Source organism: Aphis gossypii, chromosome 2 (assembly GCF_020184175.1).
Source record: "Aphis gossypii isolate Hap1 chromosome 2, ASM2018417v2, whole genome shotgun sequence".
Taxonomy (NCBI): domain Eukaryota; kingdom Metazoa; phylum Arthropoda; class Insecta; order Hemiptera; family Aphididae; genus Aphis; species Aphis gossypii.
Window position 1 is genome coordinate 63299919 of NC_065531.1, and position 135812 is coordinate 63435730.

General features: G+C 27.5%; 8 protein-coding genes, 1 long non-coding RNA gene and 1 pseudogene across 9 annotated transcripts; 4 read left to right on the forward strand and 6 right to left on the reverse strand.

The window, feature by feature from the left end:
- The first annotated feature begins 11726 nt into the window (after positions 1-11726).
- LOC114120300 (uncharacterized) lies at positions 11727-53552 on the forward strand. Its single transcript, XM_050199254.1, has 7 exons — positions 11727-11997; positions 34064-34180; positions 37919-38188; positions 40891-42434; positions 50022-50141; positions 50246-50504; positions 51634-53552. Exons 1-7 carry the CDS (start codon positions 11979-11981, stop codon positions 52155-52157), a joined length of 2853 nt encoding a protein of 950 aa, XP_050055211.1. The 5' UTR covers positions 11727-11978; the 3' UTR covers positions 52158-53552.
- On the reverse strand, positions 42454-47413 carry LOC126549617 (uncharacterized). Its single transcript, XR_007603715.1, has 3 exons — positions 47164-47413; positions 46948-47100; positions 42454-42543 (listed from the first exon to the last, which is right to left on the reverse strand). It is a non-coding gene; the product is annotated as an uncharacterized LOC126549617 (long non-coding RNA).
- LOC114120308 (paramyosin-like) lies at positions 52295-63995 on the reverse strand. Its single transcript, XM_027982180.2, has 10 exons — positions 63466-63995; positions 63269-63386; positions 63016-63202; positions 62863-62948; positions 60734-60933; positions 60525-60663; positions 56456-56636; positions 56065-56232; positions 54997-55228; positions 52295-54085 (listed from the first exon to the last, which is right to left on the reverse strand). The coding sequence occupies exons 1-10, from the start codon at positions 63538-63540 to the stop codon at positions 53909-53911; spliced, it is 1563 nt and encodes a 520-aa protein (XP_027837981.2). The 5' UTR covers positions 63541-63995; the 3' UTR covers positions 52295-53908.
- Positions 57743-60498, forward strand: LOC114120307 (protein asteroid). Its single transcript, XM_027982179.2, has one exon. The coding sequence runs from the start codon at positions 58129-58131 to the stop codon at positions 60046-60048; it is 1920 nt and encodes a 639-aa protein (XP_027837980.2). The 5' UTR covers positions 57743-58128; the 3' UTR covers positions 60049-60498.
- Positions 63996-66225: 2230 nt separating the features above from the next.
- LOC114120291 (small nuclear ribonucleoprotein Sm D2-like) lies at positions 66226-67209 on the reverse strand. Its single transcript, XM_027982156.2, has 3 exons — positions 67035-67209; positions 66607-66865; positions 66226-66451 (listed from the first exon to the last, which is right to left on the reverse strand). Coding segments are annotated over exons 1-3 (378 nt in total). The 5' UTR covers positions 67037-67209; the 3' UTR covers positions 66226-66334.
- A 3684-nt stretch (positions 67210-70893) lies between these two features.
- Positions 70894-84574, forward strand: LOC114120292 (sodium- and chloride-dependent transporter XTRP3-like). Its single transcript, XM_027982157.2, has 11 exons — positions 70894-71668; positions 76555-76787; positions 77016-77228; positions 77306-77458; positions 77570-77811; positions 77987-78137; positions 79059-79281; positions 79392-79551; positions 79639-79801; positions 82373-82597; positions 82998-84574. Exons 1-11 carry the CDS (start codon positions 71410-71412, stop codon positions 83124-83126), a joined length of 2151 nt encoding a protein of 716 aa, XP_027837958.1. The 5' UTR covers positions 70894-71409; the 3' UTR covers positions 83127-84574.
- On the reverse strand, positions 72782-76444 carry LOC114120293 (E3 ubiquitin-protein ligase ZNRF2-like). The gene is made up of 2 exons (XM_027982159.2): positions 76229-76444; positions 72782-73001 (listed from the first exon to the last, which is right to left on the reverse strand). Exons 1-2 carry the CDS (start codon positions 76369-76371, stop codon positions 72782-72784), a joined length of 363 nt encoding a protein of 120 aa, XP_027837960.1. The 5' UTR covers positions 76372-76444.
- A 3182-nt stretch (positions 84575-87756) lies between the features above and the next one.
- Positions 87757-90177, reverse strand: LOC114120281 (ATP synthase subunit gamma, mitochondrial-like; annotated as a pseudogene).
- A 2187-nt stretch (positions 90178-92364) lies between these two features.
- Positions 92365-133838, forward strand: LOC114120287 (fatty acid 2-hydroxylase). Its single transcript, XM_027982151.2, has 6 exons — positions 92365-93450; positions 105929-106169; positions 117970-118136; positions 131312-131444; positions 132530-132649; positions 133236-133838. The coding sequence occupies exons 1-6, from the start codon at positions 93220-93222 to the stop codon at positions 133322-133324; spliced, it is 981 nt and encodes a 326-aa protein (XP_027837952.2). The 5' UTR covers positions 92365-93219; the 3' UTR covers positions 133325-133838.
- LOC126549613 (52 kDa repressor of the inhibitor of the protein kinase-like) lies at positions 107322-107984 on the reverse strand. The gene is made up of 2 exons (XM_050199265.1): positions 107505-107984; positions 107322-107435 (listed from the first exon to the last, which is right to left on the reverse strand). The coding sequence occupies exons 1-2, from the start codon at positions 107982-107984 to the stop codon at positions 107322-107324; spliced, it is 594 nt and encodes a 197-aa protein (XP_050055222.1).
- Positions 133839-135812: the final 1974 nt, after the last annotated feature.

A 135812-nucleotide genomic window follows, 5' to 3' on the forward strand; every position in this document is an offset into this window, starting at 1 on the left:
AAAAAAAAACAGCTAAAATTAGGCTCATATAAATTTGAATATAAATATCTATAATTAAATCTCTAATTAAAATATCTAAATTTTTGTATAAGATTTTTTATTCAACATGGTTTTGTCTTATCAATTTATATTTATATTTGTCTTGATGTAAGCATGATTATTTTATTCATGTTTATTGCTAATTATTGATAACTAAAGTATAGCTGTTATTTCAAATTATAACCTAGAAAATAATATGTGAATTGTTAACAGAAGTTTTTATACGATAGTTCAAAACTTAAAACAAGTCAAATAAGTAAATTATAATAATTTTACAAATACAAAATAACTCTGACTTTATTTTTACTCTTCTCGAGAATTAATTAAGAAACTAAAAATAAGAAAATACTTTTACTACAGTATTTTCAGAACAAATGGTTAGATTATTAATTAAAACTTATTACAAATACATATTGGTTCTTATTCGAAATATTATACAGTATAAAATAAAAGTTCGACATCAGTTTTGTATGATGAGGCTTGATGAATAACTTTGGATCTTATATCATCATAGATCTCCCATTTTTGATTACCTCTGAATGTACCCGCTGTATAGTGTCCAGTGGCACTCCTCAGTCCACATCTGCCTCCTCCATGAAATATTATGACTCCTCTTAAATAATAATTTTTATTATTGGTGGTTATAATTTTTGGGATATCATCTAATTTCCAATTAATTGGTTTAACAAAGTTTTGTTTCACTAAATCTAATGGTACCTCATCTATATTTGTGAAACTTGTTGATGCTTCTAAATCTGTAAAAATAATTTAGCAGTTAATTATTACTCCTCAAAATCTCTAAAAATATATTTTCAATTATTTGTATTATAGTTACCAATAGGAATTGAATTCAGTTCAATAATCAGGTGTGTAGTGGCTTCCATCGATGTCTTCCTTTTTCCACCACAATACGAGCAAGTTTTCTGTGAACTTTCAAATAGTTTTTCGATCTCATTTTCAATAACTATTTGACCATTGAATATGTTTAATGATATGTGTGTTTTTTTTACTTCTAGTATAGGAGTAGTACATAAATTGTTGTCACAGAAACTACTTTCAATGAAAGATGGCATTTTTTGCATTATCTTGTCCACCATTGATGCTGCAGTAATTGTAGTGTCTACTGATTTAAGTCCACCAACTAACAGTTTTATTTTACTACCAAAATGTTCCAATATTAATAACAATCTATTATGATAAATTTTTGTTTTGTTTTTGTCTTCTATCATTTGCATGGATATTCTTGCTGTCATGTTTGATGTTGCCATTTCAGATAAATACATTTTAAAAATACTACTATCAGCAGCTGATGTTGCTAAAATAGATAGAACTGAGTCTACAGAACAAGTATTATTAAGAACTACTTTTCCTACACTTGGTACCATTATTGGTTTGTTGATTAGACTATTTCCATTTTTCAATAATACTACCGGCGTTATATTTCCTCGTTTATTTAGATCTAAAAACTCAAATCCTGGTTGGAGATTAAGGTATGAACGTGAACTTCGTTTTTTCTTTTCAACCATACTTTTTCGATTCCAGTTTTCAGTTGCGTTGGTCTCAGCTATTATTGATTTTATTTTATCGCAGCCAATACAAATTCTATGCTCACCGTGTCCTTCCTCCGTTTCCGGAATAGATATAGAACATCCAAATAAATGAATAGGCTTGTCACATTCTATACATTTGTGTGCTCCCGTCGGTAAATCTCCATTGTTACATGCATGGCATGTTGATTTCAAAGTTGATTGTCCTTTATCTGATGTTGAAGTCACAATTATATTTTCTGAAATAGGAATAAAGTGTAAGGAAGCCGATTCAGTTTCTACTAATGATTCATTTACGTCAAAATCATTTTGAATTTTGTATAATGAATCATTGTAATTGCCATGTTCTAAGGGTCGAATAATATTTTGAGTATTAGAAACGCAACTGTTGTTATTGTATATGTTTTCATCGTCATTTATTTCCAATTCACCATATGATTCCCCTTGTATTAAAAGTTCATTCCCTCTATAATATGATAAGAGTTTTTCCACAAATGAATCAACTCGTATGGGTAGTTTATCATTTTTAAATATACGGTTTTTAATGTGATTGAAATTACTTTCAATACGACTACTGGATGCAATTTCTTCACCATATCCAAATGTATCTATCATAATTGCTGACCAACAAGGAAATAGTTTGAGTGTTCGGATAATGATTGGTTCAAGTGCAAGCAAATATTGTGCATTATCAGTAGTTCCTTTTATTGATTCTACTTTAGCTCTAGATCTATCTGCAATTGACTGTGTCCACCCTTTAAAAGTCATGATGTGTATGTTATCATCATCAATTATATCATTATCACTTATTGTATCAGTTTCATTTTCTTCTTCTTCTACTTGACATTCGATGTTGTTAGTTTTTTCTAAAATGTTTGTGATATTCGTCGACGTGATTAATGATTGTAAATATCGTTTGGCCTTATAACAAGGTGTAAATGTCTCAGAGTTTTCAACAAATCCGTCATATTTACTCAAAATAATATCAAATAATGCTTCCAATATTTTTTCAGCATTTTCAATTGATGGGCAGACAACGAGAAGTCCCATTGCCCGTGTAATTATTTCTTTTGTACTTGGATAAATTGAATTTTTAACAGGGCCCCACTGTGACACAAGATGAATGAAATGATTTACGTCATTCCTCAAATAACAATAAGGTATTTCAACAAATTCTTTTTTTACTACCAACGAAAAACATGCTTCTAAGTATCTATCTAGTGAAGAGTACTGTGTAAAGGCCTGTACTAGTCCAGACATAAGTGCAAGAGACTGGTCACATATAACAATTTTAGGAGGCTTAACATTACATCTCAGCCATCTTTTCAGCCACATTGTTATTGATATGTTGTCGTGCTGTTCTGACAGCATTGATAGAACAGTAAAACTTTTAGTATTCAAATTCATAATACCTTCGTACAAGAATATTGAACCACTCATTTCATTGTTTTGTCTTTTTATTTTGCGGCAACATCCACCTGTTGCATCAAACATCAGTGTTGGAACTTTGTCCTTTATACAATGTTCTCGGTATATTTTTAACTGTAGAGGACTCCATAAATGAACAAAAAAATGATCAAATCCTATATCATGAATCGATGATAAATTCTCGCTGTTGTATTTCATTAAAGTTAATGCAATAATAGGGTCCGAATGTAACCTAGTTGCAGAAACTTCTCTGTACTTAAGTGCCCTCAGAGCTTCCATGTTGGGTATTGATGCAGGTATTGGATCACCTTTTAAATCAAAAACAGAATTTTAGATGGTTTGCATTTTTTAATTTTTAGTAATCCAAAATTGTGTTAAAATATATTATACAAAACATTTATTTTCATTTTACCATAAATTAAAATAAACTCCAATAAGAAATATTTGGTAGCCGATTTAAGGAGGGTAAGGGCAAAGTTCAGGTTACCCTCCATTTTTAAGTTTTAAAAATCGTTAAATAAATAAAATAGTTAGGTAAATAACCACTCAGGTTTGATTATATCTTATTTGATCAATTTTAATTATAATTTTTGTGTTCTAAGTTTTGAGGAATTTGAATTCTATAGAAGTCACGAGGAATGTAGAATTTTTAAATCATGAATACTATTGCTTGTACTGTCCATGAACGTGTCAAACCAAATCTATAGTCTGATGGAATGCAATTATTTTATATTATAGTTAAATTGTATTATTATGTTTCGTTTTTTTTTTAAATTTTCAACAATAAAAAATAATATTTAGGTACAATATACAATGAATTCTGAATATTTTCAATTATATAATAATTTATTATCTTATAATTTCTTATCAATTCTATAACAATTATTAATTTATTCATGCAAAATTGTAGGTACGTTTATATTTGAACAAATGTTTTTAAATTTAAATTTTAAACTAAAAAAAAAATATATTTTCTAACTTCTACCCAAATTTCAAAGTATTTATTTTTATCGAGTACTGAATAGGTCACTGTAATTTATTTATTGTTATTCATTAAGTTAGTTTTGTGTTAGTCATATAATATTCATTTAAAAATTATACCTTCTCTCATGAGGATTTGAGCTTTATTCCTTATATAGACGGATGGATCAGTAGACTCGAGCATCATTGATCTTAAGGCATGTTCTTTTTCTAGGCCCATCAATCTCCTTTTTCCAAAATGTCTAACACGAAAATTTCCTATGTATACGCAATCCATAACAACACTACGTGTATACAATTAAAACAAACACATATGTGTATAAGATTATACTATAATAAATGTATTATAATTAAATTACAAATCTTATTTATACCAACCGGGTATCTATTGCGGGTACTGTATCAATCGTCCCTTGAAAAAAAGACCCACACTCGGAACATCGACCATTTAATGACACAAATTTCATACCAGACAAGGAGATATTAGCTTTTTTAAATGATAGACTGCAAGGTAATCGTGTATGTAAGAAAAAATGGTCTTGCACAACATTACTCCATTCAAATGCTGTCATAATGTTGTAGGTTCTGGGTCCTCTTTTTTCTTGATAAATTTTTTCTCGTGGTTTAATTAATCTCCATTCTTCGACTGAAAATGTCACATTGAATGTGAGTTTTTCTTTTTCACCTTCTTCTTCGTCTGTAGAATAGTCAACATCGTATTCATTCGTTTTTGAGTAAACTGAATATCAACAACATTGTTACAGTTATTAAATTATTAATGAAATTCGAAAAGCATTATTGGGATTACTCCAAATAAAATAAAAATAATACACTTACTGTTAATTTTATTTGCACACAAAACATTTGTTTCTGTATTTTTATCAGGTAATATTAAACCAAGTTTATTTTGGATACCTCTGTCATTCCGAGCCACACGTATCCTAATTGATGCTGGTGTTACAGGATTTTGTAAACCACCACTTACTTCAGCAGAAATTTTTTTCCAGACATCTGCGTTTACACCAGCTATACCTTAATAAAAAAAAATAATTCTACATTTTACGCGTGAATTTCAATTACGTAAATATTTTTATTAATACATATTTATAAAAAAAAAAACCCAGGAAAACTCGTTCTAATGTATAGTATGAAGGAGTGTATTTCAGTCATATACAGTAGGTCACTATAATGAATGTAATAAATTTGAATATGTATCATCGGTATTAGGTTTTATTGTATACAAAAACCGATCCTAAGCGGAGATGGTTTGTCAGCCTAGGATATTTTATTTTATAACTTATACCTACAATATTAGTTATTATTAGAGCTCGGAAGTTGATGCATTTTTATTTTGCATTTTTTGGTTTTATTACTTTTTAAGTCATTTTTTTCAAAGGTGAGCAAGTTAATTTAAGAGGATACAAGATCGATAAGTTATGTGAACATGAGTACATGACCTTAAGGTATATAACATTAAAACATAACAATTGTCAGTTTGTAATTTATAATTATTAATTTTATTAAAAACATTTCTAATTGCAACTCGCATAATATATAATTTATAATTAATTAAGTCCTTTATAATTAAATACAAAAAATAAAAACTTTAAAACCTTTAATAATACATTTTATTTGTATGGTTTATTGCATAATATTGAAATATTTATTATATTTTATACTAATATAGTAATATTTACGTATAAACGAAACATTTTACTTAATGGATTTTTTTAAATCAACTGAGAAAAGCTAAGTTAGATATTTCAATTGTAAATTAAACTAGTTAAATTCAAATTCATAAGTTGATTAGAAAATAAAACTAAACTGAAACCACCCCCAAAGTTTGAAATTGAAGCATTATTTTGACTATTTATGCTGTACACAGAAACAAAAAAAAAACACATCATTGTAAAATCAATATATTCATCACTTCGTTCAGAATCTAAAAAAAAGTATAATACATTAAAAAATAATAATCTTTATACCTATGAATTTTCGTCAAAATTTGAACTTCAAATGCTAATAAAAAAATTGTGCCTATGTATTCTTATAATTTTTTAATCACTATAAGAATAACATATGAGGAACTTTGTATAAAATTTTCAAGTATTTTGATAGGGCCAAAAAAATTTTATCGACACTTCAAAAATATTTTTTTAGAAAAATTGAAAATTTCAGTTGTCTATAAATAGCTCAAAAAAATTCAAAATATTTTAAAAATTAAATCACGTAAAGAAAACGCGAATCTTAATAACTGGTAAAATTTTCAAGTATCTACGACTTATACTTTTTGAATAATAACAAATATTTAAAATCGTTGTCGTTACGATATTTCGTAAAAATTTAAAATTCAAACGCACATAAAATTTTTCCTATAATGATGTTATGAGTTTTCTCTATAGCTACTTGAAGGAAAACTTATGGAAAACTTAGTGTTATAATTTTAATCCTTAGTTATGAACACAAAAAATTTTATGATTTTTCAACTTCAAAATTACTTGCAAATTTTCGCGTTTTCGACAGATTTCGTAAAAATTTGAACTATAAACGCTTATAAAAAAAAATTTCAAGTATTTTCAGTGATTAGTTTTTGAATTACAACCATAAAAAAAAATCGATTTGTTCGAAAACTGGTTTTGCGTAAAAATTGCTGTTTTTCCGTCACTTTTTTGTTGTTTTTCTCGATTTTTTTGAAAACTGTTGGAAAATGTTAACTTTTTACCTTTATAATGCACCAAGGATATTCACTTTTACATCGGAAACCACCCCCATAGTTTGAAATTGGAGCATTATTTCGACTAGTTATGCTGTACACAGACACAAAAAAAAAAAATAAATAAATAAAAAAAACACACATCATTGTAAAATCAATACATTCATCACTTCGTTCAGAATCTAAAAAAGAGTACATATAACATACTTTTTTTTTTTATTTTTTTTTATTATCTTCTAGTAATTATTAATCCCACCAAAACATACATGTAGAATGACACATATTCGACTGGACGTATTTTTGGAGCCACGATACTGGAAAGGTTAGTGGAGCTATTTAAGTCAATATTACATTAAATTAGAGGCAATTAATTAATTAATTAATTGAAAAATTAAATATAATAGAACTGAAAAATTATAATAAAATCAATTGATTAAAAAATTTAAAAATTAAAAATTTTCAAGTTCCTGATTTTTTCCTCTGTATTAACCTAACCACCTATTTGTATGCTAAATTTGAAGTTTCTAGGTCATCTGGAACTGAGTTAGAATTTTGATCTATAGGTAAGTCAGTCAATGATAAAAATGATGGTTTTGGGACGTTAATATCTAAATAACGGTTTGAGGTATGTTTATGAAATTTGTAAAACATATGTATCTCGTATGTCTCAATATATGAGCCAAATTTGACATGTTTATGTGGAATAGTTTTTGAGTTATGAAAAAGTGGCTCCGAATAGTTCGTGTTATATTACACACGGTGCTGCTCACCAGTTCTATTAGCTAGAACTTGGCTTGACATTCCCTAATTTGGTTATTTATAAACTAGGTACGCATGGCGAGCACAGGCCTGCGATGAGAAAAACCCATCAAGACGAGCGTATTTTATTTTACCGAAAAACATGGTTACGTAATTCAAGTAATTCTGCTTAGACGCTTAGTGAAGCGTTTAAACATTACAAATACCTATTACAAAAATTTTAGAGGAAAATTTGTCTGGAATCGTAAGAAACCCGATTTTTGTTATCATGTACTAAACGTCCTTTGTCGCATAGAAAATGAACACGTTTTTTTTTTTTTACTTTTTATCGATTAATAAGATTAATTATTTAACTAACTAATAAAAATATCGTAAATCGGGCTTCTTACAACTGTTAAAAAAATTCTCCTCTACACTTTTTATAATAGGTATTTCTACTGTGAACCGCTTAAATAAGCAGTATTACTTTAATATTACAAAACCATGATTTTATGACATATTTTGGTCAGTGCGCCCTCTTAATAAAAATTGATATACAAATCACAATAAATATACTGATAAAAATAACAATGATAATTATATTAAAAATTACTTAAAATAATAATAAAAAAAAATGATAAAAATATAGTATGAACAATATTATTATTTTTATTAAACAACACTACACAATATGCCAATATTTTAAACCATAATTTTTCAATGGGTAGGTACGTGCTTGTATTACAAACTATTATTTAAAAAGTGTAGCATGAATAGTAGTACACGTATGTCTTTTATGTTTATAGACAATAAATAATTAGCTACCCATTTAATATAAGTCCATTAAATTATTAAACCAATAGGTACAAATGTACAATCATACAACAAATTACGTGTAGGTAGGTAATTATCATAATCTAAGTATAATCTAAATATTGTAATTGCACCTTTAATTCAGTTAAAATTCTGGGTACTGGGTTTACACATGATACTTTATGATTATGTTCTTTTTACGAGTAAAATGTATTACTATACTTTACTATACTTACTTTTACCGTCTTCTTTAACAATTTCCGTACGATACTTAATTATATGTGTTTCAAGCACGGAAGCGTCAACCTTTGGTACTCGGCCCATATTGACAGGTAATAAAAACAATATGTAGGGAATAACTAAAATTTATAAATTAAAATATTCAAAATATTTAAACAAAAAAACATTACATCTGCAAACCACGATGGATCAATAGGTTATGGCACTATGGAAGAAGGAAATGAGATATTAATAACAATAATAAACAACGACATGATAATAATTTCATTGTAGTATAAAAATAGATGTTTCAATAGACTGCTTGTATATTCTTATACACGATTCTTATCAAAAAGATATCGAGTTTTGACTTTTTACCAAAGAGACGTGTGTTTCTTTTTTTGTTAAATTATTTTATTAATAAGATATTCCACACTATCTTGTCTTCGCATGCCTGAATTAATTACTATATGTAAATTATGTCATCACACTAACTTATATTATAATGTAATAACAGTACGGATAGTACGTGGTCCGTAACAATATTTTCTTATTTTTAATTTCTTAATTAAATCTTAGGAAGAGTAAAAACTAAAAATAAAGTCAGAGTAATTTTATATTTGTAATATTATTTATATATATTTATTTGATTAGTCTGTATTTATATATTTATATTACTTCTTATGTATTTTTATTATTTGATATTATATTTTAACGAGTCTAGTTTATTTTGCCGCTAGACTATTCGCCACGACCGTTTCGCTGCTATCCTTTAGCCACCACACTATTTTCCACCGTTCATTCCGCCGATGGGGAATTCACCGCCGGACTATTTCCATGATTGTTTCACCGCACAAGGCCACCCACCACACATTTTTAAAAGTGGACAAATTAGATATAAAGTTTTTCATATTTTATATTATAATATATAATGTTACAAACCTGTACATACAGAGGTAATTAAAAATGGGAGATGTGATCGATGTGGTTCCAAATCTATGTGTTTATAAAAATGTATCTATAATTGATAAAAATATAAATTAAAAAATATATAAATTTATACTTTTTATCAAAAATAGATTTTTTTAAAAATATTTTTAGATTTCTATTTCTTTTTTTATGTTGGGGTGCTGGCGTGGGTGATTGTAAACTCCGCCAGAATATCGATCAAAATAAAAAGGTATTAAAAGGTCTAATATAAACTCCGTCAGTTTTTTTTTCTTTTCTGTAATGGGTATATGTAAACTCCGCCAGTTTCGAAATTCGAAATCAAAAAACTGACAGTGTTACAGGATGCTATAAATAGGTACACCAATGGAATAATACAAGGCTTAAAATATTTACAAGTTATATCACATCATTTTAGTTTACATATATGACATACCTAACCATATATTTTTGGATTTTTTGGTATAACGATTATTTATATTTATTATGATTTTTTTACTATAATTTAAATATTTAATGTGGACGATTATTAATTATTATTATGAAAAATATGATTCTATATTGTTAGGTACAATGATTATTTAGGTATTATGATTTTTTTACTATGATTTAAATATTTAATGTGAATGATATGATATTATATTATATTGTAATTTTTTTTAAATAATGTATCATATTAATTTTATAATACTACTTGATTTTCTTCACTGGCGGAGTTTACATGAACTCAATTTTACCTGATTTTTTTCACTGGCGGAGTTTACATGAACCTAATTTTATCTGTTTTTTTTTTCTGGCGGAGTTTACAGTAAAAAAAGGTACTTGTGGCGGAGTTTACATGCGCCCGCTGGCGTGACGTGACGCTGGCACCCACATTTTGAAATTTGATGTTCTTGGATTTAGGGGGGTGTACAAATAAAATTGTTGTGGTTACAAACCTGTACAAATGGTATAACAATCTTTGACGCAGATTCGGGGTCGGTAAGTCAAATATTTAAAAAGGGGGGTGCTGGCGTGACGTGACGCTGGCACCCGCATTTTGAAATTTGATGTTCTTGGGTTTAGGGGGGTGTACAAATAAAATTGTTGTGGTTACAAACCTGTACAAATGGTATAACAATCTTTGACGCAGATTCGGGGTCGGTAAGTCAAATATTTAAAAAGGGGGGTGCTGGCGTGACGTGATGCTGGCACCCGCATTTTGAAATTTGATGTTCTTGGGTTTAGGGGGGTGTACAAATAAAATTGTTGTGGTTACAAACCTGTACAAATGATATAACAATCTTTGACGTAGATTCGGGTAAATTTGCGAATGGGCGGGTGCTAGCGTCACGTACCTCAAAAACTACTTGTTAAAATTTTGATTTTTATACTTCAAATTATTTGTTTATACGTTTACATGCTTAATATTGCCTTAAATTATGAATATATTAATATTATTATTAAGCAAGACAAGTAGATAATGGTAATATATATATATAGTATATACTACCTTTATTTATCTATAATATTAAATTATGATTATTAAGGGGCATTGTCGAACTGCACTCCAAAACTGACTTAACATATCACTACAATGTTCAAATTACATTCGATCCAGTCATTACATAAAACATATAAATAATCGTTTTAATTGAAAATTACATGTTATAATAATGGAATTATTATACAACAAAGTTAATTAAACGCAAATATATATTATTATTTCGAAATTGTAATTATAATTGTATTAGAACTGTAGCTATTAATAATTGATTTTGGAGAAATAATTCGTTTTAAAATTATTATTTATACATTTCAAACAAATGAATATATTTTTATACTATTACATATAAATTGCTTTTATGTTTAATTACTGTAGTAGAAACAATTCACTTATAAGTTATTAAAAATATAAATAATTATTATTCTTCCGACCATATATTGTTTGTTATTATTCATCGATTGGCTTTTTATTATGTAATTAATGCAATACGAACATAAAGTTTTTTTTGAACCCGAGTAGAATACGTTTATCGAAAACTTTTTCCTGTTCCGGGTTAAATTCATCAAAAATTAGTAGGATTTGACCTTACTACCCCTCTTAGGGTAGGTATACTCGTTCTAACTGTTACATGTATTCAAACGTAATTGCATAAATAACGATATCGTCGTCAGACGACGTATTACGTGCATCACTATTACATAGGTATACTAATATAAAACAGTGAGCGCGGATAATATTGGTGATAAAATAATTATATGATCGTGATATTATAATAATATAGGTAGTGGTCGCCGTGGCGCCGGAGTAGGGCCACACGCGGTCGGTCTAAACGCGCCCAGACAACGGCGAACCAGTTTCAATACGGCCGGTCCACGGTCCGGTGCAGTTAGCGTGCGCGCAGTTTCGGTGCGAGTGCAATATCATACGAGTGCGTACAGTTTTCGCGGTGCTTGGTCGTCTTTGCGAATTTTATCGGTTTTTTTCTTTTTCATTTCTTCAATTGTTCGCGTGCCAATTCTAAGAACATGAAAACACGGCTCGGCGTGACTTCACGTTTGATTTTTAAATGTTTCTAAGAGAACATGGTGAGTGTTACGTTTTTGGACAGTAATTTTATTCTATAATATAATATAATATTATGATGCGTTGTCAGCGTTTTTTTCGACCACTTCACACTGTAACCTAAGTACCTTTGTTCGTATACTTATGCATATATAAATGTATCGTATCACCTACCCACCTGCTTACTTACACACGTCCTACGACAGAGTTTAATAGTATAGTACCTATATAGCATTTGGAAATTTGCCAATCGTTAGCATGGTTCGTAGGTACCTAATTTAATATAGTTACCTACGAACCGCGGTAATTATTAAGGTGGATACGAATATTTTCCCCTTCGCGCGTCTATAAAACTTATAACGAACACTTGCTTATGAATATCTGAAGCTGCTATATTTTATAGGTACTCATTATAATATGATAGGTAATACATACGACAGATTATTCGTATATCTAATCATACAGCTCTCGAGAGCTGAGATTAGAAATGTATGGTTTGGATAACGTAACGTTTATTCTTAATATATTCAATTATGTATGTTATACAAGCTGGCTGTTTTTTTATAGTTAAGCGCATTTTACTAAAATCCTATTCATTTTTAAATAATTAGTTTGAAATACTATCATTTTACACAAAATTGTACACGATGTACATCGTAGAACTTAAAACATTGCATTTGTGGACTCTTAAACGATTACAACAATAATATTTCTTTAATATTTATATTTTATACCCAACGAATACCATAAAAATTATTATTAACTTTCAAATATCTATTAACGTACCTGAAAGTTATCTTTCTATTCGAATTATTGAATGATTTGTCTATTGTATTTTTAAGAGTCATACATTTTTAATAGTGTTTACCGATTAACTGCATCTCATATTTAAAAAAAAAAAATTTTTTTAGCATAATGTTTATATATTCCTGATATTTTTGTAACTAACTTCCATTGCAAAGATTCATAATATTTAAGCTTGATAAAAGTTTTATCTAAAAACTCATTAAAAAATAATTTGAATTAAAAGCAACCCTGTGATTATAAATAAATTAGTACCGACGATACAGATGCAGAGGTTTTGCAAGTTTTACGAGGCATTTATAAAGAAAGATTACATAAAATCACTTTTAATATATATGCAGAGGAGTAAATATACCTACAAAATATATTTTAATTTTCAACTTTTAATTAAATATATACAGTATATTTTCTATTATTCGTACATTTATATTTTAAACAAAGTTTTGTAAACAAACAAACAAAAAAAAAAAATAATTCATTCAATTTATAACAGATATTTATTGGTTTATTTGTTTTTGTAAAATCCTGTTCTCAGAGTAATATCTCTGCTGTCTGTGGTTAAGCTGAATTTTAATTAAATTTTAAGCATGTTGATTTTGATAATCTAAATTAAACTACAAAATTGTTACCTACCTATACTGTGAAAAAAAATGTATTTGGATTATTAATCATTTTTTAAAAAATTGGTTGATAGTTTGTAGAATTATAGATACATAAAAAAAATAATTAAATATGTTTACATTATTATTGTGTAGTTTAAAAAAAAAATGAATCATATTACATCACATCATTATATTTTTGTCCCTTTTTAATAAATGATAAACATCCTTATAATGTAATATAATGTATCCTATTTATTCCGGGCTAGATAGTTTATACAGTTATTACAAAGATACAATGGACGGTTGACGGTATGTGTCTTATGTACCCACGTTTAAATTTTGAGATAATGTGTATACTCGATGAATGACAAGTTGAATGACCTATTCGAGTATACCCACATCAAGATTATCAATAAAAGTTCGCCAGCAGGTTTTCATTGGCCAAAAAAATGTTTAAACAAACACTGCATATGCAATGTATGTAAAAAGAATAAATGTCTTGTTATTCAATAAAAATTAATACTCATCTCTTTCACTATTATTTGCTTTTTATTAGAATAATAGACCCTGCGATTTTGTTTTACTTTACATGTTTCTATGAATATATAACGAGAGCTTTGTTCTTAAGTGATTACTGGGACTGTGCATTTATATTACCTACATTATTCGTACCTATTGTATTTTGTTTGTTACTTTATAACAGACAATTTTGATCAACATTTGTAAAAGATAAAATGTTAGTAATATTAAATTTATTAGTCCATAGGCATTATAAAACTTTACCATCACATCGTTCTTTCGTTTTTTAACAATTTATTTACGGTTCTCATAATTCGAATACTTGTGATTTTTTAGAAAACTGTTATTGTGATTTATTTATTTTATCTTTAAGAATAATATAATGAGCTCTCCTCCACCGAAAAAAATGGTTTATATTTACATTTTAGTATTTTAAATACTCTTATACATTGGAATATTTTTAATGTTTTTTGTTGTTTTTATTTTATCAATCTATAGGTTACTGACTACTGAGTTATTATTAATTTTTTTTTTTTTTTTTTATAAGTTGTATATTAGCTATAATATATTACCTTTATTATATTGATAGAAATACAGTAGCAGCCTGCAGTTAATTTCATCTTTATTTGTTTAAGCACAATAATTAAGGTAAATATTCTTTTCATTGGGTTTTTCATAATTTTACTAAGATATTAAGTCATCAGTGAAAACCCAAAATGAGTTATTGCCCACGTTGACTTAAACAAAAAATACGTAAGGTGTTAAAATGATACATAAATTACCTATGAGTGTACATTTTTCTGCGAGGAAATTGCATTTGTATGTTAATTGCATTCAATGTTGAATGTCCAGTGAAAAAAAAAGAACGATAACGATGATCATATTTGTAAAAACAGATTAATATCTTTAATATATGAACGATAAAATCGTAACCGTGTACCAAACTCACATTGTATTACATAGTATTATATGTTTGCGTAGGCTTAGAGTGTTAAGTCTTGTCAGTGTATATATGTATACACACATAGGTACACGACGATTTAGTAATTTACGTCATATAATTTAATTTATACATTGTGTATTTATGTATATGTGTGTGCGCGTACATGAAATGTTAATTGTTATTGACGTAAAAGATCGTATCGAGCGGGCAACGTCAATCGCCAAATAAAGTATAAACCCCGTTCGTCGGATCACGCACTATATAACGCTTTGACGGACGGGAAATTAACTTCCTATGTGATGTTTTTAAGCGTCTGTCATAGAACGATGATTGATGGTATATCGTGGGCCCTTTGCGGCGGACCTTTTTAAAATGTCGTCTGACAATAGGTTATTCACGCGCTGCATTGACGTAAAATGCATTAATGCAATATACGAGATGTAATATACCATCAGTATTCAGTTTATAGATATAATAATGGATCGTGTTAGTCTTAAATTATTATTTTTTCGATACGTGACACACGAGTACACCACATACCACGTGGGCCATGAAGATTTTCAAAACGGATATATTCATATAGGTATATGCATACGCATTATATAATTAATTGGCTGTCGAGATAAGTGACATTTTCTATACGATACCAAAGAACAATAAAATAAAAGCACCGAATTGGTGAACGAATCGAATTTTAAACCGACGGACGTCCGAATATTGTTGTGCACTATAATATTTATGATGTATATATATGCGCGTTATATACGCTGGTGAAGCGTAGGTGCAACCGCCTCCCGTGCGGACGAGCGGTTATTTTCCGTGCACAACGCCTCTGCGCCACTTTTGACCGTCAAACAAATATACATAGGTACAGCCATGAGCTATAGTTGTGGGTACCTATACAAATATAATATACATCATCTAGAATAATGGCAAATCAATTATTTCGGACGGGAAGGGCGATGTACGAGTTGATCCGAATCCCCAGAGTATAATATTATAATAATCATATATTATATTACCTATATATATGTGTGCACGTGGTATACACGAAAAGCCACGTTATTCCATGCCAGCATGATATAATAATTTATATAACGTTATAATATTATAAGTTTATTGTGCTGTATTGTTTCGTTAAAAGTATAGATTTTCATACGTAGGTTTATCAATGTATTCATGGTCGAAGCGGGTGGATGTATACGGCGAGAGATCGTTTCTCAACAAAAAATATTAGTACCTAGTTGGCAGTTCTTGACTGAATTTAATTTTAATTTTAATTTTTCAATTTATTGAGGGACAAGTTCTTTGATGTTTTTACTTATTTCATAATAATTTAGTATAAAATAGAGGCGTTCGAAAATATTTCGAAAGAATATCCTATTATCGGCATAAGTAGGTAAAAAATACATAATCTATTATAGAACAATATAGGTAAAAAATTTTCATTAAAAATAATATGTTGAAAATTGAAAATCAATCGAGTCTTAAGTTAACTGAAATACTTTTAGTGGACTAATTTGTTTTTATCTATATTTTATTAATTATATATTTAAATTAAAAATTATATCATAACTGAATTCCATAAATATATTAAATAATTCTTGTAAATTTAGAATTATATTATTTTTTTATCTTATATGTTACATTATTATGCGCCAACTATCTATTATTTATTATCTATATAGAATATAGATTAATGATTATATATTTAAAGTTCTTTAAACCATATTCCATCATCATAGGTACGTAAAAAGCAACGAACAATTAAAACAATAATAATACAAGTTCACTCGATTGTACTTCTGAGTATCAGAACTTCTTAACTTCTCTTAATTAAACTTTGGGATAAAACAATAGAAATAACTAAAATCATTAATTTTAATTGGTAACTTCTGTACTTATATAGTCAGAAAAGTTTTGATTTCCAGCCACCATTAACGTGTATTGCACCGGCCCTTAAAGTGCAGTTATGGCCCGAAAACGCATAATCACCCAACGAAAGATCTTCGTGATTATTATCATTCTAATTTTTACAAAATGCACTTTAAACTCATGTAATCACATCATAGGACATTGACTTTAAAGTTAAACACAAATATTTAAATATTTTGTACAATGTACCTACATTATTATAATGTAGTACCCACGAGTGTGCAATTTTGTCACTGTTGCGCATCTGCATATTATTATCACATTGACACATTCACATTATACATAATAGTATATTATATTATTATTAGAGTTCGGATCTAAAAGCATAATAGCAATTAAAAAGCACACGATTGTTTTAAAAAAGCATAAAGAAGTATAATTATTTTTAAAAAAAGCAAAAAAAAAATATGACTAAAAATTAACACGAACTAGTTAAAAAAAATTAATGAAAAATTTAAAAAATTAATTACCATGTATTTCTCTAGGTTTTCAGTAGTGAAACTGACTCTATATTGTCTGACGAAATATTTTTATACATAAAAAATGACACTCTACATCCACTGAATTGATCGATGCCTACTCATAGGTACAAGAGATTTCAAAGTACAACACTAAATCTTAAATTTTAAAATGGTCGGTATCGATGTCATACTGACTGTATAGATACTGCCGGCTATAATATGTAGATCGATAATCTATACGTTTAATACATTTTAATAAAAAAATCGATAACGAAAACAATAATAATTGAATATAGATACACATATTTAGTCCGCATTCTGGGTTTTTACGTTTCTTATTAATTTAATTTTTTTATTATTACTATAATAGTTGTATAATAAACATATAACAATTAAAAATTCTACAGCTGAAATAACTAAAAAAAAGCCTAAAAAATAAAAATAAATTTGTTTTTTTGCAATCAGAATGAGGTGAAACGAATTTATATATAAAAATTAGATTTCTATCTCATATATAAAAAAGAAGCATATGCTTTAAAGTCCGAGCGCTAATTATTACTATACATGGATAGTCAGACGAAACGTTTTTCCTATTTCTAGCTCGTGTGCTTGACGTGATATATACTATTGTTTGTAAGTAATATACTTAAAATTATTATATTATGTACTTAAATCAAAATGAATGACACGCAAATTTCGCACCAGTTATTTATATATAATACGTATAAAATGAAAATAGTTAATTACATTATATTATCTATTTCCATTATTATAAATATTTATTCAATTTTTACTAACTATTATTCATATGAAATTTAATATTAGTATTCTCAGTAAATAAATATAATTTACGTAAATTATATAATTTTCTATTTTTATTATTACAATATTGTATTACTTACTATCATAATAATATTTAATAATGGTAATCTCAATGGTTGAATGGCAATAACTTATATGAAATTGTGTACATAATATTAACGTTATCTCATTATCTCAAGATACTCTATTTTAAATATTACAATAAATCACACTCAATTTAAGGTATATTTTTATTAATATTTGATTATAATAATATAATATACTTTTATATGTAAGTGCGGCGCCATGCCTATATTTTGTATAGTTACAAAATATAGGGAAAAAATATATAATATATTTTAACAAAAACAAATTACATATAATAAATAATTTATATGGTATCTAAAAATTAAATAAATATAGTTAACTAACCATCAAATAAAAATAAATTGATATTGATAATATTATTTACCTGATTTTTTTTTATAAAAGATATCAATTGTTGAATTATATAAATATTTTTTTTAGTATAAAATAATACGTACTACGCTATTATTATGAAACCTCAAGCCATAATTACTAGAAGGCGTTTATTTATAATAATATATATAGGTAGGTATTAAGTACATAACTATTAACTATAACATTAAGATCGTGTCATTGCAATAAGCTGCATTGATTCTCTTTGAATGAAGGTACGACAAAAAAAGAAAAGGTTAGGTGTAATAACGCGTAATTATCACAATATTATTATGTAAACCGTTTGTGAAATGCAATTAATCTATTAAATTTGATGGCTATAATATGTTTTATATTACATACTTGTCACTTGGGATTTCTTAATGTATTTTTTTTTTTTTTATATATAATTTTCACATCCATACCACACTTATGAATCTAACACGATTTTAAATAAACAAACGTATTTGGTTAAATTCCATTCTATTTTATTTTATTTAATATAAATTTGAAACATTTTAATTCAATTTTTTAAATAATTTTTGAGTTTTATTATGAAATTTAATAAGCAAATGGTAGATATTGGATATTTACTTTCTAAACTCTAATAATTAAATAGGTAGTTTAAAAATAAAAATGGGGCGAGAAGATTTTAGAGAATGCCTAAATTTAAAATTGTCAGATTATATTAATAAATTAATTGAAATAATAAATTTTTAGTTACCTACATTATATTATATACTAAAATTTATGAGAATTATTTAATAATAAGTAATAGTTGTGGTAGCAACTATGAATATAAATACATTAAAAAAAAATTATTACCAATGTATAATTTTATAGGAAATTAAACTTTTCCATTATTAACTATTAACCATTATTGAAAAGATATTTTTAAGGCATAATTACACAAATTATTTTCAAATTTTTTTATTAGTTTATGGTATTTTTTTTAAATATTTTAACACTTAAGTATTCACCCAACGACCTTAAAATCGTGTTTAATAGCTCATAACTGGCTTGAATCGGTGTAGCCGTTTCAGTGTTTCGACAGAGCGCAAGTAAAAAATACCATGTAGTTAACACGTTAGTCTCATAACAAGTAATAACGATCAAAAATCTGATCATATGAGTGAGTAGTATTTGTTAGGTTAACATCCACAAGTCCCTATACACAAGCCTCTGGGGAATATGATAATGTTGACTTGCCAATTAGCGTCTAACGTAAAATTATACCGGTCTTGTTAATATAAAATAGAAAAAATACAATGTATAATTTTCCAAGGTCTACGGAATTCTTGGACGTTTTGTAGTATAATAATACATTAAATTCGCATGAAATTGATATATAATTGGAGGATCGACCAATCATTGATTCAAATCAAGCACGATTAGTTTATGCTAATAGTATTTCAGCTATAATAATAAAAAAAAAAACAATCTGGAAGTTTGCTTTAAATGGTCGATTGTCTCATTTTTTTTTTTTTACAATACATACTGAATACATAATATAATAGATAAACATTTAACTAAAATACAATAGATCGTATTTTATTGTCCTCTAATGCCCTTCAAATAGTGACATTAGGAAAGACACTATAAGCTCGATTAATTAGATATTATATATAGAAAATCGTTAAGAATATTCATGACAATGACTGACTCAAAGAATTCGAAATGAAAAAAAAAATGATGACTTACGGAAAATTGTTTAGATATAAATAATCATAATAATTTGTCAAACAATAAACTAAAAATATAAAACTATTTCGATTCAATTTATAGTATAATATTAGGCATGTACTTATGGAAAATACTGATGATACTTATATATTAGATTATTACAAAATATTTTATTTAAAACAATGAACAATGATTTTGAAACATAAAACTGATAAAACAAATTTTTAAGAAATGAAAGTAAAAATAATTAAGCAACTATAAAGAAGAAAAATAAACTATATAGTGTTTCCTTATTCGCTGTAAAATAAATTAGAATTTATTAAACAATTATACATTTATATTTAAAATCTAGATAAATTAATGAGGTTCCTTATTTTCATTGTTTTAATATTGAACTGAGTCAGTTTATAGCTTTTTATTAATCAAGTTATAAAGATATAAAATTATAGTTATTTTATGTTGTAAAAAAATGATACATTTTAGTTGATAGACCTTTCTTTATATTTTTTTTTTATACATTTTATTCAAAAATAATTAAAATACTATCACTATTCTTAGTAGTAATATTTAAATTTTATGATATCATATAAATTTTGATATTTTAATATAGTAACCCATAATAACTTTATATCATTAAATTCACTATTAAATACTGTTCTACTCGTGAATTATAAATTTAAATTTAGAACTTTTAGTTAAAAAATATTTTATGAAAAGTATGAAAGTATTCTTTTAACCATATACTACCTCTGTAGACATTTTTTTAAAAAGTATATAGCAATGTTATGTATAATATAGGAGGAAGTATGCTTTTTTTAATATTAGAATGTATATAATATTATGAAAATTTAAATAGGAACTCCGTTAAACTTAAAATCAATGTATACCTACAATTGACCTATTTACTTATATTTAATAATATGGTAACGTAAAAATGGTTATAAATCATAATTTTTACATATTAAAAAAAAAAAAAAAATGTACATACAAAACACATTTTTATGTTTGTATAGATAAATTAGTATTTTTTTCCTTGTTTACTATACTTACTCAATTCTCATTCTATTCGATAATCTACTCAGCTTTAGTTAGTTTTATTATACTTATATTATATGACATCACTATAAAGCGCCTGCGTACTACTGCGAAACACATTAATTAGCAGGGTGGGCGTACATTTCGTAGGATCGGGTTTATCTTTTAGCGTTTATGTAAATCAATATGGGTCTCCGACAAACCTACACAATGCTAACGGTACTACAAATATAATGTGTTTATAATGTATTTATGTATACGCTCTTTTTTATATAAAAGAATCTTGCACGTGTTTATAATGTAATTATGATATCCTGAAGTCGCACGGGTCTGACGTCAGTCCGAAACGTTTTGTTATACATAATAAATAATAAAGTACCTATATAAACACAGGATGCATTGTCCACTGCAGTATAGGTACCAACTATAATACTATTTATTATTAAACGATTATGATTTTGCATCTTCACAATTTCTAAAGAAAAAATAAGTACATAATAATGATGACAATGCCTTAACAGAAAACATATTTGCCAAAACGGTGTTTGTATAAATAAATGAGTTATGACGCGAGTTTGCTAATAGTTAACGTTTCAACGATAGACACTTTATGAATTTAAACTAACTGTGGTCAGCATCGTTGTATTTGAACTTATCACACACACTCGAAATTGTTAGGAAAAATTACTAGGAAAAGAATTCATCAGACCTCCGGCACAGTCCATCATATATTATTATAATAATGTCACCAAATTCTGGGGATACTCGTATGTGGAATATTATTGTACCTTTATGTAAGTAAAAAATATAAGATATTGATATTTTTGTACATTATGAATACCTATATTCCGTTATTAGGATGACTATTATAGGTGATTTAATAGCACAACATTTAATTGTTGTGGTAAAAACTTATTTTTTTAAATTGTAAGCTGCAGCAGAATTCCCAAAAAAAAAAAATAGTATACACAACATTGAAAAATAATACTATGACAAAAAATATGTCACATTAATTAATTTCTGTAAATATTAAGCAATATTTAATTTTAAATAGGTAATATTTGTTAAAAAACGAGCAATTTTTATTGAATTGAGACAGTTACAATACACATTTGTATTTAGAAGTATTTGAGAAAGTTACAAAGTTTGTGATGACCTATAATAATATTATTGTTTTAATAGCAATATTACCTACATCAAATAAATTATGTAATGTATTATTGATAGAATATAAAGCATTTTATTGCTAAATAATTCTAATAAACTTCAATAAGAATGTATATTTTTAAAATTATTGTAGTAGTAAAACTTATTGTATCAATACTAACTTAATATTTAATGATGCGGAAAAATGCATTATTATTTATTTTATTAGTTAGTTTAGTCACGTATAAATAGTCTTAGAATTACAATTCTAAATCCTATATTCCTATTTCACAAGCTTATAAGATATTAGGTAAGTACTGTTAATTTTTATATAAAATATTGGGAGATATTTCAGTATTTGAAAGCTTTAAATAACTAAAATAAGTTGTTTATTTCGTAATATTGATTTTTAATAAATAAACTGAATAATATACTTTAATCAATAGACTAGATTACTAAACATTTTCAGTATAAAATTAACAATATTCAATTTATGTGCTTATATAGTTATACCTATTAATTTAAGCTTTATAATATAGATAATAAATCTATTCAGGAGTTAGTAATCATGGTAACTTCTGAGTAGACTTATATGTTATTATGATATTTATAGTTAAGTTTGTTATAAAATGTTGAATAGTATGAAGCAGTTTGAGTATCGACGTCATTTGGGGAAAGAGCAATTCTATTTTAATCAGTATAATCACATATTAAACTTAACTACTAAAAATGTAGTATAACGCAATATTTTATGAGCTAAATTTCATGTTATATATTTATAGTTTGTATCTATATACAACTCAATGATGTAAAGTGGATAAGATATCCACAGTGAAAACTTTTGATACGTCAACATTTTTAAAAAAGAGTCATTTGCTGAGGTAATAATTTACAGCATAAAAAATGATACTCATTTTAAAAATAAGTTAATAAGTAGGTACTATGTACAACATTTTTTTTTCTAAATCGTGCAAAATATTGTAAGTAATTGTTTGAATAAAAACTCTTACAAATCTAAAATACATTTTTGATAATATTTTACTAATTAATAATAAAATACCTAAGAAGGCATTATCTAGATTCATTTCTTACTTTCTTAGTGAGAGGAGATCCTTCCTCAAGTGTATGTATATGACTTTAAAGTTAGACTTAAAGTTCTCATAAAGGTTATTTGTATTTGTTGTGTACTTGTGTACCGAAGGGATGCTGATGTTTGGTGTAAATAAATAGATTGAAACGTTTGAATGGTTATAGTGTTTGATAGTTTAGCTATATATACCTACATATTCTGATAACATTATTTAATGATATAAACATACAATTTTGGTAAGTTTGAGTAGGGTTTATTGATTGTACATTTGTTACTAAGAGAATTGTTGAATGACTGATGTATATACTATACGTATTTCTATTTATTTGTTGTTTCACTTTTGATTCGTTTTATTAATCAATTTATGTTTAAATCTGATGAGGATTTTTTCTCAGAAAGTTATAATATAATATTTTAACAGTAAATATATTTATATAATATATTTTAATGAAAAGATATTTAGCAAAATCCAGGTAATATAATAATTGTGATCGAGTATAATTAAATTAAAATATTTTTCTTTTCTTATAACGTTGTGACACGTTGATTGTGAGCCTTGGAAATTACTTAGTATTGTTTTCAAACGTATAATATTATGTAGGAAGGTTAGTATAACGCTCCAACGACGACGACAATCAATCGAATTGAGTTTACTCATATTGCGTATACTTTAAGGAAATATAAATTCATATTGTGCATCATAAAAAGAACATTGAACAGATTGTAAACAGTAGCAGTACGATAATATAATATACCATTACCGTCGTCAGCAGGTATTATTAAATACATCGAATAGGCATATAAATTAAACGTTTTACACACATGTAGGTACATACAAACGTATTTACACATATAATATATATATATATTATATATTATATTTGAATTTCTATATATTTTATATATGCCCTTGTCACGGTCGTCATTATAATATGTATAAATGTATAATACATAAAAGTGCGGAGGTGTTTGTTCTACAGTGTGCCTCGCTGTGCCTATACCGCACAGGCGTCAGACCTGTATTTTAAAGTCATATTATAGAACTATACGCATACAGCTGATGTTGATCGTCTCCCTCGTGGACCACTCTAAGCGCACATTCGTATAATATTGTATTTTATTGTAATATAATTATTGTAACATGCCGGATCGTCTACCTACACCTGTCACGCCCACCAGCGTCAATTTGCGTGCACATATTATACCTATTACAAGCCGTGTGTTTTCCAGTCGAGTAATGGAGTGTAGTAATGTTTTCATTATTTAGATTTTGAGTAGGTACCTATACCGACCTTGAACGGCCTAAAGCTACCGAACTTGGACTAGAAAATAAATATTGTCGACCCGGCGTACGGCCTACCATTATTTTCTTACCATACGCAATTTCCATTACGATGTACAATAATGTATGCATAAGCTAAAATGTATAGCAATTAGTAGGTACTTATACGTTACTATTTCTATTTTCGATAAATTTTATCAATAAACGTTTTAACTAGACTTGACGTTATAACTTGTAAGTGACAAGTGTCGATATGTATTATTATATACAGCACTGGTTTCAGAACGTTGTACCGAATACTCAATGGCTTCATCGATTCTTGATTTCAATTAACCAGAAATATATAATATATATGGTAATTTGTAAATAATACATGCATTATTCATTGTAAAAAAAATCCAATATAGAAAATATCGAGAAATATCGATTCAGAATTTCTGTGTTAGAATTCTAAGAATCAAATTACTGTTGTCAGTCAATGTTTCGTGAGCATTTTTCAGTAAAAAATATTTATACACTGCAGTTAATAAATGCCCTACATATCTATAAATTGCATAATTAAAAATATACATTACAGTTAATAATGAAATTCAATTTCAATACTGGGTCGCTGGGTTGATACAATTTAATAATAAGTGCTCTCATATTTTAGAATGATTTTATTCGTAATAGAAATTTTATAGGTATCTAGTACCTACCTATATATGAACCTTTGCAATAAAAAAATTTGCTTTTATGAGAAAAAAGTTGTATCATAATATAATAATAATATATAATATATATTATATATTATCATAATATATGTACTTACAGACTAATGTACTGTTAAATGAATAAAATAATTTTATTTGAAAAAAGTATTTTTATAATATCTATATAACAATAACTCATAAGTCATAATTTACTAGAAAAAAGTGTATTGAAGAAACACTACCATAATTCAAGACATTTAAAATGAAAGGACGATTGTATTCTTGAACAAAAACAATTTTATACAAACTTGATTTTCTATAATATAATATATGACTGGTGACTGCTGTGAATCGTAATTGCTAATGTACATAATTGATTGCACAGTATTATAACCATGTTACGTGGATCACAAACAGGTGAAATTACAAATGTATCAGATTGAATCTGGTTAGGTATTTCATGTTGACCTAACCAAACATAGAATGATTGAAGAAACAAGAAATATTATAAAATAGGAAATCATTTAAAAGTAAATGGCTATAATATACAGCGAATACAGTTGACAAATTAATCCATCTAATATTTCTATTAGGCATTTAACCGTTATTTACAGGTATCGCAGGAGGATTTTTTTTTAAGCGTACCTACGTAATTTATTTAAAACAATATATAAAATATTATTATTATGATTGAGTTGAGTACGAGTACACACTAATATAATAATTTCACGAACTCAACTTATAGTTTGACAAAATAGTTTTCGCAGTAAAATACTATATATTAGGTACCTATAAATTATAATATTTACGTAGATACCTATACTATACAGGTTCTTATAGTTCGCAATATACCTATATATTTTTTAATACGTGTGACGACAGTATTATATGTTATAATACTGTAGGTCTGTATATGCGATATCTTACTTCATGATGAAGACACAAAATATAATACCGCGCAAATTATGGATAGTTTCGCAAGAATATCACTACAGACGCGATGTTGATAGTTCCGCGTATAGTATGTATATGGGTAGGTAGTACAATGTACTAAATATTATTTACAGTGCACATAACACATATATTATACATCAGCTGTTGCGGTCGTCGGTTAGAGCTAAAATCTCAGCCCACGTGCAGAATCAATGGCGTACAAAATGTGGAACAACTGTGCTGCTGCAGTTTTCAGGGACGAATCCCGTGTTATTACAGTATAATATAATATTATTATAATACGAGTGTGTGCATCTTTGTCTTAAACGCGCAATAGGCCTGTCATATTATACGTACACTCAAAAAAACGCTTATAGAATACACGTACGCGTGACATTCATATAAACGCCCATCCGTGTGCAATCAACGGTTTCCGTTGGGTAGGCCGCGAGAGGTGGACAAATTTAATAGTTTCATTATTATAATCATTATTATAATATAATATAATAATATTATTATTATTTCGTCTTACAAAGCAAATTGTATCTGCAGACTCGGAAAATGACACGGTTTTTCTTAACCCCTCCTCTCACTCCCCACACTTATATGTAAACGCATATTGTATTATAATATGCATTATGCAGTTACACCAAGGCCGATGATATCTACCGGATCATCAACGGGTTAGGCGTGTGTATAATGTAATTTAAATGCATCATAAAGATAACGCAAAACCATTTTATTATTATATAGCTGCCGTATAAGCATACGTTCAATACAAACCTATATAATTATATAATTATATAATAATATTCGAGCAGCGTGTAATGGTTAAAGAAGTTTTTTCGCCGATTTAGTAATCTGGTAAAAATCACAAGTATACCGGCCTACTATAATGGCCCATGATGATAGTGTGAACTTTATACATTAATTTATATAACCGAGATATTTTATTGAGGAACCTGTGCAAACTGAATATATTTTAAGTTAGGTTCGGTCTATTCCACATGCGAAACATAAATCCGACATTTTAACTTATATTATCATAATTGCATGCCATTTTATTTTTATCTATGTAGAACATCTACAGCTTTTAATATTGTTTAAATAGTTAATTTTGAAAAAAAAAAATATACTTATACATGTTTCTATGTATGTCTCAACACAAGATTTTAAATGAAGCGTTCGAATGATATCATGATAAATTACGATAACTTGTCATTTGTATGTACAGGATTGTTCAAAATCTGACGGTAAATACATTATATATAATAAAATATATATACCTATAATATAACAACTAATCCACGTATGCGTGTACACAATGTACACCATTGCAGGTTGACGTATGTAGTACGTCAAAAACAAACCAACTTAATATGCAACAAAGAATACCATACAGGATTATGTCATGACACGTATATGACAAATGTCGAAGGAAAAAAATGTGTCCCCAAATTTGGTACGAAACCTTGAACGGTTATATAGTCGTTCTTTTGTGACCGATTTAGTCAACAGGTAGCAAATAATATGTTTTATTTTTTCTATCTAGTGCACTGCTGCTACTAAAACCATAAAAACACAAACAAAAATACAATAATTTATAACTCGCACTTACTTGAGCATCGTTTTTTTAGTTTCAATGATAAAATGTACTTCCAAGAGTTTTTCTTGCGCATTACTACGTATTTCTCTGCTATTCGATTAATGTTCACTAAACAACAGAGCGAAAATGATATATTAGTTAGTTATATGGATTATATTTATTTAGCCAGTCTGTTGGTATTTTGTAAACTATAATATTGCCGTCTGTGTTTAAACAACGTACTTTTGCGCACAAGTGTTTTGTCCTCAAAATCTATTCGCATATAGGTACTATAAAAATGGATTTCAAATGAAATAATAATATTATACATTCATCGTTCGTAGTGTACACCATAAATGTATAAAATTACAGATGTATATTGCATATATTTATTTATAAACTAACGCAAGTTAATATACTTTTTGTTTAATTTAAAAGTGATTATTTTTTATTTACTCTCTAGTCGCTATAATAGCGATGTATAATAAAAACAACTTACATTTTACAGTTAAATTGAATATTGAATAATTTGCAATTTCATTTTATTATTATTTCATAAATAGGTACTCACTTCCTAATTGATTTTATATTAAACCATCATGGCGTCATATAGGTTTTTGAATTTAAATTCAGTTAGTAGACAACGATGCAATATTAATATTCATGGCCCCATGAGTAAATTAAATAGTTATTTAATCAATAGTTTAGAATATTATATAATTAATACCTAGTTTTGATTACAAATGTTAAGCTCTAATCACATATCTATAATTATCGACAAAATCTATCAGAAACATAATGCTTTACAATAAATTATTATGTATAATATTTTAAAACTTAATTGATAACTGAAACAATAAAATATGAGTAGGAATAAACTGCCTCACTAAATTTGTAAAAAATATGACTATTAACTCATGTTTACTTATAAATAACAATTTATGGCAACTGTTTTATCATTGACGTTGAATTATACTAGATTTTAATGATTTCACTACATATTAATTGATGTTTTTATAAAATGTTAAGCGTTTTGATTTTATTAACCCATGGTTTAGCATAATTAATTATTATTATAGTATAATTATAGTATAGTATTATAATGTCACTTATTGTAACAGGGGAACAATATTAATATATAGTCAAATTGTTGACTATATATAGTTATAATTCAGAACTTATAATTATAAGGTATGAAAATAATTACACTCAACATAGGAGGTTTTAAAAATGACTAATCTTAGATACGTTATAATAAAAATAATTTACGTGGGTTCCATTTCATTATTGTTAAAGCATATCGCATATTTTTCAACTTAACATAACAAAATGTGTTTTTGTTTTTAATTTCAGTAAAATTATTATTTAATAAATATTATAAATATTATTATTGTTAACACTATTTTGACAATATTTAGCAATGTAAGTATTAAATAAAAAGCGTTTTTCCACGAAATTAGCATACATACAGGTACCTAATTTCTTCTTATTATGCATAGTATTATATGATGTGTGCACTACTGCAGGAACCTATATGAATTCAATTCGAATAATGTTTTATGCATGTATTATTATACTGATGCCGGATTGCATGAACAATTACTAAGGATTTAATGAACAGATAGTGAGTTAACGGTCCCTTAAAAATGATTGACCCATTAAATTTTATCGAACCATTAAATTAATTAATTTTCCATGCAACCCATGCCGAGCGTGTATTAAATGTTTGAAATACCTGCGGCGTACTTAAACAATATAATATTTTAATAACGTGTGACATGACATTTTTGCTCGTTACTTACTGAAGACTCGGGGGCTGTGTGGTGTCACTGATCGCCTTATAGTTAATGTCACAATATTATGTGTTTTCTCTGGTACAGTCGACTAAAAACTCGTGAGCACAGATCCAACGACGAAATGTCGGCAAGCACGCACCTGCATTTATACGCGTGTCCGGAGTCGTTACATTACTCAGCACCTATCGCGCCTAAGTAGAAGAGTATTATGATTGGCGAATAATAAGCGATTAGCCGTGACCGGTCGTTTAAAATGCATCGTGTGCCGAAAATCATTTTCACGATCCGCCCCCGCAAATGTCGTACACACATGTCGCCCCGCGTTGCACTCGCAGTCGTCTATTATTATACGTACTCATATCTTTTGGCAATCAATCACGGCGTTCGCGGTGCACCAGTCACCGGGATGCACCCATTCAGCCATTGTATTTGACGACGATGATAATAGGTACTAGTAACAACAACAGTACGAATAAAATAATCGACGTCTGTAGGCCGGAGAATAGATGATTTTGTGCCCCCAAAATTCGAACTAGCAACTGTTTTCTAGAGAATGAAAAACTGAATGTGTAAATCCTTTTGCAGGTCAACGTCCTACTTGTATCTATATATGAATATGATCAACTATACATCCGTACGAAATATCCAGTGCTGAATATCCATTTCTAGGACATTATTTGACTTGCGTAATTGTTAATGTTTCGACCCCCCCCCCCCTATAAACACACACAAATATATCTTTTTTAAAAACCTTCTAAGTGTTTCTCGTGAATAATAGTAAAATATTAGAATAGATAATGCCTTAAAAATATAATATAAATCTGTAAATATATGTATAATAAGAAGTTCTATAGTTACGTACAATAAAAACTATGAAACTTAAAAACTTAATATTTTCATAGTACCTTCATGACCACCATGGAACAGAGCACTAAGAAAGAATTTTCAAAAATTCGTTTTTCAAAAAAAAAAAAAAAATTGCAGAACTACGATTATTTCTTTGTTTTTATTGTAGGGTTGCCATTGGTTATAAAAAATAAAATAGTTATTATGATTAAACGTAATATTTTACCCTTACCACTAACATTACTATGTTAAAAATCCATATAGCTTATATTTAACAACATTTAAGACGGGTAAATCTGCGGGAATTATTTCATTTGGCGTGGGTAGTTTGTACAGGATCAGCAATTACAAATAAAATTTAAAACGTCCTACTTTTAAATACTTATTTAATACTTTGCAGATTAAAAAAAGTTTTATAACTCGTCTTATTTGTCTCCTTCACAGTGAAATTGTTAATTACATTATCATCATAAATCATAATAGATTTATTGTTCAATTGTATAGCCTAAGAATTCAATTTTTAAAAAATACAATTTTCCGAACAAATTACAAGTAAAACAATGAAAATAATATTATTTCATTTTATAACATAAATCCATTAGATTACTCCGTCGCATACGTAGGTACATCCACCGAATTTTATTCTGATCGTGTTATTTCATCAAAATGATATATAGTTACAACGCGTCCGATGTGACAAAGTACAATTTGTTTTGTTTTTCGACGAATTTGCGGAATTAACGTAATAAGGTACGACGTGTTCCAATAGATGTATCGTAGATTATAACAATGTTATTTTTATTATTTCGCTCGTCGTATAAAGTGTTTTTAAATTGTAATCCATGGCTTTTGCCAAGTTATTAAGTATGAACGCCGAGGCTCTCTCCTTGTAATATATAACGGTTACCGGGGCAAGGAATCCCACTTGCCTCTTCCTAGATCCGGAACTACTTCCAGTAATACATGTGCATAAATAACACTATACGAATTACGAATGATGCCAGCCGTATATACTTATTATGCACTCATATACCTACCAATAGTAATACAATTATATAGGTAAATATAGTATACATCCGTACGTATAATATTATTTTGGTAGGTACTATAGGTAACCACGCATCACTCGTAAACCGTACAGTGCAATAACACTCGCGAGCTTTGGCCCGAGTGGGCGAATTGAATAGATTCTTGTTTTTCGCGTGTTATCACTTGCGACCTTGACGGCCAAAATTCGTTTTGCAGCAGCTGTTATATTCGCCGGAAACGCTGCCGTATACACACATACGAATGATTTTCTTATAAACAATATACACATATACTTGACACACACACACCTGTAAAGGATATCAACGAGTACAATGCTATATATATATATTATTATATTATTTGTACGACCTACGCGCGCGCTCTACGTATCATACATATCCAATATTATGTGTATACCTTTAACGATCGAATTATGCTCCGTGCTGCGAATACCCGCGCGGTGTACATAACACTGTCAAAATATTAATAATGAATTATATTTTGTTTATACAAGTACGAGGTGGGTTAGGTTAGGAGGGTGGTGTCCCTTCGGATTTTTTTCTGTTTATCGTTACTAATTAGGTACTAATTTATTTATTCGTTTATTTTTAACGAGACAGAAATTAGGTGTACATGGATGTTTGAATGCTGTGAAAACAGTAATGATTAATAATATTATTTATATTAAAAAAAAATACACAATATAAAAATACAGAGATTATTCATGCAAATTATAAAAAGAAAAAAAATAATTAACACGAGTACAATATGATATGCAACAACTAAAAGACGAGGGGTTTCTCATTAATGAGATGAAACTCATTATTCGTTAGCACGATGAGTGGACTAAATCCTGCACAGCCGGTACTGTACACGGAGTTGTAAAAAAAAACAGTAGTACGCGTTGAACACGGAAAATATAAATTATTCATCCATTATTGTTAAAACAAAACTTCATATTTTCAATATTTTTATATATTTAGTTAAGTTTCTATCGATAAAAAAAAAATATATGATAAAGTTATGAATGCGTATACTTAGTATTTTAGTATTTACTATTTACCACCATTACGGGGTTATTTATTGCAAGTCCAGCAAGATGTTACTATAAAAAATAATAATTAATAACAAACGCAAATCGTTTACGCTACACAATACAATATATAATAATTCTATGTGAGATAAATGCGTAGAATGGTGTTTATAGCACCTACAAACGACTTTAGTCGATAATGTAATTATTGTTTACTTAAACTATTCGTTCAAAAATCGATTTTTATGTATAGTTTAACTACAGTTCTCAAAAAAATATTCTGCTTAAGAATAAGAAATCAAAAATTGACATTGTCATTAGAATAAAGTAAAAACAACGTGAAAAATTGAGTAAAATATAATGTTTTCAAAAATACTGTTTTTAACGACTTAAAACATTGCGAAAAAATGTTTTCAAAAACCTGCTATAGCTAGGTAGGTATAAAAATTACATTTTTAGTAGTACGAAAAGTCGTCTTGTCCATCAACTTCGCAAAGACGCGTTGTATTCATAATATAATATATAGACACGCATACGCGCGGCATATTGGGCAGTGTGGGCGCCGTAGTTTCGTGTGGGCCACATGGTCCTCGGGCTCCGATACCCAGGTTACCCTACATGGCCAGTGACGCAACGATCGCGCGCGCACTCCTACCTCAACGCCACGCGCCGCAGCCGCAATTAGGCGGGCGGATAGACAAAAAAAAAAATAAAAAATCGAGAGAATAACTGACATAGGTAATAATATTATTAATATGCAAAAACGATGGGCAAAATTTGATTGAGTTCGAAAAGAGTTGAGCTTAAAGAGATAGTTATAACAGTTAATTAGTAGTAATTTAAACTCTCTAAAAGTTTAAAGTTTACGTATGGTGTAAAATAACCAAGTATCGTTACGGCGGATTCCCACATTATATAGTTAAGTGATTAAGTTAATTGGAGAATTAATAACCAATGTACGTTAAACTTATTAATTAACTAATACGACCGCCTTTGTAATATTATGTAAGTACTCAGATATTATGATGTATATAGAAACCCAAACTGCGTTAATTCCACTCGGTTAATACAGAAAACATTATATTAAGTTATTATTAATATTTCGTTTTATTTTAAAAGTTTTTCTACACGCACAAGTTTGCTTTCGCAGGTTACATATTGCATGTTTTTTTCTTTTTTACAATTTTCATTGTTGTTGTTGTTGTTGTTGTTATCGTTATTACAAAAATAATAATAATATGTTTCATATTTATATTATGTTTATTCGTCGCGTGTGCGAGTAAGTTCGACGACCACACACGCGTGACACACATATACAAACGCGCGTGACATTGGTTAAACGAATTTAATATTTTAATTATCTAAACATGTATAATATAACTACACGTTTATGCACTCGCTTTTTTTTTTTACAGATCCCGAGCTAAACTCCACAAACATGCTGGACGTGTACAGATCGGACTCGCAAAAGTCCGACTCGTCGCAGAGGCCAAGAGTATCGTTCAACCGGGACGTTCGAATCAAGAAAATCGGTAAGCCCTCAAAAAAATTCGTCTAACCGTGTTTTATAATTATACAATTTAGTAATTATAGTAATTATTTATAGTCTATTTCGTGTTCGGCCAATTAGGCCGCTCTCGTGCATGTAACGCGGTTACAAGTACGTATAGGTACCACAGACATTATTGATTGGGTTAGGCTATATATTATTGTAACACTATATGGTCAGTGTCGGGATTGCCGAGGTCCGTGTGGTTTATTGTTTTATCTAACCTGACATATTATTATAATATGAGCGTGTACGCCTCCACCCCACACATTTTAACCTGCCACAAGCCGGTGGAAAATAATGTCGAAATAATGAAGCTCACAAATTTCCGTTTAGGAAGGCACCTGTAAGCCTCCGCCCACTTTAAAAATAATACCTATATAGTTATCATAACTATACGTATATTCGCGGATATTCCGACGGAATTTAAATACATTTACACAAACAAATCGAGCACCCATACGGCAATGCATAATATAATACTTTGAACTTAAAATCTTATATAATCTTACATGTCCGCGTCATCATTCTACGTGTAAACTGTGTTGATGACATTTACTGTATAGAAAGTACAGCACATTGTGTATAATTTATGCCAGTATTAATACATTATGTTATTTTTTTTTTAACACGGGTTCAAGCCTTTGGTCTATTTTACCCGTTACAAACTGAAACACAGTGACCACATGAATAGGAATATCTCGACTCCCGAGTGTGTCTCGTTTTTAATTTTTTCCTCTTTCATAGCCTAAGAGCACCCACAGATCTTATGAACAAATTCCATTCGATTGCCCCAGTGTGTCTGCACTTATTAACAAATTATATTGATGGCATGATTGCACTCTCGGTCCACGATTGTAGTTATTTAATTAAGATAAATTAATCGCCAAAGACTCTAAAATTCAAGTTCGACGATTGACTATAATAGCTCAAATTTAAAACTATAATAATATTATAAACGTAATATTTATAATAATGGCTGTTGCATTCAGAGTAAAATGTATTTCGTTATATTACAACATCGATAGTAACTAAGTTACAAAATCATTTATGGTAAAGAATTATAAGTTAAGTATAGTTTCGTAATAGACAATCCATATTTTTAATTTTCATCGAATATCATTCCAAGATAACATGTTAAGTCCAAGTGGTTAACAAGAAACTAAAAAAAAATAAAATATAAAAAATTAGTGTACTCACGACTCACCCAAAATGTTATGAATGCATTAGGGTTAGGCTGAGCCAAAATAATTAATTAAATGTATACGATGCCCCCTTGGGTAACTCTAAATTATCCGGAACGCAATGAGACTAGGTACATAAAAAAAAATTTGACCTTTTTTCTTGGGATACTTTGAGTGATATACCTTATTCCGGACGTAGGTACTCGAGACATTAAAAAAAAGGTTATTTCGGGAAGCACTTTGGAAATTTCCGTTAGAAATACATAGTGGGACGGTAGAATGAATGATGATAATATGCCCACTGCAGTGAAACAGACGATATTATGTCGAGGGTTTAAAACATAATTACGGTCATTTTAATTACAATAATTAAAAAATTATTTTACGTATTTAGTATACAAATACGCATATTAAGTACAAAGTTTTTTTTTAAATATAGCTTAATTGTGCTTAAATTTTTTTAAAAAACTCAGAGGAAATTGTCTTGAAAAATAAAGCATAAATATAGTAAAAAAAAAAACCAAGGACAAAAGCACAGATATTAATATCGACAGACGACAATATATTAAGAACGAAGAATACAATAATAAATATTGTAAGCTTATGTGTGTGAGAGACGCGATTAGTGGAAACAAAAGAGTTTTTAACTTTTATTACGAAAACAAAACTTAGGTATGGATTGTATAATATGTGCGTATGTATTTAGTACAAACTACGAAGGCACTGCCAATGAAACGAGTAGGCGTTGATTGATGATTTTGAAGAAAAAACTTAATAAATAAGAATTTATTACATAATTAATTATAATAAAATTTAAAATATATAGGTATATACGTTTCTATCCAGCTTTATAATATAGTACTCATCACAGACAACGAAATATAAAACAATGTATAATTATCAACGGTTAAAATAAAATAATAGGTTAGGTTTTTAAGAGCAAACTGCCATAAAATCAATAATATTATTTAAACACTATATTATCTTTTGAAATCATATAATAAAAAAATATAATTTTATGCATTTTTAGACCTTGTGCCCGAACATTCAAATAAATAACGTTATGAATAAAGTTATAATATTACGTTAATATAACAATATTAACGAAATACGATTTACATCATAGTCCATCTGCAAATATAATATAATATATGTGTTAATTGTTTATGATAAATTATAATAATAAAGCTGCACATAATGTAGTTAAGATAAAATTGGTTGGCTATTGAGTGTTATATAAAAAATGCAGATTTTTAAAAACATCATAATGTAAACGTATATCGAATTATGGAACACAACTCAAAATTAAAGGAACATTTTCGTTCAGATCTTTGAATAACAGGTGCTCAAGATTATTATAAGTATTTAGGGCACTCATAGAGATAGAAATGAAAAGATATATTATTATATCTATCTAGAGGTCGAAAAAACGATTTGAGATTGTATAAAAACTGAATAAGGACACTATATTACAAAGATTTAAAGAAACTAACGATAAGAATGGAAGTTTACTCTCTATGATGATTGAATGAACCAGTTTATATAGTTAACGTGACAAACTGAGAGGTATAGAATCCACCTATTAGACTAGTGCAGGAGAAGGTCGATAAAAGGGGCGTCGTCCAATGTCATAAATAATATTTATAACGATTTTGGAATTTTACCATTAACATTTCCGGACAAATTAATAATTGTCATACATTCAATATTGTCATACCTTGATAAATTCTAAATAATTTATTAAAAATCATTTTATTGTTAGTAATAAATTTATGATGAAATAATAATCATATGTAGTGCATATGTACATGTATGTGTAATTGCATACATATTATAGCTTTAAATTCACATTGTTTGAACCGTCGTATATACCTAGTTAATAGTTAATAAGTCGTGCTTACTTATATTAGACATAGATAGGTAGTACGATGTACCTCCTATAATTACCTTTATAATAACACTGACTGACTTTAAGCATGTAAAGAATTATTAATTAAGTAAACACGATACAAGAATATAAAATTCAGAAATCTAGATTCTAGAAACATTTAACTATTTTTCATTATTTATGAAATAGTTTTTTTTGTTTACAACTATACTTGGGTAAATGAATAGCCAAAATGTCACAGTAATTATTTTTCTTAAAACATAAAATATAAAAAAATAAAATGAATTATCAATATTAGCTATCTATTTATCAATAATGTATTATCATATCAAGTTTTTTCGAATATTATTTAAAAAAACTTGAATTCGCATTATTAGGTTTTAGATTATGAAGTTAAAACTATACTGTAATATTAAAATACAATTTCGGGTTTAGGCTTCATAAGTCGTGTTTCTAATAATGAGCATATCGGATAACTGTTGAGTGTTGGTGTATCACGAGATGATACGAAAAAATGTCAGTGTACGAATCTTCTTGTGTATAAAATGACTGAGGAATATAATTTTTTATACGAATTTCAAAATGTCTCTATTTGATAAACATATTTGGTAATTTAGTTAAACATACCTTTTTTTTGTTTGTTTATAAGGCAACTCGGATGCAGCAAGTATTGTGGAAGCTTTAGCTGGAGACGGTGAAGGCCACTTAGTGCCCACTCCAGTTCGTAGGGAAAAGATCAAAGCATCCAAGCGTGAGCTTGCGTTGGAAGCTGACCGCGTACTTAAGCAGGCAGACAGCGTGGCCTCGCTGCACTCGGATGTACCGCCGAGAAGACAGCAGAGGAGCAAACCAGATGGAGGGTCCCTTCAACGAAAGACCAGCTTTGGAGGGACAGACTCGAAAAAATGGAATTCTGAAGGTAAATGCAACAATTTAGTATCGAAAATCATAGTATTGTCAATACTAACATCCTTTTAGAACATACACGTAATTGTAAGTGTAACTGTAGTAGTCATTAGGTATAAACTGTAAATATATACCTAACTATAATTGGAAATATATAATATAATGTATAAAATGTTTCACAGTAATAAAGAACCTAAAATAAAACTAAAGAAAAAAAAATGTTCCCACTAAGATCACTAAGAATCACTAAGATTATTTTAAAGTTTAGACATTCTATAATAAATACTTAAATGAAATATCCTAACTATTTAGGATTAATAATATTGGGTGTATCGCTAAAAAATGTTATCGACCAATAATAATAATTATAATTTATGAGCTTAAGGTGCATTACTTTTGTTTTGGCTCAAGTTATTCTTATACCAAAGTACAAAGAAAACTAAAAGAAGTATAAATAATATTAACAAAAACATAAAAAAAATATTTACTCCATAAATTATTGTAGGTACTTACAATTTTTCGATGGATTATCTGATTATATAGATATAAGCATCTGATGAAAAAAGTAAATAATTCATTCAAGAATTCTATTTAAAAACTTTTTTTTTATCACCGAATCATTTTTTGATAACTATGTGTTGGTTATAAATGGCTTGTCAAAGTTTTTTCAGTTAACATGAATTTCTCTAATACCATTGAAATAATTTGAAGATATAAAATGTTTTCTGTTTTAATAGAATGTAAATTTTCATACACCCAAAACCTAAAAGTATTTACATACATATAAAATGTAATTAATTCTTTCTCTTTAAACAAACAAAAAAAATAAAAATATGTTATAACTTATTTTTAACATCATTAAAATAAATTGCAAAACTTTTCCATCGTAAAAACACCATAAAATACTTTGTACAACAAAAATAATTTTCCGGGTTCAATAAATAACAAATTATCTTACAGTAAGTAAATAATTTCATCTTGACCTATTATTACATACTTATTAGTTATTACAAGGACTCGGATTTTATAGCATAAAAAGCAACTAAAAGAGCAAAAAAGAAGCATATTAATTATTTAAAAAAAAAAAAACCAAAAAATGCATCACAAAAATTAACATGACTAGTTACAAAAATGAATAAAAAAATTTTAAATATTAATTTAAATTTAAAAAAGAATTATCTACCATGTATTTCCTTAGATTTTCAGTAGTGAAACTGACTATATTATCCGATAGAATATTTTTTTACGTAGAAAACGAATTCTCTACACCCACTGAAGTGATCGGTGCATATTTCATATAAGAAGTTTCAAATTACATCACTAAATCTTAAACTTTGAAATGGTCGATATTGATGTTATAGGCATACTGACTTGATTGCTTGTTAAAATACGTAGATCGATAATCTATACGTTTAATACATTTAATAAAAAAAACCAATAACAAAAACAATAATATTTCAATATAAAAATTTAGTCCGCATTCTGGGTTTTTACGTTTCTTATTAATTCAATTTTTTATTATTAGGTACTTTAGTAGCATAATAAACATATAAAAAATAAAAATTCTACTGCTGAAATAACTGAAAAAAAACCAAAAACAGCATTTACATAAAAATAGCAAAAATAAATTGATTTATTTGGAATCAGAACGACGTGAAACGAATTTATATTTAAAAATTAGATTTATATCTCATGTATAAAAAAAGAAGCATATGCTTTAAAATCCGAGTCCTACTTATTACTTTTATACAAATTAAAAACGTATTATTTAAATATATATGATAATTTCAGTGTTTCGTTTACGGTATATGACGTATAAGTACTATTATTACTAATTAGTATACTATTTTAGTATTATACACCTCTCAAACAGTATCTATGTAATAGTTTTATTTTCAAGCATTTTATAATAGTATTAAAGTTGATGGAAACTTATTTTTTTTTTTACAAAGCCGTTCATTGTAGAAAATTAAAAACAAAAAGATTTGTTGAAATTTAATTATTTTTAATGTTATCTGAGGGTATGATTTCGTTTCAATCATATTCAAGTAAGTAGCTAAGTTTTACTATAAAATAGTTAAATTTCAATATATTAAAAGAAATTATTTTCACCTAGATGGCTATAGATGAGTTTTGTAGTGTTATCTTAACCTTAAGTAAAAAAGTACTTATTTCATCTCAACACCGGGGGTTTATGTACCTAATATTGTTTTTCGTAAAGCTCACAGTCAAGACTGAACAAATATTTCAAACGAGTTTCTATTTAATATGTTACGGAGTGGATAGAAACAAAACAATAATACTCCGACATTCATATATACAAATAGAATCAATAGAAAGAGTAAACAAGTGCGATCTTTCATCTCTGTGTGAATACGATCAACGTACCTACCAATATAGCGAATACATCTCGATTATAAACAACAACAACACCAAAAAAAAAAAAAAAGGAGAATAAAGTTGAATATCCTTTAAAGGATTTGAAAAAAAAAATCCATACTAAGTTCTTTGAATATTTATACAGTATCCTACTGGAATATCAATACGATGCAATATACTTCCGGGTAGAAAAGTACTATATACCTATATAATTTAACAATATTTTTTCAATTAATATACTATTAATATTTTCGTGACACGAATACGTGTTCATAATATACCTAATAAACACGTTTTAAATTTATTGGCGTCTGACGGGTCTCGTGTTGTACACAGGTAAACTGTCGTCGTACATGTCGTTGGACAGGCCAAAGAACCGGATCAGGAAGAGGGAGCAGCCGACGTGGGAAGATCAGCGGCACGGCGGCCAACAGTATCGGTCGTCGACGGACCTGACGACCGCCGTGGCACCGCCGAAAAGACGGTCGACCGCGTCTTCGGGCACCGGCAAGTTGACCAGGAGCGTCAGCGACGCTGGCGACCGAGACAAGCCGCTGGCGTCCGGCGACGGCGGCGACGCGAAACGTTCGATATCGCTGTTCGGCACCATCCAGCGGATCAAGACCAAGATCAAAAAGCGTCCGACCGCGATGGCCGTGGACCGATCCTCGGAACCGTCGACGACGGCGGCGGCGGCGACGGTGACGCCGGGCCCGTCGCCACCCCCGGCGCCGGTCCGGGCGAAGAAACAGCTGTCGCCCATCATCGAATCGTCACCGCGGGACGAGTACTTCAAGTATTCGGTCGGCGGCCCGTTGGACTACGGCGGCGCTTCGCCGCCGCGCCCGGTCCGCGGCCACAAGGTCGACCGGATCGTCCGGAAACTGCAACAGCAACAGCAGCACCACCACCAACAACAGGCGACGGCTGCCGAACTCGCCCGTCACCCGTCGCCGCCGCCGCCGCCGCCGCAGCAGTCGTCATCGCCAGACTTTGCCCACGCGCACAACGGCAACGAACCGTTTTCGTACACGGCCACGTCGTCGCCCACCATCGTCCACCTACCGGACGACACGGCGGCAGCTGACCGACCGCCGCCGCCGCGACGACTGCAACGGCAACAACAGTATCGCTCGGCCGGCGGCATGGACGACACGTGGACGTCGTACGACGATCTCAGCCACAGGCGGGACGCGCTCGAGTCGAGGCTGCAGAAACGGGCGGCGGCGGTGGTGGTCCGACCGCAGCGGACCGGCACCGGGACGGGGACGGGGGCGTCGGTGCGGGTGCGAACGCCTACGGTGTCGGCGGCGTCGCCGGACACGTACGCGACCGTGTACAAGAAGAACGAGACGCTCGGCGGCGGCGACAGATACTTCGAGCGGAAGATCGTCACGGAACACCGGTTCGCCCGCAGGACGCCCGGGCTGTCCGGCGACGGTGCGGGCGACGACCGCGAACACCTCGACGACGATGCCGATGCCGTGGACGCCGACCGCCGGGACCGCCGCGATTACCGCGACGTGGCCGACCGCGGCGGCGATCACCATCATCATCAACATCATCATCACCGCGACGCCGGCCGCGGGCGACCGCCGACGTCCCGGACCTCGTCGGGCATGCCGACCATTGTTTCCCGGAACAACGTGACCGTCGTCAACGGGCCGCGTTCCGTTCCCGGCGCGCACGCTGCCGACAAGCCGGCCAAGAAACGTTCCAGGCTGGACAAGTTCAAGATGCTGTTCACCGGCGGCTCGTCCGCGTCCAAGGAGAACAAGCGGCCGTCGCCATCCGCCAGAGCTCAGTACAACTCGTCCGATCCCGAGTCTTACACGTCGTCTTTGCGAAAACGGTACAACGTGTTCACGGGCTCCGACAACGTAAGTACACTTATAGTATGACGTTTAATATTATGTATGGATAGAGTAAAACCGCAGCGTTGGTAGGTTAACTATTAACACTTTCGTATCGCCCAATCTTTACGAGATTCTAAAATTATATATAAAAAATAATGATTTAACTAACGCTGACATTAAAATATGTTCACCAGACACCAATGCAGGGGTAATTACGGAGTGGGGATTTTAGCTGTCGTACCCCCTCTCAAATACATTCTTTTTTTTTAAACATTTATTTACTTAATATTTATCATTATCATTAAATGATGGAGAATGGATATAGTATTAAAATCATATAAATGACTTTGGAGGGTAATATGTAAAAGTACGAAAATTTTGCCCCCCCCCCCTCTCCCTAACACACACATATGATGAATAAATTATGTCAGTGATGTCCACGATTTGAGTGCAAATGAGAGTGGTTACTATAAAAGTACTTGACAACTGTAAATGCTTTATTAACTCAACTCTCATAGTAAATATTATACGAATTTAGTTTCGAGTATATTCGTGATTTAGAGTTTGAGAGTGTGCTACTTTGGTAAATATCGCAGAAACGTTTTCACGCTCACTTTCCGATTTGAAAAATGATTGTTTTCAAAAATTGTCAATACCAGTATTTGATACAAGATGTATATGGATTTGAACAACACTGTTATTTGATAAAATTCATTCAAACCGAAAATCGTTTTACACATATTTCAATACTTAGCATACAATACATAATGATTATAACAAGGAGAAAAAAAGATTTAAAAGATTTGAAATTCTATATAATATACACTCAACTTTGTCTGGAGTACATCGTACGTTTTCAAACATCATGTTGCGCCCCCTCGTTTGTGCCTATTTTTGATAATGACGTCTTTTATGTGAGCAATTAATCGATTATATTCCGTTATTTGATGACGACATTTTACATGCATGCAGTCCTAGTATCGCAGACGATCACCAAATTCGGTAAGTTATTCTCGCCCTCGCTATCCCGTACTACGTATTAGGTACGAGTCGATTAGTCACATTTTAGCGGCAATAACACCGAAAATGCTCAGTATTATATTATGTTTTCTATAGATTGACTATGCGTAAAATATTAAAATATTTAACGAAAAACAAAAACAAAAAAACAGAAGATGTGTTTTTGGAAAGTTTTTTTATTTTTTTAAAACGATCGAATTTTTACGACCTTTAACTGCATAACTCTCAAGCGATTTGACACCGTGGTTAGTCTAACTAACTGATTCATATAATACGTTCTCAAATTATACTTTTGACGCTTGACATGGTCACATTGAAATCGAGAAGAGAGTTGAAGAAAAAAATGGATGGAACTTAATTTTAACAAGTTTTATTGAAAATGGTTGTTTTTTTATAATTTTCTACAATCCCACATCAATATCAAATAAAAATTTTATTGGAAAAACAGACAAAATTACGAAATCTTTCAAAACGTACGAACTCCTCTTTTGTAAACATGTTCAATGGGTATGGTTGAAACCTCGTCGCCAACACATTATATTATACTCGCGCGCGCACACACACACTGCACATTATACATATTATGTTAGCTATTGTATATAATTGTTATTGCTGCAGTATTGCACAATCTATAGGTTATCTAGTTAATAGTTATTACTGTATTAGGAAAAACAAAATATGTATAAGTACCTACAATAAAATTAAAATACAAAACCGATACATAAGTAAAATGTTATGGACTTGGTATAAATGCAACGAATTCATCCTACTGCAAAAACGTGCATAATAATTAATATTTATTATTATATTAAAGGCGAGGCTAGACAGTAGACATTAATGAGTTTAAAATTTAAAGTTACCTACTCTTAACTAAATCACATATAGATATTGAGTTATTATTATTTTGTTTTTAGTAATGTCTAACTTGAGTTGAATTTTTTTCAAGGATGTTAAGTATGTAGTGACAAATTATTAACTAGTAAATTAATTTAATAACCACGTTAAATTATATTTTTTTTTTCATATAAATACCATACATTTAAAATATATTTTATTTTGTAAAAATTATTATTTTTATAGAAAAAAATGTATAAAAGTTGTTGTTGGGAATATGTAAGTACTATTTAAAATATTATAAAGTTACAATCTCACCCAGACATAATTTCAAATACCAAAACAATAACACTATCAGATAATCCAGTTAGGATAGTTATTAATGAGATGTTGGTACATGTGGTACAGATTTGGTGATAATATTTTAAAGATTAACCTAAATAATTTATAATTTCAGTTAGCTGAACTTAATTATATAGGTAGTTATAAAACGCAAGTGTACATTTTGTTTTTAATTAACTTTTTATTTGCATTGATAGAGTGACACGCCAATATAATTTATCCATCACCTCTATCCGTTAAGGAAAATAATGAAAACATATATTTCACAAACTAAACACTAAACAATATTTTCAATATAACTTCTCGACTCCTGTGGTAATTTATTTTTTTACGCTGCACAGCATAAATTGTCTTAAATATATTTTTTTAACAAAAACTTTTTAATGTAATTAGATTCATTATTGTATAAATAATTAATCAATAATCATCGTTTATTTTTAATAAAAATGCATAAATACATAACAATATAGCATTATATTAATACTTAAATCATTCCCTTATAATTGCCTATTGGCAATAGACTGTGGTTAAATAATTTGTATAGGTACACGTCGACCATTCATTTTTTAGATTCAAACTTTTAGAAGATAGTGTAAGCTGTATTTGAAAATACCATAAAATATTACTTGAACATAAAAATGTCGTTTACAGTAATAATAATGTATGATGCAAACGTATTAAACTTCTCACTTAAATTTTTTTTATGTATATTGTTATAAATTATAATATATATGAATCCATAATTCTGTTGCAAGATATTTTTTAGATAAATGATTTGTTTTATAGAATTCCAAAAACTATTCATCAACAATTACAATGATAACGCAATTAATTTTTTTTTAACACTTCTTTAATTATTTGGTTTATTCAAAACTTTCATAAATATATGTAATTTTAAACAATAGGGTATGTTAATAGTAAACTGGTGTTAATTTAAAACACCTTGCTAACATATCAATGCTAACCAATTTGTCCATGCACGTCTTGTGGTCATAGTATAACCACATAACCTACTTGATAATATATACTACAGAACTGTCGATTATTTTTTATATTATTACTTATATACTATACATTAAATTCATTCAATGCTAATATTTCACCTATATTCGTTAGTTTGACTTAAAAATTTCTATTTTTGTTTTGTTTTTTCATGTTAAGATAGAGTATATTTAATAAATAAAATTACTTGATTAGATTTTTAATTTGATTTTCATTCACACCATCATATTCTAGCGGATAAATATTTAAGTTGTACAAGTTAAGAAAAATATATAGAAGAACCAAGAGAGTATAATAAATAATAATATAATATAGTACAAATAAATAGACAATAGATAGGTATGTCGTATGTATAAAATCGTTAAATACTTCAATGTATGTGCGTTCAGTATAATTCCTATATTAACTATCATATAATTTGCAACATTACATTATATGGGTATTTATATGATTTTAATATTATATCCATTATCCATCTAATCGCCTCCTTGGACGGTCAAATTGTGTGAAAGTTAAGAAATAAGAAGTACGAGTTTTCAAAATTATTTACTAGCAAACGATTTATATGATAATGATTATACGTAATTGTGAGTTAAAAACTTAAACATTTCACTTATTCACTATTAGCATATTATCACTACATTATATAAAACATCGAAAGACGTAAGTATATAATATTGTGTGTATGTGTGTTTACTTAAATCATTAGAATTTGTATATCTACACTTTAAAACAATAATTATAAAATATTATTATTATTTGACATTTAAACGTACATATTGTGTAATATGTACTCAGTATTGCATTATTGTTAGTTATTGACCCTAATAAATGTATTTCGTTTTCAAAACATTTTCGATACACATGGGTTTATACCTATTATAGTCGGTGTAAATATTATAAATAAAATTATACTCGGTAATATATATAAGTAAACGACTCCTCGCTGTTGATATCGAGCATAGTTTTAGCATAACTATTTATTTTTCATATTAGAGCCCATTTTTTAATGTAAATTAACAAAGTTCAGCTATTCCAATATAAATCTAATATAAAAATACTCGTAATAATCGCTTGTCGAGAAAATCTTCGTTTTCGGTCGAATATAATATATAAACCAACTGAGGTTATGCAATACCAACACTAAAATATATATATACAGAAATAGACAGTATATTATAATGTCGTGTACGTCTTTATTTGGATGCGAACCATAATGGTCAACACCCGAAAACTGGTTTGTCACGTAGTATTTCGCTATATTATCGTTATCCTTTCTCCGAGATACCTATATAACGCTTTATTATGACGTATTAAATTATAGCATGTATATACTTACTTGATGCGGTGGGTTATGTGTGTGTTATTATTATTAAACCACCGTAAAGACAAAATTCCGTTTCGGTCGATCGTCTAGACCAGATGTTTCACGCCAAAGTACCTATTCCGCAAATCCTTTGAACTTAGAAGTGGCCAGACGTCTCCATAGCTCCTTGATTTATTATATTTTATATTAAAACGCAGATTAGGGAATAATAATTAACAAGTTGAGTACCTTTATCTACTACTGTTAAGCAGTATACAACCCACGCAATGCAGCCATTGTTAAACAAATGTTATATAGAGATTGGGGAACAATACGCTCTTAACAGGTTCCCTTCAAATAGTTCAAACGATATAATATTTTAGATACTTCCGTAATTAAGCTGGCAGACCTTTGTAATCCCCATCCTATAAAAGAAAAAATCGAGTTCTATAATAATAATAATATATCCGTCGCTATGTAGCAATAATATCACTACACAATTATTTATAGGCATCATATAGGTATATATTATTATCACTTTATAAATGGTATAATATTATAATATGCAGTAATTATATTCTATTCAAAAAATATAATAACCGCAGCAGATCGATTTTATATTGTCGTTGCGCGCATAATATTTAATACTATACATTATTTAATATTTATATATATTATATACTTAGAATATTTTTGTAAATAGATATACCGTTTTTCAAATTGCATATTTTATAATATTATAATATAATAGTATCGATTTTCATAATTTTTTGGGGGTAGGGCCGTATGTATTCATCGCTTACCGCCGCCAGTGGCCAATCGCCCGCGTGCAGAAATATATTATAAATTATAATAATATAATACGTTTCCGCCGATCGAAACTCCCGTCACAATTAATATAGTGCTTTCTCCACGTCGCGCGTATATTATTCGAGCTGCAATCTAACCTGGATGTCCATATATGCGCACACGACGGCCATCCGGTGCTCCACGCCTGTGTTGTATATATATGACTATATCCTTGTCCATCCTTGGCCTCGGTTGTTGCAAATATTACACACACACACACACACAATATATATATATATATATATAGTGATTTAGCGATTCACGTAATATACCACAAAAATCAGTAGATACATATGTGTATTGTATACCTATGATAATATGATAATACACTGAAGTGCAGATGGTCATCGAAAAACGATGTTTTCATTCCTGTGAGTTGTAATAATACCGTTAAAATCCAAATCGATAGAATAACAATACGCATTACACGCAGTGGCTAATAATATGTAAGTATATACGAAACGATCGACGCATATAAAATATATATTATGTAAATATTATACCTACAATACGTATACATTGTACATAGGTATTTAAAATTAACGAAAAATAAGTAAATCGTCGGGACAACACGCTTTTTAAGGAAAAATGAAACCGGTGAGAAAAGTTTTCTTGTAGATAACTATAGCATAAATAGCATATTCTATTATGGTGTTATATTATCAATTATTAGATACAACCAAAAAAAATCGTTGGTTCGAATGGAATAAAATATTATTCCGTCGTCGATGCATACCAATCATGTTGCAGAATAAATATAACAATTAAAAATCGTGTAGAAACGTCTAAATAGTATTGCCATTTTTGGTTTGTATGCAATTTAATGCGAAAACGTTGAAACCACGAAGTTACATTTATACATTATATTTCCCAGGGTCAAATGTGGTTAGGTTAATATGATATATTATGGTGAAAATAGTTCGTGTTATTAATATACGTCCCTCACCTAGTCAGATGATTCGATATTGATAAAATAAAAAAAACAATACTAAGCAAACATAATATTAGAAGTATTGATATATCAATATTATTGCAATGACTATTGTAACTCTGTGAGTACAATAGAGTTATATACAGAGTGATTCACCAATCATGATCACCCCTTTTTTCTTTAATAATGCAATTATTCAAAATTTGATTCTTAAAATGTTTATATAATATATAAATATCATATTTTAAATTTTTGGATTTTTTGTACTTACTACTTTTGTGAATTACGACCACGTGCCAATCTATACTTGACATGGAGTTTTTTCATTTGTATATGGATTTATTTGACTCTGATTTATTCTAATAAATATTATGATGATATGGATATTTTTAAACGCTATTACGTATCGATTGGTATACTTGATTTTAAAATCTGACAACTATAAATAACGATATTAGTATTATTTATTGCATATTTTTTCATTTTTATTATTTTATTTTTCAGTGTATTTTAAGAATATAAATTTTTGTTTTTCAAATAGGATCCTCTATTTTCTACTTTAAATTATTTAGAGAATAATGTTTCTGAAAATATCAAAATCAAAATATTGAATCGTGCTACTAGTTTTCGAAGTATTTGATTAACGTACTATAAACTATTGTACCTACTAAGGATAATAAAAAAGAGGATTCTTGTTAAAAAACAGAAGTTTGTATCATTACAGGAGTACAGGACACTCCTTAAGTAATACAAAAAAATATAAAAAATTGGGAGTACGCCGAGTACGGCCTTTAAGTATACTTAAACACTACAAAAATCAGAGTTTGAACAAATTCGCACTAATAAAAGAAAAAAGGAGTTGAGCATGCTTAGTGAATCTTCTTGTATAAATGCATATAAAATAGGTACTTGAAATATCGTGTGAAATAAACGGCGACATTATAATACTATAAAATTTCTTATTCATGAATCATGGCGGTTTATTTGAATGCTAACAGCTAGCACTTGTTTTCTTGTCTTCTTGAGATGTATTAATGTGTTTCGAAGAACGGGAACAGTTTACTCCAAAAATAATATATAATTTTTCTCTAAAAAATGAAAGGTAGAACCATCCATTTTCTTCCACATACTTTTTCAGACTAGACTCGCCTATATTTAAGTCAGCACTAACAATCGATAATCTTGTAACTATATTATTGAACACAATAATTGTTATGAAACGTAAACACAGATATGTTATATAGTATAATTTGAAAAACTCTATGCAGATAATAGCGTTTGAATATTAATATAATAATTATTATTGTTTTCTATTTGTTGTCAATAGAACAAACAAGGGAATCATGTGTCTGGAAACAGGAGGACGTCGTCTCCAAGCAAAACCTCGAAACCGACCGGAAATAACGCATGGTTCAAGTCGTTGGATAGATTCGGCAAGAAAAATAAGGTGCGCTGTTCCAAAATCATACACATACATAAAGATCATACACGAGATTCTCTGTGTATAAGTGACTAATTGTTTTATTTTTTTTATGTTTACGTCAACTACAGAGATCGAAGACGTTCACATCGGGGAGCGAAAACGACGACGAGATCCGAGTGCATAGGGTGAACGATCGGAATAATTCGAAGGGTACGACCCGGTCATACCACAGTGTAGGAAATCTCAACTCGCTAGATATGGACCATTCGCCCAGGCTGATTGCCGACAAGAGACATTCGCTGATTGACAGTTCAGCAGGAAGTACGACCGAGGGCGACAGCAGTCAGAAATCGCACAAGTCTACAGTCTATCTACACGCCACCACGGGTACGTTCACTGAAATTAACAGCCTCGTAATTTATGCCGGTTATATTGAATAAGTTTTTATTTTTTAAATTGATAAATTAATGTATATAATGATAACATATATATATAAATATTTGATCATTGTATACATGAAATGAAGTTACCAATAGTGAAATCTACGTGTGATGTTAACGACTTTTTTTGGTCGATCGTGACAACCTAAAATACTCATAGTACCATAAAAGTTTAACATTCTTGCCCCTTGGTATATACATATAATATAAAATATACAAAATCCCATCCCAGGGGGGTTCACCTCCTTATAACCGCCACTGTATAAGACAGTGGTTCTAAGTTACAAGAGAGGGGATTAAGAAATTCAGGAATTTAGGAAACTGATTTCATACAACGGACTTCTCAATAAATCACTATTGGTAGACCTGTAGAATTTTCTTAAGCCCATCAATGATCTACATTCAACTCGTACTCAAATGCCCCAAATCTACGAGTTCATTTTAATTCCAGTGTCTTATTAGATAATACATATTGACCATAAAATTGTGTTCATACGGCGTTATGGATAGGCTACTACTTGTACGCCACTGTTGCCTGTCCATTATTTAATACCATAATATTGAAACCTATGATTCTAATGGATCTCATCATCGAGTAAAAACCCGATTATTACTATAAATGTACAATACGTATGTTTTATGTATCGTCCTCGCAAGTGTTGTCTCCGTCTTACAAACGCAGAATATACCTTACGTTCCAATTTCGCGTTGTCGACTCAAGTGTTAGAGTAAAATAAACCATAATCAAAATAAAAAGTAAATGTGTACAAAACATTAAAATTCTCACAATTCGCTTCAAAAAAAAAAATAATAATAATAATTGTAAAAATAGTAAAATCCTACGAGAGAACACGAATTATTTTCTAACTTAAAGTCTAATTATGGACGAATTAATTATTCTAATACCAAATCTAATAGCATATAGACTCGCTGCGGAACACAAATCGTTCACGTTGTTCGTAAGGCAGAGACAACATATTATTTATTTGGTTGTGAAGTCCTCTTGACTTCTATCTCGTGTACGACAATAATATTATCCTGTTTGTGTTTTTTGAACGGACGGTGACGGCGTGCAGTAGGAGAAATACCGGAATCGCGACAGCTTCACCAGTCCGTGTTCGGAGCGAAGAGCAGGCGAGCAGCTAGCCGAGAGGAGCTGTCGTCGCGCAACGACGCGTTCGGCGGTGGCGGCGCTCAGAAGCGTACGCTGTCCCGGTCGGTGTCCGTGCTGGCGCCGTGGGCCCCGCGGCACAGCGAGGGCCGAACCGTGGACTACGACGAGCGCGGCCGGCCCCCCAGGGCGCCGTCGTCGACCAGACACGGCCCGGTTAAGGCGACCAAGAGCGACCCGGAAGAATCGTCGGCGGCGGGCACGGGTAGGTCCGCGTCGGCGGCCCGGATCAAGAACCGGACGCCGAACAGGGCCAGTTCGGGCGAGGAGTCGTCACTGCTCGACGAGGTGATCATCCGCACCACTAGCCGCACCGGCAAGCTCATCAAGGACGACCGTTCCACGTCCCGGCAGATCGGCCGGTCCATGTCGTCGGCGAACAGGTCGGCAACAGGCGGTACGCTGACGCGGGTCAAGACGAAATCGTAATGAAGAACGATCGGAGTTCGATGATGATGACGACGACAACAAAAATAATAATTAATAACAATAAAAATAATAATATTCGTAATAAAAATAATAATAATAATAATAATAGCAATAATAAAATAATAATAATAATGATATAGTAATAAAATAATAATATAATGATGATGATTATATAATAACGGATACAAATAATAAATAAAATATTACAAATAACTGCTGTCCTGCCGCTGATCATAAATACAAAGAAAAAAGAATCATACCGACAATTAATATTATCTATCTACCTAATAAATTCGGCGGCGGTACACCACCGGCTGGTTAAGTTAAACATTTTTGATTTTCCGGTGTCGCGAGAGGTGTGGGATCACGACTATTATAGTTTTCATTGGATTAATATTACAATATTCTATTGTGATTATTATGACTTTACCACAACTTTTCAATAACTATCATTAGGTACTAGCTACACGCATAAAATCGCATTCGTTTTAATATTATATCGATGGTTATTTGGCAAATTGGCCTAATATAGCAAAATATTTCCTATAGTTTTCAAGGAGCCAAAAACATTGTTGATAATAAATAACTTTTTTAATTAGGAATTGGGATCATTTTTAGTAAAATATCTTTTTCATTTGTACGTCTTTTATAACTTATTTATTATATGAAAATAAGAACTTTGCTTTCTATTTGTTTCATCCCTTAAATAAACTGTTACTTGTCAGTTTTCATACTTCCCTCGAAAACAAATTGACTTTACCGTCGTTTATTACCAAAATTTTATTTAGATCAAAAAAAATGAAGACAACTATTTTCGCACTTACGCATTAAAAGAAACATATTTTTCTCCATGACTCCATCCATTGGTAAAAGCTATTACGTGCTTCCTATAAGTGTTATTTAAAGCTTAGACCATTTTGCTATGTTACCATCGATATTGCGTCTGATCGATCATACGTATTCACATCCCAATAGTTACAGGTATCGAGTATTCTTCTTAGAGCATTTGCTAAGTATAATATTATTATAATACCACTACCACAACGCGATATATTATATCAACTCCAAGAAAACTCTACTGGCTATCTAGCATGATAGGTCGGGTGTACATCGGGGAACTGACATGATGTTAAAATGTATTTTTTCTCTGTAAAATTGTCATATCTCTATGATACACTCTGTATACATTAACGTCATAATATGATGTCAGTATGACATCATTATTCTTCCTAGTCAAATAACCCTGTAAAATTTAATAAAAGATTTATATAATAATGATGAGTTATATTTTCTATTTTTATTTTTATTTTTATTAATGTAAATACTTTTAATTATCATATAGATATGTTGTACATATAATAATAAATACCAATATATAACCAAACTGTTATCATATCCGTTTTCTCATGAAGTATTTTTTGAAAATCCTACAACTACATAACGAAATTTTTATAATAATAATAATTATAGTGATAATAATACATATTATAACATAAAATACTTAAAATACATATTTCATACGAACACACTTTAATTCTTTGAGGTTAAGTTATATATTTTTTTTTTTTTTTGATTAAAAGTCTTTATAAAGCTATATATATATATTACATATTTATATGTATATAGATATTATTTTAATTATTATTTGGCTTTTCCCATATTATTACAACATCTATTCATACCCTTCTTAATATGTACTGACTAAGACTACGGCACCACGACGAAGACCAAGCGGCGCAAGGGCACCATTGCTATCTCTCCAGGTTCGCATCCATTGAGTCTATAACGCTTTGCTTCTGTAGAAGAGCGTTGTTCAGTGCGTTAATCTCGTTCTCGTATGTCTTCTTCATTCTTTCCAGCTCAATAGATTGTTCGTACAGGCGGCCGCTCAAACGGTTCACTTCTTGATGCGCACCTTGTTCAACGCACTGTAATATATTATATAATGTATACATTTTCATTAACTTACAAATATTAAGGGTAAAGTGGACTTATTATTAAAGCCATTAAAGGTCCAATAAGAAAATAAATATATGCCTTAATAATTTCTTCTAAACCTTCTGTCTCGATATACCACACAACTATAAGAACCAAAATATAATAATATGTTCGTTTTTTTTTTTAACTACCTATTATTATAATTTATAACCATTGTTATTAATCAAAACTCAGCATCGATAATAAAATAAAGACTGCTAAAGTAAAATCAAGAGAAAAATTGTTTTTAATTTAGTCAAAATAAAAGATCTATATTAAATTATTAATGACTTAATTTATTTAATTACATATTCTGAAAAGGTAAATACATGTTTGTCTTATATCTATGACTAACATATATACCTATACATATTTTGTACAACATCTATGGTTTAAAATTAGTAGGGTATACATCGATTGTTTTACTGCAAAAACGAGCAAAAGGAATATATTTCATTATCGATAAATGATAATGATACATTTTAATTCATCAAAGTCTCATTTTAATAATTGCCCGAGGACCTTTATTTATCTAGTACCTATGTACTATTAATACCCCAGTATGTCGTGTTATACAATAATAGGCTTAAAATGTAAAATACTGTCCAGAGGCGAATTTGAATCATATTATACAATTGAAAAGGTCTAACTAACAATAAACGGTAGATAATACAATTTTTATATGAAGTAAGTATACTGGACATAGGTTGATTCTATTCGAAATTTACCTATTATTGGCATTACTTAAAGATATTACTTACTATATTATTATTTATGACGTTAAATATTGTATACAAATCAAACGATACCCCTTTAACTTTGAAGCAGCAAATATAATATAGTTGAGATACGTCATACATACCTTAAGGTGTTCGGTGAGGGCTTTCACCCGAGCACTTATGGAGGCACTCAACACGGCGGCCGAAGCGTCGTTCCGACCATCACCGGCCGCACGGCGCAAAAGTGCTTCCTGTTCGTTGATAGTTTCGCGCAGGAACACCATAGCATCCGCCAACTGTTTCTTATTAGTGTTCTTTTCTGACTCACAATCGAACAAGTGTTTTTCCAACGCGTCACATTTCGCTTTCAACTGCCTGCATATGATAAACTCGTAAAAGGTACTCGTATATATTCATATAGATACTAATAATAATACTAATTGTACAGACATAAATTAAAGATCAGTTCTCCAGGAGTAATTGCAATTTGTATTGTGTACCACGTATCAATAAAAAAAGGAGCTATTAAAACAATATAAAGTATATTCTTTTTCCAAAACTTGATAGCGCATTTTTTTCAATTGATCAATATAGATATAGACATATTATATAAACCACGAAAAACGCATCAGATAAAAATCGTTTATTTATGTAAATCATAGTACTATTATTCAATTTATGTTCATAAAGCGTAACCACAACAAATATGGGATGTCGGATTACCCCTGAAGCACGTGTTTAAAGAGTATCAACTATCAAGAAAACAAGGTGCGTCCAGCATACAAGATGTTAATTTTTCAGTAGTCGAACCATGTTCTTATACCAGGTTTTCTTTAAAAATATTTGTACATTTATATCACACATGTTATAATATTAAATTACCATATTATACACATAGAAATATAAATACCTAAAAAAACATTGTTCAACTTAGAACAGGGTGCAGACATTTAAAAATAGAATGCTCACAACTCACATAATATTATATCATGTTACCATGTTCATGTACCGACAATGTTAAATTAAATTTGCACATAAATTGAGTCCCTCGCAATCGCTTACTAGGGTCATGTAGTTATAAGCATACTCCTCATCCATAACATCGACATCAATAAGGGTTATTTCACCGTTAATGTAGATACGTATGCAGTAAAGGTAATATATATTATTTAATATACACATTACACACACAATTATAAATTGGGTCTTACGAGCATTGTAAATCCAAAGCTTTGTTGATGGACCGCTGTTGATTTAATTCGGTGGTCAAAGTAACGATTCTGATATCAAGTGTAGGCCTTTCCTCTTCAAACGTTATCAACCTTCGCATTAACGTATCGCGTTCGTCATCATACCGACACTTGAGTTCTTCGAAGAGTCTACAAAAATGTTAAGAAATTTCATATTTATAACTTATATACAATCACTCAGTAAGTATTGGTTTATAACTTAAATATTTGTAGAAGAGTAAAAACTTTAAGTCAAATCAAAAAATCGATATTGATTTATTCTTACAGTATATAATTATATTATATGTTTTAAAAAAATAATGTTGACGTAGACACATTACGCAAGAATAAGGAAAAACAATCAATCATATACCTTCGACACTCGTTTACGGCAGACGTGTGTACAGCAATTGGAATTTTATTATCATCTTCGGTTTTCATACGATTCAAGTCTCCAGCTAATGAAGACACACGACCTTGCAAATGAAGAAGCTCTGTACGGGCATTTTCATATTTCTCAGCTAGATGGTCTCGTTCGCCATTCAACTCAGTAACTAAAATATAAAATTTGAGAATATAGACTTATAAAATTTGCAACGAATTTTAAATATTATTTATAGGATTGGACCAAATTTACTTTACCCAGTTTATTCGCTACCATTTCAATGTCAAGCGTTACAGTAATAGTAACTATTACTATACATACTATTGTATTCCCAGTATCACATCGTATTATACTCCAAATTTTAAAATTTGAGCGGAGCGATTATTTAAATTATTTATATGTATTTTCCATTATACATTTTGGATCAGATTATTCATATATTAATTTTCAAATATAAAAGAGATTTCTGGCAACAAATTTGATTTATTTACCAGTTGCGGTACTTTTGATCAAAAGTAGGAAACTCCAAATACTTTCTTTAATAATTACAAAAACGCAATAACAGCGGGAAAACTAATTTGAAAATTATTTTGATTCTTAAATGTGCAGATGATGTGTTATATACTATAGATATTAATATTTTCAATTTATATACTAATACAATTTTTGACTTTGAGTAAAAAGACTTGAAAGTTTAATACAAGGTGTATCATAAATTACATAGATTCCAACAAAAAAATAACGAAAATACACAATCACAATTTGCTGTAAGCTTTTAACATTCTAATATTTATCGCAAAAATTTGCTAATTATTTTGCATTTAAAAATTCAGACAACTTTATTTTAACAACTTGCGAGATTGTTTAAAATGTTAGTACCTATATAATATTATTATTAAATGTAACATTAAATTATGAATTAAAAATTAATTACTATACATATTACGTATAGGTATATCGTTATGCAAATAACGATTTCAAACACTATAATTCAATTTATTATTTTTTATGTAATATATCTATAGTATACTATTATAGGAAGTATACGGCTCGCAGATTCACGAGTTTGGACAGTTATTGAACGGTAGGTAAGTAGGATAAAACTTAAAATTTATACTCCCATATTTTACGTCGCAGCTGACAAACCGCTATCGATAAAATGATTTAACTTGCACTGAATGACAATATTATAGTCTATCATATTATATGTATATTATTATGTTATAAATTAATAATATCGTTCATACGCATAGGCACAAGCTATATGGTGTGTCTAGACGTCTAGTGTGATAGTGATATAAGCCAAACAAAATTATGAGTGACTAGTAAGTTATTGTCACGACTCATGGCTTTAGATAGAGCCGTGGTATCGAACTATCGAATGCAGCGGAGTGCTGATAGCATGGGTTATGGGTATGATAATAATTATTATAACCGTTATGGCGTTATCAGATAAGTCAATAATACATAAAAAAATAATTTATTCTTATTGTTTAGTGTGATTGTGTTTGGTAGATCGGTGTTCAGTATTTCGGTCGACGGTTGTTGTTTCTTTAATATTTTGAATTGACAGTTTACAGTTTACACTTAACAGATGTTTACTTGTTTATTTTAAAGTATATCTACTTAAAATTGTAATTGATCTCGTTTCTTTAGTTATCATGGGTATTCCAGGATTAACATCGTTTATAAACCGTAATTCAACGCAATATTTTGAAAATCTACAACTCAAAGACACCTTGGTTATAATAGATGGTTATGCTTTAACAAATTTTCTATACAGATTATATGAAAATCAAACAAGTGCTTTTGGAGGTGATTACGACATTATAGCAAAGGTATATATAGATTTTATTAACTTGTTTACAAGATGCAATGTAATACCAATTTTTGTATTTGATGGTGCATACGAACAGCGTAAAATGGAAACAATCATGAGTCGTATGAGCCAAAGAATACAATCTTATGGCCAACCTATTAAGACTGCCGAATGCATGCCCATGTTTGGTAGCGATATCATATTTGATATTCTTAATGACATGGATATACCACATGTAAATTGTGATTTTGAAGCTGATGCAGAGATTGTTGCATTGGCAAAGTTATTAAATTGTCCTGTTATAAGCCGAGACTCTGATTTTTATATAAATACAGTACCATATATACCATTGGACAAGATTATCATTGATTTAAATTCTAATGTTAAAGTGATCAATTGTCAAGTTTATAAAGTTGAAAAATTACTAAGTGAATTTGGTGGATTAAATGTTGACTATTTGCCTTTAGTGGCTGCATTATTAGGTAATGATTACATAAGGCCAGACACATTTTCTTCACTTTTACGATTAAACCAAGGCTGTTTCAATTGTGGATTAAAACTTAAACGAATCACAGAATGGCTTAGAAAACAACGGGATATAAAATCAGCTATATTAAATATGACACATAACTTATCTCGTAACAGTGGCTACATTGAAAATCAAATAAATAACATTATAAATGACTATAGAAATATAAGTAGCAAATACTTATCATTTATTCTTCAATACAAAAAGATGAGCACATATCAAGATCAGTTAAGACACTTAAAATCAAACGAAAAAAGTATACTACCTCCTTGGTTAGAATACCACTATCGTAGGGGTACTGTAAATGCTGAAGTTATGACAATTATAACATTAAAAAAAATTTTTTTTAAAGTTGAAATTGAAGACTATGAAAAATCTCCATATTATGAAATAACCTTCAAAATTGTAGAAAAAATAAATGGATTATTATTTGGAAAAGGTGATTCAATTCCCAGTGTAGGAAGAAAAAATGGACTTAATATAGGTCAATACAAAATAAAACGATGTATAACCAATCCTTACGTACCATTAGCTGATTTAAATAAGAGTGAATTAAATTACCGCAAAAATATCATTTTAAATTTAGTTGGTATAAAAAAAATTGATGGTGTTCCAAAAGAATGGGAGTTATTTGTTTTGATTTTAATTTACTGGGGAGTGCATACCAATAATATAAAATCCAAACACATGCATGCCTTAATTGTATGTGCAATAACATTTAATGTTATTAAAAAAATTGAAACTGATCCAAAAAATGAAAAAACTGAAGATATTAAAGACAAAAGTATTATAAAAGAAAATATCACTCAAGTGAATAAAGAAGATTGTATTAAAGCAATGAGTGTATTATCAAATTATTTTCAAATTGGTCAATATAATAACAAACGTTTGTATTATAAAATTATTCATTCATTTGCACAATTTCAAAGTTGTGTTTATTTTTTAATGATACTCAATTCATTACTAGATTTTCCATTTGATCAGTGTCGAATTGAAAATTTTTATAAAGGATCATTTTTATATAATATATGTGTACAAATGGAAAATTGTGATCCAGAAATATTTGTATCACATAAACTGTTTGGAAACTCAGATTCATTAAATAATGTTTACAAATCAATAATTAACCTTATAAATATATTATTGCCGGTTCCAAAAAAAAGAGCAACTGCAACACAAAGTACTAGTAACTGTTCAAAACCAAAAGGTAAAATAGAGAAAAAAACAAAATAACCTTGAAAAATTATTTTATAATTAGAAATTAAATAATAATGTACTATGATTTTAAATTTTATAAGACTTATTTTATACTTTATATTATTATACATTTAATTTTATTCAAATAAGTTTGTTAAATATTAATTAAGCTCTTTATAACTAGAAATTAAATAATAGTACATATGCAAAGAACCTATATATTATATTATGTACTATGATTTTAAATTTTATAAGACTTATTTTATACTTTATATTATTATTATTTTAATTATATATAAAGTTTGTTAAATATTAATTAAGCTCATACTTGATTAACAATATAAATATAGTTGATTTTATATGATACTCTATTTTGTAGTTAGTATAATATACCTACATAAGTTAATTAGGTAACTTAATCTCCCTTTTGTTGGTTTAAAATTCAAAATAGTTAGATTACTGAATAAAACTAATAAAAGTAGAAGCACACAATTTAAAAATACTATTTTTACCTCTCGATTGATATGAACGGAGTAAATCTTGTAATTTTGCTTGATGTAATTTGGCTTGTCTGACCAATAACTCATTATGTTCTTTTAGCATAGCTACTTCAGACTCTACTGATTTCCATTCTCCATATGTAACTTCAACCTTTCAAATTTTGAAGTTAAAATAAAAATGATGGTCTATATTTATTAACAATAATTCATTTAATTAGTACTTTTTCATTTGCTTCTTCAAGCTGTTGATAAAGATTTTCATTTTCAGCAGCAATTTCTCTACTTCTAGAAGAAAATCGAGCAAGTTCATTTTTATAGCTTTCAATGGTAACATCTTTTTCTTCTAAAGATGTTTGGTATGCTTCTAACAACGGTGATACTGCATTAATATCTTCTCTGCGCCAATTTATATTTTTTGGATCTAAACAAAACAATAAAAAATATTTTTTACATAATAAATAATTAGCAACAATATTTTACTGTAAAAGCAAATGTAAACTTTTAAGTAAAAGTTAATGTGAATATTCAATTTAAGAAAAATAGTTAGTCAATTGGCTGTACAGAGATCCTCAATCATATTAGCATAGAAATATCACATTTTTGTCTTTTTTCCAGAAGAACTTGTGTATGAACAAAATAGAAACTAATGTGGTACTTAATTTTAATAATTATTTCATATTAGAAAATTAAAGGCATGGCGCTAGAATTTTTTTCAGAGGGTGTGAAATGGAACAGATACTTTTTGTACATAAGCTAGAATTTTTTAAAAATACAGTGATTACTCAGATAAATAATTGCATTTCATTTTGCATAACATATCTATTGTCTATAGGCTATAGCACACTCTCAGTAGTCTAAGTTCTAAGTAGATAATGTGTTTAAACTTTTTAATAATTATCAATGTTTTAAAAATGCTACCTATGTTTTTTTTAAATCAAAAGGAAATTTTAAATACAGACCTAAACGCATATATTCTAGGGAGCTACTTTATACTTCTTATAAAATACCTATTATAAATTTATTAAAAATATTACATAGTCTCATAGGCACATTTAAGCATACTCGTGTGTTTAATATAGTATATTATGAACATTTGAACTAAAAATAATTATAAATTTAATGGATACATTTAAAACACTTAGGTAAATGTATAAATATCTTTCATTACAACTAAATCTAGATTGTAGATTTATTTAAATGTTATTAGAAAATGTATGATAATATTTTATTAAAAAATACAATTAAATATATTATACATTTATACCATGTAGGTTAAATAAATATTTTTTATTAACTCATGCAAATCTAGTTTAAAATGTATAAACTATGTTCAAGGATATGACTTCCTGATGTATAGTGACATAATAAAACATCTAAAATGATTTAAAATTAAAACACATTGATAAATATTAGCATTGATTTCATTATAGAATATTACAAAACCAATGATATTAGATAGTAACATAATAATTAATTATCATATAATATCTATAAATAATTATAATAACCAAGTAATAATATTATTACTTATTGAAAAATAGACTACATGTTAGTGTACTGAATAATATATCATATTATATTCTATACTCTTGATATTTTTTTATTCAAAATATGAAAAATTACAAAATATACAAAGCGTATAATAAGTAAATTTGATGAGAAAAGGAATCAAGAACATGAGTGAAAAAGTGATCCTATGGAGGCATCCCAGTAAATTTGGAATTTTATATTTTTATAAATATATTTATATAGCTTGATAAAATTAAAAATGAAGAGATATAAGCTACAAGATCAGTAAAACCACTCTTTTTAAAATAATAATAATACTTAGGTATACAATTTCTTAATTTTTAAATTATTTTCAGTCCCCCAAAACACTATTCAAATGAGATAAGTGAAGTCTTTGCCATCTCTGAAAAGTGAAAACCATTTGAAATAATTTAACCCTTAAAGTATTCTAGATAAACAATCCCTTGTTCTAATGTTAACCATTAACAACTCACCTAATTATAAAATTAATTAATACTATATAATGTTATTATAATTAAATAACAAAATACTCTGTTTTAAATTATTAAATACAAATGTTATACATATGCCTACCTAGATTCCAGTTTCATCATCATTATACTAAATTATTTAACTTTGATCAATGTATTTACATAGAAATTGGCATTATATTTTATTGTAACAGTTATTATTTAAAAATTATAATATATACATAACAACTACCTATAATTAGTTTTAAGAGTTTTGGAAAAATATTTATTTAAAATTGTATGGTTAAAATAACAAAATATATCTAAAATAATACTTGTAATGTGCAGTGATTATTATCATAACACTATACCTTGTACTCGCATGTAACCCCCAGATTCAGGAATTTGATCTTTTGATAGGAGTTTATCTTGACATTTTTCCAATTCTCTATTCAACCTTTAAAAAAAATGTATTTTTATTATTAAATTTGTTTACAGTTTAAAATATTAATATTTTATCATACCTGTAAGTTAGATTTTTTAATACAAAAACGTCTTGTTTCAGTTCTTTGTTTTTATCAATCAATCGATTTACTTCACTTTGCCTATTCATAGACTCAATGGCAGTACATTGTCTTTTTAATTCATCCCTTTTTTTCTCCAACTGTTTGAGATGTGATGCCATTCTAGCGACATTCTCCGACATGTCATCTATAACGTTTAAAACAAGTAGGTAAATAAACATTTGTAACAACAACAATTAAACTTCATCCATACTATTTCTTAAGCGATCTAAAGGTGATATACTGTCTCCTATATTAGGCTCCCTTCTTGACATTCTCTCCATAGCTGGCACAATACATCTCTCAGCCACCACATCTACCACATAGGGTACCTACAAAATGTTAACATATTTAGCAAAGGAGAAATAATACCCAGAGTATACCTAATAAATGAACTTAGACTATTATTACTTTATCTGAAGTAATCGAGCGTGTTCTGCGAGGTGGAATTGGAATTTGTCCATCTTGATTGTAATTACTTGCCATATTGTTTCAATAATGCAACTAGCCTATGTCAACAATTGTTGTCATCGAATTCTCGAGATCCAAAATATTATACAATAATATACATTTTATTACATTTGTGTTAAATACATGACTAGATGAAGTTTCTTGAAAGAGTCTATGTTTAGTCTTTACTTTTTTGCTTACATATATTTATTTTTGGGAGTATTTTATTATTCATAAAATTACGTTTTAAAATATTATATTGTACAAAATAGGAAGACTAAATAAATGAGAATTCATAGCGATTGAGTATTGACTTTTGTCCTTACTCCTCGTACCTACCAAATTCGTATCGCGTTCTTGTATAATGAACATATACAAAAAAAAAATCGTTAATCTTATCAATATTAAAAGAAAACACTGATAATTAATAATTGATAGCGTCACAGACCGCGGCAGACGGCAGTCAATGACCAAAACATTGAATGTTTACCCATGATAAAGTAAGCTACTTCATAGATTTAAGTTTATTCTGTTTCAATTTTCTGTTAATAACACGAACTAAAATATATATTTTAATTCTTAGTTAATAATTTATTACTACAATTCACAACAGCTAATAAAAAAAAGCTTAAGTGAAAATGAAACAGTTCATCTTTATTAACTTTATCAATTTATTCCTTAATTTTGTTATTAGTAACAATAGTACCTACTGATTTATTTTATTCTTAAAATGGAAATGTATATTAATATTGTTAAACATAAGATTCATATTTCATAATTCATACTCATTATGTAAAATTTTGTTTGGGGTTTGACTGAGCGTAACAAGTTATATTTATAAAGGTATTTTTGTTATGCACCTGTATGTTTCTATCTAGTTTGATCATAGAATACTAGTATTCAACTATTCTATGGTTTGATATTACTTAAAACATTCACATTTAATATTATAATACATTGTAAATATGCATTTATATATTTATACATAATATATCAATAATCATGTCCATCCCTTCTTTTTCATCAACTATGATGTACATATTACACTGTTTAAGTAGTACAAACAATCTCAATAATTTAAAAATATGGTCCTTAAGTATATTTAAAAATTCTAATTAGTATTATTTAAATAAATTTATTATTAAATTAAATAATGAATGGAGTGTTCTTGATAAATCGCCTAGTACATACTGAAAAGTTGAATTTTAAACTACTTAAAATAATTTATATTTTGTATAATTGCACTTAATGGTATAAAATATATTATACTATAATATATTAAACTGTATAACATATATCACAAAATCTTTAGCAAACTCTATATAGTATATTGTATACTCGGGCTTTGTACATTTTTGAAAAATTAATGATTTCCCTAACTTTTAGGTTGAGCATTAAGAGTAAAAATTTAAATAAAATGATAACCAAATGTCTATAAAATATTAACATAATTTTAATACATAATATAATGTTTTGATACTACCATCAATTGTGATATACACAAATTCAATTAAAAGGAAATGAACTTAATAGTATGCTAGTACACCAGCATAGGTCAATTTATCCATGATTCATTGAAAGAGTAAATCCACTAGATATTTCTTGCTCACTTGGGTAGTTCTAATATATTTTGATTTTTTATCCAGAAACACCCAAGTTAAGACAGTGTAATAAATTATTTTTATTATTATTTTCTTTGTAGCACCTGATGACCTAGCAGAATTAATAGCTTGTTAAATTTGCAAAAAACTGACCCAGTATAATGATTAATGGGTAGATATATTATGAAATATAAAGGAACAGATCAAAAGGAATGGTAACAAATAAACTAACTAAGTCAGTGTCAAAAATTATAGTTGTTGAAATATAAACTTGATAAAATAATATTTTAAATTCAATCCTTAAATTTTAATAAGTATTCAAGAAACTGAATATTCAATAATAATAGTAATAATAAATTGTATGGTATAATTTTAATAGTTACCTAAATAACTAATTATTTAACAAATCTAAATTTATTAATTATACTATAGTGTAGTGGAACCTTAATTTAACTTGAATATTCTTTGAAGAAAAATGTTATTTAATTAGAAGTTTTGCCAGAAAGAAATAATATTTTTATTTATTAAATGTATACTAATAGAATATAATATTAATTAATTAAAAAACATTTAAATTATATTAAATATGTAAATTACAACATTTTTAATTCTTAGGTATATTTATATTTAACAAAGTATGATTGCTTTCTGCAATTATGTATATTCTCATAGTATGTCTAATTGACGATTGTATACTTTATAAACATGTAATAATACAAAAGTTGTTAAATTTATTGTAAAAAAATAATACAAAATTAATTCTTTAAATAGACATTTTTTTGTAAAATAAAATGATTTTTTATTAAGACGTTTAGTTTTGTTAAATAGAGGTTTCACTATATTTGGAAATTGTATAATAAAATAGGCAGTATTTAGCATTAAAATTTATTTCTAATACTATCTGAATTATATTACTAAAATACTCACTACTCGAGTTTAAAATATTATTAACTAAATAGTATATAATTTTATTTCCAATTTTAGTTTTGATTTATTTTTCAAAATATGATAGTTGATAATGTAATAATTTAAGACTCCCGAGTAAAAAGTATTCAGCAGTATTTCAAAAAATATTATTATTTTTTTTATTATTATGGTTAACCATAATAAATAAGAAGTGTTTAATATAGATTTTTTAATTTATATTACAATTAAGAAACATATTCAATATATACACTTTTAATGGAAATTTACTTAAATCTAATCCTTACAAAATGAGAATATATAATTCAAGGAGCTGGTGGTTGTTGACGAACAGCTTCTTTAGGGTTCTTGACAACTAAAATAACTGAATCGCCACGTAAAAACATTTTTGATATATACTTGTCTCGACTTACTGCCTTTGCCTAAAACAATTATCAATATTTAGTAATGAGTTCAAAATTGTAAAAAGTAGTACATTATAACATCAAAAATTTACATTGCATATGCTTTATTCAATACCTAAATGTGCAGTATAAATATATTGTTTTACAGTATTTTATAATATATTTTAATTTACCTTTTTCTTGCCCTTGCCAGTTTTAGGTAATTCAGTCCACATTTCTCGTACATTTTCTAATACCATATTACAATGTCGGTCAAAAGCTTTGATTCTTGCCAAAAGTTTTCTGTTATTACGACAATTAATCAGAACTTGAGTATTGTTACGGACAGATTGAGTCAGGACAGACATAGGACCTGTAGTAAATTCTTCTTCCTCACGTTTGGCTAACTCTTCAGGAGTCATTTCCGATTTTGGTTTATTTGCTACTGCAGCCCTACATGCATAATAACAATGAAAAAATCATAAGACATTAATAGATAAATTATAATAGTGAACTCAGATTTTAATCAAAACTATAGCTTAGAAAATACTATAAAATACTATAAACATTTAATCTAACAGTTATAATAATATATTTAAATTGTTAGATATTATTTACTTACATTGTGTATAATTTTCGTGACAGGAAGATGTCCAATAAATAGCTCAATAAAATAATTTGAATTTTAAAGAAAATTTAAATCAATATACAGATGTAAAATAAAAATTTGTAATTTGTAAACAAATATTAAAAAACCGAAAATTGACAATCAAAATGTCGAGAGAAAAAGATACCGTATTCATATAGTTTAGTAGAAGCTAACCTCAAATTATAATTTAAGTTATGTTTATACCATGAATGTTCATGGTTTATACCTTTATTATCTATGGTTAATTATACGAAAATATTCGATTCAGGTATTAACCACAACCATATTAAAAGTTAAAGACTGTTCTGTGATAAACCTCGGTTATAGATAATAATAATGTCTAATAATAATAATAATAATAATAATTGCTTCTGGGAATGCCTATTTTTTAATCGTTGAGTCTTGAGTATTATTTTTATTATGTCCATACTCCATATCTTATATCATTATTCGCTAAACTTATTAATTTTGTAGTGTCTATATTATCCAAGCTTACTGGAATCGTTAAAACAGCTCAACACCAAGACCACCCGAAAAATTTTACATTTTTAATTCAATTTGTAAATCATAGTACGAGTTCATAAATATTATGGTGACCACATGGTAAATAAAGTAGGCTTTTATTTAGTTACTGCTCCAAAATAATACAAACCTCATTCATAATATTCATTCTTTTTGTATTAGAAGCTGTAGCCTGTAATGTTTTTTTTTTTTTTTTTATTGACATAAAGGCTTCAATTACACAGATTATTAGCCTATAAAAATACAAAGTGTTAAAGATTTACAATATGAAGGTTGAAATTATCTTACTATTATAGGAGTACATTATTATATTTACAGTTTTTTGTCTAAATCTATTTTTTAATGTTCTAATGTTACATAACACAGTGCATTTACACGATTGGATAAATCCCAATCGTTTAATAATTCGTAAACAGCTGTATATTAAATATATTTTTTGTTTGCCTGGATTTTTATTAAGTTCAGGACCGCCTCATGTGTTTAAACACATCTAGGCAAACTTGAGTTTTGCTGCCCCTTACATACTACATCAAACATCTTTTTTTAATCTATAATACAAAAATATTAAATGCTGCCCTAGGTGTGGGCCCATGTTGCCTACCCCTTGAGCCGGGCCTGATTAAGTTTGTACATTATATTTTTAGTTTTTTTGTAAGAAAAATGAATGATACCTAATTGATAATTAAAAAAAATTAAAGTAATATGCACTTTTAATCGGGCTAATATTATAATAGGTTACCTAAAAATTTTATTAATTTAATATGTTTTAATTATTACACATTCAGTGTTGTATTACAATTCATAGTGTATACGTTATTTCAAATATTTCTTGATATTATATATATCTTTTATATATTATTTGATATTAGCCATTAGGTATATACATGTAAATATGTAATACTAATCTATAACTTATAAGTAGTAATTTATAGTGGATGTATTGACTATGAACATAATCATATTTCATGTAACCTTAGGTTCGAAGTTTTAGAATCGAATCTTCTGTTAAATATAAATTTTATTTATAAACGATTTTATTACCTAGTCATTATTTTGTTAATTAGTGAACATAAATTTAGTGTTACGTCCTTGATAATATAAAAAAAGAAGAAGTAATATTTTTTTTGAACAGATAAATTTTATTAACATTCTTAACTAATAAAAAAAATATGAAAAAAAAATATGGATTGCACAATGTGGCATAAAATTTAGAAAAAAATTAACAATAGGTATTTAATGTGTTGTAGTGACTTTTAGAATAAATAAAAAATAAACAAAAACTTTGGACAGGATGACACAAAAAACTAGGAGAGAGAGTATAGGAGATGGCGTAGTTGGTGCAAGATATTGCGTGTTCTATAGGCCACGGGTCACTTTTTGCACATTTTCACGACCGGTCCTCCAGGCGTTTACTCGGACACGCGACGCGTCAACCACCGTGACGAAAAGCGAGACTCGATTTCTTCGGCCGCGGGTCAACACATTATTCCCTAGAAAACTTACTTGACGCCCCGCCACATCACTGCAAGTCACGGTCTTTGTCGTCGATGGGGGGCGATTTGTTGCAGGAGTGCCACGCCCGGATCCAGCCATCCGATGATATCTCCAAAACTATTTTTCACTTCCGCATCCCTAGGCCCCGAAGTGCTGTTTACAACGATTTCTGCACCGTCGCAACGCGGTCCGTCCTCGATGATAATGGTTGTAGATCCATCAATCGGCGCGTCTCCGCCATGAGTGACGGTGATTGGTACATCAACATCTGCCAACATCAACAGTCTATCCATTACTTTTGTCTTCTTCGACTACTTTATCGATATCTGCTTCTTCTTTTTCTTCTTGTTCGATTGTTGTTATGATTTCATCGATCTTGTCAAGAATCATTAAATTTATATTGTCCAAAGCCTCATTTATTTAATTTAAAATAATTTTACGATGACGAGCAAGTGCACAATATATTATTGTCATTACAAGGTTATGTAATTATGTTATAATATAATAATATTGCTAGTGTATAATATATTATGTTTATTATAAGTATCATCATAGTCTAAACCATTTTTTTTTTACTCAACATATTAAAATGGTCTAGGATATCTCGCCGCCACTGTTTAACTACCCACATATAAATTATTGTTTGATATTGATGGTTGATTATCATTAAACAAATGATAATTTTTTCTCTAAACAAATTTATGATGTTCTATTCTACATTTCTACCTTAGTTGCTCGTCGCTTTATAATATTTATACAAAAACACGTAGATAGGTTACTCATCATAGGTACACTTTTTCTATGTTATGTGCTTGGTGCCAAAAATTGAAGAAATATCGTATAATCAAATAATCGTATATATTGCATTGTCTTTGACAAAATTAACCTTTTACAATTTTTTTCTTTTAACACCGTAGTCAATTTAATCGCCACATACCTCACTTTTATAATGTATTATATGTACCTATATATAAACATATTATTATATACGTTTATAGTGTTTAAACTAATAATATAAACTGATAGCAGGGATAGCAGTAATTGAGGTCAGGGGACTAACATTTTTAGAATATAACTAAAAAATAAATAACTTGCCTGTCCTAATCTATATTCATTACAATATACCTATTACCTACACATAAATAGCAAGAGAGAAAGAGAGAGGAGTCTTTTCTGTTTTGTTAATTTCTTCATCGAAAGCGTCTGTATCTGTACGACTATTCAAATGAAATTCATTGTTTTCTTTCTTCGTTCAGTTCATAGCTACGTCGTGTATAATGTTATTTATACTCGTACCTATATAAATTTGTTTGCGCTTATACATTGATCGTATTTTAATTTATATTTTTTTAATTTTAATTTTTCGTTATTATTGAGTTTACCTATATTTAGTGAAAAGGAACTAATAATTTGTTGATTATTATTTTTAATCAAGACTACTTTAAAGTAGATAGTTCTAAGTCTATAAAGTTGAAAAAGAAATTGTGCGTAATTAAACGGTAACTATAATATACTTATTAATAATCTTAATATTTTAATAAAATTCATTTTTCAAACGGGAACCAATTCGGCATATGGGGTTGGGGCTCGGGAACAAATTCGGTACAAAGGTGTACATTGGTTTTCATTGAAGTGATGGGAATTCCGTGACCATTTATTTAATAAATGTATTTCAATGATGTTGGCACTACAATATAGGAAACCTTTAGTAGGGTATACCTAGGAGATACACAGTCCATAAATTATAGTGATTATTATATTTATGATATAGATATAGTTTAAAATGTGGGGGGGGGGGATAAAACGCAACGGTTTTTGACGTTAGGGTATGTGGAACTATGGGGCGGGGGTGGTGACCTTATATACTGCGCTCTTATACTGTTATAACCACGCAGCTTAAAGTTAACGTTCGTTTAGCACAGAGTGCGCCGTTTTAGTAAGGGTCGGTGGCGGTGTCGAGCAGGCGCGCTCGACAACGATTTTCCCCGCTCGTGGACGGGGAAACAGCGGTGCAAGCCAACGAACACACATACACACACACACACACAAACATAATTTCACGCAAAAGTACGCAACACACCACTGCGACACATCATTCCTCCCAACTTTATAGCGCTAGTGCGTCCACCTACATTATATTATATACTACCACTGTCACCACAATATCCGGCGTTGGCGCGGCGATCGTTGAACGCGAACCGCACTGTCCGCTGCAGATTTGTCGTCGCTCGTACTAAACATGTTGCTGCTGCTGCGGTGAACGGGAGAATAATCGAATATACTCGCAGTGTGTAGCGAGTGGTTCCGATCGGGAGACCTGGATATCGGGCAAATGGCACCCAGGGACAACCAGGAGCTGGTGCCGCTTACCGACGGCAGCGGCCGTCCAAACGATGACGACGAGCTGGAAGGCCAACATACGCAGAAGAGATCGACCGCCACGTGTTTAGACGACAACGGCAGTGACAGCAAAGGGCTGACAAACAGAACGCCGATAAACGATATGAAGACGTCCATGCTCGCCTGTCAGCAGGTCATCGGACTCGGCACTCTCTGGAGATTTCCCTACGTGTGCCTCAAGTATGGTGGTGGTGAGTTATTTTAGTTTATTTGTTCTTATAAAAATAAAATAATATATTATGCGTATTATAAACTTAGTACCCAGAAGGCGCTATTATATATACTCACATGCGTTCTACCATTATATATAATATAGGTACAGTGAGTTATGAGAACTTTTGCAATATTTTACGTACTCTTTTTGACACTCTCAAAAATAAAAACCAACATATAAACATATATTTTTATCTTTTAATTTGATGATGACGAGACAATTCATTATAATATTAAATAAACTATAACAATATATTAGTTCTGCTCATCGTAAATTTACTATCATGTATATTATATGAAGTGTTTGTAAGACGTAATCCATAAATACGGATGTAATAATATACCTACGCTAGTTAATGATAAAATATAGAATAAACATATATAAGTAATAAGTATATATAAAGGAGTAAACTGTAAATATCTATTTAACGTTTCTCTCACTATACACGGACATTCGATAGTGTGATAATATTTTTATTTTATTTTTAATATTACTTTTCTTTGTTAATTTATAAACAAATCTAAAAACAGTATATAAACTTGATTGGCCTGATCTTGAAAATAATTTAAATGATTTATTATTGTAGAATTTAACTATAATTATTATTGGATTATTAATGATAAGAACATAAATTATTAAGTTATTAAAATAGGTATTATAGCCTATAGGTACATAATACTTGAATTTTAATGAACGTCATTTCTAAATTTATGAATAAAATAAGGTATACCTAACACATTTTTTTTAATAAAACTTACAAAAATATAAAATTTCCCTATTATAATCTTGGAAAATTGTATTGATGTATTAGTTTTTTGTTAATATATTGTTTTATTAAAGTAAAATATAACTATGAAATTGAAAATTTTAAGTCAAAAACCTTTTAAATTATTATTTATAAAATATATTTTATTTTTGATTCTATAAAGTAGTGTTGATATACAATAATAAATTAATATTTTTTATTGATTGATAGGTGTTATAATATAGATATATTTTCATTTTCATGTCCGAGTAGTACCTATACTAAGTTGAATGTACAGCACTATAGTATGTTAGTAGTTTAATCAATGAACTTATGACCACACTATTATAGAGGTGGATGATTCGGGCACCATGTATTTTTATTTAACCATAAGTCTATGCAAGCCTTATGGTATGTACATAAACACTTTAGTCGAGCTATTCTCTGTCCACATTCCATATTGTCCAGACAAATTGCACATTCAACACTTTTATCCATATTTATCACGTCTTCGTTGTACATCTTAGTTCGTAATTCAAACATTCTTGAACATTGTTCTACATGACTACAGCACAACTTAATTTATTAGCATAAATAAATAGATAACTAATGTCAAATAAAAACAAAGTCTGTTAACATAATAATATGATGAAGTATACATTTTTATATGATTAAAATTAAGAGGAAGTTGCACTTGTATTCGTTGTCACTAACTCACTGTCTTACAAACATAAAGCTTAGCAAATTTGCGTTCAGTAATGCCAATTTTAAGATGTTAGCTTTAAATGCTTTAATATCAGAGTGAATTATAAGGTTAAAAGTAAGGTTACTAAGAACATATTTTATCTGTGTCCCCAGGGTTAGATTTTATTAATTTTTTAATTTTTATAAGCTGGATATCAATATTTTTAACTTGTAATAATTTATAATACTCATATTATCTTGCTTTAAAATTAAAATATCGAAAAAGCCAACGCTTAAGCATAGATAATTTTCTTACTTTTATAAACATTGATAATAGGACTATTCACTCTAATATTAAAGTTAATAACACAAAATTGGTTTCACTAAAATCAAATTTGCTCTGTTATAGTTGTAGTTGTTGTACCTATATTTGTAAGACGAAGACAAAATAGGCGGCTATAGCGTCTTCTTAAAAACATTAAAACGTTTGATTGTATGCATCATGTAAGAGTATTGAGAAATTCAATATTTAAAAGGATAGAATTATATTATAAAAAATAAAATATAGAATATGTAGTACACATAGGGTATACTACAGAGGCCAGGATCGATGTTGCCATGTTGGGCATCGTTTTCCTTTACTTTTTGTAATGTAGGATATTAGCATGTTTACTACATACGAAAATACGTATACGTATTTGAAAGCAATCATTACAGTATATGAAAAATAATTTTAAACTATACATTTATAATTAACATTTTTATATTTAACAGTAAAAATAAAAATAAAATTGCAAATTTACATTAAATTTATAAAACTTCAATTTAACACTGAAATTGTTAAAAAAAATTGTACGTTATTAAGTTACAAACTATAATTTCTAAATACATCAAGTCTTTGGAATTATTATTATTTTTAATTTGCCACAAAATGGCTTAGTAGTTGATTTTGTCAATTATAATTTTTATATATACTATTATAGTTTATTAAGTTTCCATATTTTACAGTGTGTAATTGCTAGAAAATGTAGAGATATAGTTATAAAATAGTTATGGAAATCGCAATAGTTTTATACGTTTATGTGTTACTTATTAAAAATGAATATAAAATCGATTTGTTGTAACTTTTAACTTTGATATTTCAAGACAAAAAATAACAACTTCTTTTATTATTATAAAAAAATATTTAAATAAATTAAATTTACTGTTAAATATAAAATAATATTAATTTAGCTTTATATATTTTTTTCAAGATTTCAATGATAGTATGATACCAATTAGATATAAAGAAATCAAAACTTGATACTTTAACCATTAATTAGAAATTACATATTAAATACACAATATTTAATCAATACTACGAAATAAGTGTATAATCATATAAAATATTTAACATATTACATTATTATACAATAATGTCAAATGCTTATTTGATAAGTTGTTATATTAATTATTAGGTATATATATATTTATATATTATAATATATTAATAATATTATATGTTATATTAATTATATATAAATTATTTTTTTAGATATTATTAAATTTATATTAGGTACCTAGTATATTATTTTTTACTTTTCTTATATCTATAGTTTTTATGTGATATATCAAAATTTAATTTAAATTTAACACGCAAAACTTCATTGATTTTTAAGACAAGTATCTAGTACCTACATCTATAGGTTAAAATGGTTATTACTTTATTAGTTTATGTATTTTGAATAAACACAAATAGAACAATTTTTGTTATAATTAGATTTTGTTAACAAGAAACGATTTAAATATCTAATTCATATTTTTTATAATACATAGAATATCAAAAATGAGTACTAAAATATAACATACTGTAATATACTATAGGGTATCTAATAATACCAATGTACAATATATACACTGTGTTAGCTATTAATCATTTTATATACATACCTACTGATACATAGCTTTATTTATTTGAAATGCATGGATTCTAGGGATTCTATTATAAAATTATACCTTATACACTATACAGAATAATTTTTTCATCGAACAAAACTCAATATTTAAATGTATTAATATTTTTAAAAATATTTTGCATGTACCTCGTACTCTCTTGTAAAAATTAATCAACTTTAAAAAAAATATTTTTACCATTAAAATTTTTTTAAGTTTTTTGCTTTATGAATGACAACAAATATTTTTAATTTAAGTTTCTGAACCTTAAAATGTTTCATAGTATTTTTATACCCCCCCCCCCCCAAAAAAAAAAAAAAAATAATGTGATGTGTAGTTTATTGGTTATACGAAATAACTTAATAAATATTTAAAGTTTTGCTAAGCAAGTGGAGTAGACCTCATAAAATGCTAGTCTACTACTCCGAACATCTAAATTTTAAAGTTTAAATACTAATTACTTATAAATTACAAATTCGAAATTCAATTTGTATGTATAAAAATATCATACTTCAGAAATAAAAAATGTATACTTTCATTTTAAAAAATAAAAACTTGAGAAATTAAAACAATAAAAAGTCAAATTTAAAAACAAAAAAAAAATTGTTTATTTCAATCTGAAATTATGAGAGAAATTTTTTTTTAAAAACATTAATATATTTTAAAATAATGGGTAGTGTTCAAAAAAAAAAAAAAAAATAATCACACAGTTTAGTTATTAATTAAATATGTTCATACAAAGAATATTTTTTAATTAAAATTCAATGATACATACTTAAAACACTAAATTAATCTAGATAATTTTGTATTCAATAATTAAATTTCCATAAATCCAAAGCAATAAAACTAAAAATACTCTATGATTAACACTAACATTTTATTATAGTCACTTTATATTGAAAAATAAATCACAATGTACTACATTAGAGTGAATTTTCTATGATTTATTACTCTTTGTTATTATTTTATTGTGTTTTGTTCGTATAGGTAAATAATTAAAAATATCGAACGATATTACCTCCATAAAATACCAATTAAATCAAATTTCGAATCTTTATAGGCAGATCAGGAAGTTCTAAGAGAAACTTTTGAAATACTTGTTCTTTTTAGTTTCTAATAGCAACCCTTTCTCAGCAATAAAATAATTTTTAAATTTATAAATTTATGATAACTCACTTATTATAGCGATATATTGAAATATTTGAAATAATTTTCTGGCATATTGGACATTTTTCTTTTTTGCGCTTTCTACAATTTTTAAGTTTAGATATATACAACGACCATTTTTGACTCGGATTATTGTTTGCCCTTTGATTCATTTAGGTTTTTAAAATTCTGTTTATTATTTAATGATTATTTAAATGTTTTTAAAAAACTTGTAACTATGAAAATGAGTAAAACCATAAAATTGATTATCACATTGTAAATAAATATTGGAAGAAAAATAAACAATTTGTTTTTACCTTACTCTTAATTTATTATAAATTAATTTTTAATTTCAGGTACTTTTTTAATACCATATATGGTTATTATGTGCTTAGTGGGTTATCCATTACTTATTATGGAAATCGGAATCGGTCAAAAATTGAGACATAATAGTATAACAATATGGACAACAATTAATCCTCAATTAGGAGGTATTGGCATGGTTATATGCTTAGTTAATATCGCTATGTTTTGCTATTATGGAACTATCATAACTTGGGGAATTAAGTATATGATTGACATGAATAAGGTAATTATTATTATTCTCAAGTATTGAATACAGCTAATATATGCACCTAAAAAATTATTTTATTAAGTATTAAGTAACATTTTAGATTACTTCTAATTTCTAAATATTTTTTAAAATTATGTACAAAAGTATGGAATTCCATCACCTTTATTAAGAATTGTAGTATTTTTTGAAGGTTAAAATATAATTACTTTTTAACTTTTTTACCTACTTATTATTTTATTTTAGTTTCCAGAATTGTGGCCCCCACATGGTCAACCATCTATTGATCCCAAAAGATCTCAGTCATTCTGGCACAAGACTGTATTAAACGTAACAAGTTCTATGGATGAAACTAGTGAGATACAAACGGTCCAAGCATTTTCATTGTTTTTCACTTGGTTTTCTTTAGCTATAATGCTGACAGCAGCTTGGATTACATTTAAAAACAAGTATATACAAGTATGTATTATTTCGATATTATTTAGAATAAAGTTTATTCGTCGTATTTAATATTATGAAATTTATTTTTATTTTAGGCACTCATTAATTTTTCGAATTCAATGTTTCAAAGTTTACCGTTTTATATTCAAATCATGACATGTGTAATCCCGCCTTTTTTGTTAATTGTTGTATACATTGTTGAATCAGGTTATGGGTATATTAGCTTCTTGTATATCACGTCAGTAGAGGTAATTACATTTTTAATTTATTTAAGATTTTCAAAATAATAAAACTATGTAAACTGTATAATACCTATGTTATCAATAAGGAATTATTGTATTTCTATTATTATTTTATAGCTAAAAGACTTGTTGGTTTTCCCGATTTGGGTTGATGCAGTTATCCAAGTATTTTGTTCTTTGGGATTAGTGCATGGTTCATGGACGTCTTTCGGTTCATCTTCTAAACGTAAAAGCAATTTTCTGTTGACTGCTACAGTAGTGGTATCTTTCAGTTTCATTTTAGTATTTGTGTGGACTTGGTTTATAGTTTCCACAATAATACCAAATGTATTACAAGACATTAAAAATTGCGTAATCGGGTATAACCAAACTACAATACTATGAAAACTTTTATGAGGGTGAATTGAAAACAAAACACAATTTATATTCATAATAATGTTTTAATTGTTTTGATTTCAAATTACCTAACTATTAAATTTCTAAAGCTATTATAAAAAATGTTTGTTATTAAATATAATTGTTCATGATTTTTAGATCAGCTTACAAGTGGGATAATTCTAAAGACATGCCTGCACACATATTTTATAGCAATAATTATGATGCACTAATTGCTAGTCGAAAATTAGACGATACATTGATGAGTTTTGATGTACAAGAATGTAATATGGAAAATCAATTTAAATTGGTAATGTATTTGAGATAATATATAATTGGCAATTCTATATTATTGTAAATACATATGTGTTTCGGGAGGAAGTGACTGGCCGACGCCATACGAAAGTATACCTAAAATAATGAAAAAATAACCTTTAAAGAGGGAATTTAACTTTTTAAAACAAAACCAAACCTACCACGCATTTTTTAATATTTCTCTGCGATTGTAGAAGATATAAAAACTTAACTTTTAAAGTATTCTCGATATTATATAGTAAAATAATAAACATACAAATAAACCCATACTAAACATTGGATTATTTGGCGTAGTAATCCGAGATTTATTTAAAAAAAGAAATCTAACTTTTAATAAAAATGTTTACTTTTTCAATTTAATTATAATAGTTTGCATAATTTCTGGTTTAATTGTAATGTTGGTCGATAGGGTAATTAAATAGCTTAAAAAAAATCATGTTAAAATATTGAAAAGTTTTGGAGAAACATAAAAATACGTAGTAGGTTTGATTTTGTGTAAAAAAAGTTAAATTGGCCATAACTTAAAAAATAAAAAAATTAACACCCTCTTTAAAGGGTATTTTTTCATCATTTTAGGTATACTTTCATATGACGTCGGCCGGTCACTTCCTCCGGAATGTATTGTATACAGTTATTCGATGTTAAATATAAAAAATTCATTGTTTGCATAATGCAATAGATTTTGAGGTTTTATAAATTAATAATATATAATAATATATATTAATAAATCTATAAATCTATATTAATTTAAATATTTATAAGTTTTTACTACAATTAAATCTGTTTAAATACTTTTTTTATATCAATATTATTTCTGTTTTGTATCTTATATGAAGGAAGGAAAAAGAGTTATTTCATTAAATTTTTATATATTAAAAGTACTGTATTAGTTTATAATTTAAAAAATATTTTACAGGCTAGTAATGGTATTGGCCTAATTTTTATAGCCCTCGGAGAGTTTACCACAAGTTTTTCGTTTGAGAAAATTACTGGCTATCAAACCAAAATTGTCATTAACATTCCACAAATATTAATTCTTACAATTGGTACAGCATGGTTGATACGTTTATTAAGCTGGTTTGTCTGGGCACTTGCTGAAGTTAAATGTTTAAAAAAAATGTCTAAATTTTGTATTTCAAGTACGTTTTTAATATTTAATATAATCTGTTATTTTAATTTTAATTATTGATGTAAGATTTTAAATTATATTATATTAGTGGTAATAAAATAAATAAAATATTTAATATAGGCGTACTTTGTACAATATGTTGTGTCTGTGGATTGGTATTTACTACTAGAACGGGTGTTTATTGGCTGTCATTATACAATGAAGTTTTTATCAACCCATGTTTAACGGTGTTAGCTCTTTGTGAGGTTCTAATTATTGTATTCATTTATGGATATAAACAGTAAGTACTAAATATATATTACCTATATAATAGTTTATATAATACTATTTTAAATTAATAATATATTGTTAATAATTTAATTATCAGATTTTTACTTGATATTTATGATATGACTGGACATACAATTGGTCGTCTATCTATTTTCATCTGGAGACATATTACTCCAATGTTGCTGATATTAACATTCTCATCTATATTGACGGTTGGCATTTTAGATGGTTTCAGATATGAAGTTTGGACACATAGAAGTGTAAGTACAAAATGCTCAAATTACTGCAATATAATATGCTATACACTTTTCATATGAATTTGAATTTTTGAATAAAAAAAATTATAAATTTGTACTTACAAATTAAACAAGTTATTATTTCTAGAATTTTGAATATTTATCAATAAGAATTCTCTTAAACATATATGTGTATAATAATTTACCCATTGAACAATTAAAAATTTTTAAATAATTAATTTTTACACAAAAGTATATGATAAAAAAAATAGGTTAGCAATATAAACTATAATTTATAATAATATATTATTTAAAAGTGTTGTAAATATAGGTTTATTTATATTTAAAAAAGTTTACTAAAAATTAAAATTTTTAAAATTGTAAATAAATAGTAAATAATAAATTGTTTAAGTTGTAGAGGCTTACTATGATTAAATAGTTTATGATTATATTGAAAATTTAGGTTTAATAAATTTAGTTCAGTGGGTTAGTATAGGTTTCCACCCCTCTGTATAATAAGTGTGGATTGTATTTTTTCGGTTTTCATTGAGTATGTCATTGTAATATATTTAATTTAAATTCAATGATTATCATTTTAAAATAAAAATAGTTTTTAACGGAAACGATATATCAACCAAACCCAATTATTATATATTTTTAAAATGTAACATACTGTTATATAAATTAATGTTTATTAAAAATATTGCATTTATTATATTAATAACTATTATAATAGTCCCTATATATTATATTATATGTATAATTTGTATTGACTTTTAACTAACTTACCATAGAATGGTGTGAATAGGTTTCTTTTATAAATAGGCAATAGCTTGAAATTAATCTAAAGTATAATCTAATTTCAATTGCTCATAAAAATATATTGTAAACTATTTTAGATTCTGAACGGAGTGTGGAATGTATTGATTTTACAATGATGTGTGTTTTTTTTTGTGTCTGTGTACACCACAATTTGTCGAAATAATGCTTCAATTTAAAACTTTCCGATGCCAAATAGAATATCCTTGAAATTTTCGATTTTTCTAAGTATTTTTTTTTAAAACTCGAAAATTTAATACAACGTTTCTTATAGGCTGTTCTTAGTTCTTATTGTAGTTAAAAAATAAAAAATTTGTTAGCTAAGTATAATTTTTTATATTTTTTAGTTTTTATAAATGTTTAAAGTTAAAATTTTATAAAATATGTCAAAATTGCGAAAATTTGCAAGTAATTTTGTAGTTAAAAATTCATAAAACTCTAAGCATTTATATCTTAAGTTGAAAAATCTAACACAACGTTTTCCATAAGTTTTTTTTTTAAATAACTATAGAGGAAACTCGAAGCGTCATTATTGGAAAAATGTTACGAGCGTCTGAATTAACCCTCAAAGTTAAATATCGAAACATTTTTAAATCTTTTATCATAGAAAAAATGTATACACACTATAGTAAGCACAGTAAGCACAAACACAAAAAAAATGCCATATTTACATTAGAATACATTCATCAAAGCGTTTAGAATGTAAAATCTAGATAGGTTAATGATTATATTATATTATATAATATAATCTATAGATACATTCGGTGCTTACACGAATTGTTACAACATTACTTACTAGTCACTACTTCTATTATATATGTTACAACATGTCATTGCTTTATAATTTATATTGAGTACAACGTATATTATACTCAAGAGTAAATGTGTAATGTATTAACGTGGGACGTAGGTATTATTTGAGGTTAAGATCATTAGTTTGAATAGCTTAATGGATACGAATTGGTCATTCACGCTATTGGTATTTGGTAGTGAATAATTTTAATTGAGCTACTAAATAATGGTTATCTATATTCATTTCATGTTTGTTTGTGCGATTTCCAGCTTCATTGGAATTCCAATAGTCGACATATTAATATGAAACTATAATGACTACTTAATGCCTAATGGTATATAATTTATATTATATTAATTGTTCAAATTCGTTACTGATGTTAGATATCATATGGTTAGTTCACAAAAATACCTAAATGTTTATTCAATTTAAATACCTACCTATTTAATTTGTTGAATTTATAGTTGTTTTCATCATAATGTTAAAGTAATAAAATAAGTTTCAATTTAAGTTCATATAAGTATAAAACTAATATAATTAAAGATATATTCAATATGTAGAAAATGAGAAAATAGCATAAATCATTATAGAATATTAATGTATAATATTTTATCCAACACAATATATTGAAACATTTTAATTTTTATAATACATTACATAAAATATGTAAAATAAATCACGAGTTCCACGTTATTACCATTTTAGGATAATATTATGGATATTTTATAGCTCATATAAATAAACGAGGGAGTAATAATACTAAAATGTCCTTAATTAATAAATTATAGAAATATCAGGTATGTAATTAATAATACTAGTCACTAAATTTAAAGACAATTACAAAATATATTTCTAAAATACTGACTTATCTTCTTTATGATAATATAACTCATTGCATAATCAATAAAATATATATTTATCTATAATACATTAATCTTATATAAATTTAAAAGTTTACAAAATAAAGTTATTGATTATTTCAGAATTTCTTAACGAAGATGAGGTATCCATACTGGGCTCAACTTATAATTTGGGCGATTACAGCTATATGTCTTCTATTAATATTAGCGTTCTGCATGGTGGATAGTCGACAAAACCTTACTTTCAAATTTTTAGAATCTCTAAATAAAGCAAAAAAAACTACTTGTGGACATATCAAGCGATCAGACTCAGGGTTGTCTGGAAAAGGAATTATAACAGAAATTGATGTAAGTATATAAATAAACATTATAATACTTAGGTACCGAGGTTTTATCATTTTTCTGTAATTTTTATTTTATTTTATTTATGAAATTCTAATAATTAACTTTATTAAATGTGATATAAAGTTTGTTAAACTAAGTAAGCTTGAAGTCTAATATATTATATATTATTATATGAATTTATAATTTTATATTATATAAAATTTAAACAATACTTGTATTTTACCTATTGTGTATAATGATTATTGGGTATATAAATTAGCTAAAACATAAATATTGCAATAAACATTGATCCCAATCCCTGAGTCAAAATATGTTATTTCTTTTATTTCTAATACTGTACACTGGAACTTACAAATTATTATATGCAATATACTAACACATTGTAAACTTATATTTTTTTTAGTTTGACGATTGTCATGATTCAGAAAATGATGAGGAGTTAGATACTTCAATAGCCCAAGCTCCAGTACGTATGTATAAAATTGAGGTTCTCGATTCTTGGAAATCTGCTAGAGGTCAAGTTTACCTTTAATATGGGACTTTATACACGTCATGAAGTTATAATTATGTTGTAATATTTTATTAATTAAATGTTAACATCTATACTATGATTATATTATGCATCGATGTGATTTAAATTTTAAACTACCTATACATTAATTTAAATAACTATAAATCTATTTTCAATTAAATGTATTTCGCATAGGTATACTAGCTATATGTAGTAACTAGTAGATACTATCTATCTATATTCATTTAGTGAATTCGATATCAATATCATTTGTTTTCCAAAATGACTTAAAGACCTATTCATGACTTATCTTGATGTAATATATATATACCTTATATAAATAATAATATGCGTGAAGTATCTATTAACAAAAGGATAAAGGCCAAATTGTTTAGATCAAACTATTGAAGCAGTAGTTCTGCGAATATAATATTTGTGACTGACTAAATTTTTATAAGTACTTAAATTTTTGAACAAATGTATTAATATTACATAACATAATCGAAGTACCTGTGACCTGCCAACTATTAGCGAAAATAGACTAATGATTAGTGAAGAAGCAAATGTATTGCTCACTTAAATCTGCTAATTACTGTTACACTATAAGCTCTAATGAATTAACAATTAAGAAAAACATGTAAGTGTTGTGAATAGAACATATTTAAAAGAAATATAGGTAATATAAATTAAAAATAAACATAATATTGTAAATTGTAATAACATGAAAGTCTTATGCATTATACATAATATAACATAATATATGATATGTATTTCTAGAAATTCCATATTTTCTTGAACAAAATATTTTGTATACGATTTAAAAGATTGTTATTAAATATAGAAGATTTTCGTGTGCCTACATTTTAAGATTAAATTAAATTATATAAAGATCACACTATAGAATGTAATAATAAGTATACTGATCACAAAGTTAAATTGTGCATGGCATATGTTTACATTTTTAAATCCCCACCGAAGTCACCAATTTCTATTGTCAAAATAATAAAAATATAATAGGTATACTGTTATGTTCTCGGGCACTTTGTTGCTCTTAAGAAATGCATCCATGTGAAAGTTAATGTTTAGCGTTACGCGAGTGGGAACTTCAAAGCACCACAATAAAAGCACAAATTAATCATTTGACCAATATTACGACTACGACATCACAATGCGTTTGTAACTATATTTATTTTCATTTTCGTAATTGAATGCCAATTTTCTGAGATCGATTTTAGTTTTTGATCAACACTATCGTAAGCATTCAGCTTCACGCTGTGTGTTTAGCTCTTTGTATGCTTCAATAGTTCTTGAAGTAGAAAAGCTCTGATCCAGTCTGTTTCCCAGCTTGCGTTTCGTTTTAAAGATCTAATAGCTGAAAGTAGACGCGCATGTCTAAATTAATCTTCCAATGTTTGATATATATTTTTTTTTTAAAAATCCCAATAATACCCAATATTTTTTTTTTTTTTGATTGATGAGGCATTTAAAGATAGTTAGGTAATGTTTGTGTGACACAGATTTCATTCATATTTCTGACATATATTCACTTAAATACTAATTAGTAATTTCTAATTTAATAATAATCAATTTTTGCTTTGTTTGTCATCCTTGTTATACTATAGTAACCCACAAATTGACAAAAAATTGTACTTAATTCCATTTTTACCAATTTTAACCCCCTCTCAGAAATTGAATTTCACAAAAACCCATTCTTAATAAACCTGCTCTACTTACTAATTATTACCTACCTATTTATACCGAATTTTAAGCTTCATAGGTCAAGTACTTTTCGAAATTTCATGTTTAATCGAAGATACCACTCTCTTATGTTTATATAGATTTATATTAATAACAAACAGTGCTCAATACATTAGATTTTCAAATTTGATAAATTTATAAATTTGAATTTGTTAGTGTAAAATCTTCATTAATTAACATTGATTAGGGCTCAGTAAAAGAATTCAATAAAAAAAAAAAAGTGTTGTGTTGTATTACTTAATATAATTTGTTCCTAGCTCAAATGCATAATGTATGCTAATAAGATATGAATATATTTATTTATTTTTACTTGTGTGTAATTTAATGTGAAAAACCTAATGGTGCCCATATATCTTTAATACTTTTTTTTTAAAATATTATACACATATCACATTATAATATAACATATTATTCAAAATTATAAAATATATAATATAATAACTTACACTATAGTTATAAAATGTCGAAAATGTTGTATGATATTATATTATTCGTCTAATTATATTATTTATTAACAACATAATAAATTGATAATTTACGCCGTCCATTGGCTATAATAACTAAAATATTAAACAATAAAAATGTATTGTACACATTCCATTTACTGACTTAATATTTTTTTTTTTTTAATTATATCTTTTTTATGTTTATTGAACTAAAACCTATTTAGTCATACATTCACATATAGATTGTTTAGAATTTACTCAATCAAAAATGTTTTTTTACCTATATATTTATTTTATTTGAAAAAATTCTAAACACTATTTACAATTTAGAAACCTATATTTATACGAATATAATAATTTTAAGTTTGACGTACATATTATATATTGTGTTAAATGTTAATTTATCATATAATAAAGTTATTGACATGAAATTCAAATAATGAATTGTTTTATTTATATGTGCTTAATAATCATTATAATTATACACATTTATACCTTAACATATGCTACCTATATCTAAATAAAAATGATTTATGATTTATGAATATTGATTAATGTTACCAAAATATATTCAGATTATTATTTGACGACATTAAAGTATTGTCAAAAAGTCACTAATACACAGAAAATAACCAATAATTTTGAACATCTTAATTGCATACCAAAAAACACGAGTATGAAAATATTAAAACCCAGGTACTCGTATTGAGTTTAAAAATGAGTTTAATCCAATATTGGAAACGCTTTGTTAAAAACTACTTAAACATTAGGTAAGTACCTTGATGTTGTAAATTGTGATAAATACCTTTTAAGATATAATAATAAATATTTTGTTCTTATACTCGTTAATGTATGAGTATCTGAGCACATCAACTTATAATATTAAACAATAAGGTAAATGGTAAGTTATAAGTGGTCATAAAATTTAAAGTTGGTTATTCATATTAGATAAGCATGACTACGTGACTTGAATGCCTACCTGTGTAGATACCTATATTTAAAAAAAAAGCAAATTATTACATCACATGTAAAATAATAATTTAAATAAAATAATATGATAAATCTTATAATTTGTCCAGTAAATATTTATAAAAACAATTAAATCATAGTATAATATATTATGAACTATTATCTTAACATTGTGTTTTTATTTTTTTACTATGGAGATTAGAAAAGGTGAAATCAAATTTACTGTCTTTGTCTAACACGCGTGGAACATAGGATTAAAAAGCGTGCTCTATATCGATTGATATAAAAAAGCGATTATAAGAATTTTAAAAACAGATTTGAATTTTTCATCAAGTCTACTTAAGATCGACATTCCCACATATTTAACTCATCTCCTAAAATCCTAAAGCCAGTATATCTATTAAAAAATATTAATTAAAAATGTTTACATAATTCAATTTTAGGAGAAGTATACCGAAGCTGATATTGCTACTGAAAATGTAGATATAAAAGAGTTAATCAATGAAGAGGAGCTTAATTTTAGTAATAGCAGCAATTATGGTAAAAAAACTTTCTGGTCTATGGGTGTTTGGGGTGTGCTAAAAAGACGTTAATGGTGTTATTGATACAATATAATTTGTAGTAGAAAAAAGAGACAGACTGTCACTACACAGAATAATTCAAAATGAAATTGGTACAAAAATACACTCGAATGAATGGTTTGTATTTAAGATGTTAGAAACTAAAAGGTACATACATAAAACCGTAAACCATTCTCAATTTGTTATCGATTCCACCAGTAGTGCTCACACACAACGTGTAGAAAGGTTATGGGAATATTTAAAATTTCTAATAGTTTAAAAAAAAAATTCATGGTAGGGTCATCACCATCATTGTTGCTTTCGTATTTGGCGGAACAATGCTGGCGTTTAAAAAATAATAAAGACAACATATTTGAATGTATTTTAAGATATGTTAAATTATACCTAATTTAAAAATAATACTTACTTTACTAATTATATACATATAATGCATCAATGCATATATTTTATATATTTTTTCATGTATAGAATTAAATTGTGGTGTTTATAATTGAATTATTATATTACTGTGTATTATTATAGGTATTATGTATTCATTTATATGTTATGAATTGTTTACCTAAGTATGTAGGTACTAGTAGGTACTACAACCGAGTATGACAAGTAAAAACGGGCGGTAGACCGCTAACGACAAGAATGTCTTTATTTTAAATAATAATGATATAACTACCTATTATATATCAGTATAAAATAAATCTAAATAGTATATAAGTACTTATACAAAGTTCGATTTTTTTTCACTAGTGTAACTACGAGGGTGCTGAAGCACCCTCAACTTTACTTTAAGCATCCCCAAGTTCTACCTCTTTGTAATTTCAAACATCTATAGTTTTAACAATGTAATTTTATCTTTTAAGATTTAATTTAATTTAACAATATACAAATAGTAACAATAGTTTATTTTTCAGTTATAACTTGACTTCCAGAAACAATAGGTATCAATAAGATCTGACATGATTTTAAATTGTCTTTTTCGATTATACTCCAAGTACAATTTTTCACTTAACGACTTAACATTTTTAGATGCAGTATCTATAGCTATCATACGAGAAGAATGTTAGCACAAGGTGTTTTCTACCATTGCGGCATTGTAAAAAACAAAAGTGAACAGTAGAAAATTCAATGTAACTTCTCATATTTTCTTCTTCTACCTCTTCCAAACTAGCAATTTGAGCGACCGTGAGAAGGAAATTTGTATTATAAATGGAGATCCAATCAACTTGTGACTTGCCTTTAATAACAATTTGGTTGTAAGCTATTTGGCAAGCAATAAATTCAGCCTAATTACATTCGCAGTTCGCACTAAATATTTTTGAAGCCTCTAGAAACGTGGGATTAATATTATCTTTCCTTATTTTGAAAACTGTAAATAAAAAGTTAGATTTATGTGACTTAGTTAATAATTTTTCTGATTTTTGGCCAACACATTACACGACTTTTGCTAATTTTTGATCGGGCCTGTCTAATTCTTGTTTAACTCTTTTCACGATAGACGTATGTATGCCACCATATAGACCTCGATCAGAAGTAATGGCAAATATGAGATGGTTTTCAATATGATTGAGCATGTTAATGTGTGTATAATGTTTGTAAAATTATAGCGTGCCATGGCCAAACGGACGTACGTCCTTCAGCAGACGCTCAGTCTTTCCCAGTTTGGCAGCCAACACAAGTTTTAAGGACGAAGTGATTTTGTTTTTTCTGGATGGTTCTCGGAGACATTTGATGAAAAGTTTTGGGTGGGCTGCAATAAATTACTTGAATATTTACGTAACACGAGACGATGAACGCGATGGCCTAGGATCTATAGTAAAAAAAAGAGAAATTAAATACAAAAATTATGGTCAGATCATGAACAGAAAGTTATGCATGATAACGAAGAAGCATCGGAAACGGGAAAATAAACACAGAGTTGTACACGGGATGGGTAGGACGAACTTATTTATACAATTATACCAATATATCTGATACGATGTGTCATATAAGTACTGTCATTATTAGTTTAAAATTATTCTATTTTAAGTATAAAAAAGACAGTTTTCGCTCACCTTTGCGGAGACGGCTAGTCAGATGCTGCGGCCTGCGACAAATACAAAACAGTGGAATTTGTATAAATGAAGATCACCACCGATGAAAAATAACCGAAAATTAATTATGAATAACGGTGATTAAAATATTATTACTTATAATTTTTAGAAAAAATTTTAAAAATATTCGTAAATCATTTGAAAGTGTAAATTTATCGCATAATTATTATTACCTACGTACTCAAAAATAAATATTTTGAAAATGTCATTGTGTACCTACCTATATATTGATTATATAATCAATACCGATAGCAAGTTACTTGAATAATTTTTTTTTATACTTTAAAAGTAAGAGTTAAAATAAACAAATATATTTTCTAATAAGTATGCTTAATAATATTTTGAATTTTACTTTAGTTAAATTTGTAGCAAATAAAATATTTCAAATAAAATAATAACGTATATTATTATTTATAGGTATATAAATGTTATACTATCTTGTAAAAAAACTAGACGTGATAGAGACAAACTAATTTCAGATTTGAATTTTGCGCATTAAGATCTATAAGGATCAGGTATTATTATACAAACAACAAAAATAACAAAATTTTTTGCAGGACGGTGATTATGATTATTTAAATAATAGTGAAATATTTCTACAGTTAATATTTTAAATAATAACAAAAATCGTTTGAAGATATAATAAGAAATAACAGCAATTATATACTTTGAACAAATTTTATTCAATATTTCAATGTTGTCATTTGTTAATAAGAAGTTTTTTCAATAGAGCCAAAATATAAATATATCTATTAGGTATACACTATACATAGCCAACTAAATAGCTATAGTAGGCATTGCTGCAAATCCTTATTAAATCCTGGGGGTGCTATTAATAATTATAGTAGGTAGCCGGTAGGTACTAGGTATAATAGAATACAGTGGAAAATAATTGGGGGTGTTAAGCACACTTAGCACCCCTGAGATTTGCGCCAATGATAGTAGGTAATAGTAAGTATAAATACATCTAATCACAGTCAATTTAAATGTAGGTTTTGGTACTCAATACTAAGATGCTAATTACTAGATACAATAGGTATATCTGTTAAATATGTTTAACAAATACAGGTTTAAGATTATATTATTATCTTTAGTGTATTATAGTTTCTTTAGTTTCTTGGTTATAGATTTCTAGCTAGCAGTTGCCAGTCAGTATAGTCATAAATAATAATAAAGCTATAGTTTATACATACATGTCACTCATTAACATTGGAGCAACAAGTTCAAACATTTTAAAGTAATATTAAAGTGCCTATTTAACTATACCATCAACGATTTTAAATAAAGCTAAATATACGAATAATATCGTATACGTATAAAATATATACCTAGTAAAAACGATCTATTTCAATTATTTTTCATACAATCTTCAGTCAATAACCAAGAATTGGTTATGCAATAGAAATCTAGTCAAAATAAGTTGTTGACTAAATTCAGATTATATTTACTAATATGATATACATAATATACAATACATTAATACATATTATATAGTACTGTGTAGTGTGTATATGTATTACTCTATCAAAAATAATAGGAGATATAAGTAAATAATAATGTTAATTACAAAAATAATATATATTTTTCGTCGTAATATTCAGTTGACTAAACAGAATTGTTTAATCATATCAAAATATCTATGGTTAGCCTTCAAAATTGTATGTAAAAAAAATTTATAACATAATATTATCTGATTATTTTTAGTTCCAAACAAGTAACAAAAACATTAATGATACATAAGTCGTATTCACTTATTGTTGTATATTAACGTATTATAATGGAAACTCTACTAAAAATTGTTTATTATTTTCAGAAAAATGCAACAACAATAATTATTAAATTGTATGTTATTATTTATTTTTTTTGTATTGTTATCATCACGTATATTATGTTCACTATAATTTTTGTTTTATTATTCTAACAACAATCATAAGATTTAAATTACTCAAAGATTACATTACAGATTAGGTACCTATTTATACATTATATTATTTATATTTGAGTTTCATAAAATATGCTTATTATAAAATATATGACTAACAGATATAAATTTAAAAAAATAACGAAATTAATTTAAAAGCTTTAGTGCAAATTCTAGCTTTTTAAAATTTAATATAATATATTATACGCTCTTTGGCTTTTTAATTGCTAATATAATAATTTTATATATGATATATGGATGTATAATATATCCATACAGAACTGATGTTGATTTATTAAAATATTAAACCATACCTATATTATATTTTGTATTCTAGAAGTGTTTCGGAATCAGTGGATTTTTGATAATTCTGTTTAAATAGAATTTATAGGTTTAATTAATCATTAATTTATCAAAATCTTGAAATCATTTTTTTATTTTAATAATAATCTATCATACTTTCCAAATACTTGATAACAACACTAGGTAGTTATTTTAGTCCTTAAACCCAATATACCATAACAAGATGCCTTGTATTGAAGTCTTTTATCAATATTTTCTAAAATTTTTGAGGAGATCTTTTTAAAAAAGGCTCTTTCCTTTTTTGCTTCTTATCTTCTTAGTATTTTTATACATCTTTTAAGCTTTCGATTTGGTTTGGCATAATAGACTATTGTACAAACCAACTTAAAAAGTTCTTACCCGTTCCTACTTTCTCTTAATTAAATCCTATCTGCAGAAAAACCGCTTTTTTCGATTTGTCTAAACACCACCTACTTATTAACTCATTACACAATTAAAGCAGTAGTCTCTCAAGGAAGTGACATTGTTTCCTTCCTTTACTTGATATTCACTCACGATATTCCTAAAACATTTTATATATTTCTAGATATGCATATAATGATGACACTTAATAACTACCTCTCATGAGAAACACATTACAGCTGGTGATATGATTCAAAACCACTATTATAAAATAATATAATTTATATGAATTTTTGATTTTTTAGATATTTGTATTTTGATAAATCCATGTTATCATCTGCCAGTTTTTTTACAATTCTTTGTTTTTTACATTTTTTTATGACGAAAGTATGAATAAAAATTATTATGATTATCATGGGAAATATAACGAATACGAAATTGTGGTCGCTTAGATTACAAAATCTAACAAAACCTTTTGTATTTTATATCATTAAAATTCATAAGGATGTAGTTGTCGGAAGACCGACTCATCGGCCATCGAACTTGCTATATTTTATAAATGATTAACTCAAATAATTCCGACCACCATGCATTTTCGACCTTTGTCATTGTACTTATTTTAATTCGGGTGACTGTAAAGAACTCTAGCGCATACGAACAGGATATTTTTCAAAAATCCCGCGATCAATTTACTGCATTTACAGCAACAAGTCGTGTAGATGGCATAGCGGTCGCCCGCCGCGCCGACGACGCCGACAGTGGCGTCTCCGTCGGTCAACGGTCGTGGGAAGCCGGGAAACGGACGAACCAGGCAACCAGCATCGGCCAGCGGTTTATTTAATATTGTTATTACTCATTACACTCACCGCTTATGCTCGCGCCACATACCGTTTACCTGTAATGTTGGTCGTGGGCGCCGCGTGTTCGTTTGGTTGAGTGCGATTTTTAATTGTTTGCCCGCGATTTCACTTCGTCGGTAATCGGCAGCCTCCGTTGGACACGATCGTTTTTGTGGAAATTGTTTGACCGCACGAAAACGGATATCGAAATTCGTCCTCGCTGATTTTTTTAATTTTTTTTTTTTTTTTTTAATCGTTTTTCATCTAAAATAATAATATATTTAACCGTTATCAATTTATCATCCGTGTGGTGTGGATTACAATACGTGATAGCGGCGAACAATAATAATAAAAAAGCAACACATTTTCGGGCGGGTCTGCGAGGCGCGAGTGCATCCTGTGATAAGAGATAAAGCGGTACGAGCCTCAATCGCGGCCGGTTGTTGTTTCATAACGCAATTATTTAGGTACCCAGTGCCCAACGTTAATAATTATAGAAATTATGGTATATATTTTTTCACCGTGTTTAGTATTTAATTTTTTGTTTCCACGTTGCTGTTGAACGGATGTGCATAGTGCGACAGTCACCGAAGTCGTGTTTACTTGGCCGCTCGTATCTAGTATAGTTAAACCGGTTTGAATGTGTGCCCATCAAATTTTTTTTTTTCAAACGACCCAAGTGAAGTGAACCCAACAACGACGACCACACCAACATTTTCGTTGTCAAACCATCTTCACCGTAAAACTACGGGTAATGGACGCGTGAACCACACGACCATCCTGTGCTCGGACTTATACCCACGAGATAATGTCCACGACGCCGTTCGTGGTCAAGCACGATGGGAAGAAGCACAATATTGAACATTTTTTGCGCTTCCACCCGGGTGGCACCAACACATTGTCATTATTGAAGAACGCCGATGTCACTAATCGGCTGTTGGCTACTCATCACTCTGCTGCTGCATACGAGTTGCTCAAAGATTATAGAGTAGACGAGGAAGATGTACACAAACATATTAGAGAGGATGGCGATCTAGAAGTAAGTGATAAGTTTATCTACAGAATATATTTTTACTTCTAGGTAGTACTACAAAGACTCATTCAAGTTTCATAATATTTCTATTTGATGCTTTGATAAACACTATAAAAATTAAATTCAAAATAGATAGGTGCCTACTAATATTTTAAATAAATACATTTTGTTAAATGAATTCCCTGTGTAGATCATAGATTAAATATCAGATAAACAATATTAGTAGCTATAGGTATTTTATGCATTTAATATCAATAAATTAATTTTTTAATGGTAAGCTAGGAGTTAAAATTAAAAAAAAAATTACCATCAAATCAATATAGATATTGTCATCACTATTTATATATTTTTATATTTGTGTGTATATATTCTAAGGTATATTATTATATTAATACTTAATAATCTTGGGCATTTAATTTCTCAAGAGTTTCTTTTTTATAAGACATTACTTAAGTACTTATTATCTTAAAATAAATTACATTTTTTATTAATCGTAGGTATAATAGGTTCATTTCATGAAAATAAGGAGGATTATAGTTGTAATAATTAAGTAGGTACCTACCTATGTATAAAATTGTTCTATCTTACAACTTACAAGCATTTAAGTAAAATTATATTTAATTTTGTTTTATTGTTAGCACTTTGTAATGATATAAATGCTCAATTTTAAATTTCATATTTACACATTACTTATCGTCAGTGATTTATAAGTACCTAATATATTTACCTATACCTAGGTAGATATTTTTTTATGTATATATATATATATGTTAAATTTAGATATATTATAAGAAGGTAGGTATATTGTAAAAAAAAAAGGCTGAAAAATTGAATCCAAAAATATGGTTTTGTGCCCTATTCATTTAAAACAACATATTTATAAAATGCACTTCAATTATTTGTTTTAAAATCATTTTTAAATAAAAAAATAGTTTTAATTTCTTTTAAAAATAAAATTTTCTAGGTTATTATATCCAAAATCTATGACAGATTTTCAATTAAAAAATACTGTTATATTTTGATTTTATAGTTTTTACTTTTTACCTTTGTAGTCAGTTAATTGAATGGGGTGTTTTGTATTTTATAAATACCTATAATACATTCTCATTGTTTGTAGTTTTGATTTTTATGTTACATGGATGTATTCAAAATATTACTAATCTAAATATCTAATTAAGTTATGCCTAATCATAATCTAGGTATTATTTGTTAATTATAGGTATACTCATTTTATATAAAATTTCTATTGGCATGTAAAAAAAAGCCTTTTACAAATTCTAAAATGCTTTATAATGACTTTAAAACAAAAATATATATAAAAATATACCTATGTATAAAAACGATCCTATCTTTGGGAAATAATGTAATATGTATCAAATACCTAGGGTTATAAATGTTGGTATTAATAATGTATAAATATTTATGTTGATAATTAAATAAATGTTGTTAAAATTAGAATTAAAATGTTAATGATTATTTTAGTTGAAAATGTTGAATAACTTTTTATGCAAAATGCTAATAGTTGTCTATAGGTAATCTCCCCTATGATTATTCAATTTAGAATTTAAGTATGTTTTTTTTCTTTTCTAAGATACAGTTTGTGTTTTTTCTTCTTGGTGGTATTTACTACTAAAACATATAACAATTAGATTAAAATTACAAGTTATTTTAAGTAGGTACATAGGTACATGTGACACCTAAAATCAATTAAAATACAACATGTTTGATTTGAATTCAAATATTAAAAATAAATATAGTCAAGTACTTCTTTTATCAGATATTAATTTTTTTATTGTAGTGTTAGTGTATCACAATTGCATTAGAGTTGATAGTAAATTCAACAGTTATCGTACCACTCAAAAATACAATGTAATTGTCCATCACACATTATTAAATTCAATATTTTGAAATAAAACCATATTAGGGCTCTATAATATTCACAATGTATGAAAATGAGTAACTAAAATTAAAAGGTTTCCTTAGTTTTAAGTCAACCTAAAGGCTATATTTATATACCAAAGTATTATTAAAGAAACAAAAAATACTAAAAATGTGTAATACGTGCCTACTTAATGTTTTAATGTAATGGTGTTTGATAGTTGGTGGTATAGGTTAATAATTTTAAAAGTAATTATCAACCTATGTACCTAATATTCTTAATAAATTTCCTAAAAGTTTTATGTAACACCTTGTAAATATTATTTTATAATATATTTTAAATACATAGACGATGTGGAAAGACAATGCTTACATTGGTATTAATTTTATGCTAAATTTTATGAATTTTATGAGAACTCTTAAATCACTATGAAATTCAAATTTATAGGTATCCTATTTGATAAAATTACATACCTAGCTGTAACAGTTGTAATATTTTGTTAGTATGAACCGGTATGTAAATAAATTTACCGGTTTGTTTTGTCATTTACCAATTTCTAGTAGTTATGTCTTATTTACCTATAATATATTTATCTATGGTTAAACTTATAATTTATTAAACTTGTCATCATACGGAAATTTGTTTTTGACTTTAAAGTTGTAAGTACCCCTGATTTCAAAAGCTATTGAAATTAGAAATACATTTATTTTATCTTGATAAAAAAAAATTGACACTCGCTAATTTTTTATACGTTTTATTATAAATTGTACTCTAAATATTATACTCTATTTTATTGTTGATTGTGTTATTGTGTTAAAACCTGATTTAATATAATTTATTGGAATCATTAAATCTAAACTCAACAACATAATATATGTATTTTAAAACACAAAATACTAAACATAGTTATAATGATCATTAATTATAATGTACATTTATCACTTAATTTCCTGAATAATTAACTGTAACTTGTTATTTATTATAAAATCCTGAAAATGTAGATTGTAGATTATATTAAATATCTTGGATTTTATTATGATGATAAACTTAATAGGAATATTTGTATTATTATTTATAGAGAATAATTAAAAAAATATTTTATATTCTAAAGGATGTTAATTGTATATACGCCTAGTTTTAAACTAAAACAATTATTTGTTTAATCTATTTTTACAGATATTTTTATGTTTAGTATTGAACTCTGGCATTGTACTTAAATGTCTTAAATTAATGATATGACATTTTGACCATATTAGAAATAAAAGTCCATAGACCTATAATACCTATAAAATCTATAATATTTTAAATAAAATATCTTTATACATATATAACATTTATAATAGGTACTTAAAGCATCCATTATTTAGATCAAATTAAAATAAAAAGCTATTAGTTTCTCAATTTAGATTTCTACTAAATCTCCAACTTAATCCTTGTAAACATAATTATTTTTACAAGGCATCATAAAAATATTAATCTGACTACATATCAGTCCAACTATACTTTTGGGGAAATAACCCCTTTAATTGTTGCAGTTGATTTGTGCATTCGGCTTAATTTACACTATAAGTTTTCATAATTGTAATATGTTTAAATACTATATTAATAAGTTAACAATTTAAAGAAAATAACTAACTTAAATTCTAACCTTAAATATTATATATTCTTTTTATTTATAACCAATATTTTTTTGAAAACTTATTTAACTACTCATTAATTGACATTTGTCATATTTAATCTACCTATTTGTAAAGCGTTATAAAATTTATTATGACTTACCTATTGACATATAATGTTATGTGACCTATGGTTTTGTAGATAATGTTATTACTTATTTGTGCTATATGTCATTGTAACCTTTGTTATTGTCAGAATTACTGTTATAATATATCCTATAAATGGGCATCATATTTATGTTAAGTAATATATGATATGAAAATAAAATAGATCAGTAAACCACTTGAAAAATCTCATCAATCTTAATACAGGTGCTAATATTCCGAGTAATATTCAAACAATAAAATATGTTTGGTTAAATTTAAAATTTAAAATATTGACATAAATATATGAGGTTAATCCAAAAATGCTGTCGATATGCTATCTTATAGAAAGTTGATATTAATCAGTAAGTAGTTCAGAAAATATATTTATTAAATAATCATACAATAGTATTTTTTTTTAAATTATTTAGTTATCTATTTGTGGAGATATTTGTTTTATTGTATATTTAAACAGTTCTAGTATATTGTCACACCATTCTTTTTACACATTAAAACAGTTAATTACAACTTTATTAATTTATTTTTTATGATTGTGTTATCATGAATGTACCGAGTATTTGTACCCGTATGTGACTGTTGGTATCTATTTATGTGGGAGGTTACAACGCTAGTACCCAATAATGTCCTTTATACGCTACTTGTGTATTTTTAAATTGTATTATTATTTTGTAAATCAAACTCAATATTCTCAATAACAAAAGCTTCCAGGATATGTTTAACCATTTAAGCATTTAAGTTATTTACTTTTGCATAGATATATATTATTGATTACAGTTAATAAAAATTATTATTATTAAATGTATGTGCTATTTCACGCTAAATCTCTCCTTGTCATATACTTAAATTTCGTTCATTTTGTAAAATTAAAACTAGATGTATAATAAATATTCAAGTGGTATAAGTAATAGCCATTTGATATTAATATTATTCAACTTAAATAGGACTTAGCACATTTTTACCTACTTTAATATTCATTATAATATTACACCTTATATAGATACTTATTTAAATTAAGTTCAATCTATTTATCTAAATTCTAAAGTATAATAATGATTTACACTAAAAAAGGTAAATTAAAAAATTATTTAAAAATAACATATACCTAGTTTTATTTTTATGCCATATTACCATAAATACCTGTTTTTTTAAATACATGCACACATGATACAATTATTTTATTGGTGAACAATGGATTTACCTATAATAATAACAAATGATGAACAATAATGAAATACACATTTTAATGAATAAAAAATATGTATTATGTTCAAATATATTTAATTATATCTATTAAACACACAATAGATAGGTAGGTATTTTTAATTTTTTCTGAAATGATAGGTACAATTTTATGACGTATTATTTAATCTACCTTGTATGTATAGGTATAATATATCTTTTTATTTTTTTTTTTTATCGTAACAATCACTTAAGTCTGACCAATAAAGTAAAGTTGTTGAAAAAAACGATAGCTTAACTTTATCATAGTTTTGACGCCCCATAATCCCGTATTCTTCCCATTCTTAAGTAATTTTCGTAGGAACTTGACAGCTTGGTAATAAATTGAAAGGGTTGAAAATTATAAGATGCATGTCGTTTGAGGCTAGAATATGAACTTCAATAAAAACTTTTATCTAAATATTCTGGTAGGTATATAATACGCCAAGTATTACGATTCGTTATTGTTCTCGGAATCTTATGTTTTGAAACATAGTTTTTTTTTAATTCTTAACAATAGTAAAAAATGTATTGCATTTTACATTTTTCTAGTAAATGTAATTTTGTATTACAGGCTACAACGTATGTAACATAAATACTATTTACATATATATTTTTTTTCTTTATTTATTTTAAGAATTGCTCAACTATTTTGATTTAGCTCTCATATATATTCGAAATCGTGCCTATATTATGTTAATGTTTAATACCCTAGACAGTTAACTGAACGATAATTTTTCATTTCTTTTAATAGTTTCTCTAAGCGTATAGAAAAATATTGTTAAAACTATAGAAATATTAAAAACTGTCAACAAACCCAGTCTTATCAATTTCGTACAATTTTTTTAATTCTAATGCAATATTGTATTATTGCTTATAATTGTTTGTTATATTTAATAGGGATCACAATAAAACACTACCCTTCGCTGAGAAGAGCAAAGTGGAATAAGTAAAATTCTGTGTCACGTCAAACTTTTTTTAATTTTTGCAGATACTAACATTCGAAAAATAAATAACAATTAGGGGGTCGGTCAAAAAACCGAACTTAAATAAAATTCAAGTATATTTCAAACCATCACATTTGAATGAAATTCTAACTCAATGTCATAGCCTACAAACTATTTTTTTTCGGAGGGTGGTATAAAGTATAAAATAAAATATGAAATTATAAAAATGCACGAACTTTTAATGCGACAAAGCAACTATATACCAATTTTCGGGAGAGGTGTCTGAACCCTACCATTCCTGATTACGGCTTTGCTTGAACATAACTTTTTTGAACGACCTTGGTATTAAATCAATTGAAGAAAAAGCTACACTTTTTTACAAACTGTTGTTTTTTCTAAACTAGCTAGTTAACCAACGTAAAGCACCCATAAATTATTTTCATACCCTTGCATTCCCTAGAAATCCTCGCCGAAAGTTAAAAAAATAGTGTTGAGAATATTTAATTTAATTTTCTTCCCTTTAAATCTCTAATATGCTACAAATGGATAGTTTCTTATTCATGTAACTTGTATTTACGTTTTGTTTTCTTCTTATCACGTTTTATACGTAGTCGAGTACTCAAGTCCGTGTCTATATGCTGAAATTTTAGATATATCAGAATTTAACACTACCCATATTAACCAAAATAAATGATGAAATCTAAAACTGAAAAAATGTTGAACCTGGAACTCATATTACCATAAAAAATAATATTATTTTGGTTGAACAATAATAACTTAAATTAAATAAAAAAAACCCGAGTGCTTTATAAATTTATCCCTTATATTAATAAATTGTTCATTGTTCTGTATTGTTAATAATTATCAAATGGAGGAAGGTACATTAAAGAATTAAGATAAATTTTGCAATACCATACATTTATTCAATAAAATGTATTAAGAAATTATGTAGCACTTTTTTTTGGTAACCTTAAAATTATTAATTTATATTACCTAGTATAATTATTAATTCCTATTGCATTTTTACCCTACTTAATTATGTTACTCAAAGTTAGTCAAACTATAATGATTAAAAATTAAATTATGAGTAGGAAAAAGGTTTCTTAAATTAGTTGGACATTTTATTGACAACATAAGTACTATAATGTTATAATATTTAGTTTAGTATTCTTTTTATCGTTTATAATTTTTTATGTTGCATCTGAAGTTATTTTGTAGTTAAGTTTAATTAAAATTTATTAGAATGTTTTTGTTAATAAAATTTAATACTTTCGTTCTCTTGATTGACATACAAAAATCATAAAATTAAAATGTACAATAATAATTATTCAATATTTTATACATACAATACAGTCCTTATGGAAAATTTTCGTATTATAGGTAAGTCATAGTAAATGCTACCAAGGTAAAATTTTAATATTAAAATATTTTTAATCAAGGAAATAATTGATAAGCTAGAAATTCCATATCAAGCCTTTTTAAATATTTTTTAAAAAATTAATCCGTTTTTCATTTGTTTAATCTATACTAACTCAATTTATTTTTGAACTTATAATTTAAATTTAAAATGATTTTAGGTCTGTTTCACGGCTACTCGTATGGTGCACAGCATATCATTCTCTCGTTTGTCGATTTACATTATTTAAGTTCTTATGTGTCGTCAACATGATGCTGTATTAATCTCTTTAACTATTATTATAAATTAAAATCGTGCTTGTCTCTTTGCTAATTTTTTTAAATTAATGAATCAAACTGTTTTCAAAAATATTGTTTATGATTTTAAAACTAAAAGTTGAGTTTTTATTTATCACAATTTAATAAAAAGATAATCGTATTAATCGTATAATCCTAAAAAAGTATGAAAATGCTTTTTTAAAGAAAATTGTACATTCAATAATTAAAATTTAACTCGTGCTATCTTATGATAGGTACCTACATACAGTTGTTAATATTTGAAGGATATTAATTTCTTAAAAGAGATTTCTGTTATTGTCCAGCACACTCGAAATCTAGGAGTTTAGATGTGTTCTACTCGTACTCCGATTGATCTTTTAAAGCAATAAGAATTTTAAAAACAGATTTTTATTTATCGCGGTATTTTCGAGAACGATTTTACCACATTTAAATTTTTTTTTTTTTTTTTGAAAATTGAGAAAAAAATTGAATTCTTTGTGCTTTATATCTACAAAATATTTTCAAAAATAGTGATTGATATGTATTTAAATATAACTGTAACTATTTTGGTAGTTAGTACATATTAGTATATGATAATATACTGAAGTTCATACAGTCCAAGTACAAAGTACATTGTATGTATAATTTTGAACTTACATTATGCTGGCCTTGACACTATACCAAACAAATTCTATTTAATTTTTTTTTTTAATGTCTTTTGATGTCTTTTTCTTTTTTTCGTGATGAAAAATCTGATATTGTATCGTTAAACTAAGTACTTATTAAATACTCATTAAAGTGTATTTAATTTTAGTATTAAGTCTAATTTTGTAAAATTAATCTTGAAATATCTCTTATGGTTTGTAACTGATCAAAATTATAATAGTAGTTATATAATTAAATAAGACTAAGTATGATCATTATGATTGATTTATAAATTGTTTACTGTATTTTAATTTATTTATATTTCTAATAAGTTCTAATAATTGCTCTAATAACACGATTATTGATTACCTATCTACAAAATTCAATTAGAAGACTGTACTTTCCACAAATTTGAATGTATATCTATATTTAATATGTAATTAATTTATTTTATACTTTATAAATTATAATAATTTGATAAAAATGTATAGTTTACGTAATAATAGCAAAATAGGCGTATATGTACGGAGATACAGGATTTACGCAAGGGCTGGGGAAAGACACTATTTTTGTAAATCATAATATGAGTGATGTCTTTAAACAATACTTTTTAGAAAGAAATATTATTAAAATGTATACATCTAACCTATGTTCACGGCTTAATTAAACAACATAATTGTAGGTGATAAAAATTATAAAATGATATCCTTTTCATTTATTCAATAAACACGCCTTTTAAAAAATAATATGTTTTTATTTTTCAGCATAAAAAAATGTTAAAACCCTATTATTTTCTACGTTATTAAAGCAGTGATATTAAAAATAATTATCATACATATTTTTAAGGCAATAAGTATCAGTGTTTATTTAAAGGCAAAGGGTATTTATATTTTTAGAAAGCACCTTTTCTTAGCCATGCTTGCCCTGCAACCAAATTCTACGCACGCCTATGGGCCAAAATAATATATTAACATACCTAATAATATATAGGTACTCCTTGATTTATTATTTTTATAGATTTTTCATCATATTATATTCATAAGATATACCTGCCCCTAAAAGAATTAATTATCAATTATATTTAATTCAAAATCAATGGTTTTTAAAACTCGTAACGATTCATAGAAAAGAAATAAAGCATACATTATTTTTAAATCACAGTTTTCCACACTGAAATAAAAATCAGTTGAATCTAATAAGATGCAGATATCAAAATTATCATAATTTCTTATAAAAATAATACAAGACAACAAAAATGTTTTTAATATGTAGACAATTTTTGTAGTCTTGTATTATTTTTATTAGAAATTATAATAATTTTAATATCTGCATCTTATTAGATTCAACTGATTTTTATTTCAGTATGGAAAACTATGATTATGATAATGTATGCTTTATTTCTTTTCTGTGAATCGTTAATTGTGTTTGGCGTTAAATAATCGGTTAGAATTTTAGGTTTAAACCTTTTATATAATATATAGATTATCATTGAGAAATTCGTATTGTCATGTTTTATTTTGACATTTTCAAAAAATATAAATTATAGTTATTTTAATGAAAAAATATTTTATTAGGTAATTTATTTAGATCATTGTCTCATGTAAATTTTAAACTTATTGTACCTCTAAAATGTATTTTCAAACTAGTCTTTTTATCGATTTTATAATCATAATATAATGTACTCTTAAAACTATACAACATAATATTATAATGACCGCTATTTAATCTTATAAGTTATCGTACCTTGATATCATTTTTTACTGTTCATAAATGTTGAAACAATATAAATAAACCCAATTTCAACAAATTAAAAATAGTTTTTTAATTTATAATTTTTTTTTAAATTTAATAGCACAACACCACTGCCGTATCGTACAATAATAAGTATAGTTAGATAATCTGGGTATATATTCCCATATTTAATGTATGAAAAAATTACTTCATTTTTATAGCTATTGTATTGTATATTATTATGGCAAAAACTTGGCATCGATTTCGTATATTTTTTTTGACCATTCTGGGTACTCAAGAAAGCTATGAAGTTGATTTACATTGCATAGATTACACATATGTTATAAAATCGGGTCCACAGAAGTCTAATACTTATATAGGTTTTTCGGAACAAAATATTTGGAACTCTGACAATATATTCAACCCTTGAAAGTTTTTATTCTGACCTCTTTTAAAAATTTATCGATGTGTGGTTTTGAAAAATAAATAGATTTTAATTAATTTTGTGGATTTATTCATTTTTTTCTAATATAAAATCAAGCTATGTGAAAGTATGTTGGAAATGAACGTTTAATGTTGGAAATGTTGTTTATAAACTTAAATGATTAATGATAGGTTTATAGGTAACATATGTATTTTAGTATTTAATATGTATATATTCAAAGAATCATAATATATTATCAAAGACAATACTTAATATTATATTTATTATTATTATTATGCTTGGTGCAGAAATTTGGTTTATAATTTCACTTCTACTGCATGTCTAATTCATTATTGTGATAATTTTTTCGTCTTCTCATTTTAAAAATAATTATTTAAAGCGATGGAGTAGGTACTTAATATTTTTTGTATTGAGGTAACAATATATTTTAAAACATTATGTATCATAATCAACTTTTAAGCTTATTGCTACCTATATAAAAGTCTTAATATTATTTATTCGGACTAAAAAGCAGAGATAATTGTGACGTTATTCGTTTTGATAATACCGATCAATGCATTAGCCTAGAAATACTCGGATAATTAACCCCTTTGGTTGTCGGCATAGCTCCTGTCTAGACCGATTATTTATGGTGTATAGCCCTCCTGCAATAGTATTGTTGATGAACTTGTACCAAATCATGGTTTTTAGTGAATATAATTCTTCTATTTGTATAATTATACAATACACACATAATGCTCATTTTAATTGCATCTACAAATCGTAGTTATGAGTTATCTAGAGGTAATCGTTTTCTTTGATTTTAACTTTAGATGGGTTATGAACAAAAACAAATGTGTCTATTTTTAATGTACCCAGCTATTTTTTTATCTATCTTATATATTGTGATCAGTGATAGCTTTTTCGATAAAAAAAATATTCTTTAAAAGTAAACGTTTTTCTCTGAATTGGGAATTGAACACGGACAATACAATAGAATATTAGAGTTTATTTTTTAAATTTCATAGCATTTTTTCAAAAAAATACGAAAACTACTGAAAACATAATCTTTAAGAAACTCTGCGGGAAGTAGGATTCCCACAAGACAGGAAAACTTTTTAATAATCCTTAAGACTTTAAAATAGATTCATCAATAATTGTGATGTGTTTAGAAGTACATAAAATAATTTATTTTAAAAACAATACAGTTTATAGTTATTAAATAGATAACCAATGTATTTAAATGTTTTATTTCATAAAATTTTCAGTGTTAATTTAGAACTGCTGTAATTATTACAGTTAATAAAGTATGTTTTTATAGCTATGTTTATTAAATTATTACAATTTTACATTCTAAGCGAAATGAGAAGAGGTTTTACAACGATGTTTATTTTCTTCCTTTCCATAAACAAATTTTTGACCAGAAGACTCGATTTAATCAGACATATTGTAACCCATTTGAAATTTTACTGTAGCAAATTGTATTTAGTAGAAACTTTTTGATGAATTAGTTAGGTTAGTAGTAGAAAAGACTAAGTGTTTATAATTTTTTTAATTTTAAACTATTTATAGACATTTTGGATTTTTAGGTTGTTATACCTACATTATATTTATTCATATACGTTTACTTTAAGTATGATGTATAGTTAATTTTAAACATACTGAATATATAATTAACATTGTAACTAATAATTATATTGCACTCAAGATCCGCTTAAAATAAATTTATTGATTGAAGTTCTTTACAATTCAATACACTCTCACTATATAGCAGAGCGAGTTCCGTATATTATTTTTCATTTAACGTTATTTAAAATTTGAAAATATTTCTTAAACATTATACTTCAATCAACAATTTTCTTAGGTAATGATGTTTGTAATATGTAATTATTTTTTTAAAATTATAAATAATTTTAAAATATTGCAAGTTTAAATTATATAATGAAACGATACGAATGATTAAGTCATTTGTTTACGCATTGGATGACTAACAATTTTAAGTTCTGTTTGTGCTAAACTATATGTTTACCCAACTTAAATATTATACAGTACCTATACACCTAAGAAAACAATTTACCATGATATATTAATTATATAAATATTGCACATTTTTAAATTATTTTCCTTATTGTTCATTGTATTAATGTTATAATAAATTATAATTATTTATTTTATCTTGTTTAAGAGCCTTGTGGATTGGAATCGACCCATGTTTTGGCAAGTTGGATCGCTAGGCCCAAAGTATAAACAATGGGTATTGGCTCCTGTTGATCGAAAACTGAGATTGTTTGGGTCCGACTTCATTGAATCGCTAACCATTACTTCATGGTATATGGTGCCATCGATTTGGATACCTGTGATGTGTTACTTGATATTCATTGGTTACCAGAGGTTAAGCAGTTCAATAGATCAAACAATTAATTCAGGTATGAAAAATAGATTATTTTACAAATATCACTCTTATATAGTCTAATATATTTATAAATTATATATATACCTTCTTACTAAATCAATGATAATTGTATTAGTTTTTAATTTTTAATATATTATATATCAGAGACTAGCGAATTGATATAAATTGTATCATAAAATAATACATAACAATATTTAAAACAATATTATTTCTTATTTATTAAGTTAAACATTTATCTTTGGTATTATTGTATTACTCAATTAAATTATAAATAAATATTTTACCTGCATTGGAATTTAGAAAGCTTTAATGAACTGTAGGTCAGTGAATATTAATAATTTTGTATAATATATTCAAATTAAATATTTAATATACATAATATATAAATTAATACAATATATAAACATTTTTCTTTTTTATGTATAAAATTTTGAAATTTTCTTAAGTCTCGTAATGTATATATCAACCATTTTTATATGTTTTAAATAATTGTCTTTTAGTATTAAAATCTTTCAAATTAGTTAGGGCAATACCGGACTTTTAAGACACTCGATGTATACATAATTTATTTTTAATAATAATTTAATCAACTAATAAATCAATTAAAATAAAATAATTTAAAATTAATTTTGACGATTTTACTGCCTTAGCTTGACTGATTATTGATTGTTATAATATTATATAATATTTATAAATTATAATCGTAAAATTTAATTTATCTAGTTTTCATTAATACATTCATAATTATTGACGTGATGATGTATTCTCATAGAATATTGTTTTATATGTTTACTATATTAGAAAATATTCTGTAATGGAAACAATAGTACCTTCTTACAAAATGGTAAACTTATCCAGTACGTCTTCACAGTGGCGTATTTTGTATGTTTTTTTGGGGGGTGTCCATAAGTATAGGTATATACTTAATATTTCTCTGTTTTACATCTACTACCACTAAGCTCATAATATACTCATCAAATATTATAATGAAACATTTTTTATTTATTTAATTAAAAGTAGTAATTTTTATGTAATTTAAATCATACATGTATAAAATACCTACTGTAAACATAATTTTAATTTAAAAATAATAGCAAATAATAATAATTTTTAAAATAGAAAATAGAAAATAATAAATACATTTAAAAGTATTATATAAATTAATTTAAATAATAAATTCAAGACGCCTTTTTTTTAAGCTCAATTCCTTCAACACATCATCAGGAGTAATTTGTTCATTTCTGTGAATCGATAACATGGCCAAACCATTTAATCTCTTCTATAATAAAATTAAAAATATATATATGTTTTAAATAAATAAAATAATTTATTAATAAATTATATTTACTTGAGATATCGTGTTTCGTAAGTAAGTCTTTATTCTTTTTAAATTTGAAAAGGTTCTCTCATTCGATGATGAAGAAACTGGTAATGTTGCAAATATTTGTAGTAATTTAAAAACATTTGGATATATTTCTTGATTGCATAGTATTATTGCTTCCATTGCGTTTTTTGGTAAATTACAAGTCTCAACATTTTTTAACCGTCTTTGCCATAGTTTATATTCTGATAATAAAATCGAATCTTGACATTCACTTAAATCAGCCGTGTAAGTTTTTGCCAACTTCAAAAATGTCGTTTCATTTTGTTCAACAGATATTAACGATTTAAAATCTAAAATTGTATTTTTGTGGTCGATAAATCTTGATTTTAGTTGTTCGATGAATGTATCTAAATAAGGAATAAATACGCTTATTCGAAAATAGGTTTCTGGTGATTCAGTGACAATATTAATTCTATTTTTTTGTCTGCCTGTTATTCTCGGCATAGATATATCTACATTAAATGTACTTGCTAAACCTTTTGAATCTTCAAAAATAGCATGAAATTCAATATCTACATTTGTTCGTAATGTCTGAAATTCTTTTAAGGTATCTTCTGCAAGGCTCATAGCTTCTACTAAATCTATATTTATCCGTTGTAATTGTTTTGATAATAGCAATCCAAGACCAAATCCTTTAGCTACAATATGTAAACAGATAATAAATTCGCCTTGTAATATGGAAGAACGCAAATTACTCGCTTGTGTAGAGGTGTCTGAATCCGTCCAATTAGAAATTAAGTCCAATGATTTAATAATACACTCAAAAAGTTCTAGAAAATCATTTACAGCATGATACCGTTCTATCCACCGAGTAGAGCATAGTCGTTTTAAAGATTTTTTTGTAATATTATACTCTTTAAATTCTTCAATTGCATTATTTAAAACATCTTTACGCTTCGGATATATAAAAAAATCTCTAGTTTTAGAAATTGTCCCTAAACAATTTCTTATTCCTTGTACTGAGCAGGAATTAGATACAGAAAGATTTAACACATGAGCTGCGCAATGAATGTACAAAGCAAGTGGATAACTTTTGCGAATTACCGCTTGAACTCCATTGAATGCACCAGACATTGTAGAGGCACCATCGTATCCTTGTCCCCTCATATATTTCAAATCAATTCCAAATGCATGTAAACTATTTAAAATTGTGTTTGCTAAACCTATACCGGTCATGTCTGTTGTAGGAACAAATTGAAGAAAATCTTCATGAAGTACCTTAGTTTCAATATTTAAATATCTTACACATAATGAAATCTGTTCTATGCCAGAGATATCTGCTGTTTCATCGGCAAGAATAGTGAAACATTTTTGAGAATTTACTCTTGTGACAATTTTTTTTAAAATAATTTGATTGCAAGATTCGATTATATCATTTTGAATTATAGGACTTATATACTTAATATTACCGGAAGATTCTAAAAATGATTTTAAGTCTGGATCTCCTTGTGCTCTATATCGAAGTATTTCTCGGAAGTTACCTTCATTTTTGTCAAGATGGACATCGTCAGTTTCTTCAATAGTTATTTTACCTGAATCTCTATGGCCTCTAAGGGAAATATTTTGTTTACCACATAATATAATTGTTTGAATTATTGGAATTATATTCTTTCGATTCTTTTCAATTTGATGTTCTCTACCTGTTTCTAGTTTTAGAAATTATAGATTGAGAAGGATTTTTTTGAACTTCAAGAAAATGATCAGCGCTACATACACAAGTTTTATGATATTCCCGATTTGAGTGTTCCTTGAAATCTTCTATTGCCTTTCTCCAGTTATTATATTTATTTTTTACTAAAGCACCTAATCCCTGAGAATGATGTCCATCAGACTTAGAGAAACTTACACATATTTTACAGTAAGCTCCGTTTTCTTTAGCTGAATATGCCAGCCAAGGAAATTTTAAAAGCCAGGAATATTGAAATTTTAAATGTTTTGTTTTATTTTGTACAATGTATGATTTTGATGGAAATTTGTAATCTATTTGTGGAACCCAAATTTGTGTCAATACAATAGCTATTTCTTTTTCGGTTAATGTTCGATTAATATAAAATCCAATATCATGACAATTATAATCAGTATCAATGGTTAATTGCGAGGTTAATTGTGAATCACAACTCAATGGGTTAATATTTGGAACAGTTAATGATTGTTCATTGGAATCCATTACTTTAGACGACTTTTTAAACTCACGTGATACAGTAGACGGCGATAATTCTCGTTTAGACTGTATCTTAAAGAAAGAAGTTATAGAATTTTGATTTTTTTGTGACATTTCAATTAATATTTAATTCAATCTCTTTACTTTATATCTGAAATAATTATAATGAAAAATTGTATTTTCTAGGTCATAATAGTTTTACAATTGAAAATGCATAATGGATAATTATTCCAAGTCTAACGCTCATGTGAATATGTGATCCTAGTCTTAATACTTAAATAATAATAAAGCAACAAGAAAAAATGACTTAAAAATATTACGATTCTATATAATTTAAATAAAGAATATTATAATATAATATGCCTATTATTAGTTTAAAAAATACTTAATTATAATGTTTTAATTTTAATGAATATTAATTTACGAATTTTAAGCACTTGTGAAAAATAAATATTATAAACAGTATAGGTACTCACCAATGACAATAATATGATAATATTACTATTTCACTGTATATTTTATCTGCCTTGTTTCTTCGACGACGATTAAATGAAAAATGATTCAAATTCAATTGATAAATAATAATATGTTTTAAAATAAATGTAGATGGACATCATATGATCGAACGTATTAATATTATATTAAAAAAAAAACATCATTGTAGTATAATATTAATATCTAAATATACACAAATTCCCGCTGGAAAAATAAGTAACACAGACACATGAAGGCACGGAGCCGCAAGATAAAAATACAAATTGCATGTATACTGTAATAAGATAATAATAACATAGTATTATTTAAACATATTAATATACATTAGTGCCCATATAGTTATCATCATCGGTCACAATAATTCAATAATTATTACTATATATTTTGTTTGTTACATTCGATACCAGTGGTACTATAAGAATAACAGTTTTATAAATAATTAAAAATATAATAGAATAATAAGTACATTATTTAAAACTAAATTTATTTTCTTTCCGAATTAATTTAGGACTTACAATAATATTAAAATAGTTCATAATCTACCACACGAACCACATATTTTTGTTTGTCAAATTCCCTTTAAAATTTATCAAAATTAAAGATTGAACTTATTTTTTTTTTTTTGGTTTGGGGGGTGTCCAGACACCGTGGACACCCCCCCAAAATACGCCACTGCGGTCTTCATGTAACTATGCGTTATAATATTTGTCAAACTGTTAAAATAAAATTTCAAAATACTTTTTTTCTTGTGCATTTAATTAAAACTGGTTAACAGAAAAAGTAGCTATCATTATTAACACTATAGGTGTAAGTGGTAAGAAAACATCTACGAACACATATTTATGATAATATATATTCATTAAATTTGTATAATAATTATATAAAGTGTAATACATGTTCATTAATAAAATAGGTATTTATTATTTTGAAGTTAAAATTTTTTAATACATTTTAATAAATTTCTAATAACCCAAGTAAAACTGTTCTGTTGTGAATTGAAGTGCCAAAATGTTAAGTCAGCCAAATGGGATGCTGGCGAGACTAGGCGATTTTTAGGTCATGACGTCAAACTTCTCTATTCCACTCGTGTAACGACCTACACGATTTATGGTCAATAAAATTTTTTTTTATGCAATTGGTTGTTTTTAAGTTTTTTTTTTTTTTAAATAGATATTTTGTTGATCTACAAGGACGTTAGTTTTATGTATAATATTGTCACATCTAATCAATCCTTCATAATAAGTAATAGTTATTATATAAGTGTTTACGGATATTTATCATAAAAAAAGATTCTCAAAAGATCTTTGTATGCTCAAAAATAGTCAATACCACAATATTATTTACAATTTTCTCATTACTCTTTATGATTAAAATAGACATTTTTAAATTAGCTGGTATAAAATATTGTTGATGGAACATTAATTATTATTTTGAATTGTGTAAGCATTTGATTTTTTCTTCGAATTTTTCTATAAGCTATATATAAAGCTGCATATACCTCTTTAATCTTTTAGTTACTGCAATCGTCAATCTTTTTTTATCAAATACATAAAAATAAATAAACGAAGTATATGATTAATTCATTTAAGCTTGCAGCATTATAAATTTTAATTTTTAGTAATATTTTATATAATAATGAATAGATTCAAATTCAAAAGAATATAGAATATATTTAACTAGGAATTCACAATATACACTCATATTTTATGATGGTTTACATTTGATTTTATTAAATTTATATATTTACATATATTATGTACATAATACTTTTAATCAGTATGATATATCTAAAAAACAAATTTATTATTATACGATTTTATTTATTCAGTAAAAAATATAAAACATATAATAAAAATTTAAAGAAAAGGGGAACGAAGGTAATCGTTTTGTTTTGCAGTAGGTGTCGAGTGTACCTTGTCATTGAGTAAGTTACTGTAATGCATGTGTTATATTTGAATTCAATGATAAATGATTACATACGAAAACGATTCTTAATAAAGACTGTCTGTTAGTCTATAATACTAAATATATTTCATAATACAATTTTTGATATTTCTATTAAAGTAATTTATTTTACTAGTTATTAGTATTATTAACTTATAAAGTTGTAAGAAATCTTGTTTTAATTATTTAAGCTTTTTTGGCCGAATGAGTATTTATGGAATAAAAATTAAGAAAAATTAAAAAAAAGTTTTAGAGTTGACGGTTTAATTTTTGTATTTCTCAATTGTTTTATTAACTATTGAAAATTTTTAGTTTTGACCTCATAAAAATATCAAATAGATCCAATATTTTCCACTAAAAAAAGCATCTTCAGACACAAAATTAAATCATTATTAAATACATTTAATACATCATTGTAAAATCAATATCTAAATTTATCGCTCCGTTCAGAATCTAAAACACACATGCTAATTTCTACATATTAATAACATTATACATTTTGAGGACAGGAAACTCCTAATAATGTATTATATTATTATGACCTTAAAATATTGTGAAATACATTAAATGTAGAACCATAACATTCAAAACTGTACGAATCTGATAAGAAAAAAATACCATTTTTGTACGCGTGCTGGTAATGGTGGAGCAGTGAAATTATATAATTGTTTCCACCGTGTATGACTGTATGATATAAAAAACAAAGTTGTGATCGTAACTATTTGACGATCTGGTCTTTCGGTTGGCGCATGGCGTACATTCCACGTGTTTATGGATAAATATATAATGTATTCATAATATGGGTGTATATAGGCGCGTTAGCATATTAAGCGGATCCCAATCAGAACCGGATTCTTGCTGGATCTATAATGTTGATTATTATATAATACTATGGTTTACACATTATACCTCATCCACGTTAATTATAGAGTATCACTATATACCTAACATCAGAGTACGTCCGATATAATATTATATAATATTATTTTGTAGATACTGATTGTTTTTTTTTTCACGTTTATAAAGTATTTTTAATTCAGTATTTCGGTACCATTGCGCGTATAATATATGTTAACACAATATATAACAGGTGTCGCGTATAATCATAACACGACCAGCTGCTGCTGTACAGTGGGGGTAGGTCGGGTCGAATGGGGGTAGAAACAAATAACAACTCGTTTCGTGACGAAAAAAAATCTCAATACATTTCACCCAACCCCCGTTGTGCGCGGTATAGGGCTGGTCGGGCGCGCGTGTTGGTAAAATATTTATAATTTGGCAACGTAACGCGTGTGCTGCGCGTGGCAGTGGCGTCGGGCGCGTTATCGTCACGAGTATAACATTTTAATGGATGTACACGCGTACGGCGGTGTTTGGCAATGATAATAATTTTATAATAATATTATAATACGCGGCCGTACTGACCTCGCGCGTCTACGAGCACTTGTCGAACGAGGAGTGGCGGCGGCGGCAGACGAGAATACGCGTTCGGGTCCGTTCAACAGGTTCAGCCGCGCAGCTCTCCTCTGCCGGCGGAACGCTCGCGCGGTCGGGTGACTTTTACTCGAGTTTTACATTCCGCGGGGCGGCGGCGGAACTTTTCCTCCGACCAAGGCGGCATTATAATAATATTGTATGTATAGTCGCGCGCGCACGCGGACGGGACGGGATTGTTCGTCGAGTTGGGTAGGTACCGCGCCGCGTCTACGCGTCGATACCCGCGACGAACACGCGAAAACGAGCCAGCTGCCGCCGCCCACCCGAACTCGGCGGCGCGCGTGTACAATAATAATAATAATAATAATAAAACACCGTCACCCACAACGCGGCGGCACCCCTTCGCCCGCGTTACGTGCTTATAATAATATTATAATGTATAGTAATTATTTTGCTTTGCTAACGGCGGCGGCGGCGGCGGCAGCGACAGAGTTTATTGCGCGCCGCCCGGTTATCGCTGCGTGTGTGTTATGGTCGGGCGCAGCGGAGAGAGGCGGCGGCGGCGTTTCGGCGCCGCGCCTGTCGCCGGTCTGGCGGCTCGCGGCAGACGCCAAGTCGCCGGTAACGCGCGCAATCCCTGCGGGGCGGTGGAGGCGGCGCCCCTTATATAGCGGCACGCACACGCGCACACACTGCACCACACCGTCGCGCAAAAATACACTGCCCCGCGTAACTATTATGTATACAGCGGCGCGGTGGTGAGTGGCCGCCGTGTATCGATCTCCCAGCGGCGGCCGTTTTATACGCGGTCGTGTGATGTGTACACATCGAAGCGAGCCGCCGCCGTCATTATAATATTATTATATATTTTTATACGTACACGTCGCGTACAGTGCTTTATAATATTATATACGGTCATGCAGTTCGCGTACACCGCATGACGTTCCGCAGACCTATTATTGCACGCGCGCGCGTGTGTGTGCAATACACTCGTACGCGGATTCCCGAACCTAAGCCGCCTGTGGTGTTGCGATACGCGCGCGCGCTACCCTCCGCCGACATAATAATATTGTATACGGCCGCGGCGTTTGTGCCCTGTCGTCGCGCCGCCGCCGTCGTCGCGTAATATTATGATATACCGATACGCTCGACGCGACGACTCCCTGTTGAATTTTCACGCGCGCGCGCGCGTATAATAATGTCTCATAATATATTATATGATATGATAATGATGTCGTAGAGCGTGGTCCGATCGCCGCCGCCGCCGCCGCCGAGACGAACCGCGTGTGTTTTGTCGTTTTCGTTTTATTGCTGCTGCTTCATCGCGCTCCGAGCCGATATTATAATACCAAACCCCGCCGCGGACGATCCACAGACGGCATCGATTATAATATAAGCGCGCGCCACCAGAGTGCTGTTATTTATCGTCGCGGTTATTATCGGGTCGTTTTCGGTTTTTGGGGGATTTTTTTTTTTTTTTTATTATTATTATTATTATTTTCATTTGCGATTGATAAATCGACAATTTCTCCGGGTCGCGTTAAATTTGATTTTTTCCTTCGCCGCCGCCACCGCCGCCCGCCCGCCCGCCGCTATATGTATATAAAACATACACAATATACATTTAATGACTCGGAAAATGTAGTTCTCGTAAAAAATAAATTACATTTACTATTACCGTTAATGTCAGATATCTACACCCCGTATCAACCTATAAAATAATCCATTTATGCGGTTTATCTTTTTATTTTTTTTTTTTTTTTACCCATTATTTAAACGCTATGGATTTTCTTTATCTCGTATTATTTACTCGTATTTGTAGAACGTTGATTTCCATTTTCAGTACACTTATACATTATAATATAATGGTTTTATACGATTGACAAATTGAAAAAGTACATTTCAAAATAATGTAAAGTAATATCATTTATGTAATTTGGTTATTATTTTAAATAGAATATCCTACTTAATTGGTTGACGTCTTTAAGTCGTAATGGATTTTTTTCACGATCAAGCGTACTATAAGCCAATCAAATGAATAAGTGTCTAGTTTTACATACTTGTATATGGAAATTATTAAGTGTATGTCGGAATTTCTAAAACAAAATATATTTTTTTTATGGTTTCTCAACATGCAATTGTTAAGTATAAATATTTAATATACCTAATTCAGTTATCAAATATCGTTTTAAATAATAATATTTATAATAATAATTACTTGATAAAACATTATATACCAACATTTCGTTATAACATTTCGTAAACTAAACTAAAATAAAGTTATACAAATAGAAACGATGAACACTTGGTTGAACTCTTTATAATACCAATAATTTATATAGTGATTTGTCGTCCAATCTTTATAAATAATTAAACAATAGTCATAGTATATTGAAATCAACTTTCACTTGTTTAAATTAATCCTAGTTTAGGCACTTTGGTGTCACTATTTTGAGACGATTTGTATTAATTGTTACCTATTATTATTTATCAATTTTAATCGTTTTAGTTAACTTAATACACGCACTGGTACATACAAAAAAAATTTCAATATCATCAAATAAGTCATAGACACAATTTTTTGAACTTGACCCTGATCCCGGCGCACAAATTGTGGGGTTCAGTCAAATTTTTTTTAAAAAAAAAGCTGAGGAACAAATAACATTTTGGTGGAATTTATGTGGCGGTATAAGCTAAATGATAAAGTTTCATTATTTGATAAAATATTAAATGACATTACTGATTTTGATCTCCGCCATGATTCTAATTTTGTTTGAATATCTACTATTTTAAATATTAAATACCTATCTACTGGTTTTTTTTCTATTTGTGATTTTTCGGAATATTTAATATTATAGTAATAAATATTTTCGTGAGAAGTTAAATTTTTTAATCTTACAAAAAATTCGATGTAGACATGGTTCTTTTTGCTTCAAATCACATTTTATATTCATATTATACAGCGCCTTGTCTGTGTTTGTGCTTATCTATTACCTAATATTATACCAGGTAGTTGAAAATTTTACACATACACTCTTCGAAAATAAATGAAAAATAAAATTGCTTACTTACTGATTGTAAAACAGATACCAGAGTCTGGTAACCAAACAAAATATTTTGCTCACATTTGTGTTATCAATAACCGGATGCTCAAAACTGGTATCACCGGTCGGTATACCCATGTAAAGTTCCACGCGTTAGTAATTGGTGATAGTTTGTTCGAGTATAATATTATTATAGTCCACGCCGTCTATCATTTGGTGGTTTAAAGTCGATTTCAATTGTACATACTTAAATGTATTTATGATAATCCTATAGCCATAGTATTAATTAAGTATTAAGTGTGGGTAATTTTATAATACTCCCTAGCTTATTCTGAACCATATTTTATAATATACATTAACCTTCTATCTATCGTTTAATTAAAACCATTGGGTTAAACAACGATAGTATTTAATTCATTACTTAATGCCAGAATATGTATCAATCACATCCCTGCTACACTACTACAACCGATGGTTTTTGGTAGCTATAGTTCTAATTGAAATATATTCGGTTTTATAAGAATTTAATGAGGCACTCGGCAGAATTGTATTTTATGTTGTATAGACAAAAAATTTATTTATTTGAATATCACATAAACAAAGGTGCCCGCAGAAAGGTTTATTAATATGCATTTTTACATCGAATATGATGAAACAATTAAATATCGACTATTGTATGTACTTACCAACTTGTTACTTTCCGGAATTTATTTCAAACTTGATTATATTACACAGTAACTAATTTAAAATAAATACTAATTAAAAGTTAAATGAATAATAGATTGTTTTGAATTTTTTTAAATCTCTTATTATTTTGAAAAGTTCTAGGTTTTTAAATTTTTCGACGCAGCTTCAATAGAGCGACAATGTTTTTAAATACTCGGTCAGATTAAAATGATTAAATTCTTTAAAATAACAGTTTAAAAAAAAATGTAAATATGAACATGGATATACTAAACTGAATTTTCTTCCTTATACGTTGCACCCTCTGAACTTATTTTCTGTGAGCGCCCCTTCATAAAAATTTAATAAGTATGTTTGTAGTAAAACGCTGTACTTATCGTGATAACAGTTGTGTGATTTCATAAGTTAACTGTTTAAATTTTAAAATAATTTTTATTGCGTAATGTCATTTTTTAGTACCAATATTTACTGTGAGTAAAAAGCTGAGTAGCTTAACTGTTTTTCAATAACAACGCTTCATCGTTATATAACTTAAATTATTATCATGATACTTTGGATAAACTTTTAACATTTTTCTAATACTACCTATAATTAATCGCTGATTAGACGCATAATATATAATGAGTAATAAATGTATTTTTTTGTTTTTTTTTTTTTTTTTTAGATAATTTTACGATAGGAATATTGGTCATAAGTTCAACTATTTTGGGCTTACTTTTGTGGCCTCTCATTGAATACACCATTCATCGTTGGCTGTTTCATCTACAGCCTCCAGACAACTCACCATTACTTATCACATTGCATTTCGGCATTCATGGACTACATCACAAGGTATGTGTTATATTGTCTCAGTCATTGGTTAATGTACTAGTGTGCTTAAATGAGTATTGTTAAAAACAAGTCATAATATTATAATAATAGAATAAAATATAAGCTCTTATTTCACTGTGAGCATACACAGTTAATTACTATGTTTATGTGTATACAAATTAATATGATAGTCTGATGGAATAAATTACTTTGGGTACCTAATCATCTTAATGAAACGCAGTCATATAACTTAATTTTAATAAGTTTAAGAATGAAATTAAAAAATCTTAATCTTGCTGAAAATTTATAGCTATTAAATTTACTATATTACTTGAAACTAAAATTGGTAATTTAGGGTAGTTTTTAATTATTCACGTGTGCAATTATTATTAATTTATTACTTATTAAGAATGCATATTAAGTTTTGATAAATCAACACTTAAAAGAAATAATTTCGAGTAGACTCATTAGTTATTAGTGTAAATATAAACTAAATAATCAAATAAATAGAATATTGTATAAGAATCATCATTAATTAAATTGAATGACTTATGATTTTCAAGATTTATAAATAATAAAAATATAATCTACAAAATGTTAAATGTAATCACTCATACTAAATTCTAAAATTAATCATTAATCTGAATTTAAAATATTTAACTATCATTATTATTTTTAATTTTAACAGATTGTGATTACTGATAAATGATAATACGATTACATTATTATTTATTACTTATGTAATATACTACATATCGTATTATGCATTACAATTTACGCCGTTAAAATAAAGATAATTTTAAATTATTAACGAACCCAGTTTGATTTATTAAATATTCAACATATTATTTTTATTTTTGAAAAGTTATCCATTATACACCTTAAACAAGTCATAAATGTATAACTTACTATCTAATTATTAAAAATATTTTATTTATATATATATATATATATAGGTATATAACTCCATAACCGATATCTATAGACGAATTACTTCTTTAGTATATTAATAACAAATATTGAATAAAATTCTTTGTAACATTTTTACCTCTAATATTATTCATATATTAATTTACATCAAATAATAGTATTATTATGTAATAGAAAGAAATGTTAGATACTGTTAGATGCGTTTTGTTATCTATAGTTAAGAAATTTCCCTTCATAGGTATACAAATTAATTTATTATAAAAATATATTAATGACAGGTTTATAAAAGATTAGACAGAGGTCATTTTAATGTAATGTATCAGTATTGCCGATTCAAATAATCTAATTTTACATACTAGAAATAAACATTATATTATATTAGTTTAAATATATAAAAGTGATTTTATACAATATATTTGTATTAAATTGAAAACACCGTTAAAATGTCGGATTAATTTTATATTAATTGATCATTATTTCTTACATTTCAAATTATTTTTTATCTTTACAATGTGATTTGAAATTTTAATAAATTGAACGTAAAATGTTTTAATTAAAATTACACTTATATAACAATTTGCAGTAAATAAGGTTAATCAAAATTGTTTAATAAAAAGTAATTAATTTTCGTTCTTAATGAAAGGATTTTTTGGTCTATTGACTTTTGTTATTTTATGCTTAATAATGTTAAAACAATTATCTATATTTTATAACATTCAAAACACTACCTATATTGTATATTTATACATCAGTTTGTTAAATTGTCTGATTGGTTACCGTTAATGATTTTAAAGTATAGAACGAATTAACATCAGTTTAAAAATGTATGGTTTAATGCTCTCGATTTTTTTATAGGAGTTAGTTTTATAAATTTATATTGTTGTATATATTTTATATAATAATAATATGCGAGTACATCAATTACATTGATGATCTTTAAAGCATTTTATTAAAATAAAACATTTTACTTCGAATAACTCTTTATGACTGGCAACTATTTTGTATTAAAGATGATTTATTGTTAAGGTTTGTTCAAAATAACTATGAATATCAATTAAATACATTTTCCAATATATTTTTATTTGTTGTAATTTTAATTTACTCATTTTACACTTCAGAACTGCATTTTATTATTTAATTCAGTCCTATATTTTTTTTAGTTTACAATATTTAAATAATATAAATATCAATATAATAAAATATACTGAATTTTAAAAATTTTATTACTATAATTTAACAGCTTAAAATTGATTAATCAAAACCATTTTCTTTTATTACGTTTTTTGCAATAGGTATATTATTTATTGTTCATTTACCATAAAACAATATATTTGACATTGGAATAATTATATTAATTAATTTAGAACGTTAGTTTTAAATAATCTTAATTACATTGTTTATTAGAAATAGTGGGCACATCGACTTATCGTATATGAGTGTAGTGTGTGTGTGTATGTTTTATAACGTTAGTTAATTTTTACTTTCATGATACTATAATAGTAAATTTTCTTAAAATTGTTTTTTAAACTTGAAGTGCAGTTTAAAGTGCTCTATGATGCATACCATGGAATATGGGCGTGAATTCTATAAGATAAAATTAAGGAACCATAAATATAATAAAAATTAAATTAAAAAAAAAAAAAAATTATAACAATAAAAATTTTTTTATGCTATGGGTAATCATTAATTTTGATGAATAAAAAGTATGTGTCAGAATATTATTTATCATATTATTATAATTCAATTTTTATCGATAAAATGTTTCGTCAAAAACAAACATGGAAGTTATGACTCAAAAAGTAATTAAAAGCGAAAATAGTAATCAAACCAAACTATAATTAATATTACTAAGAGTAGTTAGTATTATCAATCATTTTTCTTATTTTTAATATGTTCATTATTCAAGTAAAAAATAGTTTAGTTTAATTAATAATTTTTACCATTTATTTCTGTATGTATTTAATAATATAATTGATAGAACTATGGTAATTTTTTTTTTTACGACTAAATTACTGATTTCACCTACAGTGTAAAACTGGTTAGTGATTACACAATATTCTTCATTAAATAAACCGTATAATTATTGTTCTCGATATTATGAAGGAGGATACGCAGGTATCGAAAATATATAAAATGTCTAATACTCTTATAGTTTGGTATTCAGTTGCGTCATTATATATTTTTGGAATATATTTTTTTTAGTATATAAACAATTAGTGAATATAGATCTAAATAAAAATTATTGAACTTTTTTTTTTGTATAAATTGATTATCTCAAAACTCAAAACATTATCATTGGCAATTGAAATAATTTTAAATTAATAAATAAAACCTAATCCTTAAATTAAGCCTAATTAGTCATGCGTTTACGTAATGTTCTATGTTCACTTATATTTTTCTTATTTAAATTATAAATAAATTTACAAAATGATGACAAAAAAAAACATTATTTATTATTATAATTTTAGTTAGTATGTTATAATAAGTACACAAATGGGCATATAATATGAAAAGTGTAGGTGTCTTAACGAACTGGTCGGTGAGGTTTTTTATTTCTATACCATATAAATTATAATGCATTTATGCAATATTTCACAACTTCAAAAAAATATCGAACGACATAGACTTGTTTTAAAACAAAAATGAAAAACTTTAATCTCAATAAGCATATTTCTAAATGTTTCTGTTAACATTAATGATGTACCTATATAAGGTATAGTATATTTTATTATTGTCTATTGATTATAGTATTGCGTTACGTCATCCACACCTAAATACATTTACATTTATTATAGTCTATTACTTATTACTGTATTAGGATTTAAGTGATGAATGACGATGATAAATAGTAAACATATTTGTCATTCATAAAATATAATTACTTTAAACTATATCAAAAAATTTATTATTATAGTTGTAACTTGTAAAGTTATAACAAATTCGGTTAAATTTCGTATAATTACTTGAAATTATTAAAATAAAAATATAAGATATCCATAAGTGTTAAATTTGATTTAGTATTTTACTTTTTTTTGGTTAAGTTTCAAAACTTTTGGTATCTCCATCCTATCTAGTTATTAGAATACTCAAATAAATAAATGTATATCTAGAAATTATGAAAATAAAATTAAACTTATTAAGTACATTATTTTAAACATAAATGTTTTTATATCTTGAATCGTATCTGAAAGTATTTATTACGAAATATTAATATCATTTATCTGATATCTTCGTTTAAATCCACTGTGTATCAAAACTTTTCTTTTAAGTTACGATTTTTTCAGATAAAATAATAGAGAATATGATACTTCGTTTAGTTTTTTATTTCTACCACTTAGTAAACTGTTACAAATTATGACTGTTATTTACTATGCAATTATTTAAAAAAGTAGGTAAACACAATTAGTTTAGAATTATATTTATTTTCTTGACATATCAATTATTAACTCGTATCTATTTATTAAAATCGTTTTATCGTTTTATATTGTTTTAAATTGTCATGTTTATTTTCTCAACATATAAGTGTATAATATGACTATTAAAACTATTACTTATTATTAAAATTACTTAAATTACAAATTAACTGAAAAACATGTAAAATTACTGCTGCATGTGGATTGTATCTGCAATGCTCAATGTATTTCTGCCCTAATTCCTAATTATTTGATTTGGCTGTTTAAACTTTGATTAATATAATGGAATTAAATTAACATGCATTTTATCTAAAAGTTGTTTAATTTGGTGGGTATGTACATCAAGTAGAACATGCCAAATTGACAAATATTTTATACTACTAATATGTTGATATTGATAACTAAATATACCGTCATGTATTTAACATAATGATTTAGTAATACTAGGAATCGTCAACAAAAATCATATGATATTCAGATACGTTATGATGCATAAAAAACAGTATAACAATGAATGACAATTTTACGTAGGTTTTTCATTTCTGAATCGATACGGTAGACCCGAAATTTAGTAGGTTTTTGAGTACAATAAAACAGCAAATAAGGATAAAGATGCCTTCGGACCTAACACGACTCGTGTAACCTATTCAGAATGAAAAGCAAAAAGCTATATTTTCCCAATTCACCCTTGTCCAGTCCGTGTTCAATCGATTTCTCGGCGTCCTAGTGTCCTACGTCAGTGAGAATCCTTCAAAATGACAACGGTTACAACATATATAGACTTCAGACTTTCAGAGCCTTGAAATTTATGGTTTTTTTCGAGCTTTCAAAAGCAATGTGTAAAAAAATCCAGTCAAAATATCTCGGAAACTTCACACCTGTCTATAATATACTATCGAAGAAATATATTCTGCACAATATTTTAGCCAACAAATCGTTTGGTTTGTCAAATACTAAGTACGTACCCTACCATACATAAGTATTTTTGATTTACAAAATTTCTTTGGCATAAATAAAACCTTTCAGACACTCCAGTATTTCATATATTTTTAATGTACTTATACTTTATGTTTTCCAAACATTCATCCACGTATAAAATTTCAGTTTATTCATGTCTAGTGTCTACAGAAATTAAAAGATAAAATAAATTATAATACAGTATTACAAACCACCATCTTTTTATCGGTTAACTTAATAGTATTTTGTCAGAGACAATACTAAACATATACAGAAATATATTTTGTATGCAAACTATGCTCTCTGTTCATACATCCGGTTCAATAAACGTTTAAATATTACCTTACCAAACGGTAAACATACATCAAATTCTTTACATTTTCATTTAATACATTAAAAAATAAATAAAATATCTAAATTAATCTTAAATTTCAATTTATTGAATTTTAATTTTACTATTCATTTTAACTGATTGATTGTATTGCATACGACTCGACAAAAATTAAAAATACTTTCAATAATAGTTATTATCTTCTTTCATTAATTTATTCAAAAGACATTCAATCCAATTTATTAAGTATTTTATAAAACTTAAATAATCAATTCATTACCGGATACCCACTTTTTTTATTACATTTAAATAGGGAGCGTACAATATTGGTAGCTATTTTGTTATTTTATATGATAACAATAGAATTTACAGAATTTTCTAGTGTTATAAGACAATTTGTTTTATGATTTAAGTATTTCTATAGCAATCCCAGCTTGCTCCTATAGTTATATTTGATCCTGGTGTTTGCTGTTCAGGTATCAATAGATTTGTCTGCTATCGGTATTTCCTCAACATCCCACAAACTTTTTCCGCTTATTAGTACTAGCCAGTAGCCACTATAGGTACTTATACGGTTATTTTTATCTAATCTAACACCAACAATTTTATATCGCATAACAAACTAAATCGCATTTTTCCCCTTAAATTTAAGTTTGTGGCATGTCTTATCTCATATTTTTTTAAACATAGCTTTTTCAAACAACTGTTATTAATTGAATATAATTTATTCCATAAGTTAAAGCAAAGAAAACGATTTCTCATTAAAGTGATAAAAAATTAAAGATTGCCATTTATTTCCTTTTCTTATCTAAGTAAAATATTTATATTTTGTTCTCAATAAATATTTATCATTTGATAATTTGTTAGTTGTTAATAAATAAGTTTATTGGATAATTTACATTTGTCCCGTAAGTATAAAGTGTTGGAAAATATAACAGTAACTGAAATAAATACTATTTTCCTAATGTTTATTTATTAAACCCTACATTAACTACCTATGTAGTATACTCTACTAAAGAATATCTAATTTAGGTTTGTAATGTTGAAAACATCGATACATGCGAAACACTTAGTTCTTAAAATATTAGCTGAATTATTTTTAATTTATTAACTATATTATATAATAATGTTTTATTTTAATCGGACTTTTAGTTGTTCAATTTAAATAGCACAAAAATTAACCGTAGATTATCTTAAAAACTATAATTCATTTGATACTACTTAGTGATATGATTCTCATCGTGTTCAATGTTCAAATCAACGTATTAATTAGTTGAAAATTTAATAAAATATAGTCTCAATGCAACAACCGCCATCGAAAAAAATTTTAAATGATCCAGCAAAAATATGCGATGATTATATTAATAAAAATAAAGAAGATATTTACATTGTATATTATTTCAACATTTAATGCAATATAATTTAACTGTGATCTTTATGTCTAGGTACTAATTAAATAATTTTTTTTTAAAATTAATTATTGACTACCTAATTTGGAAAACTATTAGTTATTGTACACTATTGCTAACACATTGACCACATAGGTCTTATCACAAACATAGATCTCATATATCTATAAAATATAACTGATACATTAATTATTACTGTTATACTAACAAAACAATAATAACTGCTTGACTTTGTTCACTGCTTGAGTATTGTTATCTCTTTAATAATTTTTAAATAGTAATTATCAACTACTATACGAAAGTATTATATGCAAATTGATTTCAAAAATTAAAATTATTTTTATTTTATAAAATAAAAATATTTATAATTAAATATAACAGCGTCGTATTACTTCATACTTGTATTGATCAACTATTCTATTTTCTAGTCTTATTTTGAATATTAAATTTCATCATACATCGATATTTTGATTTTCATGCAATAAATAAATGTGTAAATCACTATGAATAAAAAATAAAAATGTTAATATCTAATTTAAAAATTTAAATATTGAAAAAAACCAATGCTCAAGTATTGATAATCTTAACTTTGATTAATAAGTTAATTCACTTCAATGTTAATTAATAATGTTTAATAAATGACAACACAAGATTTAACATAAGTTTGCATTTTGTATGTTTGCAAGACATAAATAACACATGCGTCCTCTTAAGTGTAGGTACCTGCAAGTATATTTTTATTTTGTTTTTTTAAAGTTAAGAATATCTCGATTTTACAATTATATGTATTTTTATATCATCACACTTTTTGATGTATTTGATATATTTGATTCGACCTTCAATATTATAGGTAACGAATTTGACCCAATTGATACTATGAATACTTATTACTTATTCTTTTAATTATCAGTATTTATTTTAAATATTTTATAAAACACATCGAAATAAGGAATACTTACGCAGCATCAGTTTTTGATATAAATAATTTTGTCCAGATAGGACAAACTGTAAAGCTTTTCTTGGATAAAAGGTTTATAATTTTGATACGAGGTTCCGCGTATTATTCTTGTAAAAGTTTAAAAATATTAAAATTGCATGAATACAATTTATTTTATAAACGTTTAAAATTCAAATGTTGACAAAGTTCGTAAAAATTGCAAACATTTTCAAAGTTTATTTTACCAAGTTAAAATATTAAAAAAAAATTCCGTTTCAATACCTACCTATTGATTGAAATTGTAATTCAATAAGGTCCCTCACAAAATATTTTCAAATTGTTATAAAAACATTAGATTATTGGAAATATCAAAAATACTTATCGTTATTAAAACCACATGACATTAATAGATTTAGTAAACATACCATGATAACGACCTTCATCCATATCGATACTTTATCTATTGACGTCACTTCGTCATAGTTGTTTTACAATTGAAAATTATAAGAGGAAGCACCCGGTTCGCACCAAAAATTGTAATCAAAGTGGGAGGAAATATGACGGCGGTGGCACGTTTAATCGTAAACATGCATTATTGTATGAGTGATTATTGAGTTGTATTTAAACTATAAGAGTTAAATTGTCGTGTTATAAAAGTCGTATATATAATAGTGACATTTATAATACCAATATTGATAATTGCTTATTAAAATCAACGTCTAATATATTACGACTTCATGTAAGAAGCGAGGTCATGTATGTAATATCTTCTGATGAGATATTAATATTTAACGGAACGGCTGTATACAAAAAATTTCAGTATGCCTTTAACTCACAAACAAAACCTGTTTCAGCGATCGCCAAAGTCCTATAATCGTTTCAATCCAAAAGTTCGGAGTGTAAACGTAGTTGATTATTATCTGTTTCACATTCAGGACTTAACGATATAAGCGCAACGACCGACTCACTTACAAAAGAAAATCACACTTTAATTATTGAGCATCATTTTGAAAATCAAAAGTTGTTGTGGTTCTATAATCTAACTCGTGTTTATACGATTTAAAGAAATGTTTCAAGACGTTTAAGTATTATGTGGTTATTTTTCTATCACAGAGTACTTGAAGTGTGGTCGATTCTTGACGAAAAGTTTAAGGGCGAACTGTTTCACGAAAGTATCAACACCGTATCTGTACTATAATAGATATTTCAAACATTTTAAAATTAATTTACATTTAAAAATATATCTTATCTTTAAAAAGTACAATGGTGTGACATCCACTGAAGAATTATCCAATGAAATGACCTAAGATGTTCGCATGGACCCTTGCATGACATTTCACGTGAATAGAGTGACTTTAGTATTTGATTTGATTTTCATCATAAAACGGAGTATTCATATGATTTGTGCTATTCTGATGAAATTATTTGAAAATATAAGTCCGATATTGGCAATATTATTAACAAATACGATCAAAATATTTAGACTCGTTATAATTTATAAGCTATAATATATACCAGGGGTGGCCAAACCGCGGCTCGCATCTTATCATAACATTTTTACAAAAAAAAATTGTTTAATATAAATTTATGCATTATATAATAATATGACCTTTATTATTATTTTTTTTTTTTACATTTTGACTTTTTCATATTTATTAATATATTTGGTGGCTCGCGAGTCTCTTCTCGCTAGTCGCTGGTCACCTCTGATATATACCAATATATCACGATCCTATTCTCAATATTCTACGTTGGAATTGATAATAAGTTATGTGCAATAAATTTAGCAAGATGTATAGTTCAGCTAACTAAATTAAGAAAATACTAATAAATATATAAATATAATATAACATAAATCATCTTTATAAATAAATGCAGATATATTCATCTTTCGCCCATAATTATTCTTCGTTTAAAATGATTTATCACTAAATTAAAATTGAACGTATGCATTTCAGCAAACTGTTCTCAAATAACGAAGTACACTCGAAACCTACTATACAGCAGATCGACTGATCTTAGGAAAATAAAAAAAAAAACAATGTTACTTAAATATATAATATTTTAAATGTAATAGATGCGTTTCCAAATAATGGTGTAGTAAATAAATTATAATTGTAAGTATAATTTTATACATTTATAATTATAGATAGCTAAAAAATCCAACATAAAATGATATACATTTTGTAAAAACCATTTGATCTCTGATTCTTTGGTATTTCTAAACACATATTTTTTTTAGCCTTTGTTTATATTTATTTGTTTATTTTCTTTTAAACCGTACAAGTTTTGATATTTAACAATTTAATAATTGCTTATGAATTTTATGCATGTTAAATTATAAACTTTTAAAAAAAAAAATGAGAGAATAATGTCCATATCTAAATTATATTAAAGATAAAATGTCCTAGTACACCGAAAACAGTCGTGGGACCGTGGGGAGATGTCTGCGCTCTTAGTAAACAATAATAATTTACTAAACTAGATAGTTATAATAATATGATGCGGTGTATATATAAATACCTATGTATAGTTTTGGTTCTAAAATTGTTAATCAACAGGTGCATCATTCCAATTGCCCGTATGAGACTTCCGTCTATGAACAATTAAAATTCGTTTTTATCTGTAGTTTTATTTTATAGGTACCTACCTATATGTAGAACATTTTTAATAAATTATATTTATAGTAATACATAAAGTATATACTCGTGGCCCGTTATACACATCTTGTCTGTCTGCGTTCGCTTGGCTGTAAAATATATAGTTCATATATTATATTAAGTAGTTGCTTGCTTTAATTATTTAATTATTAGTTAATAACATATAAATTGTTTACCTTCAGTATTTTTAATAATTTAAACAGCCGGAAAATTCGTTTCGAAACGCCCAGACGGATGGCCTTCCATTAGTAAACTCGAAGGAAATTACGTACGTTTTTACGTCAAATATACTGTTAAAACTTTTGGCTGAATGATAGCACTTCTATGTTATATGTAGGAAATGTATATTTGTAAGTTTATATATATGTATGTGTATGTGTGTGTTTGTGTGTGTGTGTGTGTGTGTGTATGCATCAAACTTCAAAGTGACCTACCCTTGTTTTATTGGATAAGTCACGCATACCTGCTGCAGCGTTATTAATATTATATTATATTCCAACTATTAATGAAATATACAAACATGAAACATGTCTATTGTCCTGAAACTATGTGTGTGCAAATTTTTATTCAAATATGTAGGCATCTACCTAATTGTAAAACAAATTCATTTAAATAAAATGTTATTTAGATGATTATTTAAATAAAATTTTATTCAAATAATGATATTCTAATCTGTGTGCATAATGCGTACCTAGAATGTATGTAGGTATATGTAATATGTATATATATATGCGTAATTAATTAACTATTTACTTTTTTTTTAATGTTGTATGAAATTTACCTACTACATAAGTACGTGTACTCATAATACTTAAATTACAGAACTTAATAACAAGCTTGCATCCAGGATTTTTGTCAGGGAAAGGGGGGCTTAAACATTTTCCTACTTTCCTTACACACAAATTAACAATTACCACTAATTTTTAAATAATTATTAGAATTTTCGGTTTAATACTGATATAGTTAAGTAGAGTACTTGCTTCATTTTTTACTCATTTTATTATTTATTAATTATTACATGTACATATTCAACACAATACAATCACAACGACAAAATCGAACGGAATAAATTGTCCAAACTTGATTTTCATGCCACGGATAGTCGTAACTATCGTAGTTACCAATCAGTCTTTACAATAAAATTTGGAAAAAAAACATTCATCATTATAATATTATATTTATGACAATATGCTATAATAATGTACAACAATAAAAAAATGTTTAGAGGGTGCTACAGCCCCGAGGTCCCCCCCCCCTTTGTTGCACCACTGAATAATGTATATTATTGTAGAAGGAATTATGTATTGACGAACTATGTAATCTATGGCAAACTAATACGCTTTACATTTTTTAAATAATTATAGTTTTAAGGTAAAAGAGAAACGAAATTTTATTGACTTATCGCTTAAGTATTTGTTTTTACGTTTGAATATTATTAAATCTTTTTAAAACAAATTTTCGTGTATCATAGTATCATACATATAATTAATCAAAAATTGAATGTATAACTATTATATTAACTGTCTAGTATGTTGAAATGTTAAATTTTTTTAAAAAAAAACTACGAGCAAATCGTAAAAAACTTAAACTTAGTTTCATGAATTTATAATAAACTTATTCTCGATCAGAGACGTCTTTAAAATATGATGATTTATCGCTTTCACACATTAAATAATAAAAAAAAAAAATATTCCCACTACATTAAACCGTATCGCATTTCACATACCAACAACAATCACCATAAATTGTATAAATATATTTTTTACATATTTTTAATTTAATATAAATGAAGTGGTACTGTTCCATTTATTTTTACTAATGGGCTATATATAATAAAATAGTATTTATTATGATTACGAAATATTTAATATATTTGTCAATAAAATAATTACACACGTATATCAGTTATACACTTATTTTATTATTATTATTATTATTCTCAAATATCATGACATACGTATTATACTTACTAAATAGAAATGAGTTCGGATTTGTTTTATAGAACAAAAAAAAAAAAATTGCGAAATAATTCTTTGCATAAAATGGTTAATTATTTAATTAAATTTATGTATGATACGTGAAAAATCCACCAAAAACCCTTAATGAATAATTCGATTCCTTGAATATTTAAATTTAGTCGAGCCCTTTTCATCTGTTACCGCTTGTGCAACGAACTATTAAATTTAAACTTTAAAATGTTGAAACACGTTGTTTTACACGTGACCGCATTAATTTTCATGCAAATATATTGCGTCATAGTCGATTATTAAATGCGACGATTTACAGAAGCCCGTGGATTTTTATTCCATGTACTCGCGGTGTATACATTGGCAGATTTAATACAAGTTAATGAGAAAATTAAAAATCTATTGTAAATAGTTATACGAGTTTATTGTTAAGGAGAGTTGAAATCTATCTACTACGGCTGACTTTTCTAATATTTTTAAATTTTAATAGTTGTTTTAATTCGTAAAATTATATAGGTTATACCTTATACATTATATTAAATTATATTTTATTTAATATGGTTTGTTTTTTTTTTTTTTGTTCTGCAAATAGGTACCATTTGATGACCGACGGTTATTATTTCCGCCGGGACCAGCCGCAGTACTCATATCGGCTGCGTACGCTATATACCTGATGCTGTTTCCTCATTGGATGGCGCCGCTGGTATTGGCCGGAATGATTGCGGGTAAGTGTAGTAAAATGATAAAATCACATAGGTATATTTTAAGCTGTAAAGCCTCGGATGTCGTCATGTTTTAAAATGTAATGCAAGCATAAATGAATTTAAGAGGATCCAACATATTAGGTTTTGTGGCCCCAACTAAACGAAATAGCCACAAAAATGTATGAGTAAATATCATCTCAGAGATAGTTCTATTTCGTCACTGCTTTAAGAATGCTACATTATATATGTATTTATTATAAATGCATATAAATTAATTCTTTTATTAAAAAACGTGCTTAACCTGCTACTATACCTATATGATCTCCAAGTTCCAATTATAAACTGACGGCTGGTATCTGAAAGGTAATTTCAGCCCTACAAACATATATTAACTACACTTACTTCACATTTGATATACCCAATGTAAAAATGTAAGGCAATGTACATAACTACATAAGCCATCATGAATTCATTAACGTATAGAATCTTATTACCACATATGTTTAATTTTAGTGGTTTTATTTGATAATTCGCATCAGACCAAAAATAAGGTGGAAAATGTATAAAACTTTAACTTTAATATAATACATAATTATTATTTCATTGTCTTATTTCCTTCAAAAAAAAAAATAATAAATAAATAAATACAAATTATCCGATATTTTTGCCTATTAAAAAATATAAAAATATTAGTATGATGTATGAAATGCGTGGAAAGGTATATACTTCAAACACATTGACCCGTACCATGGTTTAAGATGTACCTATATATATATATATATATATATATCCCGTACTAAAAATGTCTTAAATTAATTTATCATACAATTATGGTATGTGTAAGTATTATTTACACCATAATAATTGTGCTCTTTAATGGAAAGTAATGAAATGGCCAGTCTACATTATATGAGTAATATTCCCTTTCGTGTTAAAAACAAATAAATAAATACACGTTTTAGGTAAATCGATTGTCCGAATTTGATAGTACCTATATATAATATATGTATATAGGTAGTGATTATAGTATGTCAAATTTAAATATATATTATTATAAATGTTTCGTGTTAAAAATCAATATTAATCTTGTATAATCGTGTTCGCAGGCTATGTAACTTATGATTTAATACATTTCTACTTACACTACGGATGTCCCAGGGAAGGCTCGTACCTGTATTCAATGAAAAGATACCACAACCAACATCATTTCGCGCACCACGATAGCGGTTAGTATACAATTATTACAATCATAATATAATAATGTGCTAAATGTTCATAATATGTATATTTTATGTATATAGTGCTACCCCTCCCACTACATTTGCACATTCTAATCTTATAATTTATACAAAAATTTGAGAAGCTCGATGTAAGTGAGGGTACTTTAATATTTGTTGTTTAGAAGAACTATAGTTAGTTAATTCGTTGGCCTACAAAATATTTTTAGCGTTGTTTTCTTAAAACCATAATAAGTACATAATATTAGTAATAATTTAAGATAAATTACAATTATTCAGAAATGGATACGTAATTTTGATAAAATAGAGAGATATATAATGTAAAAAAAGAAAAGAAAAATGTAGTGGAATGGTATCTGTAGTCCCCCAATCATTTCAACTTTATTTCACGCTTTATTCATATAATATGTGTACGAAGTGTATCAGAAAGACTTGACAATTTTACTTATGAATGTATCAGATGATCGAAATACACTCTGTACATATATTACATAATAATATAATATGCATGTACACCCTCGTATACATATGTATAACAATATTATAGACGGATATCGTTATCCATGTGTTTCAGGTTTCGGTATCAGCAGCCAATTTTGGGACCACATATTCGGCACAGAGATTATCCTGAAAAAGCTTAGCCGATGTTTAAAATGGTACTAACCTGCTACCTGTGAACTCGTGCCTTATAAATTATAATAAAATATATATTAAAAAAGAAATTAAAATATAATATATATATATATATATATTAACTTATTCATATATATGTATATATGTATACAAAGTATATATGTATATTGATATATACAATTATTATTATTATTATTATTATTAATTATTATGATACAAAGGAAAGAAATCACACCAAATCTCGGAGTGCCTATCTAATGAAACTCAAATATTACAATTAATGATTTAACAAATAATGATCCGCTCACGGAAGCAGTCATAACACGACGGTATATTATATATATATGTAACTCGTTTAATTTTGTTATATATACAATATATATAAATGTATTTATTGTCGCTTTTCATTGCTATTTTGTTCAAAGGTATTACAAAACTTAAAAGCTGTTTTGTTGTTACTCTGTACATTATCATTATTATTATTATTGTTTTTTTTTTTTTTTTGTCTTTTTAAATAATAAAAACAATATTATTTATACTTAGACTGGTTGGTATGCCAAAACTTTTTATGAGTTATCCTCACGAGATCCATTTTTCTGATAACGAACACGTCCAATAGCCGCAATGACCTATTTTTTACGACTAACGTCGTCTACTACGACAGTGTATGTATTCGTATTTAGTATGCTTATTATTGTTTGTAGTTCCCATTATTATTATATTTTTTTTTCATTCTCCCGCTGATCCTTTTACCAATAAATAATGGCCAATATTTTCTCGAATAGCTTAATGTTTACTACATACTATTATTCATAGTCCGTTAACCAATTTTTTTCAACCTACCTACCAATATAGTTATAGTAGGGAGTGGAAACCAACGTCATTACATCCACAGACTGTTTTGTACGATCTCGTCAATAAAAGAACTGAATTCATGAGTATAAATTATTATGATATCTACGTCTGCGAAACGTTAACATTTGTGAAAGAATTGTGTTCTTGCTTTGAGAATATAATTTGTTATGACTGTTAAGAAAAATAAATCGATAACGTTCCCGCCGAAGCCATACCTGTCTGCCAAAGTACACCTGGATGTACCCATACACAGGGTTGTCATTTTAACGTAACTACGTAAGACATTCATTATTTTGAAAAAAAATCTATGCATGTCATTTTATTTTTTAACTTTGAAGTAAGTTTACGTGGATCTTTATGTATGTATATATATAATATATATTATATATATATTGTTGTATTATATTAAATAATATAATTAATTATAAGTTTTAAAGGTATTGTAAAATTGTTTATTAAAGTAAACATAGATTATGAGTATGGAAACTAGTGTGAGATAACTATAGTTTCTTTGTATACAAATAATGAAATACGCTTATTAAATAAATTGTTATTATTAGCATCTTTATTTTTGTATACGAACGACTTCCGTTCTTAATCAAGTGAGTCCTAAATCTATGATTACACCACTAATCAGCTGCATATAAATACGGGTAAATAAGCAGTAAGCACACAGAATTAAACTCAGTCAGACCTATAATTATAGTATCCCACTTATATAAGATTTATGTATGTCGTGGACTTCATCACTATCACATCGCCTCTTGCATAGGTCCACTCCCATGTTATACTGCAAGGCTAATTCTACTAGTCTCGGATAGAATAATAATATACTTATGTCTTATTCCGTCTTTAAATTTATTATTAGACTATTTTATTATAATAATGTGGGATCGCATTTTAAGAAGCTTGTATGTGTTGTCTCCATCATACTAATACATAATATGGAAAATTTAACGATTTTTTTTACTCAGTTAATTTTAACACGATAATGAATTGAACTACTATTAAGTATAAAATTTACAATTTTAAAATTCACATAACATGTTTCAAATTTAAAATATAAAAATACCTATTGAATATTGAAATTCTTAGGGCTTAGTACTTTTATCTTTAAATTTGATAATAATATGTTATTTCACTCTAGTATTGATAGAATAAATAAACCCGATTCTTCTTCACGTAAACTGTATGTTATTAAAACAGTGACCACGAATTTGGATATAATGTCGTCTTTGAAGTACTACTTAAAATATATTATTGTATTAAGTAATTTAGTTTAACTAAAAAATTTTGTTGATTTTCGTTAATTTTATCCTGACGGCCAAGATATGCTACGTCGTAAAATAATCGTTTATGTACGAGTATGCAGTGCGCAAATAAAGTACAAAATACTATTTAAAGTGATTATAGAGACCCGCCAACGATCAAACATCAACAACAGGATTCAATATTATCAATATATACAAATTATCATAGACCATATTTTGTAACATGTATAACTTTTTTGATCGACAAGATATGTATATTTTAAATTCTGAATAAAGCGATGAATGTATTCATTATACAATGATGTGTGGATGTCCACACCACAATTTGCAAGATACTTGAACTTTTACTAACTATTTAAATTATTATTTCCTACGTACGATAATATTTTCAG

Bases quoted from the DNA above. Each gene is read 5' to 3' on its own strand.
- LOC114120300 (XM_050199254.1), top strand. The intron at 38,189-40,890 runs GTAAATGCAACA...TGTTGTACACAG, and splicing joins GAAAAAATGGAATTCTGAAG to GTAAACTGTCGTCGTACATG. The intron at 42,435-50,021 runs GTAAGTACACTT...TGTTGTCAATAG, and splicing joins TGTTCACGGGCTCCGACAAC to AACAAACAAGGGAATCATGT.
- LOC114120307 (XM_027982179.2), top strand. From the start codon at position 58,129: ATGGGTATTCCAGGATTAACATCGTTTATAAACCGTAATTCAACGCAA.
- LOC114120308 (XM_027982180.2), bottom strand. From the start codon at position 63,540: ATGGCAAGTAATTACAATCAAGATGGACAAATTCCAATTCCACCTCGC. The intron at 62,949-63,015 runs GTATGATAAAAT...TTTTTTTTAAAG, and splicing joins TTAAAAAATCTAACTTACAG to GTTGAATAGAGAATTGGAAA. The intron at 54,086-54,996 runs GTATGTATGACG...AATATATTACAG, and splicing joins CCCTCACCGAACACCTTAAG to TGCGTTGAACAAGGTGCGCA.
- LOC114120291 (XM_027982156.2), bottom strand. The intron at 66,452-66,606 runs GTAAATTAAAAT...TAATTGTTTTAG, and splicing joins CTGGCAAGGGCAAGAAAAAG to GCAAAGGCAGTAAGTCGAGA.
- LOC114120292 (XM_027982157.2), top strand. From the start codon at position 71,410: ATGGCACCCAGGGACAACCAGGAGCTGGTGCCGCTTACCGACGGCAGC. The intron at 76,788-77,015 runs GTAATTATTATT...ATTTTATTTTAG, and splicing joins ATATGATTGACATGAATAAG to TTTCCAGAATTGTGGCCCCC. The intron at 77,229-77,305 runs GTATGTATTATT...TTTTTATTTTAG, and splicing joins TTAAAAACAAGTATATACAA to GCACTCATTAATTTTTCGAA.
- LOC114120293 (XM_027982159.2), bottom strand. From the start codon at position 76,371: ATGAATCAAAGGGCAAACAATAATCCGAGTCAAAAATGGTCGTTGTAT. The intron at 73,002-76,228 runs GTGAGTTATCAT...GTTGTGCTGTAG, and splicing joins TCAATATATCGCTATAATAA to TCATGTAGAACAATGTTCAA.
- LOC114120287 (XM_027982151.2), top strand. From the start codon at position 93,220: ATGTCCACGACGCCGTTCGTGGTCAAGCACGATGGGAAGAAGCACAAT. The intron at 106,170-117,969 runs GTATGAAAAATA...TTTTTTTTTTAG, and splicing joins AGATCAAACAATTAATTCAG to ATAATTTTACGATAGGAATA. The intron at 131,445-132,529 runs GTAAGTGTAGTA...TCGTGTTCGCAG, and splicing joins ATTGGCCGGAATGATTGCGG to GCTATGTAACTTATGATTTA.
- LOC126549613 (XM_050199265.1), bottom strand. From the start codon at position 107,984: ATGCCGAGAATAACAGGCAGACAAAAAAATAGAATTAATATTGTCACT. The intron at 107,436-107,504 runs GTAAATATAATT...ATTTTATTATAG, and splicing joins TACGAAACACGATATCTCAA to AAGAGATTAAATGGTTTGGC.